General features: G+C 44.1%; 3 protein-coding genes, 1 long non-coding RNA gene and 1 pseudogene across 7 annotated transcripts; 4 read left to right on the forward strand and 1 right to left on the reverse strand.

Annotated features, from left to right (window-relative positions):
- Positions 1–335: 335 nt before the first annotated feature.
- Positions 336–9,434, reverse strand: LOC106574631 (testis-specific gene 10 protein). 2 transcript variants are annotated; one of them, XM_014150623.2, is made up of 20 exons: positions 9,335–9,434; positions 8,651–8,854; positions 8,476–8,541; positions 8,198–8,354; positions 7,899–8,107; positions 6,821–6,976; positions 6,513–6,698; positions 6,299–6,376; positions 6,018–6,169; positions 5,743–5,858; positions 5,435–5,589; positions 5,213–5,268; positions 4,887–5,055; positions 4,378–4,488; positions 3,780–3,965; positions 3,391–3,558; positions 1,452–1,633; positions 1,151–1,255; positions 923–1,075; positions 336–740 (listed from the first exon to the last, which is right to left on the reverse strand). In XM_014150623.2, exons 5-20 carry the CDS (start codon positions 7,977–7,979, stop codon positions 710–712), a joined length of 2,085 nt encoding a protein of 694 aa, XP_014006098.1. In that variant the 5' UTR covers positions 7,980–8,107; positions 8,198–8,354; positions 8,476–8,541; positions 8,651–8,854; positions 9,335–9,434; the 3' UTR covers positions 336–709. The 2 variants fall into 2 exon arrangements, with proteins under 2 accessions (XP_014006098.1, XP_045554961.1); XM_045699005.1 differs by having other exon boundaries at positions 8,476–8,565.
- Positions 9,435–10,168: 734 nt separating this feature from the next.
- On the forward strand, positions 10,169–11,473 carry LOC106574630 (lipoyltransferase 1, mitochondrial-like; annotated as a pseudogene).
- Positions 11,474–12,738: 1,265 nt separating this feature from the next.
- Positions 12,739–35,046, forward strand: LOC106574628 (eukaryotic translation initiation factor 5B). Its single transcript, XM_045699006.1, has 22 exons — positions 12,739–12,891; positions 15,968–16,090; positions 16,246–16,312; positions 18,196–19,039; positions 19,553–19,773; positions 19,871–20,120; positions 20,222–20,308; positions 20,446–20,517; positions 20,625–20,926; positions 21,013–21,231; positions 23,240–23,307; positions 23,394–23,535; positions 23,788–23,919; positions 24,393–24,575; positions 24,941–25,102; positions 27,391–27,522; positions 28,205–28,336; positions 28,462–28,538; positions 28,663–28,827; positions 33,265–33,403; positions 33,516–33,677; positions 33,906–35,046. Exons 1-22 carry the CDS (start codon positions 12,857–12,859, stop codon positions 34,011–34,013), a joined length of 3,822 nt encoding a protein of 1,273 aa, XP_045554962.1. The 5' UTR covers positions 12,739–12,856; the 3' UTR covers positions 34,014–35,046.
- On the forward strand, positions 31,659–32,441 carry LOC123728171 (uncharacterized). The gene is made up of 3 exons (XR_006760016.1): positions 31,659–31,670; positions 32,049–32,300; positions 32,361–32,441. It is a non-coding gene; the product is annotated as an uncharacterized lncRNA (long non-coding RNA).
- A 4,875-nt stretch (positions 35,047–39,921) lies between the features above and the next one.
- LOC106574627 (rho guanine nucleotide exchange factor 7) lies at positions 39,922–71,242 on the forward strand. 3 transcript variants are annotated; one of them, XR_006760017.1, is made up of 22 exons: positions 39,922–41,139; positions 43,307–43,390; positions 46,672–46,756; positions 48,933–49,066; positions 49,292–49,493; positions 51,132–51,220; positions 52,664–52,758; positions 52,905–53,000; positions 53,325–53,447; positions 53,751–53,889; positions 59,452–59,511; positions 61,271–61,417; positions 61,480–61,566; positions 62,704–62,782; positions 63,034–63,188; positions 65,268–65,489; positions 65,633–65,816; positions 66,483–66,668; positions 69,307–69,406; positions 69,560–69,614; positions 69,828–70,271; positions 70,493–71,242. XR_006760017.1 is itself a non-coding variant. In XM_014150618.2 (21 exons), exons 1-21 carry the CDS (start codon positions 40,975–40,977, stop codon positions 69,948–69,950), a joined length of 2,610 nt encoding a protein of 869 aa, XP_014006093.2. In that variant the 5' UTR covers positions 39,922–40,974; the 3' UTR covers positions 69,951–71,242. The 3 variants fall into 3 exon arrangements, 2 of the variants coding, with proteins under 2 accessions (XP_014006093.2, XP_014006092.2); XM_014150618.2 differs by having other exon boundaries at positions 69,828–71,242; XM_014150617.2 differs by lacking the exon at positions 66,483–66,668 and having other exon boundaries at positions 39,924–41,139; positions 69,828–71,242.
- Positions 71,243–144,179: the final 72,937 nt, after the last annotated feature.

Consider the following 144,179-nt stretch of genomic DNA (forward strand, 5'->3'; position numbering starts at 1 on the left):
TTACCAATCATAACTCAAAATTGCTGATGGGCTAATTGAGTGACCATCAGTGACTGACATTACAAGAGACAAACTGCTGATGCATAATTGCACCTTCTACTATTCTAACGCTCAACAGTAAGTTGAGACCCCGGCAACAATACATCAAAATAACACATTTTGTAAATTGATCCGCGGACCTACAAAAGGGGGGCCGTGCAGACCACCAGTCTCCCATCTCTGATTTAGAGAACAAAGCATCCCAGGGGAAGAGACTGAGTGGCCAGTTGAACATGTAGCCTACAGTACCATTCTGCAAGGTTCAGCTGACTAATGACTGAAAAGTAAACCAGAACGAGAATCATTATTTTTATTAAAGCACTTCTCTCAGACAATTTACAAAAAATAGAATACATTAATGAAAGAACACCATTTCCTTATTTTAGCTGTATTTCATTTGAATCAAATCTTCAGAAAAAAATATACTGAATGGTCACTCATTTTACTGATCAATACACACAACCAAACACAGTGATGTCAGTTCATTTGTAAAATGTATTAAAAATACATTTGAGATAACACTTGTTGAAACTATTTCCGGTCTATGAGGGTTGTTCTGAACCTGAGGTCCTGATCATGACATCACAGGGTTTGAGTTGAAGAATGACATCATAGCACAGTGAGGACTAGAGACAAGGTTGGGTTGTCTTTCCTCCAGAGGGAGATCTGTTCAGTCGTAGAGGTCCTTGAACCCCAGGCTCCTGTCACCACACACACACACACACACACACACACACACACACACACACACACACACACACACACACACACACACACACACACACACACACACACACACACACACACACACACACACACAGAGTGAGATGTAGAAATATATGTGTGTTGTATTCAATGTGAGGTGTTCAGGGAGGGGGCCCACCTCTCTGGGGATCTCTCTCTGGCCAGGTGGTCTGCGGTGGACCACAGGGGCCTGCTGGGGCTGAGGGAGCGACGCAGGTGAGGGGAAGAGGGATGCAGGCCAGAGGACGATGACGACAGACCCTGACGACGCAGCTCCTGCACTGCCCTCTCCCTACGAGAGAGAGAGAAAGAGTAAAGCACAAGCCAAGCCTTTACGACAAGCAAGGAGACAGACAGACAGACAGACCTCTCAAATCGCTCAGTAGATAGCTGTCTTTTGGTCATGTCCAGGTCAGCCTCTAGCTGTGCCGAACGAGTACTCAATGTAGCCACCTCTCTACGCTGAGAGCTCCTGAGAGAGAGAGAGAGAGAGAGAGGGAGAGATAGACAGACCGAAATGTAGAGAGAGAGAGAGAGAGAGAGAATTGAGTTGGAGGTGGATAGATGAAAAGAGAGAGAAAGAGGGAGAGAAACAAAGAGGGAAGCTGTCAAAACAGGCAACCGAACAAATCAGAAACCCTTCCAACAGTGACCAAGTGTCTGCTCACGCCTTGCTGTCGGCCGCGGTGAGTTTGTCCCTGAGCAGCTGGATCTCTGTGTGTCTCTCCTGGGAGCTGAGCTGTCGGTGTAGCTCCTTCTCCCTGGTGGACACCAGCACGGATTCCAGGCTCTTCATGCTCAGACGCTCACTGGACAGCTGCTTCCTGAGCAGCTCCAGCTCACACTGCAACTACAAGCACACACACAGTGTACTGTTAATACACACACACACACACGAACATGTTGACATACACTACCGATCAAAAGTTTTAGAACACATCAAGGGTTTTTCTTTATTTTTACTATGTTTTACATTGTAGAATAATAGTGATGACATCAAAGCTATGAAATAACACATGTGGAATCATGTAGTAACCAAAACAGTGTTAAACAAATCCAAATATATTTTAGATTCTTCAAATAGCCACCCATTGCCTTGATGACAGCTTTGCACACGCTTGGCATTCTCTCAACCAGCTTCACCTGGAATGCTTTTCCAACAGTCTTGAAGGAGTTCCCACATATGCTGAGCACTTGTTGGGTGCTTTTCCTTCACTCTGCGGTCCGACTCATTCCAAACCATCTCAATTTGGTTGAGGTCGGGGGATTGTGGAGGTCAGGTTATCTGATGCAGCACTCCATGACTAACCTTCTTGGTAAAATAGCCCTTACACAGCCTGGAGGTGTGTTGGGTCATTGTCCTGTTGGAAAACAAATGATAGTCTCACTAAGCTCAAACCAGATGGGATGGCGTATTGCTGTAGAATGCTGTGGAAGCCATGCTGGTTAAGTGCGACTTGAATTCTAAATAAATCACAGTATCACCAGAAAAGCACCCCCACACTATAACACCTTCTCCTCCATGCTTTATGGTGGGAAATACGCATTCGGGGATCATCTGTTTACCCACAGTGCGTCTCACAAAGACACGGTGGTTGGAACCAAAAATCTCCAATTTGGACTCATCAGACCAAAGGACAAATTTCCACCGGTCTAATGTCCATTACTCGTATTTCTGGGCCCAACCAAGTCTATTCTTCTTATTAGTGTCCTTTAGTCATGGTTTTTTTGCAGCAATTCAACCGTGAAGGCCTGATTCACACAGTCTCCTCTGAACAGTTGATGTTGATATGTGTCTGTTACTTGAACTCTGTGAAGCATATATTTGGGCTGCAATTTCTGAGGCTGGTAACTCTAATGAGCTTATCATCTGCAGCAGAGGTAACTCAGGGTCTTCCTTTCCTGTGGCAGTCCTCATGAGAGCCAGTTTCATCATAGCGCTTGATGGTTTTTGCGACTGCACTTGAAGAAACTTTCAAAGTTCTTGACATTTTCCGTATTGAGTGACCTTCATGTCTTAAAGTAATGATGGACTGTCGTTTCTCTTTGCTTATTTGAGCTGTTCTTGCCATAATATGGACTTGGTCTTTTACCAAATAGGGCTATTTTCTGTATACCACCCCTACCTTGTCACAACACAACTGATTGGCTCAAACGCATTAAGGAGGAAATAAATTCCACAAATTAACTTTTAAGAAGACCTCATGAAGCTGGTTGAGAGAATGCCAAGAGTGTGCAAAGCTGTCATCAAGGCAAAGGGAGGCTATTTGAAGAATCTCAAATATAAAATATATTTAGATTTGTTTAACACTTTTTTGGTTACTACCTGATTCCATATGTGTTATTTCATCGTTTTGATGTCTGCACTATTATTCTATAGTGAAAAATAGTGAAAATAAAGAAAAACCTTTGAATGAGTAGGTGTTCAAAAAATTGGACCGGTACTGTATGCGTTCGCGCGCACACACACACACACACACACACACACACACACACACACACACACACACACACACACACACACACACACACACACACACACACACACACACACACACACACACACACACACACACACACACACACACCATCCCCTCCATGACTCACAGCCTCCTTGCTGGCGTCCAGTTTGACACAGAGCTCCCTGGTCTTCTCCAGGTCAGTCTGAGTGGCGGTGTGTTCCCCCTGGGCCTGTCTCCACTGCTCCTCAGTGTGCAGCAGACTCCTGTTGAGCTGAGACACCTGGCTGCTGCAGCTCCGCTCTGCAGACAACGCCTAGGATACACACAACTATAGGAGTCCAGGGTCGTCTTTATTACGCACAACATGGTAAAACGTCGCAAAACCTTTTACAACAGAAAACTAAAATGAGCTTTTGTTATTGGACAACTTCAGGTAGTCCAACCCTGTTTCAGTCCGTTTGGTGTCTAATGAATATGACCCAGTGTGTAACCAGTGATAATCCCTAATGATAGAGACAGTGAGGTTAGACAGACCTCCTGCAGACTGGCCTCCAGAGCCTCCACCTTCTCCTTGAGTCTGCGTCTCTCCATGTCTGAGGTCATCAGCTCCAGCCTCAACTCGCTGATGGTCCCCTCCGCCTGCCGCGCCTGCCCCTCCCAGCTCTCGGCCTGGACCGACGCACGCCGCCGAGCCTCCTGGTGCTCCCTGCACTCCCGCTCCTGGTGAACACACACACACACATTTGGATTATTTGTTTAGCTCCACAATGAATCAGTGCAAGTGAAAAGGTCTTGGCTATCAATCCCTACCCAACTCCAGTCTGAAAACGTTGATTGCCGCTTACAGTAAGCACAAGGAGGAAAGGAAAAAAACACATTTTCAAAAAGGAATTGATCTGGAACTCAAAGGCTGCGTTTACACAGAACCCCAATTCTGATTATTTCTCCACTAATACGTATTTTGACCAATCAGATCAGCTCTTCGGACAATGTTTGGGCTAAATATCAGAATTGGGCTGCCTGTGTAAACGAAGCCATAGCTACTCTGGATGAGTGATAATTAGTTTGACAAGACATAACTAACAGCTCACAGATCGAAATATCATTCATTCACAGTGCCAGCAGAGGGTACCTTGGTGGACAGCAGGTTCTCGATGCGGGAGATGTCAGCCACATAGTCCTGTACCTTCCTCTGCAGCTCATGCACCTCCTGGGCAGAGTCCTCCGAATTCAGCTCCAGGGCCTGGACAGCAAAACAAACTAGACCTTACAAAGTGTTTGTGAGATTCTAAAGAGATAATGGCCAAGAGGTTTGGTATATCATGAATAATATGGCGTCCTAGTGTTTTCTACTACTGTTTGCCCTAACCAATCACCTGGGATAAAAAACTATTCTGGACCATGAGCCCATGGCATCTAGTCTGGGTTCCAGTCTTTTTAGCTAACATTCCAATCCTTGCCACTCCTGTCACTTGGCAAATGACACAGAGTACAAGGAGTGGAATGTAATAGCTGAACAGAGACAGATACCAGGCTACATACCATCCTCCCTAAATAATATGAGCCCTAAAAGGTTGATCATTTGAAAGTTAAAACAGAATAATTGTGCTCGTGGTTTGGTCAGAAAGTGCTGTATCTGACCTGGTTGTTGAGACGGCTCGTGTCCAGTTCGTCTCGGAGTTGAGCATTCTCCCTCAGGGTGGAATCCTTCACCTTGGTCAAAGCCTCCAGCTCCTCCCCCGCATCCCCCAGCCTCCTCCTCAAAGCATCCAGCTCCCTCTCCCGCCCTGCCAGCGCCTCACGAACGCTCCTGGGGAACAGAAAGGTCACAGCCAGGGGTCAAAGTTTCGAGGTTAACTTACACAGGTGGCGCAATCCGTATGCGTCTCTGAGTGAACCTTAGTATGGTGACTTGGCATCTGATGCTGCTGTGTGAAGCTTTGTGGTACTGGACAACTCAGACTCACTCTGCTGATGTCTCCAGATCCTCTATGGACAACCTGAGGTTCCTGATGGTTTTCTCCTGAAGAAAAACACATAGAAACCAAAGAGACCATCACTCAATCACTGATATTAGACCAATGTGTCACATGTCATGAGGTGATATCCAAGTGGGCATTTCAACTTCCTAAACATAGTGGCTGCCAGGTACAATTGGCTGTGTGTGTAGTTAGTGTTCAGTTGATTACTTTGTCGTCCAGCTGGTTGTGGGCTGAGTTAAGGAGGTCAGTCTGGTTCTCCAGCTGCTCCTGCAGGGAGTCTCTCCTCTGGTCCAGGTCAGTGATGGTGGACTGTAGACTGCTCACCTCCTCTCTTAGACCAGACATCTGCCTCAGTAGAGAGTCTGACACAACAGATAAGGCTCAGTTTGGTAAGGTTATTACACACACACACACACACACACACACACACACACACACACACACACACACACACACACACACACACACACACACACACACACACACACAGAGAGAGGCAGACCTTGTCTCCTCACCGTTCTTCTCGTCCAGCAGTTTGTTCCTCTCCTGGGAGTTCTGTAGTTCTCCGATGCGGGAGGTCAGTCTGCGCTGGCTGTCACTCAGGGCGCTCTGTGTCTCACTGTTGGACAGTCTGAACACACACGTGCGCACACACTTAAAGGATGCTATAAAAGGGATTAAATAGACACTATAGAAGCAACAGTTCCCACACGTGTCCAGTATGTGGCTGATGCAGGAAGTGAATCCCCAACCACATGACTTCATACGTCAGTGCTGGTTCCTTGCTTACCTCAGCATGACACACTCGTTCCTGGTCCTGCTGTGTTCGTCCTCAGCAGCGGTCAGCTTCCTGCCCAGGGTGTGGACCTCCTCCTCTAGCCCCATCATGGACTCCCTCATCAGGGCAAGACGGCTCTTCTGGTCCCCCCGCTCATGCTCCAGCTACAGCAAGGAGAATCACCATGAAATGCAATTAGCAGAACGAACATTCCATTCCAAACTGAGGACATTTAAAGAGTGTGTCTGTTCTAGTCATTGTGTTTCTATGGAGGTTTTCTCCTCCTCACTCACAGTGAGAATAGCTGTCTGCAGGTCCTCCACCCTCTGCTCCAGATGAGCCCTCTCACTGATGGCTGTCTCCTGACAGATCTGACAACACGCAACACACACATAGACATTTTCCCTCAGCTGGATACACACACACACACTTTCATTGGTAGTCAATAGATGGCCATGCTGGAACACTCAGAAGTAGATTATTGTCCAATCTGGTTAATATATTGACCTTGAGTCTCTCCCTCAGACTGTCCCTCTCTGTGCTCATACGGTGGAGGTCGACCTTGGCCTCGTCTCTCTCCGCCTCCACGCGCTTCAGGATGCTCTGAGCTGACACGGTGACACTGCTCTTAGCTGCACGCGACGACTTGGATTTCAGTACCTCGCGACGCAGCGACGCTATCTCCTGCTGGGCCTGATGAAGAATGGGATTGTTATCAGCAAAATTATTTCCCATTCATTTGGAACTGAGCGAAGAAAAAGTCGGACAAAACGTGTTTTGTTGGAGTTAACTATTCCTTTAAGAATGGTACTGGCCTGCTGGTAGTGCATGCTGGTCTTGTCTCTGTCAGCAGTCAGAACTTTCACGTTAGCCTGGATCTCTGACAAGTGGCGCTCATACTTATCCAGCATGTTCTGCATCTCGTCCCGCTCTCTCAAGACCCTCATCAGCTCAGAATCATAGCTTCCCCCCTGCCCAAAACAGGGGAACAAGACATGATGTCAGATTTCTAAAGAGTACATCAGCTGTTACATTAGTATTATGACAAAGTGCTCGCAGTCCAGGAGACATTGGTCAGAAATTAGATTTTTTTTCTGATTAATATGGAAAAAGTAATATTTGAAGAGTTTATTTACAAAATGCTATGTTCACCAATTTTTCACATTTGTATTTTTTCATCAGAAATTATTGCTTATGGGTACCTTCATGCGTGTGTAAAATATTACTGTTCTCAGATGTTTAATTAATAGATTTTAGTGTGTATGAAAATGTTTTTTTTTTGCTAAACGCTATATTGTTTCGCTGGAATGGAATGTTCGCATCCTGTATATTTGACTGTGATATGTAATTGTCTCCCCTAGCTACCTTAAGATGAATGCACTTACTTTAAGTCGCTCTGGATGAGAGCATCTGCTAAACAACTAAAATGTAAAATGTAAATGTTTCACAGGTCTTCTATTACTGAATACATTTTTATTTAATTGTTTTATTATATTGATGTCAAAAATGTATCATTTCTACACTTCTTTATTAAAAATGTTACCATGTATTACATTTGACTGTGTGAAACCTAGCAGTACTACTTATTTCTCTGAGAGGGAGCCGGATATATAGCATTTTGCTAAGAAATATGATTATTTGTCTCTCTGAAATGAAACCATCAAGTAATATATTTTAAACAAATACATGTCTGTCAGTGAAGAACCCCATGCCATGATTAGAGAGTGAAAAAACACACCAATCTTTTTCATAATTTCTTTAAGCAATAAAAGCTAATTTACCAACATTTCTGAAAATTGATATATAGCGTCATTTATACATTTATAATACTGAAGATGGTGTAACAAATCCCTATTTACATTTGTAGTTAATATTAGACAGCCATTCCTTTACCTTGACAGGGGACTGGCGGGTGGGGCTGCGGCTCTGGAGGGGCCCCCGACAGGGGCTACAGGAGCACCTGCCCCTCAGCATCCTCCTCAGGCTGTCTGCTTCCTGTCTGTAGTAGTCCCTCTCCTCCTCCACGTTCCGCAAGAAGCTGTCCAGACGAGAGCCACGTTTCCCCCTGCCGTCTGGCTCTGTGTACAGGACCTGCTCTCTCTCTGTAGGATAGCCAACCATGTTACATCACATTCTGGCATCTCGTTCTCCACTACCCTCTCTCCTCTCAGTCCAGCCCCAGAGTAACTCACCTGTGAGGCTGAGTTTCTGCACCAGTCTGTTCAGACTGTCTCTCTCCTGGTGCAACTGGTCCAGTAAGGCCTGCAGGTCCTGCTCCTGACTCTGCTCTACTGTGGGGTTCAGCTGGGTCTCAAGTTCTATTGGTTCAGTGTCTGCCGACTCGCTATCCTGAGACATAGCCCAGAACCCAGAAGCCAGGGTGGATGGTAAATGTAGGCTATTGATTATACTATTTTCTTTATGCCTGTTGAATTAGAATGCAATATAGTGGTATCAGTCGTGGTCTTACAGGTGTCACTTTGGTGATAGCGCCCTCTAGTGATGTGATCTTCCTCTGCAGGTTTTCGATGATGCTCTACAAAACCAGACCCCAAGAAATCTTGCATTGATTCAATCAGACATTCACTCATCCATTGTGTTCAGTATTCACATCGCATCCCCTCTTAGGCACACAGTAAGTCTACCTCTGCATGCTGTGTGTGGTCCTCTGTTGTCTCCAGTGTGGGGCCCTGCTGGTCCTGCTCTTCCTGCAGCTGAGCTGGTGTACTGATATGGCCTGGCTCCTGCTGGTTCCCCAACGACAGCTCCTCCACCTCCTCCTCCCCCCTCTCCCCCTGCTGAAGCTGCACCTCCTCAGCCTGCACACCAGCCACACTAACTGATGCAGCCTGACACAGGAAGGGCAATGGGGATTAGGTGAAAATGAATAAAATAAGAAAATGTGTCTGTATCAAGCTGATAGATAAAAAAAACTAACAAGAGTGCTTGATTTATGACACACTGTTCTAAACAATTGATGTTGTCATGGTAACCAAGCCTATTTAAACTTGACCTTGCTAACCAAAACATTGCATTAAAGTTCCTTATTTGGCGAACAGGTGCTTTTAATCGAGCTACTGGTTATGAATGTATTATAGCACTATATTGGATGTCAAAAGATTGCTAGTTTGCAAAGTAGTGTCTTCCAAATCACAGCAATCTTGCTAACGACGCTAGCCTTGAATTGTCGAAAGCGATACTGATTTTATTATGGCAAAATTGCTCGCTAAACACTTAAATAGAATTAGGCTAAAGCTACTGCTTGTCTAAGTAAAACATTAGATGTAAACAAAAACAAATCATGGTTGAGAGAGAGATCTTCAACTTACTTTATGGATGAAATAGTTATAGCTGTAGCTAGTAAATAGTTACGTGAGGTTATCTCGATAAATCACTGGGGTTTGCTGTTGTAAACCCCGAATGGCTCCTAAACCGCTTTTCATACGGGATAAACGATCTGACCAATCAGATGTCAGGACTCGATCGGAATTCGAGATGTCGCAAGCCAATCAGCAAAGGCCCTTTCTTGACAGTGTGCGTCCATTACCTTGACAACGTAGCATACCCGGTACTCCACCACACTGACAACACGTGCTGATAATGTTAGCAGAAGATAATGTTAGCCTAGTGTAATTCCAAGTCTAAATGCAAAAGTATTATGCATCAAAATGACTGATTTGAATGCATTTCTAAATGCATTGCAGTGTTCTATGCAATTTATGCTACCATTTTAAAATAAAATAAATGCACCCCAGGCTTCAAATAAGTCAAAGTTATTTTGCCTTTGTCAGGATTAAAAAGTAGGCTACTATAATAAATTGCACTGTCAATCTGTTTTGTGGGAGCCTAGCTGTTGTCTCTCTGCAGTACATGATACTTCCATATAGTGAGCCTTTTGTGCCTGCTTTTGTAGAGGGGCAAGTGTTAACCTGTTAGGTTGTTGATTTTGAAAAATAAGCCCAAAATAATATTTAAAATCCAACCCAGCCCCTCAGGAACTAGTAAATCCTTTTTGATTTAAGATACAAATTAAACCGCTGGGTGGCGCTGTAAGACCAGCATCGAAAATGACTTGAGCAACAAGGGAGTCGATATCGCTCCAGCACAGCAGGTGGCAGTGTTACAAATAGGGTAAATAAACCCTGCCTTTAAAAAAACAAGAGGAAGAAAAGCGGAAGTATGTGTGTAAAAATGAATTAGATCTGAAAACGTATTCACTCTGAACGTTTCCATTCATGTATTTGGAAAAGTTTCATTCCACAAAAGTGATAAACTATTTTCAGATGCACAGAAGAAACGACAGATAGAGGCACGATGATTTTAAGAAAATTCTCGAATTTGTGCGCACAATCCCAAGTCTGTTTTCGATCGGCTCGAGGCAAGAGCGCATTGTCAGCTGTCATTGACGAGACTGGTAAATCAGGACTTATCCTCAAATCTTTGACAACAGACATATTTGAAAACTTAGCATTGGAGGACTGGATACACGATCATGTTGATCTCCAAAACCGGAGTATGCTCTTCTTATGGAGGAATGCCCCAGCGGTGGTGATAGGGAGACATCAGAACCCGTGGCAAGAGTGCAACCTTCAGATCATGAGACAGAAAGGGATACCGCTCGCAGTGGGGACGGGACTGTATTCCACGATTTAGGAAATGTCAATTTGACTTTCTTCACGTCCAAGAAAAACTATGACCCTCACAGGAATCTCCAAGTCCTGACAAGTGCTCTGAAAGGACTCAGGCCAGACATGGATGTACGTGCAACAGGGAGGTTTGACATCTTGCTGAATGGCCACCATAAGATTTCAGGAACCGCTGCTAAATTGGGAAGGACAGCAGCTTACCATCACTGCACTCTGCTGTGTTCGGCCGACAGGGCACTGCTGTCTGCGGTGCTGAAACCGACCTGCCAGGGTATCAAGAGCAATCCAACACAAAGCGTGCCATCCCCTGTGAAAAACCTGCTGGATGAGGACCCGACGTTGGACTGTGACTCTATCATGGATTCAGTGGCATCCCAGTACAACACAGAGTTTGGTTTCAGCAGCCCTGTAACACTTGTGGACCCAAGTAATGAGCTGTCCTTGCCTGGTATCCAAATAATGGCCCGTGAACTGTTGGCCTTTTGAGTGGACATTTGTAAGGACTCCTAAGTTCAGTATCTGTATGACTTTTGAGTTGAAAAATGACACATCTATCTGCAATGCAACTCTAAACATGGACATCAAGATTGGCATTATAGAATCTTGTGACATTGAGGTTCCATCAGACTGGCTACCTGTGGATTTGTCTCGAGAGTTCTCCTTACACCTGATAGGTGGGAAATTATGTCCCTACGAGACATCAGTAATCGCAGCAGAATTGCTGAGGACAATCCCACAGAATAAAGAACTTGAAAGAAAGATGTATAATCTGTGCCGAAGAGTTGTCTTCGTGATGTGAATAAAGCACTGCTGCATGACATACTGAGTTGTTCAGTGTTTTGTTATTGGGATAGTTTAATCACCAATATACCAAGGGAAGGGGTGCTCTCTGTATAGCCGTTCTAGAAAGTTATCTGTAGACTCTGACTTTATATGCACACAAAGTATTTCCATGGCACAAATTCTGCATAAACATCTACGCTGGTAACCAGTTTATAATAGCAATAAGGACTGTATCTAGGCACTCAGCATTGTGTTGTGCATAAGAACAGCCCTTAGCCGTGGTATATTGGCCATATACCATACCCCCCTGGCCTTATTTCTTATATATATATTTACATTGCACTCCACGAGGAGCCTGCCTGTACGCGAATGCAGTAAGAAGCCAAGGTAAATTGCTAGCTAGCATTAAACTTATTTTATAAAAAACAATCAATCAATCAATCATAATCACTAGTTAACTACACATGGTTGATGATATTACTAGCTTATCTAGCCTGTCCTGCGTTGCATATAATCGCTTAGGTACACGTTGCTCCAACGTGTACCTAACCATAAACATCAATGCCTTTCTTAAAATCAATACACAGAAGTATATATTTTTAAACCTGCATATTTAGCTAAAAGAAATCCAGGTTAGCAGGCAATATTAACCAGGTGAAATTGTGTCACTTCTCTTGCGTTCATTGCACGCAGTCAGGGTATATGCAACAGTTTGGGCCACCTGGCTCGTTGCGAACTAATTTGCCAGAATTGTACGTAATTATGACATAACATTGAAGGTTGTGCAATGTAACAGGAATATTTAGACTTATGGATGCGTTAGATAAAATACAGTTCTGTATTTCACTGAAAGAATAAACGTGATAGTTTCCGGATTCGACCATATTAATGACCTAAGGCTCGTATTTCTGTGTGTTTATTATATTATAATTAAGTCTATGATTTGATAGAGCAGTCTGACTGAGCGGTGGTAGGCACCAGCAGGCTCATAAGCATTCATTCAAACAGCACTTTCGTGCAATGCTTCAAGCATTGTGCTGTTTATGACTTCAAGTGTTGGACCAGTAACTGAAAGGTTATTAGTTTGAATAGCTGAACCGACAAGGTGAAAAATCTGTCGATGTACCCTTGAGCAAGGTACTTAACCCTAATTTGCCCCTGGGATGCCGTACTACTGGCTAACCCTGTAAAACAACGCATTTATTTGCACCTGTCACAACAATAATAATAATAATAATAATGTGTTACTCCATTATACCTGCGCATTTTGCGCAGTGAAGATGCCCTTCACTTCAGTACAGGCAATAGAAAACGCTCTGCAACTGCGCAGGATGTGTGACAAACCCCCATTGGACTAACCATATGTGCTGTATCGGCGAACAACGAGGCTGAACATTGTGGATAAAAATAAAAACAAGGAGAATGGGGAAGAAACAGAAAAAGTCAGGCGATGACAGGTACATGATAGTGTGGCCCGTATGTCATACGAGTTGAGAAAGTTGTGATGTATGCAACAGACTTCTATGAATATAGCTAGCTAACGCTAGTCGTACAGTCTGGGCTGGCTAGCATTAGCATGATAGTGAAGCCATGAGTTTCATGTGGCGGCAGATTGCTTTGGCTAGGCCTCCTGTCTCGGGCTTATTACTAAGCTAACGTTATCCTCGCGCTCTTGTTTTCTACCTTTCATATTGACAATGAATTAACCAATTTATATCTCGTATAAACATACTTGATGCTGAACAACAGAGGCACGAAACCTATTATTCTCGCTATTAGTTAGCATATGTTATGCAGCTACATTGGCATCCTACTACCAACTAGCTAGCTAGCTAGCCAGGCTCCATGCAGTCACGTTCTAAAGTTCATTTCCATTAGCTCGTCAGCTATCTAACTTAGCTAGCTTGCTCGCCCACTAATAGGGAAACGCAGATAACTAGCTATATATGATGCAATTATAGGAGGACATTGTCAGCGAACTATTGCTGAATCTTTGAGTCACTGACAACACAAGTGAGGACCTCCAGCCTGGCTATGCCCCATGCCTGCAACATCATCCCTTTTCATTGTGCTGTCAGAAAGGGCCCTCATTCATTGTCCCAACTGTCGCCTCTATGGCTTGAGTATCCATCCAATGGCTGTGTCCCCGTGTGAGTAAACACGGTCATTTGCGATTGATACCCCAGTTAGAGATTTGTTGTTGTCCTCAGTTTGGGGTGGGGGGGGCTTCAGAATAAAGCAGTATATTGATCTCAATGACTAGAATATATATATATATTTATTATTATTATTTCCATTGCCAAGTATTAGGCATTAAGACCAATGTTGTTCATAAATTATGATACATTCCTGAATAGAGATGTCAATTGACACTGACTCACGTCTCATTACGACATAGCCCAACAATGGATGCTTGTCTGCCAAGTGCACAAATCTACACTCACTCCTTGTAGTAGGCACTCTTATCCACCCTTTGTAAGTCATGACCAGGTGTCTACTTTTGACTGTGGGAATGAGCCTTGACAGATAATAGACAGAGAGACAGTAGGCTAAGTGTTGTGCTGGCTTGGTGGCGGCAGCTGCCATTTAAGTTGATTATTGAGGCATATATATTGACTGACCTGCCGTGATGGTGAGCTCTCACCCCTTGTACTGTATACTGCTGATCTGCAGCCTGCTCCTGCTCCAGTCAACTCTGCTGTGAGGTCAAGATGATACCAGGCCAGGGCAAAAGATGGCGCAAAACAGCAATGGCGGAAGGATATTAAAGCTTCATTAACTATGGTCCTCTTTGTTCCCCATAACCAACAACTATTACAGGTCTGGTCCAGAAACAACCACTAGCCCCTAACCCTAAAGGCACTTGTATATAAGCAATATTCATAGTACAGGTAAATAAGTGAAAGGAATAACATTGATTGAACAGGATAACTCCATCAACATCCTGTCTATCAGCTGCTTCTTCATGATTTCATTACCCAGAGGCAAGGGTGTGTGCACTGTGTGTTTTACCCGGGGTTGGTCCCTGTTCATTCTAACATAGAGGTGCTTTCCACTGCTGATGCAACAGGCATGCAAGGAGGCTCGCCTCACCCTCTGTATAAAGTCTGAGGCTGAGCAGACATAGGGCTTTTAGTCTCAAAGATCCATGTGCTGCTTCAGGTAAGGTTGTTGTGGTTGGATTGTGGATGGTTACTAGTTGAGATGATCATAATGGTCATTACAGGTTAGGGACTGAAGTTGTTTGTCTTTCATGTTTGGTTTTCATCTTCACCCGTCTGACATAAGACTGAAGGTCTAGAATTAGTTATTGCATTTTTTGGACTGAAGGCGTAACAGTGTCAAGTGTGCAGCTGCCATTCAGGTGGAGGTGCTGTTCTTGTTAGATGCACACTTCCCACTGTCAGGGTTGATTTGTGGCCACCAGCGAGTCATTTTAGGACCGCAGTAAATCCTTCAAATCTGTCAACATTTTCTGTTGACAGAATTTTTAGTGTCCTGTGACTGACTGGGTCTGTCTTTGTCGGACTGACTAACTGGGTCTGTCTTTGTCGGACGGACTGACTGACTGGCTCTGTCTTTGTCGGACTGACTGACTGGGTCTGTCTTTTTGTCGGACTGGATATGAAAATCACATTTGCGTGAAATGTGCTAATTTAATCAAGGCTGCAAATATTTGAAATCCCACACATTCATTGCTAGTTTGTATCATTTTGCTGCTAACACGGAACCCAAACCGGCTGCACGCGTGCGCCATCGTGCATAAATGTATTTTGTCCCCCCACACCAAACGCGATCACGACACGAAGGTTAAAATATCAAAACAAACTCTGAACCAATTATATTAATTTGTGGACAGGTCGAAAAGCATTAAACATTTATGGCAATTTAGCTAGCTAGCTTGCACTTGCTAGCTAATTTGTCCTTTTTAGCTAGCTTGCTGTTGCTAGCTAATTTGTTCTGGGATGTAAATATTGAGTTGTTATTTTACCTGAAATGCACAAGGTTCTCTACTCCGCCAATTAATCCACACATATAACGACCAACCGAATCGTTTCTAGTCATCTCTCCTCCTTCCAGGCTTTTTCTTCTCTTGACTTTATATTGAGATTGGCAACTTTCATAAATTAGGTACATTACCGCCATTGACCTTGTTCGTCTTTCAGTCATCCATGTGGGTATAACCAATGAGGAGATGGCACGTGGGTACCTGCTTCTATAAACCAATGAGGAGATAGGAGAGGCAGGAGTTGCAGCGTGATCTGCGTCAGAAATAGAATTGACTTCTATTTTAGCCCTTGGCAACGCAGACGCTCGTTGGCGCAATAATTTAATATCATAGATTTCTACATTTATTTTCGCAGCGCACGCAACGCGAGCGGTGTAGTCAGCCTGTAAGCCTGCATTTTTTTGTAACATAACATATGGCAGAAATCTGCATGGAGAAGCATGTGGTTCCCAGCTATGCTTGATAATGCTGTCTTTTACCATGTGTAATGTGCATCATATGTGATTTGCATGACTTTGTTTCAGTGCCAAAGACGATGGCATCGACCTTGACGCCCTAGCAGCAGAAATCGAAGGAGCGGGAGCCTCCAAGGAGCAAGGTAAAGGAAAGGCCAAGAAGAAGAAAGACAAAAAGAAAGACGATTTTGAGTAAGTCTTTATTTCTCTCTCTTCGACAGTAATGAACGCTCCATTTTAAAATAACTATGGAAATAAGAACCAACTGTTGGACGGAAATATTTCTACACTTGCCTTGGACTTTGCAGCCTACTGTGTATTGATCATAATGTTTTGATCTTTAACAGTGAAGACGACATCCTGAAGGAGCTGGAGGAACTCTCTCTTGAAACCACAGGAGCTAAAGGCAGCAAGGTGAAGTGTAGCCCAATGCTAATCTGCATATGTAATGACCTTATACCAGGCTATAGCCCAATGCTAATCTGCATATGTAATGACCTTATACCAGGCTATAGCCCAATGCTAATCTACATATGTTCTGACCTTATACCAGGCTATAGCCCAATGCTAATCTGCATATGTAATGACCTTATACCAGGCTATAGCCCAATGCTAATCTTCATATGTAATGATCCTATACCAGGCTGTAGCCCAATGCTAATCTGCATATGTAATGACCTTAAACCAGGCTGTAGCCCAATGCTAATCTGCATATGTAATGACCTTATACCAGGCTGTAGCCAAATGCTAATCTGCATATGTAATGACCCTGTACCAGGCTGTAGCCCAATGCTAATCTGCATATGTAATGACCCTATATGAGGCTATAGCCCAATGCTAATCTGCATATATAATTACCTTATACTAGGCTATAACAGGGTTTCTGTTAGCCAGTAAAAGCTGGCTTCAATTATTTTTTTTTGAAAAGCTGATAAATTAAATTGGCACCGGGAGAAGGAAAAAGATCCCATTTCGAAATAATGTCTTTTAGCCTATTAATTGACGGAAATACCAATTGATGTAAATACATTTGACCGTTCATGCTTATTCTGTCTATGGGTTAATTTGCATAATTTAGTGTAATTAAATTGCTGCTTGTGTATATTCGTTATGTATCTTAATCACATGTGCACAGCATACAGATACAGAGCCTTTGAGCAGGAAAATCTGCCAGACAGAGCTTTTATAAGCCCAATCATTGCACAACAATTGTAAATGCAATCGTGTGTTAAAGACATTTTTGTGGCCACGATTAAAAATACCTGCTATTTTTTTTATTTCTGTACTGGTAATTGAAGTGTGCTTCCCATTCGTCATTCAAATGCACAGGCAACGGAAGGCAGGCTCAGCGCTTCACACACCACTTTGCAATGAGCTGGAGGCAGTATGCATTTTGAAAACGTATAGCTACTTCATTGTTTGAAACCTCAATGTTTTACTACATATTATGAGGCGTGTTTTACCTTGCTTCAAAACGTTTCTACTATGGGGGACAGTAGATTGACAGGCTCATGCACAGCAATAAGGCTAGGGGAAGCTAAGGTTTCCCTAAGTAAATTTTATTGAATTGCCAAAATGATATAGCCTAATTAGCCTACTCCTGTCTATACAGAAATAAATAAAATCATTCAAAATAGGCTACTAAGCAGGATTTGACCACAGAGCATCATTAGCTTCCCCTAGCCTTAAAAAATTAAATAAGTTGTTTTAAATCCCGTTGCCTACCGTTGGAAGGAAAGGCAGCGCACGGAATTTGGGCGGCACACGTGGCAAATACCAAATAGATTATTGTTGAGTTATGATTGTCAATGAAAAGAGGCCCAGCCAGGCATATCGGAATATTTCAAAATTAAATCTTGGGAAAGCATAGTTTGGAACGAAGCATGGCTATTGCTGTAAAGAGAAGACAATGAAAATACTCTTAGCTGTAAATTCTCAACTCAATTGAGCGAACAACAGTAGGCCTCTAGGCTATCTTATTGGCACCAGCAGAGAGCATCGGCCGTATCCCCGTTGAGTGCGCATTGCTCATATTCACTCTTTATCATTGTCGGGTCAGTGTCACTTAAAAGTTAGTTTTTGGACTATAATTTCCTCCTCCATGACCCTGCACCAGGCTATAGCCCAATGCTAATATACATATGTAATGACCCTGCACCAGGCTATAGCCCAATGCTAATATACATATGTAATGACCCTGCACCAGGCTATAGCCAAATGCTAATATGCATATGTAATGACCCTGTCTGGCGAAGCACATGCTTCTATGGAGTACTCATCACTTCCGCAATCCACAGAAACCAGACGCCACAGACGAGCCGGAGAGCGCCGCCGAGCCCCCGCCGCCCACCAAAGCGGAGAAGAAGAAGACGCGGAAGGGCAAGCGAGCCAGCCTGGAGGATGACGACGGGGATGACGAAGAGGTTTCGGGTACGGGTGACGTGGAAAACGGAGACAAGCAGAAGGACAAGAAGACGTCTGCTGCCCCCGCTGCTGCTGCTGCTGCTGGCTCAGACTCGGAGGACGACGCCTCACGGACCCGGAGGAAACCCAAGGCAGGGAAGAAGGGAGGTCGCAAGGAGGCCTCGGACGAGGAAGAGGAGGATGACGATGGAGGTGCGAGGAAAGGTGAGGGGGGAGGGGAGGATGATTCAGATGATGACGACTCGGTGGACGCGTCGCAGGCCGGAAAGAAAGGCAAGAAGAAGAAGGGCAAAGCCAAGGCAGACAGTGAAGAAGAGGAAGAGGAGGAGGGAACCTTCAAGATGAAGACGGCAGCTCAGAAGAAGGCAGAGAAGAAGGAGAGAGACCGCAAGAAGAAAGAGGAGGACAGGGCTAAGCTGAAGAAGCAGAAGGAGAAGGAGGAGGAGAAAGAGGGGAGTATTGAGGTTGCAGCAGTGCCTAAGAAAGAGAAAGAGGTAGTGAAGAAGAGTGAGCAAGCGGCGGCCCCAGCAGTGGCCCCAACCCCAGCAGTGGCCCCAACCCCAGCAGTGGCCCCAACCCCAGCAGCGGCCCCAACCCCAGCAGCGGCCCCAACCCCAGCAGCGGCCCCAACCCCAGCAGCAGAGACGGAGGCAGCAGCAGAGACGGAGGCAGCAGCAGAGATTGAAGATCAGGAAGGGGCTGATCCTCAAGGAGAGGGTGAGATTTACAATTGGTTTATATTGTATCCATTCCACAGCCTAAATGGCAACAGTTTACAATGAGTTGCCCACATGCCATGTAGGAACTACTTTGGTTTTAAGAATTTGTAAATGCGTATCTGTACCCATTAGCTGCTGATGAGGTGCTTGAAGCAATTAATGGTAAGGGAAGGAAACAAACAGATTTCTGTTTCAGGGTAGCTTGTTACATGCCTTAATTTAGCTGGACCCCAGGGTGAGCAGCTAATGGGGATCCATAATACATACTAATACACGTGTTAATGTGTAGTTGCATGCAGTTACAATAGTAGAAGTCTACTCATCTTAACTCTGTACCCATTAGCTGCCGATGCGGTGGTGGAAACAATGCATGAACCCAATGGTAATGTTTTCAAAGTAGTTCAAAGTGGCGTTACTGTGTAGTTAAATGCAATTAGTCCAAAATGTAGAAATAGCTTGTACAGTTACTGTGCTATGACCGATTTCTGTCTGGGGTTTTGTGTTACTTCAGAAGAGGAAGGGGGAGACAAGAAGGGCAAGAAAGACAAGAAGAAGAAGAAGGGGGACAAGGAGAAGGAGAAAGAAGAGAAGAAGAAGGGTCCCAGCAAGGCCACGGTAAAGGCCATGCAGGAGGCTCTGGCTCGCATGAAGGAGGAAGAGGAGCGCGCCAAGAAGGAGGAAGAGGAGAACCTGCGTCGCCTGGAAGAGCAGGAGGCTCAGAGACTGGAGCAGGTTAAGCGCGCACACACACACTGTGTATACACACACACACACACACACACACACACTGACCTCTTACCAACTGACCTCTTCAATGTAACACCTACAGGAGCGTCTGGAACAGGAGCGCAAGGAGAAGAAGAAACAGAAGGAGAAAGAGAGGAAGGAGAGGCTGAAGAAGGAGGGCAAACTGCTGACCAAAGCCCAGAAAGAGGCCCGGGCCAGGGCTGAGGCCACACTTGAACTCCTGAAGGCCCAGGGTATTGAAGTGCCATCCAAAGACGACTCAGTGCCAAAGAAGAAGCCAGTGTACGGAGACAAGAGGAAAAAGAAGCCCCAACAAGCACAGACCCCTGAAGGTAACAGCCTCTTCCAATCCACGTCAAATACATGTCCAACTGCAAAATCACCTGTCTATTTGTTTGTGCCTCATCCCTCATTCCTCCTCTTCCCCGGTCAGAGATCTCAGAGGTCATGTCTCCCACGTCGGAGACAGCAGAGCCAATCATCTCACCGATGGAGGTGGAAACTCCCAAAGTAGCAGCAGGTAAAATGGACCATAGATCTTGGAGACGGAGCCTTCCTTCATGTCCTCCGCTTGTTGTCCAGATCTGGGTGTAACGCCAGACAACTTTCATTGCCTCAGTCGCATTTTGTGTCATGTCTTCCTGTCCCTCCCCCCAGAGGTAGAGCAGAAAGCTGAGTCTGCAGTTGATGACTGGGAGGCTATCGCTGAGACCATCGATCGGGACAAAGGTAGGACAGGACAGACTTCGGGTTTTAGCGATATGGCACTCTCCCAAAGGCTTGGTGGAATTGTCTCGGTGCTTACACCTCACATAACGTCTCTTCTCCCTCTACAGAGCTGAAGACGGTCCACATTGAGGTGAAGCCAGAGACACCAAAGCAGCCCCAACAGAAACCCTCGTCACAGCCGGAGGAAGAGGAGGACGACGACGAGGAAGAGGACGAGGAAGAGGATGACGAAGAGGAGGAGAGTGAGGAGGAGGAGGAGAAGGAGAGTCAGCCTCACACACCGCAGCAGGCCCCAGCCACTAAGAGGAAGGGAGGGAAGGAGAGCTCAGAGTCCAGTAGTGACAGCGACTCAGATGACGACCGCACTAAAGAGGAGCGGATCTACGACAAGGCCAAGAAGCGTATTGAGGTAGTCTCTCACAAACACACATCCTATCAACATTGTTAAACGGTAGAGAAGTGTAATGTTGTTCCCTCTGTGCTCCTCCTGTGTAGAAACGGCGAGCAGAGAACATAAAGAACATAAACCTGGACAAGCTCCGCTCCCCCGTCGTCTGTGTACTGGGCCACGTAGACACAGGCAAGACCAAGATCCTGGACAAGCTGAGGCATACACACGTACAGGACGGAGAGGCAGGAGGGATCACCCAGCAGATCGGAGCCACTAACGTACCGCTGGAGGCCATCGTAGAGCAGACCAAGATGGTGAAGAACGTGAGTACTGCTGCGCCTCTCCCTTCAGCTCAGACCCAGTCATACACTGAACAGTGACTGTACACTGAGTGTACAAAACATTAGGAACACCTTCCTAATATTGAGTTGCACCCCCTTTTGCCCTCAGAACAGTCTCAGTTTGTCGTGGCATGGACTCTACAGTGTCAAAAGCGTTCCACAGGAATGCTGGCCAATGTTGACTCCTATGTTTCACAGCTGTCTTGTTGGCTGTATGGCCATTGGGTGGTGGACCATTCTTGATACACACAGGAAACTGTTGAATGTGAAAAACACTGCAGCGTTGCAGTTCTTGACTCAAACCGGTGCTCCTGACACCTACTACCATACCCCATTCAAAGGCAGTTAAATCTTTTGTCTGGCCCATCCACCCTCTGAATGGCACACGTACACAATCCATGTCTCAAGGCTTAAAAATCCTTCTTACATCTAGATGTGCCGCTAGCGGAACGCCTCGCCAATATCCAATGATAGAGCGTAGCGCGAATTACAAACTCCTCAAAAATCCCAAAACTTCAATTTTTCAAACATGACTATTTTACACAATTTTTAAAGACAAGACTCTCCTTTATCTAACCACATTGTCTGATTTCAAAAAGGCTTTACAACGAAAGCAATACATTAGATTATGTCAGCAGAGTACCCAGCCAGAAATAATCACACACCCATTTTTCAAGCTAGCATATAATGTCACAAAAACCAAAACCACAGCTAAATGCAGCACTAACCTTTGATGATCTTCATCAGATGACAATCCTAGGACATTATGTTATACAATACATGCATGTTTTGTTCAATCAAGTTCATATTTATATCAAAAACCAGCTTTTTACATTAGCATGTGACGTTCAGAACTAGCACACCCACCGAAAACTTCCGGTGAATTTACTAAATTACTGACGATAAACGTTCACAAAAAACATAACAATTATTTTAAGAATTATAGATACAGAACTCCTTTATGCAATCGCGGTGTCCGATTTTAAAATAGCTTTTCGGTGAAAGCACATTTTTCAATATTCTGAGTAGATAGCCCGGCCATCATGGCTAGCTATTTTGACACCCACCAAGTTTGGCACTCACCAAACTCAGATTTACTATAAGAAAAATTGGATTACCTTTGCTGTTCTTCGTCAGAATGCACTCCCAGGACACCCAATGTTGTTTTGGTTCCAAATAATCCATAGTTATATCCAAATAGCTCAGTTTTGTTCTTGCGTTCAAGACACTATCCGAAGGGTGACGCGCCGGCGCGTATCGTGACAAAAAAAATCAAAATATTCCATTACCGTACTTCGAAGCATGTCAAATGCTGTTTAAAATCAGACCGGGAGACCTTGTTTTCGTTCAAACATGGAGTCTTCACATGCACGCGCGGCCCCGTGTCATTGTTCTCAGAACGACCACTTTCCAAAACCCCTACTGTTTTTCGCCCAGGGACTGCAGAGTCATCATTCCCCGTTCTGGCGCCTTCTGAGAGCCTATGGGAGCCTTAGAAAATGTCACGTTACAGCAGAGATCCTCTGTTTTCGATAAAGAGGCTATAGAATGCCAAGAAATGGTCAGAGGGCACTTCCTGTATGGAATCTTCTCAGGTTTTGGCCTGCCATATGAGTTCTGTTATACTCACAGACACCATTCAAACAGTTTTAGAAACTTTAGGGCGTTTTCTATCCAAATCAAACAAGTATATGCATATTCAAGTTTCTGGGCAGGAGTAATAACCAGATTAAGTCGGGTACGTTTTTTATCCGGCCGTGAAAATACTGCCCCCTATCCTAAACAGGTTAAACTGTTTCCTCCCCTTCATCTACATTGATTGAAGTGGATTTAACAAGTGACATCAATAAGGGATCAAAGCTTTCACCTGGTCAGTCTGTCATGGAAAGACAGACTAATATTTTGTACACTCAGTGTATGTATGTCATTGGATTTGAATAGATAGTTGGTGTTTAATGGATCTTTAATCATTTCATTGTTTCCTCTTCAGTTCAACAACGAGGCCATTAAAATCCCAGGAATGCTGATTATCGACACCCCAGGCCACGAGTCTTTCAGGTAAACCCTCATTCAGAAAAATGTGTGTCCACTGCCCTAAATGTGTTGATCTGACTGCATCTCGCTCCATCTCTCTGTGTGTCCAGTAACCTGAGGAACCGGGGAAGCTCTCTGTGTGACATAGCCATCCTGGTGGTGGACATCATGCACGGCCTGGAGCCTCAGACCCTGGAGTCCATCAACCTGCTCAAGGAGAAGAAGTGTCCCTTCATTGTAGCACTTAACAAGGTCAGTCTGTCTGGTCAGACATGCTCATAGCTTACCTCTGGGATAGACGGATGGATGGATGTCTAGTAGAGGACTGGCATGTATTAAAGGCACTCAATGGCCCACAATTCACTGGGAATAAAGCTACCAGATTACATTAGCTTGCGGAAGTCTTTTTTTGTTGTTGCACAAGTAGTTAATTGGTTGCCCATCCATGTGACATGATGTGTATTTTTGTCCCTTCTATTCGTTCCATTTCTATGTCTACTCCAGATTGACCGTCTGTACGACTGGAAGAAGAGTCCGGACACAGACGTGGTGGCCACACTGAAGAAGCAGAAGAAGAACACCAAGGATGAGTTTGACGAGAGGGCCAAAGCTGTCATCGTGGAGTTCGCCCAGCAGGTCACTAACTATATGAACAGAGGAGGGGGGAAAGAGATTTGGAGTTGACAGCACTTTTCACTATTGCGATGCACCTATTGTGTGAACCCTGAGTGACCCTGCACCTTAGAGACTGTTGTCTTATGTACATAGACATGGAACACTAGTCACTTTAATGATGTTTACCTACTGTTTTACCCACTTCATATGTATATACTGTATTGTAGTCAAGACTCATCCAATATAACTACTGCTGTACACACCTTTTCTATTGATATACTGTCTATACACACTATTATACGTATGTATATATATATTGATTTACCGGGCTCTGACATTGCTCGTTCTGATATTTCTTCATTTCATTCATATGTTATTGTGTTAGACATGACTTCAATGGTAGAGCGAGAAACATAAGCGTTTCACTGCATCATAACATCTACAAATCTGCGTATGCGACCAATGAACTTTGATTTGATTGTGTATTCGTACAGGGTCTGAACGCAGCCCTCTTCCATGAGAACAAGGACCCTAGGACCTTTGTGTCTCTGGTGCCCACGTCGGCCCACTCCGGGGACGGCATGGGCAACCTGATCGCTCTGCTGGTGGAGCTCACCCAGACCATGCTGGCACGACGCCTGGCACACTGCGATGAGCTCAGGGCTCAGGTCATGGAGGTGAGGGACAATTACTATATTACTGTCACAGTTTATGGGGACGAGGAAGAATAATCCTCCCTGTTGTTGTCACGGTTAGATTGCTGTTATTTTAGGGTCATTTCCGTTACACCAGTCGCACTACCGTTGCGTCAGTGTCATTACCGTGACATTGGTGTCATTGCCGTTACATTGGTGCATTGCCGTTGCGTCAGTGTCATTACTGTTGCGTCAGTTTCATTACCGTGACATTGGTGTCATTGCCGTTACATTGGTGTCATTACTGTTGCGTCAGTGTCATTACTGTTGCGTCAGTGTCATTACCGTTGCGTAATCTAACACTTAATGTTGTATTAAAGTCAACATGTGTCCCTGTCTGTCCTCAGGTGAAGGCCCTGCCTGGTATGGGCACCACGATAGACGTGATCCTGATCAACGGGGTTCTCCGGGAGGGCATGACTGTCATCGTCCCGGGGGTGGAGGGACCCATCGTCACCCAGATCAGGGGGCTGCTGCTGCCTCCACCCATGAAGGAGCTCAGGGTCAAGGTATGGAGGAAATGTTTGTTGGACCTTTCTTTATTAAAGTGCACTTGTAGGAGCAGCAAACAGTTATGACCTGATTTCAACAGGAATGTCATGCTGTCCATGACTTGGCTAGGGGTTAATCCTAACTTCCACGTCTCATTTTCACTAAATAATTCACTGATGTCAATGGCAGCAGGTAGCCTAGCAGTTAGAGCATTGGGCCAGTAACCGAAAAGTCGCTGGTTGGAATACCCAAACCGACAACGTGTAAAATCTGTCTGTGCCTTTGAGCAAGGGGCGCTGTACTACTATGGCTGACCCTGTAAAACAACACATTTCACTGCACTTATCTGGTGTATGTGACAATAAAACCTTTTTTGGCCCCATAATGATGATGTGTGTAGTGTTAATGAATGATCTGACCCCCTGTCCTCTTTAGAACCAGTAGGTAGTATTAATGAAGGATCTGACCCCCTGTCCTCTTTAGAACCAGTAGGTAGTATTAATGAATGATCTGACCCCCTGTCCTCTTTAGAACCAGTAGGTAGTATTAATGAAGGATCTGACCCCCTGTCCTCTTTAGAACCAGTAGGTAGTATTAATGAAGGATCTGACCCCCTGTCCTCTTTAGAACCAGTAGGTAGTATTAATGAAGGATCTGACCCCCTGTCCTCTTTAGAACCAGTAGGTAGTATTAATGAAGGATCTGACCCCCTGTCCTCTTTAGAACCAGTAGGTAGTATTAATGAAGGATCTGACCCCCTGTCCTCTTTAGAACCAGTAGGTAGTATTAATGAAGGATCTGACCCCTGTCCTCTTTAGAACCAGTAGGTAGTATTAATGAAGGATCTGACCCCCTGTCCTCTTTAGAACCAGTAGGTAGTATTAATGAAGGATCTGACCCCCTGTCCTCTTTAGAACCAGTAGGTAGTATTAATGAATGATCTGACCCCCTGTCCTCTTTAGAACCAGTAGGTAGTATTAATGAAGGATCTGACCCCCTGTCCTCTTTAGAACCAGTAGGTAGTATTAATGAAGGATCTGACCCCCTGTCCTCTTTAGAACCAGTAGGTAGTATTAATGAAGGATCTGACCCCCTGTCCTCTTTAGAACCAGTAGGTAGTATTAATGAAGGATCTGACCCCCTGTCCTCTTTAGAACCAGTAGGTAGTATTAATGAAGGATCTGACCCCCTGTCCTCTTTAGAACCAGTAGGTAGTATTAATGAAGGATCTGACCCCCTGTCCTCTTTAGAACCAGTAGGTAGTATTAATGAAGGATCTGACCCCCTGTCCTCTTTAGAACCAGTAGGTAGTATTAATGAAGGATCTGACCCCCTGTCCTCTTTAGAACCAGTAGGTAGTATTAATGAAGGATCTGACCCCCTGTCCTCTTTAGAACCAGTAGGTAGTATTAATGAAGGATCTGACCCCTGTCCTCTTTAGAACCAGTAGGTAGTATTAATGAAGGATCTGACCCCCTGTCCTCTTTAGAACCAGTAGGTAGTATTAATGAAGGATCTGACCCCCTGTCCTCTTTAGAACCAGTAGGTAGTGTTAATGAATTATCTGAACCCCTGTCCTCTTTAGAACCAGTAGGTAGTGTTAATGAATGATCTGACCCCCTGTCCTCTTTAGAACCAGTAGGTAGTATTAATGAAGGATCTGACCCCCTGTCCTCTTTAGAACCAGTAGGTAGTATTAATGAAGGATCTGACCCCCTGTCCTCTTTAGAACCAGTAGGTAGTATTAATGAAGGATCTGACCCCCTGTCCTCTTTAGAACCAGTAGGTAGTATTAATGAAGGATCTGACCCCCTGTCCTCTTTAGAACCAGTAGGTAGTATTAATGAAGGATCTGACCCCCTGTCCTCTTTAGAACCAGTAGGTAGTATTAATGAAGGATCTGACCCCCTGTCCTCTTTAGAACCAGTAGGTAGTATTAATGAAGGATCTGACCCCCTGTCCTCTTTAGAACCAGTAGGTAGTATTAATGAAGGATCTGACCCCCTGTCCTCTTTAGAACCAGTAGGAAGTATTAATGAAGGATCTGACCCCCTGTCCTCTTTAGAACCAGTAGGAAGTATTAATGAATTATCTGAACCCCTGTCCTCTTTAGAACCAGTAGGTAGTATTAATGAAGGATCTGACCCCCTGTCCTCTTTAGAACCAGTAGGTAGTATTAATGAAGGATCTGACCCCCTGTCCTCTTTAGAACCAGTAGGTAGTATTAATGAAGGATCTGACCCCCTGTCCTCTTTAGAACCAGTAGGTAGTATTAATGAATTATCTGAACCCCTGTCCTCTTTAGAACCAGTATGAGAAGCATAAGGAGGTGTGTACGGCCCAGGGAGTGAAGATCCTGGGGAAAGACCTGGAGAAGACCCTGGCAGGGCTCCCCCTGCTGGTGGCCCACAAGGAGGACGAGGTGGCCGTGCTCAGGGTGAGACTGGCACATTTAAGCAATAAGGCCCGAGGGGGTGTGGTATATGGCCAATTTACCATGGCTAAGGGCTGTTCTTAAGCACGACGCAACGCAGAGTGCCTGGATATAGCCCTTAGCCGTGGTATATTGGCAATATACCAGAAACCCTTGAGGTGTCTTATTGCTATTATAAACTAGTTACCAACATAATAAGAACAGTAAAAATAAATGTTTTGTCATACCCTGGGTATATGGTCTGATATACCACAGCTTTCGGCCAATCAGCATTCAGGGCTCGAACCACCCAGTTTATAATGTACTGTATATCAGAGGTTCTTAAAAATGTTCAGCTCGAGAAGCAAATCGTCCTCCAACGACCCAAATTAAGAAGAAATAGTGTGGGATTATAGATGTATTCTCATAATTCGCGACCCACTTGGAACCCGACCCATAGTTGAAGAAACCCTGCTGTGTATGATAACAGGGCTGTGTCTCAATAGTGTTAGACTGGATCCCTCTGCCACCTACGGCTACATGTCAATAGTTATGAATGGCTCCCAGCTTCCTCTCCTTGTCTTTTTTTCCATCTCTGAGTTAGTTACTAGTGTACACACACACACACACACACACACACACACACACACACACACACACACACACACGGTGTATTGAGATCCTCTGCGTTGTGATCCCCCTACAGGATGAGCTGGTGCGGGAGCTGAAACAGACGCTGAACTCCATCAAGCTGGAGGAGAAGGGTGTGTACGTCCAGGCCTCCACTCTCGGATCCCTGGAAGCCTTGCTCGAGTTCCTACGAGTGTCCAAAGTGCCTGTGAGTATCACCCACATACACACACACACACACACACACACACACACACACACACCGTATCAAACTAAAATAGAGTAATGAGATAATGTGCTGTAATGTTCATGTTTTTCCGTCTCCTCCAACAGTACGCTGGCATCAACATCGGTCCAGTCCACAAGAAAGACGTGATGAAAGCTTCCACTATGCTGGAGCATGACCCACAGTGTGTCACCTCTTCTCTCCTTCCTATACCCTGTCATACATTTGTTTGATTGGTTACTGTCGCAGCGTAATTAACCCTGTCTGTGTAAACTGGACAATAACAAATCGATGCTGTTCTGTTGTAGGTATGCAACGATCCTGGCGTTTGATGTGAAGGTGGAGAGGGACTCTCAGGAGATGGCTGATAGTCTGGGGGTCAGGGTGTTCAGCGCTGAGATCATCTACCACCTGTTTGATGCCTTCACCAAGTACAGAGAGGACTACAAGAAGGCCAAGCAGGACGAGTTCAAGTATGTGAACACACACACACACACACACACACACACACACACACACACACACACTACATGATACCAACCATAACTTTGTTTTGATGTCATAGGCCATAGCACAAGTGATCCACACTCAGCCCATTGTAAGGCTACACCTGTCCTGCTTGGGCTAGGTTTCCAGACAGGACAGTAGGCGTGGGGTATGCCTGGGCTAGGTTTCCAGACAGGACAGTAGGCGTGGGGTATGCCTGGGCTAGGTTTCCAGGCAGGACAGTAGGCGTGGGGTATGCCTGGGCTAGGTTTCCAGACAGGACAGTAGGCGTGGGGTATGCCTGGGCTAGGTTTCCAGACAGGACAGTAGGCGTGGGGTATGCCTGGGCTAGGTTTCCAGACAGGACAGTAGGCGTGGGGTATGCCTGGGCTAGGTTTCCAGACAGGACAGTAGGCGTGGGGTATGCTTGGGCTAGGTTTCCAGACAGGACAGTAGGCGTGGGGTATGCCTGGGCTAGGTTTCCAGGCAGGACAGTAGGCGTGGGGTATGCTTGGGCTAGGTTTCCAGGCAGGACAGTAGGCGTGGGGTATGCCTGGGCTAGGTTTCCAGACAGGACAGTAGGCGTGGGGTATGCCTGGGCTAGGTTTCCAGACAGGACAGTAGGCGTGGGGTATGCCTGGGCTAGGTTTCCAGGCAGGACAGTAGGCGTGGGGTATGCCTGGGCTAGGTTTCCAGGCAGGACAGTAGGCGTGGGGTATGCTTGGGCTAGGTTTCCAGACAGGACAGTAGGCGTGGGGTATGCCTGGGCTAGGTTTCCAGGCAGGACAGTAGGCGTGGGGTATGCCTGGGCTAGGTTTCCAGACAGGACAGTAGGCGTGGGGTATGCCTGGGCTAGGTTTCCAGGCAGGACAGTAGGCGTGGGGTATGCCTGGGCTAGGTTTCCAGACAGGACAGTAGGCGTGGGGTATGCCTGGGCTAGGTTTCCAGGCAGGACAGTAGGCGTGGGGTATGCCTGGGCTAGGTTTCCAGACAGGACAGTAGGCGTGGGGTATGCCTGGGCTAGGTTTCCAGACAGGACAGTAGGCGTGGGGTATGCCTGGGCTAGGTTTCCAGGCAGGACAGTAGGCGTGGGGTATGCCTGGGCTAGGTTTCCAGACAGGACAGTAGGCGTGGGGTATGCCTGGGCTAGGTTTCCAGGCAGGACAGTAGGCGTGGGGTATGCTTGGGCTAGGTTTCCAGACAGGACAGTAGGCGTGGGGTATGCCTGGGCTAGGTTTCCAGACAGGACAGTAGGCGTGGGGTATGCCTGGGCTAGGTTTCCAGACAGGACAGTAGGTGTGGGGTATGCTTGGGCTAGGTTTCCAGGCAGGACAGTAGGCGTGGGGTATGCCTGGGCTAGGTTTCCAGACAGGACAGTAGGCGTGGGGTATGCCTGGGCTAGGTTTCCAGGCAGGACAGTAGGTGTGGGGTATGCTTGGGCTAGGTTTCCAGGCAGGACAGTAGGTGTGGGGTATGCCTGGGCTAGGTTTCCAGACAGGACAGTAGGCGTGGGGTATGCCTGGGCTAGGTTTCCAGACAGGACAGTAGGCGTGGGGTATGCCTGGGCTAGGTTTCCAGACAGGACAGTAGGCGTGGGGTATGCCTGGGCTAGGTTTCCAGGCAGGACAGTAGGTGTGGGGTATGCCTGGGCTAGGTTTCCAGACAGGACAGTAGGCGTGGGGTATGCCTGGGCTAGGTTTCCAGGCAGGACAGTAGGTGTGGGGTATGCCTGGGCTAGGTTTCCAGACAGGACAGTAGGCGTGGGGTATGCCTGGGCTAGGTTTCCAGGCAGGACAGTAGGCGTGGGGTATGCCTGGGCTAGGTTTCCAGACAGGACAGTAGGCGTGGGGTATGCCTGGGCTAGGTTTCCAGGCAGGACAGTAGGCGTGGGGTATGCCCGGTTCAGGTTTCCAGACAGGACAGTAGGCGTGGGGTATGCCTGGGCTAGGTTTCCAGACAGGACAGTAGGCGTGGGGTATGCCTGGGCTAGGTTTCCAGACAGGACAGTAGGCGTGGGGTATGCCTGGGCTAGGTTTCCAGGCAGGACAGTAGGCGTGGGGTATGCCTGGGCTAGGTTTCCAGGCAGGACAGTAGGCGTGGGGTATGCCTGGGCTAGGTTTCCAGGCAGGACAGTAGGCGTGGGGTATGCCTGGGCTAGGTTTCCAGGCAGGACAGTAGGCGTGGGGTATGCCTGGGCTAGGTTTCCAGACAGGACAGTAGGCGTGGGGTATGCCTGGGCTAGGTTTCCAGACAGGACAGTAGGCGTGGGGTATGCCTGGGCTAGGTTTCCAGACAGGACAGTAGGCGTGGGGTATGCCTGGGCTAGGTTTCCAGACAGGACAGTAGGCGTGGGGTATGCCTGGGCTAGGTTTCCAGGCAGGACAGTAGGCGTGGGGTATGCCTGGGCTAGGTTTCCAGGCAGGACAGTAGGCGTGGGGTATGCCTGGGCTAGGTTTCCAGACAGGACAGTAGGCGTGGGGTATGCCTGGGCTAGGTTTCCAGGCAGGACAGTAGGCGTGGGGTATGCCTGGGCTAGGTTTCCAGGCAGGACAGTAGGCGTGGGGTATGCCTGGGCTAGGTTTCCAGGCAGGACAGTAGGCGTGGGGTATGCCTGGGCTAGGATTCCAGGCAGGACAGTAGGCGTGGGGTATGCCTGGGCTAGGTTTCCAGGCAGGACAGTAGGCGTGGGGTATGCCTGGGCTAGGTTTCCAGGCAGGACAGTAGGCGTGGGGTATGCCTGGGCTAGGTTTCCAGGCAGGACAGTAGGCGTGGGGTATGCCTGGGCTAGGTTTCCAGGCAGGACAGTAGGCGTGGGGTATGCCTGGGCTAGGTTTCCAGACAGGACAGTAGGCGTGGGGTATGCCTGGGCTAGGTTTCCAGGCAGGACAGTAGGCGTGGGGTATGCCTGGGCTAGGTTTCCAGGCAGGACAGTAGGCGTGGGGTATGCCTGGGCTAGGTTTCCAGACAGGACAGTAGGCGTGGGGTATGCCTGGGCTAGGTTTCCAGGCAGGACAGTAGGCGTGGGGTATGCTTGGGCTAGGTTTCCAGACAGGACAGTAGGCGTGGGGTATGCCTGGGCTAGGTTTCCAGGCAGGACAGTAGGCGTGGGGTATGCCTGGGCTAGGTTTCCAGGCAGGACAGTAGGCGTGGGGTATGCTTGGGCTAGGTTTCCAGGCAGGACAGTAGGCGTGGGGTATGCCCGGTTCAGGTTTCCAGACAGGACAGTAGGCGTGGGGTATGCCTGGGCTAGGTTTCCAGACAGGACAGTAGGCGTGGGGTATGCCTGGGCTAGGTTTCCAGGCAGGACAGTAGGCGTGGGGTATGCCTGGGCTAGGTTTCCAGGCAGGACAGTAGGCGTGGGGTATGCCCGGTTCAGGTTTCCAGACAGGACAGTAGGCGTGGGGTATGCCTGGGCTAGGTTTCCAGACAGGACAGTAGGCGTGGGGTATGCCTGGGCTAGGTTTCCAGGCAGGACAGGGTTTCCAGACAGGACAGTAGGCGTGGGGTATGCCCGGTTCAGGTTTCCAGACAGGACAGTAGGCGTGGGGTATGCCTGGGCTAGGTTTCCAGGCAGGACAGTAGGTGTGGGGTATGCCTGGGCTAGGTTTCCAGACAGGACAGTAGGCGTGGGTTATGCCTGGGCTAGGTTTCCAGGCAGGACAGTAGGCGTGGGGTATGCCTGGGCTAGGTTTCCAGGCAGGACAGTAGGCGTGGGGTATGCCTGGGCTAGGTTTCCAGGCAGGACAGTAGGCGTGGGGTATGCCTGGGCTAGGTTTCCAGGCAGGACAGTAGGCGTGGGGTATGCCCGGTTCAGGTTTCCAGACAGGACAGTAGGCGTGGGGTATGCCTGGGCTAGGTTTCCAGACAGGACAGTAGGCGTGGGGTATGCCTGGGCTAGGTTTCCAGGCAGGACAGTAGGCGTGGGGTATGCCTGGGCTAGGTTTCCAGGCAGGACAGTAGGCGTGGGGTATGCCTGGGCTAGGTTTCCAGGCAGGACAGTAGGCGTGGGGTATGCCCGGTTCAGGTTTCCAGACAGGACAGTAGGCGTGGGGTATGCCTGGGCTAGGTTTCCAGACAGGACAGTAGGTGTGGGGTATGCCTGGGCTAGGTTTCCAGACAGGACAGTAGGCGTGGGGTATGCCTGGGCTAGGTTTCCAGGCAGGACAGTAGGCGTGGGGTATGCCTGGGCTAGGTTTCCAGGCAGGACAGTAGGCGTGGGGTATGCCTGGGCTAGGTTTCCAGACAGGACAGTAGGCGTGGGGTATGCCTGGGCTAGGTTTCCAGGCAGGACAGTAGGCGTGGGGTATGCCTGGGCTAGGTTTCCAGACAGGACAGTAGGCGTGGGGTATGCCCGGTTCAGGTTTCCAGACAGGACAGTAGGTTTGTGGTGTAGTAACAGTTGTTTTCTCTGTCATTCTCCACAGACACATTGCTGTGTTCCCCACTAAGCTGAAGATCCTGCCTCAGTTCATCTTCAACTCTAGAGACCCCATAGTCATGGGAGTCAACGTGGAGGCTGGGGTCCTCAGACAGGGAACCCCACTCTGTGTGCCCAGCAAGGGGGTGAGTGTGTGTGTATGTGTAGAGTGCAGTGTGTGTTTGTGGGACCTGTTTCTATCTTGGTAGGACATAGAAACGTGTAATATTATTATCTCACTGATTTCCTCCCTGTCAGTTTGTGGACATTGGCATCGTGACCAGCATTGAGATCAACCACAAGATGGTGGACAGTGCCAAGAAGGGCCAGGAGATCTGTATAAAGATCGAACCGATCCCCGGAGAGGCACCCAAGATGTTCGGCCGACACTTTGAGGCCACCGACATCCTCGTCAGCAAGGTACAGTCACAGAGAGGAAAAAGGCAACACTTTTCTTTGCAATGTTCAAATTACCGTGTGGTGGGTTTTCAGGTCAATACAGGGTATCAGGTGTAAGTACTCACTGTTACATTGTACTGACAGGTACCCAAACTCTAACAACATTGGGTTCTGTACTAGAACTAGTGGACCATAATGAGAACAGGGAGACTTAGGAGTTCTGAATGTGGTTTTTTGTTTGTTCTCCAGATCACCAGAGCGTCCATCGATGCCCTGAAGAACTGGTTCAGAGACGAGATGGGCAAATCTGACTGGCAGCTCATCATGGAGCTCAAGAAGACTTTTGAAATCATCTGAACGGAAGAACGGATACACACCTTCATGTCTTCAGGCGGCCGCAGCACACTTACACACACACCACTGATCATGTGACACCTGATCAAACACACACACACACACACACACACACACTTGTTCATCACACCCACGTATACATACATTCATAAATGGTGGGAGCAGTGCGGTGTCCCACTTTCCCCCTCTCCCCCATCCCCTCCCCTCTGGTGGGTGGGGGAGTGTATTTTTAGAGGGGAAAACAGTGTTTTTCTGTGAGAAACCAAACTATTTCCTGCTGTTGTTAACAGTGACAGTTTAGACAGCATCGACACACACACTATTCCAACGTGCCTGTTGTTTGGAATCATCTTGAGTGTTGTTTTTCATTTTGCCGCTCTCTCTCACTCTCCACATCCGTCTGCTGCTGGAGTCCTGCCCCCTGTAATCCCTCTGGTGTTCAGGCTGGGGTGAGACAGGAGAGGGGGCGAGTGGGAGTGAAGAAAGCTGGGTCAGGCATCACCGGAACCACAGATCTACAGAATTCAGCAAACTGGGTTTGACAAGTTTCCGTGGGCGCCATGTTGGCACCGGAAGTCGCAAGGAGAATGACATTCCACTGAGAATGCAAATGAGAAGCTTATTGTTTTGACACGTTGGTTGCCAACACGGAGGCTAGTTTGCTGAACTCTTTATATCTATCACGGATCAAGGGGAGCTGTGCGCCAAAGGCCTGAGCCAATTAGAAGAGGGGAGAGGGGAGGCATTCTTACCAGAAGTTTTAGACGTCTGAATAATACGACCTTGTCAGTGTTTTCTCTTTTCTTGAATGCAGTTATTTTATGGTCCTTTTAAAAAGCCCCTCCCTCTCTGACATCACCACCACCCATCACCAGCCCCCCCTGTCAGCGCAGTTCGACTGGTGCCTACGGATGTTTTTTACCATGAATGAACTAGGTGACAAAATAGGCGGTCCCTCTCCTCTATACTTGAGTTCAAAATGTAAAAGATAATAACAAATCTACATCAATAAAGACCTATTTATAGAAGTCGCAAACTCTGCCCCCTCTGCCTCCTTGTATATTTTGGATAATGGTATGAATGGAATATGCATTGAATTCAATTCTATGAAAAATACATATGAAGTTGGTTTCATATGCTGTTATTAGGGAGGTCGAGTTCCCCTGGTTTCATATGCTGTTATTAGTAAGGTCGAGTTCCCCTGGTTTCATATGCTGTTATTAGGGAGGTCGAGTTCCCCTGGTTTCATATGCTGTTATTAGGGAGGTCCAGTTCCCCTGGTTTCATATGCTGTTATTAGGGAGGTCGAGTTCCCCTGGTTTCATATGCTGTTATTAGTGAGGTCGAGTTCCCCTGGTTTCATATGCTGTTATTAGTGAGGTCGAGTTCCCCTGGTTTCATATGCTGTTATTAGTGAGGTCGAGTTCCCCTGGTTTCATATGCTGTTATTAGTGAGGTCGAGTTCCCCTGGTTTCATATGCTGTTATTAGGGAGGTCGAGTTCCCCTGGTTTCATATGCTGTTATTAGGGAGGTCGAGTTCCCCTGGTTTCATATGCTGTTATTAGGGAGGTCCAGTTCCCCTGGTTTCATATGCTGTTATTAGGGAGGTCCAGTTCCCCTGGTTTCATATGCTGTTATTAGGGAGGTCCAGTTCCCCTGGTTTCATATGCTGTTATTAGGGAGGTCGAGTTCCCCTGGTTTCATATGCTGTTATTAGGGAGGTCGAGTTCCCCTGGTTTCATATGCTGTTATTAGTGAGGTCGAGTTCCCCTGGTTTCATATGCTGTTATTAGTGAGGTCGAGTTCCCCTGGTTTCATATGCTGTTATTAGTGAGGTCCAGTTCCCCTGGTTTCATATGCTGTTATTAGGGAGGTCCAGTTCCCCTGGTTTCATATGCTGTTATTAGGGAGGTCCAGTTCCCCTGGTTTCATATGCTGTTATTAGGGAGGTCCAGTTCCCCTGGTTTCATATGCTGTTATTAGGGAGGTCCAGTTCCCCTGGTTTCATATGCTGTTATTAGGGAGGTCGAGTTCCCCTGGTTTCATATGCTGTTATTAGGGAGGTCGAGTTCCCCTGGTTTCATATGCTGTTATTAGTGAGGTCGAGTTCCCCTGGTTTCATATGCTGTTATTAGGGAGGTCGAGTTCCCCTGGTTTCATATGCTGTTATTAGGGAGGTCGAGTTCCCCTGGTTTCATATGCTGTTATTAGGGAGGTCGAGTTCCCCTGGTTTCATATGCTGTTATTAGGGAGGTCGAGTTCCCCTGGTTTCATATGCTGTTATTAGTGAGGTCGAGTTCCCCTGGTTTCTTATGCTGTTATTAGGGAGGTCGAGTTCCCCTGGTTTCATATGCTGTTATTAGGGAGGTCGAGTTCCCCTGGTTTCATATGCTGTTATTAGGGAGGTCGAGTTCCCCTGGTTTCATATGCTGTTATTAGGGAGGTCGAGTTCCCCTGGTTTCATATGCTGTTATTAGTGAGGTCGAGTTCCCCTGGTTTCATATGCTGTTATTAGTGAGGTCGAGTTCCCCTGGTTTCATATGCTGTTATTAGTGAGGTCGAGTTCCCCTGGTTTCATATGCTGTTATTAGGGAGGTCGAGTTCCCCTGGTTTCATATGCTGTTATTAGGGAGGTCGAGTTCCCCTGGTTTCATATGCTGTTATTAGGGAGGTCGAGTTCCCCTGGTTTCATATGCTGTTATTAGTGAGGTCGAGTTCCCCTGGTTTCATATGCTGTTATTAGTGAGGTCGAGTTCCCCTGGTTTCATATGCTGTTATTAGTGAGGTCGAGTTCCCCTGGTTTCATATGCTGTTATTAGTGAGGTCGAGTTCCCCTGGTTTCATATGCTGTTATTAGGGAGGTCCAGTTCTCCTGGTTTCATATGCTGTTATTAGGGAGGTCCAGTTCCCCTGGTTTCATATGCTGTTATTAGGGAGGTCGAGTTCCCCTGGTTTCATATGCTGTTATTAGGGAGGTCGAGTTCCCCTGGTTTCATATGCTGTTATTAGGGAGGTCGAGTTCCCCTGGTTTCATATGCTGTTATTAGGGAGGTCGAGTTCCCCTGGTTTCATATGCTGTTATTAGTGAGGTCGAGTTCCCCTGGTTTCATATGCTGTTATTAGGGAGGTCGAGTTCCCCTGGTTTCATATGCTGTTATTAGTGAGGTCGAGTTCCCCTGGTTTCTTATGCTGTTATTAGGGAGGTCGAGTTCCCCTGGTTTCATATGCTGTTATTAGGGAGGTCGAGTTCCCCTGGTTTCATATGCTGTTATTAGGGAGGTCGAGTTCCCCTGGTTTCATATGCTGTTATTAGGGAGGTCGAGTTCCCCTGGTTTCATATGCTGTTATTAGTGAGGTCGAGTTCCCCTGGTTTCATATGCTGTTATTAGGGAGGTCGAGTTCCCCTGGTTTCATATGCTGTTATTAGGGAGGTCGAGTTCCCCTGGTTTCATATGCTGTTATTAGGGAGGTCGAGTTCCCCTGGTTTCATATGCTGTTATTAGGGAGGTCGAGTTCCCCTGGTTTCATATGCTGTTATTAGGGAGGTCCAGTTCCCCTGGTTTCATATGCTGTTATTAGGGAGGTCCAGTTCCCCTGGTTTCATATGCTGTTATTAGGGAGGTCCAGTTCCCCTGGTTTCATATGCTGTTATTAGGGAGGTCGAGTTCCCCTGGTTTCATATGCTGTTATTAGTGAGGTCCAGTTTCCCTGGTTTCATATGCTGTTATTAGGGAGGTCGAGTTCCCCTGGTTTCATATGCTGTTATGAGGGAGGTCCAGTTCCCCTGGTTTCATATGCTGTTATTAGGGAGGTCCAGTTCCCCTGGTTTCATATGCTGTTAATAGGGAGGTCGAGTTCCCCTGGTTTCATATGCTGTTATTAGTGAGGTCGAGTTCCCCTGGTTTCATATGCTGTTATTAGGGAGGTCGAGTTCCCCTGGTTTCATATGCTGTTATTAGTGAGGTCGAGTTCCCCTGGTTTCATATGCTGTTATTAGTGAGGTCGAGTTCCCCTGGTTTCATATGCTGTTATTAGGGAGGTCGAGTTCCCCTGGTTTCATATGCTGTTATTAGTGAGGTCGAGTTCCCCTGGTTTCATATGCTGTTATTAGTGAGGTCGAGTACCCCTGGTTTCATATGCTGTTATTAGGGAGGTCGAGTTCCCCTGGTTTCATATGCTGTTATTAGGGAGGTCGAGTTCCCCTGGTTTCATATGCTGTTATTAGTGAGGTCGAGTTCCCCTGGTTTCATATGCTGTTATTAGTGAGGTCCAGTTCCCCTGGTTTCATATGCTGTTATTAGTGAGGTCGAGTTCCCCTGGTTTCATATGCTGTTATTAGGGAGGTCGAGTTCCCCTGGTTTCATATGCTGTTATTAGGGAGGTCCAGTTCCCCTGGTTTCATATGCTGTTATTAGGGAGGTCCAGTTCCCCTGGTTTCATATGCTGTTATTAGTGAGGTCCAGTTCCCCTGGTTTCATATGCTGTTATTAGGGAGGTCGAGTTCCCCTGGTTTCATATGCTGTTATTAGTGAGGTCGAGTTCCCCTGGTTTCATATGCTGTTATTAGTGAGGTCGAGTTCCCCTGGTTTCATATGCTGTTATTAGTGAGGTCCAGTTCCCCTGGTTTCATATGCTGTTATTAGGGAGGTCCAGTTCCCCTGGTTTCATATGCTGTTATTAGGGAGGTCCAGTTCCCCTGGTTTCATATGCTGTTATTAGTGAGGTCCAGTTCCCCTGGTTTCATATGCTGTTATTAGGGAGGTCGAGTTCCCCTGGTTTCATATGCTGTTATTAGTGAGGTCGAGTTCCCCTGGTTTCATATGCTGTTATTAGTGAGGTCCAGTTCCCCTGGTTTCATATGCTGTTATTAGTGAGGTCCAGTTCCCCTGGTTTCATATGCTGTTATTAGGGAGGTCGCGTTCCCCTGGTTTCATATGCTGTTATTAGGGAGGTCGAGTTCCCCTGGTTTCATATGCTGTTATTAGGGAGGTCCAGTTCCCCTGGTTTCATATGCTGTTATTAGGGAGGTCCAGTTCCCCTGGTTTCATATGCTGTTATTAGGGAGGTCGAGTTCCCCTGGTTTCATATGCTGTTATTAGGGAGGTCGAGTTCCCCTGGTTTCATATGCTGTTATTAGGGAGGTCGAGTTCCCCTGGTTTCATATGCTGTTATTAGGGAGGTCGAGTTCCCCTGGTTTCATATGCTGTTATTAGGGAGGTCGAGTTCCCCTGGTTTCATATGCTGTTATTAGGGAGGTCGAGTTCCCCTGGTTTCATATGCTGTTATTAGGGAGGTCGAGTTCCCCTGGTTTCATATGCTGTTATTAGGGAGGTCGAGTTCCCCTGGTTTCATATGCTGTTATTAGTGAGGTCCAGTTCCCCTGGTTTCATATGCTGTTATTAGGGAGGTCCAGTTCCCCTGGTTTCATATGCTGTTATTAGGGAGGTCGAGTTCCCCTGGTTTCATATGCTGTTATTAGGGAGGTCGAGTTCCCCTGGTTTCATATGCTGTTATTAGTGAGGTCCAGTTCCCCTGGTTTCATATGCTGTTATTAGGGAGGTCGAGTTCCCCTGGTTTCATATGCTGTTATTAGGGAGGTCGAGTTCCCCTGGTTTCATATGCTGTTATTAGTGAGGTCCAGTTCCCCTGGTTTCATATCCTGTTATTAGGGAGGTCGAGTTCCCCTGGTTTCATATGCTGTTATTAGGGAGGTCGAGTTCCCCTGGTTTCATATGCTGTTATTAGGGAGGTCCAGTTCCCCTGGTTTCATATGCTGTTATTAGTGAGGTCGAGTTCCCCTGGTTTCATATGCTGTTATTAGGGAGGTCTAGTTCCCCTGGTTTCATATGCTGTTATTAGGGAGGTCGAGTTCCCCTGGTTTCATATGCTGTTATTAGTGAGGTCGAGTTCCCCTGGTTTCATATGCTGTTATTAGGGAGGTCCAGTTCCCCTGGTTTCATATGCTGTTATTAGTGAGGTCCAGTTCCCCTGGTTTCATATGCTGTTATTAGTGAGGTCGAGTTCCCCTGGTTTCATATGCTGTTATTAGGGAGGTCCAGTTCCCCTGTTCCCTGATTTCTTTTTTCAATAACTGTTAAATCATGAAATTTCATGAATTTCTACAGAATGGGTGGATGGCTGTATTTTGTTACCCTGTTAAGTTGTTTTTCTTTAATGTGAATCTATACAGTTATAGTGCACAGAAAATGTAGGTTGTGTTGTACAAATGGCAATAATTGCTATTTGAATAGAAAGAATAATTGAATCACCCTCCAGGTAGTGGGAGATTTTATATTTCTGTAGGCAGGGGGCGCTACACTTCATTCTGACGTGGGATTCGGGACTCCTATAAATTAAATATTCTAGTCCTTGTAATAAACGGTGTATTATGCACAGCTTTATATTTCTACACATTAACACACGGTTTAATACCGATTGAATAAGTAAATAAAATCATTTGAGCGTTAAAATGCAGTAGCCCACTCTGAAATCTAATATCCTGGATTGTATTATAAGGATCTATTATTACAGTAACCTGTAATAGTTGATGTAGGCCCAGCTACCTCATGCAAACGTATGCAAATAATGAAGAGTAAAATATTAAACCGCCAACAGGGGGACAGTCTCTAAAAGCAGTTATAGTTTTACATCTTTGTGATGTCATTCTCTGTTGGAGCATTTCGCGGCAGCAGCAGGCGACACAGGTTGGGGGAATAACGAGAGAGATGGGGGCAGTTGACAGTTTACCAGGCGTACAAGACTAGGAAACGAAGCCAATTGACTAGCTACAACTTAAAGGACGAAAGCAGCTGTCCGTCAACCTCTCCAAAACGCAGTCATGTTATCTTTATCCATTAGGATATGTTTTTATTCTGAATAGGCTATTTATTCTCCAATCACATCGTTCTCTTCTCCCAAAACATCCCAGGACAGGATAGAGTGGATGTTATTGTAATAATAGCCATGAATTCGGCGGAACAGACGGTAACGTGGCTGATAACGTTGGGGGTCTTGGAGTCACCGAAAAAGACAATTTCTGACCCTGAAGGATTCCTGCAGTCTTCTCTCAAAGATGGGGTTGTCCTGTGCAAGCTGGTGGAGCGATTGCGCCCTGGTTCTGTTGAGAAAGTAAGGTCATCTCTTATTGCCTGGATGTCCCACCTCTGCCTTAGACAACTAGTATGTGGAACTTGAAGAATTAAACGTTGTATTAGTATGTCTTTGTTGTAGATGTCAAACCGATCCTAGTATAGATAATTACCAGAGGGGTTATTGTACCGAGTAGAGTGGAATTTCCGGACAGATGTCCGTGTGTCTCACTTCAGCACTAGTTTGCATTGACAATGAGATACCTATTCCCTTTATTCCCAATATAACCTATTCTTAAGTGAGTAATAACGCAATTGTATTCACATAGGCTACACATGGCATTAAAGTCCCATGATTTTTTTTCTTGATTGAAAACAGACGCTTTTTAAAAAAAAAAGAACATGTTTGGTTTTCGGAGTAAGTATGCACATTTGGCCACTTTATTTTTATTCCACCCAAAAATGTTGCTATAATAAACGGGTGTTTTTGGTTCGGATCAACTGCTATAATGGAGTACACTACAAATAGGTTCACATGAGTGGTCCGCCATTGACTTCAATTTCACTCAGAAGAAGCCCCCCTCTCTCTCTTTTAAAGGAACAGTGTTGTTTTAACATTATTTAGCCATCAGAGTAGACCATTTATATAGGCTTACATTGTAACATTGGGAAAAGCATTAGCCTACTGATGGGACTCTCCCAATTATTCAGTGAAACACTCATTTAAGGGTTATGGAAACACCATTGTATTAGGGATAGAACAAATTCTTATTTACAATGACGGCCTACCCCGGCCAAACCCTAACCCGGACGACGCTGGGCCAATTGTGCGCCGCCCGGTGGGACTCCCAATCACGGCCGGATGTGATACAGCCTGGGTCTGTTGTGATGCCTCTAGCACTGAGATGCAGTGCATTAGTCTCGGGAGACCCTATGAGCTTTACTTTTATGCATTTTTGTTCTTGTAAAGCATTTCAAAATATACAATATAGAACAACAGAGTATATAACGGAGTATACAAACATTACAAACAACAGTCGGGGATACAGACAATACATTATATAAAGACAGTGGTGGGAAATGTACCAAATGTTCATACTTGAGTAAAAGTAAAGTTACATTAATAGAAAATTACTCAATTAAAAGTGAAAGTCACCCAGTAAAATACAACTTGAGTAAAAGTAAATTATCCAAAGTAAATGTAATTGCTAAAATATACATAAGTATCAAAATTAAAAGTATAAATGATTTCAAATTCCTTATATTAAGCAAACAAGACGGCACGATATTTTATTTGTTAAAGATATCCAGAGCCACACTCCAACACATAGATAATTTACAAATGAAGCATTTGTGTTTAGTGAGTCCGCCAGATCAGATGCATTAGGGATGACCAGGGATGTTCTCTTGATAAATTTGTGAATTTGACAAGTTTCCTGTCCTGCTAAGCATTCAAAATGTAACGAGTACTTTTGGGTGTCAGGGAAAATGAATGGAGTAAAAAGTACATTATTTTTTTTAGGAATATAGAGGGGTAAAAGTAATAGTTGTCCAAAATATAAATAGTAAAGTGCAGATACCCCCCAAAATTACTTGAGTACTATACACCACTGTACAAAGACTAATTAATTACAAACATTAAACGTTTTGATAGCTCTTTTGTTATGAGAAGAAGAAATCGTGTTTATTTGTTGCCTTGACATTTTTAGCTGGGGGGGAAACGTCATTTCTGTCACACACCCACAGAGCAAGAATGAACCTGCTCCTGTGCACTTGCAATTTATGCACAGTTGGGAAAAGTTAACAGCATAACAACAACAGGGTCAGGGACTTCTAAATAATAGCCAATTGACGATAGGCCTAATAAGGAGAGAAATGGTTAGGTTATTAAAGGCCACTACTGATATAGTCGAGGAGGGTTCTGTTTGCACAGGTAGGCACCAAAAGGTGTAGCCGCTGGGTTCTGCTTTTCACCGTGGAATATACATACCACGTCATTTCCTCTCCTACTAATCCAATTTCCCGATGGGAGATTGAGAGGTCTTTCAGAAACCCCGATTGGAGATTTTAGTTTCACACTGAAATCGTGGATCTGTACCGTCTTTTGCAAAACCGAGAACAAAACAGGGTACTTACGGACGGCCGTATGCGTGCACCTACGGCTCGGGGATTTACTTCATAAAACGTTTAACTCCCTTTTCACACAGATCTTCCAAGAACCAAGGAATGATAGTGAGTTCCAGAGCAATATAAAGGAGTTTCTGAAAGGCTGCGGGTCCTTCCGAGTGGAGGTGAGTCATTTAACCTGTCTGCTGCTCTGTAACTTTGTTGGAAATATCGACAATACAACGCGCTCTAAACATGACTGAAAACACTGGATCAACATTTCATTTGATCAACACGGGAGCCTGCCCCGTGGGGCGTTAGCACAGCCCAGTTTTACTAGCCTACCAGCAGAAATACTACAGTAGCAGCCCGTCGCCATTTGGATACTAGTCTGGGCTTTCATTTGTATTTCTAAGATAGTGTAACAGTATTCCAAACGAATACTACTCCACTCAATGTGTAGGGTTAGGGTAGAATGATTTGGTCACCATGATTTGGCCGTTTAACTGAGAAGTTCACCATTTTACAACTTGTTAGATGGTTCCTCATCCTGAAAATAATCTATGGTCCGGGAGAAACTGCAATCCATGGTTCAGTTCTTTACACAGCCATTACAAACTTCAGCTGACATTAGCCACTGTTAGCTAAAAAGCCATGGAAGCGATGGGGGCAAACCAACTCCATATTTGGTTTGATGTTACTTAAAGGCGATTTGGCCATAACAATCTAATAAAAACATGCTCACAAATTAGCTGAAGTTTGTAATGGCTGTGTAAAGAACTGAACCATGGATTCTAGTTTCTCCTGGCCCATAGACTATTTTCAGGGTGAGGAACCATCTAACATCAAGTTGTAAATTAGTGATCTTGTCCTTTAATTCAACAACAAATTGTTATTCTGCATATTGAGCTGTCCTGATCAATATGCAGACCAAGGGAATTTAACTGTGGGCACATCTACTGTCATGAGTAGCCAAGGCCGAGAGCCATATTTCACTCAGTCAATACCATGAACCCTATTTCAACATTACAAAACACTTTCAAATGAATAATTATTATATTTCTACTGTGTGAAACCTGAGTTGTTGGAAATCTGTTTTAAAACACAAATGTCATCTCTTGGAATACTGTGCATCAGTCACACAATTTATTTGTCATGGAAACAAGATTTGCCTCAAACTTCTGAGAAATTGTGCGATATGGCAGGTGCCAGGTAAACATGTAAACAAAGGTGTGAAATGAACAGCTTCCTGATTTCAAATCCATCTGGGAAATTAGACAGTCCACTACTCCCGAAAATATAAATGTGTACACCTTGTAGTGAACTACTTGCCTTACCATGGCCTAGTTCTTGTGAATGTCTCGTCTTGACAGTGTGACTGACTGCTTGAAGACCAGGCCTTATGGAAAGACTGTGACGGCTCTGTTCCAGTGTTCACACCATACCACTGAGAATGAAGCAGTGTATTGGCATGCATCCAAGTGTTATGCTAGTGTGGATATTGGCCTGTGACTCATACCTACCAGGAGTGAGAGCTGCTGGACTGTTCTATCTCATGGCTGCTCACTGCAGTATAGAGGCTGGGCTGCAGCAATAGTAACTAGCATGGCCTTTAGCACCTAACTCAGGTGTCTGTCCCGTCCTGTCCTGTCGTCAGTCATGCCTAACTGAATCAATACAGTTTTTGCAAGAGGTGGTGCTGGGGGGGGGGAGGTTCATGAGAATGTCAACCCAACCAATGGATTTTCCAACGAGGTCGATTAGATCGCAAGGTTAAATTCCAAAATGACCAGACATGGACATACACTGTAGTGTGAAGGAGCAGTAAGCTGTCATGATGTCCATGGTAGATTATTGTCCCAAAACAACCCCTACCTTATAGACATTCATTCGTAATAGATGTCTTCACTCTAGAGACCACATTGAGTCCATCCACCATATTGCTTAATATGTCCATGTAGTTCTGTGTCAGATCAAGAAGAGGTCATGCAGAAGTGTGTGTGTAGGATTAGGGAGTAAGGGGTGGTTAGGGGGGGTGTGTGTGTGTAGGATTAGGGAGTAAGGGGTGGTTGGGGGTGTGTGTGTGTGTGTGTGTGTGTGTGAGAGAGAACATGATGAGGCAGAGATTAGAGAGATGGCTCAGACTGCTGCTAATCCCCCAGACTGGGTGGTTAAAGGGTAGGAGTGAGGGTGTGTGTGTCCAGACTAAGGGGCTAGGGGTGGGTAGAGGAGAGGGTGGGACTGTGTGGGTGCTTAGCCATAAGTGTGCCACAGTGAGTGCTGAACCAGACTGGGTGAAAACTGCCCTCGGAGCAGAAGCAGCATGTAGGGCTGAGGAAACCAATGACACGACTGAATTCCCACTCAGCTATGAAAATGACCTAATACTCTGACAGGGAAGTAGACCTCGTAGAGCTACTACACTTACTGCCGTGCCAAATGGTGCTGAATACAATAGAATAGCAGTAAGTAAACTTGGGTGTTGGCCTGGTTGTGCAACAGCGTTAATGCATCTCCCGCTGTGGCCCAGTCACCTTAGGAAGCCTGATGAAATCCTGTGTTTGTACTACAGAATTAGGTAGTTATCTGATAAATACAGTCACACCATATCCTGCCAGGCCATGGCTCTCATAGCGTTTCATGTTGGCTGTGTGTTAGTTGTTTAATGAACTCTGACAACATACCGTTTTAAAGAGACACCCAGGCCAAATGAGACGTAAGACTTGAAGGAGGAATACAGTGAAGGAGGAATACAGTGCAGGAGGAATACAGTGCAGGAGGAATACGGTGCAGGAGGAATACGGTGCAGGAGGAATACGGTGCAGGAGGAATACGGTGCAGGAGGAATACAGTGAATCGGGTCAGATGTGTGCTGCCAGACTTAGGTGTTGGCACTCCTGTCCTAAAGTTCCATTATTAAACAGCCAACATCTCAGGTAGCAATTATTTAGAGAATAATACAGCAGGAAGTGGTTGATCCCCAGTTAGACAGAGGGTGGATCTCAACATGACAGTCACATTCCTGACCTGTCTGGACTGAGAACAGAGAGAGTAGGATGTCCCTAACCCTGGGGCTTCCTTCCTGTGGGTGTCTGTGGTACGAAGCACTTCGCTGTCTAAATCCCAGCGTCTGTACAACGTCTCAGTAATGCTTGGGTAGATTATGGCTGAGTTCTGCTGCCTGTCAATCAGTAGTTGTTGTAACTCTTGATATTCTCCAGGCCTCAAACCTAGGCCTCCTTACTGTGAGAAATATCTTTACAGACATTACACATCACTGTACTATGGGAATGTCTGGAAGTTCCTGTCGGGTTTTCATCACCAGAACCAGAGGAAATATAAGACCTTTACGCCGTTGCAATGTTATGAAACAGTTTTGTTTGTCTTCAGTCACTTATCTACATGTTTTATTTTCAACAAGTATTGAAAAGCTAAAGGATATCTCTCCTCTCCCTCCTCTTCTCAGCCATTTGAGGTCAATGACCTTCTCCAGGGACTGAATTTCACCAAGGTGCTCAACTCGCTGGTGGCACTGGCCAAAGCCACCGAGGGTAAGTGGACTGACAGAAGTGTTTCTGGGGTGATTCATGGAAGGTTTCCTGTTTTCTATTCAAATCCATACCTGTGAAGTCCCACATGTAACCTGTAGTGTAGATATCAGAGTGGGCGTTGTGTGTTAGGCCTGTGTGTGTCAGTGTAGAATGATGGGTGCATGTTGCAGCATGTTGACTTGTTCTTCACTCACATTAATGTGTGTTGAACCTAAAGTAGCAGGAGTAAAATAATCTCCTGAAACTGGATCCCCACATTCTGTCACGGGGAGGGTCTCTTCTGCTCTCTTCAACCAATCCAGTAAATGTGGGGGAGGAGTTAAGATGGAGTGACGCCTTGTTAACGTCCGAAAGCAGAAGTCACGTCACAGGCTCTCTTCCATTTCCCCTGAAAACCGGATCGGTTGTTGACGGCCCCGCCGAGGCTGTCCCCCCTCATCCCTCTCTCTCATCCACAGACATAGGAGTGGGCAGTGACTCTGTGTCCTCATCCCTCTCTCTCTCATCCACAGACATAGGAGTGGGCAGTGACTCTGTGTCCTCATCCCTCTCTCTCATCCACAGACATAGGAGTGGGCAGTGACCCTGTGTGTCCTCATCCCTCTCTCTCTCCTCCACAGACATAGGAGTGGGCAGTGACTCTGTGTCCTCATCCCTCTCTCTCATCCACAGACATAGGAGTGGGCAGTGACCCTGTGTGTCCTCATCCCTCTCTCTCTCATCCACAGACATAGGAGTGGGCAGTGACTCTGTGTCCTCATCCCTCTCTCTCATCCACAGACATAGGAGTGGGCAGTGACCCTGTGTGTCCTCATCCCTCTCTCTCTCCTCCACAGACATAGGAGTGGGCAGTGACTCTGTGTCCTCATCCCTCTCTCTCATCCACAGACATAGGAGTGGGCAGTGACCCTGTGTGTCCTCATCCCTCTCTCTCTCATCCACAGACATAGGAGTGGGCAGTGACTCTGTGTGTCCTCATCCCTCTCTCTCATCCACAGACATAGGAGTGGGCAGTGACTCTGTGTCCTCATCCCTCTCTCTCTCATCCACAGACATAGGAGTGGGCAGTGACTCTGTGTGTGTCCTCATCCCTCTCTCTCTCATCCACAGACATAGGAGTGGGCAGTGACTCTGTGTGTGTCCTCATCCCTCTCTCTCATCCACAGACATAGGAGTGGGCAGTGACTCTGTGTGTCCTCATCCCTCTCTCTCATCCACAGACATAGGAGTGGACAGTGACTCTGTGTCCTCATCCCTCTCTCTCTCATCCACAGACATAGGAGTGGGCAGTGACTCTGTGTGTGTCCTCATCCCTCTCTCTCTCATCCACAGACATAGGAGTGGGCAGTGACTCTGTGTGTGTCCTCATCCCTCTCTCTCATCCACAGACATAGGACTGGGCAGTGACTCTGTGTGTCCTCATCCCTCTCTCTCATCCACAGACATAGGAGTGGGCAGTGACCCTGTGTGTCCTCATCCCTCTCTCTCTCATCCACAGACATAGGAGTGGGCAGTGACCCTGTGTGTCCTCATCCCTCTCTCTCTCATCCACAGACATAGGAGTGGGCAGTGACTCTGTGTCCTCATCCCTCTCTCTCTCATCCACAGACATAGGAGTGGGCAGTGACTCTGTGTGTGTCCTCATCCCTCTCTCTCTCATCCACAGACATAGGAGTGGGCAGTGACTCTGTGTCCTCATCCCTCTCTCTCTCCTCCACAGACATAGGAGTGGGCAGTGACTCTGTGTGTGTCCTCATCCCTCTCTCTCTCATCCACAGACATAGGAGTGGGCAGTGACTCTGTGTCCTCATCCCTCTCTCTCTCATCCACAGACATAGGAGTGGGCAGTGACTCTGTGTGTGTCCTCATCCCTCTCTCTCTCATCCACAGACATAGGAGTGGGCAGTGACTCTGTGTCCTCATCCCTCTCTCTCTCCTCCACAGACATAGGAGTGGGCAGTGACTCTGTGTGTGTCCTCATCCCTCTCTCTCTCATCCACAGACATAGGAGTGGGCAGTGACTCTGTGTGTGTCCTCATCCCTCTCTCTCTCATCCACAGACAGGAGTGGGCAGTGACTCTGTGTGTGTCCTCATCCCTCTCTCTCTCATCCACAGACATAGGAGTGGGCAGTGACTCTGTGTGTGTCCTCATTCCTCTCTCTCTCTCATCCACAGACATAGGAGTGGGCAGTGACTCTGTGTGTGCGCATCACTCGTCCTCGTTACGGATCAAGTCGTTTGACTCTCTGAACACTCAGTCTCCCCGCGGACGCTCCTCCAAACTCCTCCACAACCAGTACCGCAGCCTGGTGAGTCACAGAACCCAACAGAACCACAGAAACCAACTGAACTAGAAGGAACCATTTGAGGTGGTTCTCACCTGCAACATGGGGTTGTTTTCGATCTCTATTTGTTTTATCTTCCTCCATACTTTCTCAATGTCTTCTTTTTTCTTTCCCTCTTAATTTCTTTCCTTCTCTCCTGTTCCTCTGTTCTTTCCCTTCCTCCATCGCTCCCTCTTTCCTCCCCACTAGGACATGTCGGAGAGCGGTGGGCAGCGGGTACTGGTGAAGGCCAAGTTCACCTTCCAGCAGACCAATGAAGACGAGCTGTCCTTCAACAAGGGGGACATGATCAGTGTGTCGCGCCAGGAAGACGGCGGCTGGTGGGAGGGCTCGTTCAACGGCAACAAGGGCTGGTTCCCTAGCAACTATGTCAAGGAGGTCAAAGGCAGCGGTGGGTGTCAGTGATTGGGCGGCTTGGATTGAATATTAAGTAGGGATCATAGTTTGTATTGGCGAGTATCAACATTAGGCTTATGCATCTCTATAACAACGTTATAATCATCTATAGCAGCTCTATTACAACTGTATAACACTCAGAGAAGTATCTCCTGTGTTGATGATATCTGATAGTGGTCCCCCCTATAGCTGACTGTACCTCTGAATCATGCAGCTAAAGCAGGCTGTTGATAGCTGGTGTGATTTACACACTGTATTTAATGTGGGTCTGTAGGGAATATCCTCTGCTGTTTTTAATGGCTATACATCAAATACTCATTTCATGCAGTCAGCATTTCCCCCGGATGCTAGAGCTGTAATAACATGATTTATTTATTTTACCAGGTAAGTTGACTGAACACATTCGTATTCATAGCAATACAGGGTTGTATGCTGCTGGCCAAAGAGAATGATCATGAAGAGAATGATTTATAGCTGCAATATGTAACCTTTTGGGTGTCCAAACCAAATTCACATAGAAATGTTATTTATAGATCAGTCATTCTCACTGAAATCAAGTCTAAGTGGTAGATATGTTCTATGTGCGCTATTTCTATGCTTCTTGTTCTTAAGTTTAGTTTTTGCGTCTTCTACTTTCGTTTTTGTACACCAGCTTCAAAGAGCCGAAAATACAATATTGATTCTCTACACTATATGTGCTTGTTTTGTCGCATAAACTGAAATTAGGAAAACTACTAGAATTTGAGAAACCAGGAAATAGCGGAGCAATTAATTCGTAGTGCATCTTTTAAAAGAGGAATTACAGAGTGAAGGAGCGTGTTGCCAATACTAAGCTCACCAAGACATGGCTCTACTCCAGCTTATTCAATGGACTGCAATGTGCAAAGCATTACAGATAGAAATGTAGAGCTCTGAGTTGGTTCTATACACGACATTTCTATCTGCAACACTAAGTGTTCTATCAGATCATATACAGAAATGTATAGTAGATGTATAATCTGTCTTTGCACAGCTGTTGTGCACAGTGATTGTGCACTATTAATGTAGCTATTGTGCATTATAACGGAGTGGAAGGAAACTGCACGGTTAAACAAAGACAGGACATTCCTTAGCTTAGCCTGTGGGTGGGACTTCCCCCAAACACACCAAACAGATCCCAGTGCTTCGCTCTGTTGGCCTACTACCTACCTACACATGATGAACTATGTATCAAACTAAGTGGCATTTCTCTATAAGCTCACAGTGGTAACCCACCCCCTTTCTGTATCCAATCAGTCACACATGAACATGCCCTCTGTCTCTGGCTGCAGAGAGCGAGAGAGCGAGCTACAGTTTTTCTTTCTTTGCTATGTGTCATGTTGTTCTCTCTCCATTCTGTATGCTATCTCTGCCCCAAGGGTTAGCTACTAAAACACAGCAACATGAATATGTCCCCATTTCTCTGTAGTGCATAGAAAGCCTCTGGTCTGGTCGTTAGCTAAATGAAGCCAGCATCTTTCCCCGCCGGATAACGTTGCTTTAAACTCTATTATAAAATGAATGACTTCATGTTTCTGTCCTACTCTGTCTGTCCTACTTCTACTCTACACTTTCTTCTCCTCTCTCTCTTCTCCTCTCTCTCTCTACCACACAGACAAACCAGTGTCTCCTAAGTCTGGCACCCTCAAAAACCCTGTGAAAGGCTTTGACACACCAGCTGTCAGCAAGACCTACTATAACCTGGTGAGAACCTACACCACCTACTGCACTGAGATCTGAAATACCACGAGGGTTTTAGAATTTAGGCTTTTTCCTGCCGTGTGTTCGTGTGCAGTAATGTAGGTTGTTTCTTCCGTCTGACTGGCTGCTGGGCCAGCTGTGCCTCAAGGCCCTGTGACTGGCTGCTCTGTTTCTATCTAGTGGTAGCACACTGTCACTATGGTGTGTGTGTGTGTGTGTGTGTGTGTGGGGGGGGGTCTGGGTCAGTGATAGTTCACAGGGACTGTGTCCTGCTGCCGTGACGGTGATATGAGCACATTGCAAAGCATCCTGGAGGCCCTCTGTTTATTTTGGTGCTGAGAGAAGAGAAACAGAGGGAGGGAGATGAACTATTCAAGACACAGAAACTGTCAGGAGAGGAGAGTATAGCGGAGAGGAGAGTATAGCGGAGAGGAGAGTATAGCGGAGAGGAGAGTATAGCGGAGAGGAGAGGAGAGTATAGCGGAGAGGAGAGGAGAGTATAGCGGAGAGGAGAGGAGAGTATAGCGGAGAGGAGAGGAGAGTATAGCGGAGAGGAGAGTATAGCGGAGAGGAGAGTATAGCGGAGAGGAGAGTATAGCGGAGAGGAGAGTATAGCGGAGAGGAGAGTATAGCGGAGAGGAGAGTATAGCGGAGAGGAGAGTATAGCGGAGAGGAGAGTATAGAGGAGAGTATAGCGGAGAGGAGAGTATAGAGGAGAGGAGAGGAGAGTATAGCGGAGAGGAGAGGAGAGTATAGCGGAGGAGAGTATCTGTATTGTCCCAATGGACAAGAATACATTAAGATCCACATGGAGCAATCTGACACAAATCAATACATTATGATATGGGGAAAGAAGTGAATAGTCCACTACTAGTCTTTATGAAGACTTGAAGGTAACCTCATCAGTGTTAAGTTATCCTGTGTAACAAGATCCAAATGAGTTTGAGAGTTGAAATATGAGCCCTACAACATCGGTAGTTAAATGCTACCTGGCCGTTCGCCATTAGTGGACGTTAGATGGGTTAAAGCCAACTTAAACCCTCCACCTTCTCCATCCATCCATCTCTGCATCCTTCCTAAAGCCTGCTCTGAACCTAGCCAGTAATGACATGTACTGAAGAGGTCAGTATTTGATGAGAAAAGGATAGCAGTTTATTTCTGTCCTCTGGTTTCTCTGTTTAATGGGCTCCTCATATGAAACTTAAAGACAAAAGAAAGTAAAGTACTTCAAAAAATGACGTGAAGAGGACAGGCTTCAGGAAGCAGAATGGACGGTCTCCCTGGCCCCATTCTGTCAACGAGGGGAAGGTTAGGAGGAGAGAGGGTGGGTCTCCTCAGTGGGGGTGTCTGAGTTCAGTGTCTGTCTGCCCGCCTGCCTGCCTGTCTGTCCATCCGTCAACATCCTCTCCTAACCCCCCTGTTCCGTCTCTCTCTCTCTCCATCCAGGTTCTCCAGAACATTCTAGAGACCGAGATCGAGTATTCCAAGAAGCTCCAAAACCTACTGACCTCATACCTGCACTCACTGCAACCCACAGACAAGTGAGTGTGTTTGTGTTCACATGGCTGTGTGTGTATTTGTCAGGGGTGTTGTGTGTCTGTCTGATTTCTTACTGTACCCCCCCCCCCTGTCTTTTAGTCAACCATATCGCTCCAGCTTTCCCCACACTGTCTCCCTCTGTCTCCAGGTTGAGCAGTGCAGACGTCAGTCACATCCTGGGGAATCTGGAGGACATCTCTACCTTCCAGCTGATGTTGGTTCAGTCCTACGAGGAATGTACCAAGTGAGTCCCCGAACCCACACACACACCATATGATCAGTCCAGCATTGACCAAATGTATCTTATCAATACATGGATGTACCAAATGAGTGCCGGTAATCTTCACGCAAGCTTAAAGTATGAATCAACTCTGAAATAGACCACGTCCTGTCTGCCAATAGGATCTAAAGCCACACCTTAAAACCCGCTGTGTGGGAGGGAGCACTATTCCTCTCATATATATATATATCTCAACATGCTGTTTATACAGGTCACACTGACACTTACTGGTAGACTCTGGTAGTGCTGTGGTGGTGAGCGTGTGTGTGTGTGTGTGTGTGTGTGTAGGCTTCCAGAGAGCCAGCAGAGAGTAGGGGGCTTCTTCCTCAACCTTCTGCCCCAGATGAAGGCTCTCTACATGGCCTACTGCTCCAACCACCCCTCGGCTGTCAACGTCCTCACAGAACACAGGTAAGTGTGTGTGTGCACGTCAGGTAAATGTGTATGTAACCAAATCTATCGTGATTTTTATTTATTTTTTTATTTTTTTTGTAATCTTTTATTTTTATTTTTTTATGACATCAGGTTGACTGTCAAAATGATAGTGGACTATTTTCAGTTACAAAATCTGAAGTATTTTGTGTGTTTCAGTGAGGAGCTGGGGGAGATTAGTATGTTGCTGTGTGTTTCAGTGAGGAACTGGGGGAGATTAGTATGTTACTGTGTGTTTCAGTGAGGAGCTGCGGGAGATTAGTATGTTACTGTGTGTTTCAGTGAGGAACTGGGGGAGTTTATGGAGGGGAAGGGAGCCAGTAGTCCAGGTATCCTGACCCTCACCACTGGCCTCAGTAAACCCTTCATGAGGATGGACAAATACCCTACACTGCTGAAGGAACTGGAGAGACACATGGAGGTGAGAGGGAGACAGTCTGTTTATTTAAAAAAAAAAAAAAAAAATTAGGGGGTAGAGCAGCTTTAGTATTACAGACAGATTGTAGCTTCCGTCAATGGAATTGTCTGCAGCATTTCCAATCTCCCATATTTATTTTTTGTAAATACACAGTACCAGTCAAATTTGGACACACTTACTCATTCAAGGGTTTTAAAAAAAAAACTATTAAATAACCCATATGGAATCATGTAGTAACCAAAAAAATGTTAACCTCTCTAGGGCAGGCGGGACGAATTCGTCCCACCTACGTAACAGCCAGTTGAATCCTGTGGCGCGATTTTCAAATACCTTAAAAATCCTATTACTTCTGTTTAATCCTGTTTAAAATCAATTTTTATGCCATTTTTCTCGTAGAAAAGCGATAATATTCCGACCGGGAATCTCCTTTTCGGCAAACAGAGGAAAAAATCACAAAGACGGGGGTGGTCAGGTCACGCGCCTAAGCCCACAGTCCCTTGATCGGCCACTTGAGAAAGGCGATAATGTGTTTCAGCCTGGGGCTGGGATGACGACATTCAGGTTTTTCCCGGGCTCTGAGCGCCTATGGACGACGTAGGAAGTGTCACGTTAGAGCAGAGATCCTTAGTAAAAGATAGAGATGGCAAAGAAGTTCCAGAAATGGTCAGACAGGCCACTTCCTGTAAAGGAATCTCTCAGGTTTTGACCTGCCATTTGAGTTCTGTTATACTCACAGACACCATTCAAACAGTTTTAGAAACTTTAGGGTGTTTTCTATGCATATATAATACGTATATGCATATTCTAGTTACTGGGTAGGATTAGTAACCAGATTAAATCGGGTACGTTTTTTATCCAGCCGTGAAAATGCTGCCCCCTAGCCATAAGAGGTTAAAGACAAGACTCGTTAATCTAACCACACTGTCCGATTTCAAAAAGGCTTTACAACGAAAGCAAAACATTAGATTATGTCAGCAGAGTACCAAGCCAGAAATAATCAGACACCCATTTTTCAAGCTAGCATATAATGTCACAAAAACCCAGAAGACAGCTAAATGCAGCACTAACCTTTGATCTTCATCAGATGACAACCCTAGGACATTATGTTATACAATACATGCATGTTTTGTTCAATCAAGTTCATATTTATATAAAAAAACAGCTTTTTACATTAGCATGTGACGTTCAGAACTAGCATACCCCCCGCAAACTTTCGGGGAATTTACTAACAATTTACTAAATTACTCACGATAAACGTTCACAAAAAGCATAACAATTATTTTAAGAATTATAGATACAGAACTCCTCTATGCACTCGATATGTCCGATTTTAAAATAGCTTTTTGGTGAAAGCACATTTTGCAATTTTCTAAGTACATAGCCCAGCCATCACTGGCTAGCTATTTAGACACCCGGCAAGTTTAGCCTTCACCAAAATCAGATTTACTATTATAAAAGTTTGATTACCTTTTGTTGTCTTCGTCAGAATGCACTCCCAGGACTGCTACTTCAATAACAAATGTTGGTTTGGTCCAAAATAATCCATCGTTATATCCGAATAGCAGCGTTTTGTTCGTGCGTCCCAGACACTATCCGAAATGGTAAATCAGGGTCGTGCGCATGGCGCAATTCGTGACAAAAAAATTCTAAATATTCCAATACCGTACCTCGAAGCATGTCAACCGCTGTTTAAAATCAATTTTTATGCAATTTATCTCGTAAAAAAGCGATAATATTCCGACAGGGAATCTCCTTTTCGGCAAACAGAGGAAAAAACACAAAGACGGGGGCGGCCAGTGCACGCGCCTAAGCCCACAGTCCCTTGATTGGCCACTTGAGAAAGGCGATAATGTGTTTCAGCCTGGGGCTGGAATGACGACATTCAGGTTTTTCCCGGGCTCTGAGAGCCTATTGGAGCCGTGGGAAGTGTCACGTTACCGCAGAGATCCTTTGTAATTGAATGAGATGTCAAAGAAAGACAATAAATGGTCAGACAGGCCACTTCCTGTAAAGTAATCTCTCAGGTTTTGACCTGCCATTTGAGTTCTGTTATACTCACAGACACCATTCAAACAGTTTTAGAAACTTTGGAGTGTTTTCTATCCAAAGCCAATAATTATATGCATATTCTAGTTACTGGGCAGGAGTAGTAACCAGATTAAATCGGGTACGTTTTTTTATCCAGCCGTGTCAATACTGCCCCCTAGCCCTAACAGGTTAAACAAATGTAAATATATTTTATATTTGAGATTCTTCAAAGTAGCCACCCTTTGCCTTAATGACAGCTTTGCACACTGTTGGTGTTCTTTCAACCAGCTTCATGAGAGTCACCTGGAATGCTTTTCCCACAGACTTGAAAAAGTTCCCACATATGCTGAGCATTTGTTGGCTGCTTTTCCTTCACTCAGCGGTCCAACTCATCCCAAACAATCTCAATTGTGTTGAGGTCAGGCGTTATGAAGGCCAGGTAATCTGATGCAGCACTCCATCACTCTCCTTCTTGGTCAAATAGCCCTTACACAGCCTGGAGGTGTGTTTTGGGTCATTGTTGAAACACACATGAGAGTCCCACTAAGCACAAACCAGATGGGATGGTGTATCGCTGCAGAATCCTGTGGTAGCCATGCTGGTTAAGTTTGCCTTGAATTCTAAATAAATCACAGACAGTGTCACCAGCAAAGCACCATCACACCACCTCCTCCATGCTTCACGGTGGGAAACACACGTGCGGAGATCATCAGTTCACCTACTCTGCATCTCACAAAGACACGGCGGTTGCAACCAGAATTTGGACTCATCAGACCAAAGGACAGATTTCCACCAGGCTAATGTCCATTGCTCGTGTTTCTTGTCTCAAGCAAGTCTCCTTTTTATTGGTGTCCTTTAGTAGTGGTTTCTTTGCAGCAATTCGACCATGAAGGCCTGATTTAATGCAGTGTCCTCGGAACAGTTGATGTTGAGATGTGTCTGTTACTTGAAATCTGAAGCATTTATTTGGTCTGCAATTTCTGAGGCTGGTAACTCTAATGAACTTATCCTCTGCAGCAGATGTAACTTTGGGTCTTCCTTTCCTGTGGCGGTCCTCATGAGAGCCAGTTTCATCATAGCGCTTGATGGTTTTTGCGACTGCACTTGAAGAAACTTTCAAAGTTCTTGAAATGTTCCGGATTGACTGACCTTCATGTCTGCAAGTAATGATGGACTGTCATTTCTCTTTGCTTATTTAAGCGGTTCTTGCCATAATATGGACTTGGTCTTTTACCAACTAGGGCTATCTTCTGTATACCACCCCTACCTTGTCACAACACAACTGATTGGCTCAAATGCATTAAGAAGGAAATAAATTCCACGAATTAACTTTTAAGAAGGCAAACCTGTTAATTGAAATGCATTCCAGGTGACTCCCTCATGAAGCTGGTTGGAAGAATGCCAAGAGTGTGCAAAGCTGTCATACAGGGAAAGGGTGGTTACTTTGAAGAATCTCAAATATAAAATATATTTACATTTGTTAAACACTTTTTTTTTTTTGCTAACTACAGGATTCCATATGTGTTATTTCATACTTTTGAGGTCTTCACTATTATTCTACATTGTAGAAAATAGTAAAAATAAAGAAACCCTGGAATAAGTTGGTGTGTCCAAACTTTTGACTGGTACTGTGTGTGTGTGTGTGTGTGTGTGTGTGTGTGTGTGTGTGTGTGTGTGTGTGTGTGTGTGAACACTAAAATAACACATCCTAGATCTGAATGAATGAAATAATCTTATTAAATACTTTTTTCTTTACATAGTTGAATGTGCTGACAACAAAATCACACAAATAATCAATGGAAATCCAATTTATCAACCCATGGAGGTCTGGATTTGGAGTCACACTCAAAATTAAAGTGGAAAACCACACTACAGGCTGATCCAACTTTGATGTAATGTCCTTAAAACAAGTCAAAATGAGGCTCAGTAGTGTGTGTGGCCTCCACGTGCCTGTATGACCTCCCTACAACGCCTGGGCATGCTCCTGATGAGTTGGCGGATGGTCTCCTGAGGGATCTCCTCCCAGACCTGGACTAAAGCATCCGCCAACTCCTGGACAGTCTGTGGTGCAACGTGGCGTTTGTGGATGGAGCGAGACATGATGTCCCAGATGTGCTCAATTGGATTCAGGTCTGGGGAACGGGCGGGCCAGTCCATAGCATCAATGCCTTCCTCTTGCAGGAACTGCTGACACACTCCAGCCACATGAGGTCTAGCATTGTCTTGCATTAGGAGGAACCCAGGGCCAACCGCACCAGCATATGGTCTCACAAGGGGTCTGAGTATCTCATCTCGGTACCTAATGGCAGTCAGGCTACCTCTGGCGAGCACATAGAGGGTTGTGCGGCCCCCCCAAAGAAATGCCACCCCACACCATAACTGACCCACCGCCAAACCGGTCATGCTGGAGGATGTTGCAGGCAGCAGAACGTTCTCCACGGCGTCTCCAGACTCTGTCACGTCTGTCACGTGCTCAGTGTGAACCTGCTTTCATCCGTGAAGAGCACAGGGCGCCAGTGGCGAATTTGCCAATCTTTGTGTTCTCTGGCAAATGCCAAACGTCCTGCACGGTGTTGGGCTGTAAGCACAACCCCCACCTGTGGACATCGGGCCCTCATACCACCCTCATGGAGTCTGTTTCTGACCGTTTGAGCAGACACATGCACATTTGTGGCCTGCTGGAGGTCATTTTGCAGGGCTCTGGCAGTGCTCCTCCTGCTCCTCCTTGCACAAAGGCGGCGTTAGCGGTCCTGCTGCTGGGTTGTTGCCCTCCTACGGCCTCCTCCACGTCTCCTGATGTACTGGCCTCTCCTGGTAGCGCCTCCATGCTCTGGACACTACGCTGACAGACACAGCAAACCTTCTTGCCACAGCTCGCATTGATGTGCCATCCTGGATGAGCTGCACTACCTGAGCCACTTGTGTGGGTTGTAGACTCCGTCTCATGCTACCACTAGAGTGAAAGCACCGCCAGCATTCAAAAGTGACCAAAACATCAGCCAGGAAACATAGGAACTGAGAAGTGGTCTGTGGTCACCACCTGCAGAACCACTCCTTTTATTGGGGGTGTCTTGCTAATTGCCTATAATTTCCACCTGTTGTCTATTCCATTTGCAGAACAGCATGTGAAATGTATTGTCAATCAGTGTTGCTTCCTAAGTGGACAGTTTGATTTCACAGAAGTGTGAATGACTTGGAATTACATTGTGTTGTTTAAGTGTTCCCTTTATTTTTTTGAGCAGTGTATATATTTTTTATATATTCCTTTATTATTTTCCACAAACCCTGCCACCCCTCCCCTAATTGGGGTAAACTAATGAACAACACCACTTAGGCTTCTACTTCCAACTTATACATACTACATACATTTCAGGAACAGTATGTTTTACATTAGTTTTCTGTGTGTGTCTCTATGTAAAATGGATAAAGGTAATTTGCCTGTGAATGGTTGCTTTTTGTTGTGTAGGTGTAGACTATATTGACTGTGTTAGACCTGTGATCTTCTGATGAATCAAACGTCCCCCTCTTCTTCATCAGGAGCATCATCCTGATCGACCAGACATCCAGAAGTGTTTGACCTCCTTCAAAAGCCTCTCTGTGAGTCGGACATATACCGTCCCTGTCTCTGTTTAATGACTTGTGCAGTGTTGAAGGGTTACATTTACATGCCTCTTGTTGATGATGTACACTTCCGTTCAAAAGTTTGGGGTCACTTAGAAATGGCCTTGTTTTGAAGGAAACGCAATTTTTTTTGGGTCCATTTTAAAATAACATCAAATTGATCAGAAATACAGTGTAGACATTGTTAATGTTGTAAATGACTATTGTAGCTGGAAACATTAGTTTTAAAAACATTTTTAATCAATACATACATTTTAATGGAATATCTACATAGGCGTACAGAGGCCCATTATCAGCAACCATCACTCCTGTGTTCCAATGGCATGTTGTGTTAGCTAATCCAAGTTTATTATTTTAAAATGCTAATTGATCATTAGAAAACCCTTTTGCAATTATGTTAGCACAGCTTAGAACTGTTGTTCTGATTTTCTTTTTTTTTTAAACAATAAAACTGGCCTTTAGACTATTTGAGTATCTGGAGCATCAGCATTTGTGGGTTCAATTACAGGCTCAAAATGGCTTGAAACAAAGAACTTTCTTCTGAAACTCGTCAGTCTATTCTTGTTCTGAGAAATGAAGGCTATTCCATGTGAGAAATTGCCAAGATACTGAAGATCTCGTACAACGCTGTGTACTACTCCCTTCACAGAACATCGCAAACTGGCTCTAACCAGAATAGAAAGAGTGAGAGGCCCCGGTGCACAACTGAGCAAGAGGACAAGTACATTAGTGTCTAGTTTGAGAAACAGACGCCTCACAAGTCCTCAACTGGCAGCTTCATTAAGTAGTACCCGCAAAACACCAGTCTCAACATCAACAGTGAAGAGGCGACTCCGGGATGCTGGCCTTCTAGGCAGAGTTCCTCTGTCCAGTGTATGTGTTCTTTTTCCCATCTTAATTTTTTGTTTTTATTAGCCAGTCTGAAATATGGCTTTTTCTTTGCATCTCTGCCTAGAAGGCCAGCATCCCGGAGTCGCCTCAACACTGACATTGAGAATGGTGTTTTGCGGGTACTATTTAATGAAGCTGCCAGAATAGACTCACAAGTTTCAGAAGAAATGTATTTGTTTTTGGCCATTTTGAGCCTGTAATCGAACCCACAAATGCTGATGCTCCAGATACTCAACTAGTCTAAAGAAGACCAGTTTTATTGCTTCTTTAATCAGGACAACAGTTTTCAGCTGTGCTAACATAATTGCAAAAGGGTTTTCTAATGATCAATTAGCCTTTTTAAAATGATAAACTTGGATTAGCTAACACAACGTGTCATTGGAACACTGGAGTGATGGTTGCTGATAATGGGCCTCTGTACGCCTATGTATCAATTGTGTTATTTTAATGGACAAAAAATTTGCTTTTCTTTCAAAAACAAGACATTTCTAAGTGACCCCAAACTTTTGAGCACTAGTGTATATGGAATCCAGTGTTATTCAGGGTGAAATTGACATGTTAAATAGTCTCTGTCTTGTTGATGTGTGCAGGCAGTGCAGTGTTGCTAATCCTGGGCTGAGGGAAAAGCTTTAGCCTGGCTCTGAGCTCCACGGTTTGGCTCTGCTGTTCTGTGGCTTGGTGCCCTGGCTTGGGCTTCTATGCAGCCTGGATCTTCCGTGTGTGTGTGTGCGCGCATGGATACATTTGTCTGTTTCTCTCTCGCTGTCTCTCACATTGACTGGGATTCAATTCTTCAAAACAGCTTCCTTTTTATTTGTGTGTGTTTGTGTCTCCATGGCTTCAGGCTCAATGTCAAGAGGTGAGGAAACGTAAGGAGCTGGAGCTGCAGATTCTAACTGAGACGATCAGGCGCTGGGAGGGAGATGACATCAGAACCCTGGGCCCTGTCCTGTACATGTCACACACACTCTGCCACACACATGGATCAGAGGTAAGACGCGCATCTAAAATCGACACCCAGAAACGTCTTAACAGTGTGTTTGTCTTCTTTAGGAGAAGAGCGAACGCTACCTCCTGCTGTTCCCAAATGTTCTCCTTCTGCTGTCTGCCAGCTCCAGAATGAGTGGATTCATCTACCAGGTCAGGATCTCGCTCTGTCCTTTGTTAGTATTTAGGTCCCTATAGAATCCGCTTTGTGGAGAACATGACGGAATCCTGGAATCGAGACATTAAAACGTAATTCAGCAATATTCAAAAATGTATTGAACTTAGTAGGAAATCAACTAAATGTTTTGAACTTATTAGAAAAGTCATTAATTCGCCCAAGATTATCATGACTTGAATAAAATGCATCAGTGATTCATGTTTTCCTTCAACTTTCTGAAGAGGCAACGGCACAGGAATGACTGTCTGTGTGCGCGTTTGTCTACCACTAATTGTAGTCGTTAGCGATTATGCTAATGTGTTGCCAACTGTCTTGTGGTAGATGGTAGGCTTTCCCGAAAACCTTCTCCATTAAATGTTAAACCTGCAATATGTGACTTTTTGCGTGACCCAACCAAATTCACATAGAAATTGAGTTATAGATCTGTCCATCTCATTGAAAGCATGTCTAAGAAGCGGTATATCTGTTCTATGTGCGCTATTTCAATGCTTACCGTTCTTATGTTTAGTTTTTTCTTTTACTTTCGGTTTTGTACACCAGCTTCAAACAGCTGAAAATACAATATTTTTGGTTATGTAAAATATAGTTCACAGTGGTTTAGATGGTACAATGATTCTCTACACATTGCTTGTTTTGTGGCACAAACTGAAATTAGGCGAACTATTGGAATTTTTGCAACCAGAAAAAATTGTGGAGGGATTTTTGCCTATTGTACCATTTTAACTACAATGTAGCATATTCCTACCTGGCAGAATGATATCGTGACTATTTGCATCAATCCAGTGGCCATTTGTTTTGCAACCACATGAGTGCTACAGAAACATCCTAACCAAACAACTGTCTCTAATTGGTGAGCAGTTAAAGGGTAATTACACCCAAAAATCTACATTTCTTAGATTTTTTTTCCCAGACCTCAAGTGTGGTTTAAGCATTGTTATGGACTTTAGAACATCAAATGTTTGTTTTTTTTCCCAACAAAAAAAAAGTTTAATTTTGAGTGGGAAAAACAGGGAAGAAACGGAATCAGGCAACAATCTAACGGATTTTATAGTGCCCTTAAGTATGTAACACTAAAGGTTTCTGTAACTCTTTGTCGTTGATTTGCTTTAAAGGGTAAGCTGCCATTGACAGGAATGCTTATCTCAAGGATAGAAGATTGTGAGATGGTCAAAAACGCTTTTGAAATATCAGGTAAGATTACAGTTTGTTTACTAGCGGAGTTTAAACAGCTCAAATGAAGTGTAATGTCTGTGTAATTACGTGTGTGTGAACAGTGTGTGTGAACATGTTTAACTATACTTGTGGGGACCCGAAGGAAAAATGCTATTTCTCGGGGGTTAAGGTTAGGTTTAAGGTTGATGTTAGGCAAAATACAATTTTGAATGGGAATAAATTGTGTCCCCACAAGGTTAGTTAAACAAGACTTTGTGTGTGTATTACAGGCAGTACGTGTGAGCGCATGCAGGTAGTGTGTAACAACCAGCAGGATCTGCAGGAGTGGGTGGAGCATCTGTCAAGACACACTCAGATCAGAAACGCCCCCTCCGGGATCATGACCACACCCACCGCCAAGCCCCAGTCTGTCCCCTGCCACACGGTAACACCCCCAACCTCTCCAGTCTGTCAGTTAAAGGGATAGGTACCGACCTTTGTCTGACATTTGTCTTGTGTAGATCCAGGTACATGGATTAGGATATTTGTACGTTTTAAGTCCCAAATGAATGGGACAGATAATGCTGCGTAAATATGACCATACCACTGGGAAAGATCCATTTGAATGCCCCTGCAAATGGTAATTACTAGTGGGAAACTCGTCTATCATCACGGACTTCTCCCACATGTTGAACTTTGATGTCACATACTGAGGAAATTTACCTCTAACAGAATTTTCGGCAGTTAAATGCAACAATAAAACATTATTTATAAAAAGCAATCTAATTAATATAGTTTTTGAACACTATCATTTGTTTACAAGCTAGCTAGCTGTTCTTTTAATTTATGGTTGAAGAAGATTGTTTGCCCGTTAGCCAAGCAGCGATTCTCAACGAGTTCAAAGCACTCGAATGCATCCAACTCGTTATTACTAGAGGTCGACTGATTATGATTTTTCAACGCCGAAACCGATTGTTGGAGGACCAAAAACAGCCGATAGCGATTAATCGGCAGATTTTTTTACATATTTTTTTGTTCTTCAAATACATATTTGTAAAATGACAATTACAACAATACTGAATGAACAATGAACCATTTTTTTATTTTAACTTAATATAGTACATAAATAAAATCTATTTAGTCTCAAATAATAATGAAATGTGCAATTTGGTTTAAATAATGCAAAAACAGTGTTGGAGAAGAAAGTAAAAGTGCAATATTTGCCTAAAAAAGCTACCGTTTAAGTTCCTTGCTCAGAACATGAGAACATATGAAAGCTGGTCCTTCAATATTCCCAATTAAGAAGTTTTAGGTTGTAGTTATAGGAATTATGACGCGTCGACTATTTCTCTCTATACGATTTGTATTTCATATACCTTTGACTATTGGATGTTCTTATAGGCACTTTAGTATTGCCAGCCTAATCTCGGGAGTTGATAGACTTGAAGTCATAAACGGCGCTGTGCATCAACAATTGCTAAGAGCTGCTCGCAAACGCAGTTTGAATGAATGCTTACGAGCCTGCTGCTGCCTACCACCGCTCAATCAGACTGCTCTATCAAATCATAGACTTAATTATAATAAACACACAGAAATATGAGCCTTAGACATTAATAATGGTCAAATCCGGAAACTATCATTTCAAAAACAAAATGTTTATTCTTTCAGTGAAATACAGAACCATTCCATATTTTATCTAACGGGTGGCAACCCTAAGTCTAAATATTGCTGTTACATTGCGCAACCTTCAATGTTCTGTCATAATTATGTAAAATTCTGGCAAATTAATTAGTCTTTGTTAGGAAGAAACACAGTTCGCTACGAGCCAGGCGGCCCAAACTGTTGCATATACCCTGACTCTGCTTGCACTGAACGCAAGAGAAGTGACACAATTTCCCTAGTTAATATTACCTGCTAACATGCATTTATTTTAACTAAATATGCAGGTTTTAAAAAATATACTTCTGTGTATTGATTTTAAGAAAGGCATTGATGTTTATGGTTAGGTACATTTGTGCAACGATTGTGCTTTTTTTCTCAAATGCGCTTTTGTTAAATCATCACCCGTTTGGCGAAGTTGAAGTAGGCTGTGATTCGATGATAAATTAACAGTCACCACATTGATTATATGCAACGCAGGGCAAGCTAGTTAACCTAGTAATATCATCCACCATGTGTAGTTAACTAGTGATTATTTTTATAAGATAAATTTAATGCTAGCCAGCAACTTACCTTGGCTCCTTTTGACGCTACACTCGTGTAACAGGTGGTCAGCCTGCCACGCAGTTTCCTCGTGGATTGCAATTTAATCGGCCATAATCGGCGTCCAAAAAGGCCGATTACCGATTTATGAAACTTGCCATGCCAATCAGCCATGCCGATTAATCGGTTACCACCTTCCCACTGGGTTATGAACGCAGCAAGCATCATTTCATTCCAAGAAATGCTGCTGTGTATATATATATAATTTTTTGTAACGGTCTTAAACTTCTTCCCTCTGTTCTCTCTCCCCCTTCTCCTCCAGCTCCCGTCCCATCCCCTGACCCCCTCCAGACACTCAGAGAGTAGGGGTGTATCTGGGGGCCCTGCCTACCACACCCTACCCCATCCCTCCTCCCACGGGGTCCCTCAAACCCCCCCCATGTGGGGTCCCCTGGAGCCCCCCTGCACCCCCAAACCCTGGAGCCTCAGCTGCCTCCGCCCCGCGCCCCCACTCAAGCCCTCAGCAGCACTTTGCTATAAAGAGGTATGGTCCTGGGCCTTTGGTTTAGGAGGGAATAGGCTCCAAACAGTAATAGCCAGCACAGTTTCTAGAGATGATGCCTTTATCAATAAAATAGCCCACCTCTAGGGTTCTACGTGAGCCTCTTTTTATCTCCCTCTCTCTAGGATCTGAGTAAAAGTCCTAAGAGTATGAAGAAGCTGCTGCCTAAGCGTAAGCCTGAGAGGAAACCTTCAGATGAGGACTTTGCTACCAGGAAGAGCACTGCAGCTCTGGAGGAGGATGCCCAGATCCTGAAAGTGATCGAGGCCTACTGCACCAGCGCCAAAACACGACAGACACTCAACTCAAGTAAGACTACTCCGCAAACACACAACCTGTCAGAGACTCAATACTTCAACCAATACCAACTAGTCTTTGGTGTCATTTGACTTCTCCTCTGAAGCCTGTCTTTTATTTCTGTACTAACATGAACCATGTCCAGACTAGTTCTAAGACTTCACAGGTTCTGGATAAATGCTCTTTAGAGTATAGCTGTTTAGATTAAACTGTCACAGTGTCTAGTCTATTGCTACTCATAGTTCAGTGTTGTCTCCTCTCTCTTTAACTGTGTTCTCTCCTGTTTCTTTTCTCTCCCCTCATCCCCTTTGCATTCTGTTATTCTCCGCTCTGTTCCTCCTCCTTTTGTTTTGTCTATTTTGTGTCCTCTCCCTTTAAACAAAAAAAAAAAAATATATATATATATATATGTATTTTTTTTTTGTCCTCATCCATAACCCCACCATCCCTCCATGTTTTAAATATACCTGTATATTATTTATCCTATTATTATGGATCCCTCTCTCCACAACCCACCTCAACAATTATTTGCCCCCCCCCCCCCATGCCGCTTTATTATGGTTTGATCCACTCCCCCCTCCTCGTTCCGTATGGTTTGATCCACTCCCCCCTCCTCGTTCCGTATGGTTTGATCCATTCCCCCCTCCTCGTTCCGTATGGTTTGATCCACTCCCCCAGCATGGCAGGGTACTGATTTGATGCATAACCACGTGCTGGCTGAGCCTGTTGACCGGTCCAGTGTGGACACTATAGGTTGCCGTAGCAGCCTGTCCAGAGGGACCGAGCCCTGGTCTGACCTATCAGAGGACTCGGATTATGACAGTATTTGGACCGCCAGTAGTTACAGGACCTCCTCCGTTTCTCGTAAGAGCTACAGTCGCTCCTCCCATATACCCCGCTCCCCCACACCTTTTTTTAATCAACTATTTTATTTTGAAAGAGATGATTTTCTTTCATCGTAGTTTTGGAATCCCATTGCTGGCTAGGCCACATTCAGTACGCAAACGTTGCAGATAGAAATGCAGTGAATAGAGCTGACATGATTCCTTATTCTACATGTTTGTTCAACATAATACATTTCTATGTGAATGTTGGCCAACGTTGTGTCCTGCTGAATGCGGCCCTGGCTTTCCTTCAGCCACTATTTCTAGTTTCTCCCCCTCCCTTAGTCATGGTTAGTTGTGTGTGGTTTACAGTAGCTGTGTCTGCTGTTTCTGTGAAATGTCTGTCAAGCCAACCTCTCAGAAACTGAAGATAGGAGGAACCTAACATGAACTCTGTGCGTGCCTTGCAAAAGTATTCACCCCCCTTAGCGTTTTTCCTATTTTGTTTCATTACAACCTGTAATTTAAATGGATTTTTATTTGGATTTCATGTAATGGACATACACAAAATAGTCCAAATTAGTGAAGTGAAATGAAAAAATAGCTTGTTAAAAAAAATTCTAAAAAAGACTAAACGGAAAACTGGTGCGTGCATATCTATTCACCCCTTTTTGCTATGAAGCCCCTAAATAAGATCTGGTGCCACCAATTACCTTCAGAAGTCACAGAATTAGTTCAATAAAGTCTACCTGTGTGCAATCTAAGGGTCACATGATCTGTCACATGATCTCAGTGTATATATACACCTGTTCTGAAAGGCCCCAGAGTCTGCAACACCACTAAGCAAGTGGAACGATGAAGACCAAGGAGCTCTCCAAACAGGTCAGGGACAAAGTTGTGGAGAAGTACAGATCAGGGATGGGTTTTGAACATCCCATGGAGCACCATTTAAATCCATTATTAAATAATGGAAAGAATATGGCACCACAACAAACCTGCCAAGAGAGGCCCACCCACCAAAACTCACCAACCAGGCAAGGAGGGCATTAATCAGAGAGGCAACTTTTATCTTTGGTCTCCAAAGATAACCCTGAAGGAGCTGCAAAACTCCAATCTCCGCTGTGGAGCATCTGTCCATTGGACCACTTTAAGCCATACACTCCACAGAGTTGGGCTTTACGGAAGAGTGGCCAGAAAAAAGTCATTGCTTAAAGAAAAATATAATATGTTTGCCAAAAGGCATGTGGGAGACTCCCCAAACATATGGAAGAAGGTACTCTGGTCAGATGACACTAAAATTGAGTTTTTTGGCTATCAAGGAAAACTCAATCTCTGGTGTAAACCCAACACCTCTCATCACCTTGAGAACACCATCCCCACAGTGAAGCATGGTGGCGGCAGCATCATGCTGTGGGGATGTTTTTCATCGGCAGGGACTGGGAAACAAAAATCAATTTTAATTCCATGTTGTAAGGCAACAAAATACTTTTGCAAGCCACTATGTATTCATGCGTGCATGCACTACTGGTTAGAGCCAGTTTGCACTGTTCTGTGAAGGGAGTAATACACAGCGTTGTACGATATCTTCACTTTCTTGGCAATTTCTCACATGGAATAGCCTTCATTTCTCAGAACAAGAATAGACTGACGAGTTTCAGAAGAAAGTCATTTGTTTCTGGCCATTTGAGCTTGTAATCAAACCCACATGCTGATGCTCCAGATACTCAACTAGCCTAAAGAAGGCCAGTTTTATTGCTTCTTTAATCAGAACAGTTGTCAGCTGTGCTAACATAATTGCAAAAGGGCTTTCTAATGATCAATTTGCCTTTTTAAAATGATAAACTTGGATTAGCTAACACAACGTGCCGTTGGAACACAGGAGTGATGGTTGCTGATCACGGGCCTCTGTACAACTATGTAGATATTCCATACAATCCGCTGTTTCCTGCTACAGTAGTCATTTACAACATTAACAATCTCTACACTGTATTTCTGATCAATTTTATGCTATTTTAATGGACAAAAAGTTGCTTTTCTTTCAAAAACAAGGACATTTCAAAGTGTCCCCAAACTTTTGAACAGTAGTACACACACACACCCTTCTCCCCTGAAAAGACCCCGGTGGACAAAGGGAATAACTGCTCCTCAGCCTCCATTCTGTTCTCAGCTATTAACGGCTTCAAAGGACCTGGTGTCACGTTACCATCATTAAAATGATGAGTTAATATGCTGCTGTCATAGCTTAGATCTCCCTTGGAGAACAGAGATATTGAATCTCAATGGGATCTCCTGTATGAATAAAGGATAAATGGTAGATGAGAGGGAGACTTGATTTGCCAGGTCAAGTTCTCCTCTACCACACCTGTCCTGATCCTTCCACAGGCCCCCCTTTGACAGGCCGCTTATCTGAATCTGGTTTGGGCTGTGTCCTAATGCTCTAAAATGGCCTCCTTGTCGTCTTTCCTTCATTGCCGCTGATAAATGAAAGGGCTACTATAAAGGACTGTGATCAAGGGGGACAGGACACAAGGAGAAGAGGCTAGTTTGAACTATTGAGCTACAGCCTTAGTGTGTCAAACCTCTACGGAAAGGTCACCCACCCTGTCAGCCAATCAGTCAATGAGTCATCCCGTCCATCGACCAATGTGCTCTGCTGACGGTCTTGTTTTACCAATCAGGATCCAGGGAGAAATCAGGTCTGCACATGCTCTTCCCTGAGGAGGAGAAGATCATCGTGGAGGAGACCAAGAGCAACGGCCAGACTGTCATCGAGGAGAAGTAAGCACTTCATTCTTCCCTGAACTCTCAGTGCGTTAGATTGGGAGAACTCTTCACTTCACACGTTCAGAAGTTTACATGTTCCCTAATGGGGTTTATTCATAATGGTGTGCTGTGGTTGGGTTGGTTAACTAACATGTCTGTCTGCCTTAGGACTCTAGTAGACACGGTGTATGGGCTGAAGGATGAAGTACAGGAGCTGAAACAGGTGAGCGTTCAGGAGAGTTGGCCCGTTTTAGCATTCTCTAAACCATCACATCAAATAGCATGTCAGTCATACAGCGTCGGAATCAGAGGATCTTTAAGACAAGAATACACTAAGCATACACATCCCAGAACCAGAGTTCTGTTCATTCCATGCATGTCCGATTTAGAGCCTTTTCTAAGATCCAGCGGCCATCTTTGTTCCCCCCCCAAACAGGACAACAAGAAGATGAGGAGGACCCTGGATGAAGAGCAGAAAGCCAGGAAGGAGCTGGAGAAGATCCTGAGGAGAGTCCTGAAGAACATGAACGACCCCACCTGGGACGAGACCAACCTGTGAGTACTCAGGTGACATCGCATCACAACATGGTTGGGTTCAGGCTCCACCGTCACTGGACCAAAATTGTTAACCACAAAGCCATCTGACGTAACACTGTGGAACACTGATCTGTCACTGTTGTAAGAGACAGGGTGTGGTCCAAAGTCAAAACAGCCAATGAAAATGCAACATAGCGTCCCTGAATCACTCTGGAGACTATTGGCTGCGGCATGGACCTCAAACCTCTGTTGATCTGGGATCGGAAAGAGGCTGGACCAATCACACTAGTGAAGATACGTCTGATGTCACTGACTCTGTCTCCTTCTGGTTGCTTCTCAAAGGGTGAGTCCTCTCTACCTCTCCCCTTCTGCACTGATCTGATAGCAGGTGATAACAACATGGGAATTTTCTGTCACTTGTACAGTACTTTAACATCCGTGATGAGGAAAGGAAGTAAGTTCACTTCAGACTATTGAGATCCATCCTCTGCATAAATACTAGAGACAGTGGCTGCATCTCAATAATGTTTGTTCTTCTCATCTTTGCTGATCTGCACTGTGCAGTAGGTCCCTAGTGCCTACAAAGGATTTCCTTTCACCTGTCCAGTTTTATGCAGATGAAAGACAATGAAAAGTAGCCACGGTAGACTATTGAGATGCAACCCAGACGATTTTGACAGATGATGATGATGATTTTGTCACCGCCTGCGTTACCCTGCTGCCAAGCTCCTCAACACCCCTCTGGAGCATCTCCCTGCCCATTCCTCTGAGCCTTGAGGAACCTATGGCCAACACACAGAACAGCATAACCTCTAGCTCATTCTGCATGTTTCCATGGAAACCTTAGCAATCCAATACTGGAACGTTTTCAGGTTATTTTTTCCGGATAATGGACTTTCTATTTTAATGCTTTCTGGAAACACTGTATTTCTACTTTTGCTTTTCTACTTCTTTGTCACCTATGATTTGTACAGAAACGAACCGTAGCATCTCAAATTAATATCATGAAATGTGCCTTGGGGAAATTATTCCATGATATTAGCTTACATTTCTGGCAGGCTTAAAGTTGAAAATACTTCAAATATTCCAATGCAATATTGATTCCAATGATGAACACTAATGTAAACTACTTATCTAACTATTTCAGAGTCTGTAATTTATGTATTTAAATGAAATTGACTGATGAGAAATGTATTATGCACTCCTTAAGTCTATTGTTCAGTGAAAACCTCCCTCCCATATCACTCTATTTATTACCTCTTCCTCTATCACTCTTCTCAGCTTGTTGTCTCTGAATTAAACCAGTAAACTGAATCTCTTGTTGTCTCTGAATACTTGCGATGACTTACATTTTATTTTACCCATCTTAGTTGAAACACTGGCTGTAAGTTGCCTCAATAACAGCGTCTGCTAAATTGCCTAAATGTGATGTAGCCTTTGTCCTGCAAAGTGCTTTCACTTCAAATGAATCAGACAGTTATCATTGGACACCTGTCAGTGGTAGATTCAGGTGGAAATATACTATAAACAGTCGAGGAATGGTGACAGTGACCATGTTTCCATGCACACAGTAGCTCATATCCTGCTTAAGGTCTTATTCAGGATAAGCTGTTTACATGCACCTTTTGATATCTTGCTCACGAGTATCCCTGTATCCATGAATAAACAGAATAGTTATCATTTAAGTTATATGGGTAAAATGGAATAGTAACTGAACTCTGGACACTGACTGTAGGCCTATACCCTCTCACATGTAGAGTAATATAATAACTCCGGAATTATACATTTCTTGCAGTGAAATAATACAACTTAGTTTTGTCTCGGGAACAGAAGTGGAGAAATATGAATTCTTTCTTTCAGCATCTCTTAAGAAAATGTGAGTGTAACACGTTATCGTTGACACTGTTATTCCAGCAGACAGTATTTCAACCATAAAATATGCACCCAAGATCAACTGAAGTCTTGTCAGAAATGTGTTTCATTGTTTTCTCAGCTTTTCATGTTCTTAAAACCGGTCAAACTGATGACATTTCGTACGGGAACAAACTTTCTGTTATTTTGGAGTTATTGTGCATTTTTCTCCCGATCCCTAAAGGAATCAGACAACTTTACTGATGTTAACTACATTACTAATGCATTGATTCTAAGACATTCTGGTGAGCACTATATTTAGTCTTCTGGGGCAACAAGTTAGGACAGAAGAGAAGCTGTGCCTTTGGAAAGTGTTCAGACCCCTTTTGTTACGTTACAGCCTTATTATAAAAAGTATTCAATTGTTTTTATTCCCCTCATCAATCTACACACACACACAATACCCCATAATGACAAACCAAAAAGAGTTTTTTTTAAATAATTGTTGCTAATATATTGAAGATAAAAAAAACACAGGAGTGGCTTTGGGACAAGTCTCTGAATGTCTTTGAGTGGCCCAGCCAGAGCCTGGACCCAATCGAACATCTCTGGAAAGACCTGAAAATAGCTGTGCAGTGACGCTCTACATCGAAACTGACACAGCTTGAATCTGCAGAGAAGAATGGGAGAAACTCCCCAAATACAGGTGTGCCAAGCTTGTAGAGTCATAGCCAAGAAGACTCGAGGCTGTAATTGCTGCCAAAGGTGCTTCGACAAAGTACTGAGTAAAGAGTCTGAATACTTAAATATCACATTTACTTAAGGTTGTGTCTGTGTAGATTGAAAAAAAAAAAATAATATATATTTTTAGAATAAGGCTGTAATGTAACGTGGAAAAAGTCAAGAGGTCTGAGTACTATCCGAATGCACTGTATATGAAAATGGCCATTATTTGGATCTGTGCCATTCACTTTGAACTGGACTGTTTATACATCATGAGCAGTCACGAGTAGATGCATTTAAAAAAATTTAAATAAATTGTTGATCAAAGCAAGAGCTGCATGTAAGCACCTGTGCACATTTTGTTAATTATTTGCTAGTTAGTAAGTTATTGGCCCAGTTATAGCTAATTTCTTGTCAACAATGGGGGAGTGGTTGCTTCCAACAAGAACACAACGTTTACATTTCTTGCCATCTTTTCACAGCAAGTCAGGTAGAGCTTATTTTCTGTGGTAAATCAAATTTAAATCAAATGTATTTATATAGCCCTTCTTACATCAGCTGATATCTCAAAGTGCTGTGCAGAAACCCAGCCTAAAACCCCAAACAGCAAGCAATGCAGGTGAAGAAGCACGGTGGCAAGGAAAAACTCCCTAGAAAGGCCAAAACCTAGAGAGGAACCAGGCTATGAGGGGTGGCCAGTCCTCTAAAGGGGCAGTGTTGTTTTGAGACTGTCTTGAATAAGCTAAGTAGCCAAAAGGCTACCATAATTCTCTGTAATAATGGAATGGGAATAATAATGACAAGTGAATAAACAATGTCAAGCCCTGCATGTTTTTTTTTCAAAAGTCTCATGGAATGTAGGTCTACATTGAACATCATATCAAATGTATTTATATAGCCCTTCTTACATCAGCTGATATCTCAAAGTGCTGTACAGAAACCCAGCCTAAAACCCCAAACAGCAAGCAATGCAGGTGTAGAAACACGGTGGCTAGGAAAAACTCCCTAGAAAGGCCAAAACCTAGGAAGAAACCTAGAGAGGAACCAGGCTATGAGGGGTGGCCAGTCCTCTTCTGGCTGTGCCGGGTGGAGATTATAACAGAACATGGCCAAGATGTTCAAATGTTAATAAATGACCAGCATGGTCAAATAATAATTAGCACAGTTGTCGAGGGTGTAACAAGTCAGCACCTCGAGAGTAAATGTCAGTTGGCTTTTCATAGCCGATCATTGAGAGTATCTCTACCACTCCTGCTGTCTCTAGAGAGTTGAAAACAGCAGGTTGCACGTCCGGTGAACAGGTCAGGGTTCCATAGCCGCAGGCAGAACAGTTCAAACTGGAGTCATCATGTCAGGTAGTCCTGAGGCATGGTCCTAGGGCTCAGGTCCTCCGAGAGAGAGAAAGAAAAAGAGAGAGAATTAGAGAGAGCATACTTAAATTCACACAGGACACCGGATAAGACAGGAGAAATACTCCAGATATAACAGACTGACCCTAGCCCCCCGACACAAACTACTGCAGCATAAATACTGGAGGCTGAGACAGGAGGGGTCAGGAGACACTGTGGCCCCATCCGACGAAACCCCTGGACAGGGCCAAACAGGCAGGATATAACCCCACCCACTTTGCCAAAGCACAGCCCCCACACCACTAGGGGGATATCTTCAACCACTAACACTGGAGTAATATGATCACATTTTTTTGGTTCTAGTCAGGATTCTAGCAGCCGTATTTAGCACTAACTGAAGTTTATTTAGTGCTTTATCCGGGTAGCCGGAAAGTAGAGCATTGCAGTAGTCCAACCTAGAAGTAACAAAAGCATGGCTGCTTACTGTAGGTTGAATAATAGAACAGCCAATTCCATGTTAAAATGTTATGGGATGCATTTCTCTTTTTGTTTTTGATGGTAGGCCACTCTGGTAGACCTACAGTCATGGCCAAAAGTTTTGAGAATGACACATACATTTTCACAAAGTCTGCTGCCTCAGTTTGTATGATGGCAATTTGCATATACTCCAGAATGTTATGAAGAGTGATCAGATTAATTGCAAAATCCCTCTTTGCCATGCAAATGAACTGAATCCTAAAAGGCCATTTCAACTGCATTTCAGCCCTGCCACAAAAGGACCAGCTGACATCATGTCAGTGATTCTCTCGTTAACACAGGTGTGAGTGTTAACGAGGATAAGGCTGGAGATCACTCTGTCATGCTGATTGAGTTCGAATAACAGACTGGAAGCTTCAAAAGGAGGGTGGTGCTTGGAATCATTGTTCTTCCTCTGTCAACCATGGTTACCTGGAAGGAAATACGTGCCGTCATCATTGCGTTGCACAAAAAGGGCTTCACAGGCAAGGATATTGCTGCCAGTAAGATTGCACCTAAATCAACCATTTAGCAGATCATCAAGAACTTCAAGGAGAGCGGTACAATTGTTGTGAAGAAGGCTTCAGGGCGCACAAGAAAGTCCAGCAAGCACCAGGACCGTCTCCTAAAGTTGATTCAGCTGTGGGATCAGGGCACCACCAGTTTACTCAGCTTGCTCAGGAATGGCAGCAGGCAGGTGTGAGTGCATCTGCACGCACAGTGAGGCGAAGACTTTTGGAGGATGGCCTGGTGTCAAGAAGGGCAGCAAAGAAGCCACTTCTCTTAAGGAAAAACATCAGGGACAGACTGATATTCTGCAAAAGGTACAGGGATTGGACTGCTGAGGACTGGGGTAAAGTCATTTTCTCTGATGAATCCCCTTTCCGATTGTTTGGGGCATACGGAAAAAAGCTTGTCCGGAAAAAACAAGGTGAGCGCTACCATCAGTCCTGTGTCATGCCAACAGTAAAGCATCCTGAGACCATTAATGTGTGGGGTTGCTTCTCAGCCAAGGGTGTGGGCTCACTCACAATGTTGCCTAAGAACACAGCCATGAATAAAGAGTGGTACCAACACATCCAACACAACTTCTCTCAACCATCCAGGAACAGTTTGGTGACGAACAATGCCTTTTCCAGCATGATGGAGCACCTTGCCATAAGACAAAAATGATAACTAAGTCGCTCGGCGAATAAAACATCGATATTTTGGTTCCATGGCCAGGAAACTCCCCAGACCTTAATCCCAATGAGAACTTGTGGTCAATCCTCAAGAGGCGGGTGGACAAACAAAACCCCACAAATTCTGACAAACTCCAAGCATTAATTATGCAATAATGGGCTGACATCAGTCAGGATGTGGCCCAGAAGTTAATTGACAGCATGCCAGGGCGGATTGCAGAGGTCTTGAAAAAGAAGGGTCAACACTACAAATATTGACTCTTTGCATCAACTTCATGTAATTGTCAATAAAAGCCTTTGACACTTATGAAATGCTTGTAATTATACTTCAGTATTCCATAGTAACATCTGACAAAAATATCGAAAGACACTGAAGCACGCCACGACTGTACATTATGATCATTCAAACGGCTGGAAACCTTTGACGGCTGTGCCCACCTTTTGTCTTGGCATAAGCCGGCGGTAAGTCCCCCCACGTTAATTCCACCATTGTGACTGTCCTCCTGCCCACAGCCTCATTGTTTCACAGTAATCCAGGTTTGGGCTGAAGGGAGAGAGTGAAGGGAGAATAAAGGTTTTGGCTGTGATTGAAGCCATCGTGGAGGAGTACTGTATGTGTCGATGTAGAATGGGAGCATCATTTAACCCTTTGATGGTTTGATACTCAGTTGGGATAGTTTTGTTCCAACCCTGCACTGACTGGCACACTTGATTCAAATATATCATCATCTAATGATTGCCAGTTTAGACCAGGTTTGGTCAGGTGCATTAGAGCTGGGCTGGAATAAAAACCTGCACACACTACGTCCATCCAAGACTGGAGTTGCCTATCCCTGTAAGTGAAATCTATTCAATCATCTCTGTATCATAAAGTAAAGAAAAGAGAAGATGCCATTTTAAGAGCAGTTGAAAACAGTAAAACGGATACAACTCGGGTGTAACAATGAATCTATTCTGCTCACAGAGAGGCTAGTCCCACTGTTCCCCCAACAACACAACACCACAGCAGCCTCCACTCCAACACCATTATAACAAACAAAGCGGTCTGAATCATAAAGCCTCATAAAGCCTCACAGGTCCACAGAGACAACGGAATTGTGGGAGATTTAATCGCCGGGCGGACACCCAGTCAGAGTAGAGCGCGGGGATGCGTAGTCGGACGGATGGGGCTGAACGCTTCTTCCTTCCTTCCTTTTGTTTGTGCAGAAGCGAGGGATGACATTTGGAGAGAGAATGACACCTAGTAGACATTTACATGAGGACAAAGCTCGGGAGCAGCCAGTGGTGGTGGCCTGCCCACTAGACAGAGACAGCAGAGGCTAAATGTTACCTGTCTGCCCCTGATTAGAATAGCACTGGATCTCCAGACTGAGGGCTTGGAACACATTTTGTTGATGTCTGTGGTGCTGTTCTGTTCTGTTCTGCATAAAGAACTGATGAGGATCTTAACTAGTAGTCTGTCTCTACGGTTTCACTAAAGCAGAGACTGTGGCCGGTGTTCAATGGTGGTTGTTTCTGCATGACAGGTTCTCACAGTGGTGTTGTGCTATTCTCCTGGCTGGTGATCAATCCAGACAGGCTCTGTTTTCAATTCATGGGAGGTGAATAATACCCCATGTCTTGAACTGACAGATTATACTGATTTCCAGACATGTTTTCACCTCCGCAAGAAGTGATAGCAGAGTTGTCTGGGAATTAGACAAAGTTTCAGTTCTTCAGAAAGTAGCCAAATGAAACTCCCAATGTTGTCTCCCATATCTAGACTGCTTCCCGGTTTCTCTGTCTAGTCCTTATTTCTATCATTCTAAAAGACATGCATATGCAAGCCATAGAAAGACAAAAGCAGTGAATTGAAAAGCCATAATGCTGCATATTCAGTCCCTTCATAACAGCAGCAGCAGGCAGTGGAGAGAGTGAAGGTTGTATAAAGATGGCCTTATTAAAGTGACAAGGCAATTTACTGCCTTTATGGGGGCGATGACTCTACTTCATTGACTTACAATGGAAAGGATATAATTTTGCAGATGTTGGTGGAAAGTCTGAAATGTCAGCTCCTTTCAGAATGCCAGCCTGGGCCTTGATGGTGAATGAATAATTGATAAGTCACCTTTGTCTACCGTTAAATATTCTTACACAAACACAAAAGCGCTGCAGAAAAATGGAAAAGAGCATCTAATGTATCTTTTTAGAGTGCTGATCAAACGCGGCGATAGCTTGGATGTGCCAGGAGGGGTTTATAATGAGTATGGGAACAAGGGGATTGAGTGTAGACTAGCCTACTGTACCTGGTACCTTTAGAGTTAGGAAACAACTGGATGATCTTAAGTAGGCTGAAGCCTGTTTTTGTTTAAGCCTTGGGCGAAGATTATGACAAAGATCACAGAGAGCCAAGATCTCTGACCTAAGGTGTCCAATAGTCTAAAGTGGCTGCCTCTCCTTGTCTCCTTTCATATTTTATGTGAAAACAAAGAATGGGTGAACGCACTATCCTGGAAGATTACCAGGAAGTAGCTTTCACCTGTCATCCAGTTTGTTTCATCTCAGTGCAGATGGAGAGGATGAGACATTAGGGAGCTATTATAGACTGTTGGATTTGGGACACACTCCTACACTCGACTGAATGGCAGGGGGTGAAGCAGGTGAGGTAGCTGGCAAAAAGGGAAAGTGTATTTCTCGCATGCATTCAACACTCATATGGCAAAGATCAGTAATTGTTCCTGCTGCGATCCGTCCCTTTCAGCCCTGTCTGAGTTCTGCCCATCACAGAGCTGATGTAACGTCCAATACATGTGAAAAATAAAGATAGTCAATGAACTGTTATTATACAGGCATTATGGAAACTGCTAGGTGAGGTAGTTACATGTTCTAAACAGCTGTTAAATCATCCTCATGATAGCTTAGGCCTTTGGGTCAAGTCAAGTGTTCAAGTCTTACAGTATGTCCATAGAGTAATGATAGTCTTGCCAGCTCCATCCACCTATACAGCCCTATAGTCCTAAGGCAATAGGGGGTATTGTCAAGGTTGAGAGCAGCAGATTGTCTGCCATCAATAGTTCTGTACAGAATGAAAGTGACAGCAAGTCACTGCAGCCATCTTACAATGGGTCTCAGCCAATTGTACAGCTCTGAAACCATCAAGGTGTCTTTATTTTTAGAGGCCTGAATCAATCAGCTGGGTACACCCTCCATGTGTACACACACACACACACACACACACACACACACACACACACACACACACACACACACACACACACACACACACACACACACACCTCGCCTTGTTCCTGGCTTCTTTACACTGGCTCTGTTCAATGGCTAGTGATCATTTAGATTTGACATGTATTGTAGAAGCCAGAGCTAGTCTCTCTCTCTCTCTCTCTCTCTCTCTCTCCACAGCCCTGTCATTAATTTCCAGCCTTTGCAATTTTCAACAAAAAAAAGAGAGAAAAGGAGGAAAAACGACAAAGGATGGACGAAGACTGGATGCTCTTCTCTTAGGCTCTGTTATTGTACAAAATAGCAGAGCAATAATTTTTAGTCAATGGTTTACTCTAAAAGCTTTCCACGTCAGCTCTGTAAAGAAAAGCAATAAAGCCCAATTCAATGGGCATGAATAAAAAAGAAAAATCCTTTGGGGTTTCGACCAAAGGGCCCATTTTCTTTCACTGGTAATCAAATTGGAGCTGAAATGAAATGGAGGTTTCTTATGAAAATAGCCTTTGTTGCCAGGAAGGCTGGTAATTCATAAACAATAAGCAGGCCTTTGTGTTGATAATAATATATTCATGCTGGTGCTCCCGGGGAAGGGAAGGGTAAAAGCCAGAGCGTCAGGACTAGACTGTATGAGGAACAGGATATAAAAGGCAACACAGGCTTGAGGAGACACACCAGTCCTGCTGCCACAACTCTCAGAGATGGTTGCTGCTGCTGCTACTGGGCTCGCTCTCGCTCTCTCTCTCTCTCTCGCTTTCTTTCTATCTCTGTGCTCTGATCTGCTTTCTTTCTGCTCTACCTCTCTCTGTGATCTCTGATCTGCTCTCTCTTTCTCTCTACCTCCCCTCACTCACCATCTCTCTTTTCTGCTCTCTCTCCACTCTCCTGTCTGTCGCTCTTATTCACTCTCCTGTCTGTCGCTCTTATTCACTCTTCTGTCTGTCGCTCTCTCCACTCTCCCGTCTGTCGCTCTCTCCACTCTCCTGTCTGTCGCTCTCTCCACTCTCCTGTCTCTCTCTCCACTCTCCTGTCTCTCTCTCCACTCTCCTGTCTGTCTCTCTCTCCACTCTCCTGTCTGTCTCTCTCTCCACTCTCCTATCTGTCTCTCTCCACTCTCCTGTCTGTCTCTCTCTCTCCACTCTCCTGTCTGTCTCTCTCTCTCTCCACTCTCCTGTCTGTCTCTCTCTCTCCACTCTCTTGTCTGTCTCTCTCTCTCCACTCTCTTGTCTGTCTCTCTCTCCACTCTCTTGTCTCTCTCTCTCTCCACTCTCCTGTCTGTCTCTCTCTCTCTCTCCACTCTCCTGTCTGTCTCTCTCTCTCCACTCTCTTGTCTGTCTCTCTCTCCACTCTCTTGTCTGTCTCTCTCTCCACTCTCCTGTCTGTATCTCTTATTCACTCTCTTGTCTGTCTCTCTCTCTCCACTCTCCTGTCTGTATCTCTTATTCACTCTCCTGTCTGTCTCTCTCTCTCCACTCTCCTGTCTGTATCTCTTATTCACTCTCCTGTCTGTATCTCTTATTCACTCTCCTGTCTGTCTCTCTCTCTCCACTCTCCTGTCTGTCTCTCTTATTCACTCTCCTGTCTGTATCTCTTATTCACTCTCCTGTCTGTCTCTCTCTCTCCACTCTCCTGTCTGTATCTCTTATTCACTCTCCTGTCTGTCTCTCTCTTATTCACTCTCCTGTCTGTCTCTCTTATTCACTCTCCTGTCTGTCTCTCTCTCTCCACTCTCCTGTCTGTATCTCTTATTCACTATCCTGTCTGTCTCTCTCTCCACTCTCCTGTCTGTATCGCTTATTCACTCTCCTGTCTGTCTCTCTCTCTCCACTCTCCTGTCTGTCTCTCTCTCCACTCTCTTGTCTGTCTCTCTCTCTCCACTCTCTTGTCTGTCTCTCTCTCTCCACTCTTGTCTGTCTCTCTCTCTCTCTACTCTTGTCTGTCTCTCTTTCTTCACTCTCTTGTCTGTCTCTCTCTCTACACTCTCTTGTCTGTCTCTCTCTCTCCACTCTCCTGTCTGTATCTCTTATTCACTCTCCTGTCTGTCTCTCTCTCCACTCTCTTGTCTGTCTCTCTCTCCACTCTCCTGTCTGTCTCTCTTATTCACTATCCTGTCTGTCTCTCTTATTCACTATCCTGTCTGTCTCTCTCTCCACTCTCTTGTCTCTCTCTCCACTCTCTTGTCTCTCTCTCCACTCTCCTGTCTGTCTCTCTCTCCACTCTCCTGTCTCTCTTGCCACTCTCCTGTCTGTCTCTCTTACCACTCTCCTGTCTGTCTCTCTTGCCACTCTCCTGTCTGTATCTCTTATTCACTCAACTGTCTGTCTCTCTCTCCACTCTCCTGTCTGTCTCTCTTATTCACTCTCCTGTCTTTTTCTCTTTCCACTCTCCTGTCTGTCTCTCTTATTCTCTCTCCTGTCTTTCTCTCTCTCCACTCTCCTGTCTGTCTCTCTCTCCACTCTCCTGTTTGGCTCTCTCTCCACTCTCCTGTCTTTCTCTTTCTTTGTCCTCTCTTCTCTCCCCTGGCACTTGTCTATCTTGTTCATTCTTCACCAGCTGCAGCAGAAGAAGATATTTACTCCAACAGAACTTCCCTTCTGCTCAGAAGCTTGGACCTGTTCAGAGAGAGAGGTGTGTGTGTGTGTGTGGGGGGGGGGGGGGTTATAGACAACAGGTGTGTCTGGATTACCTGTGGAGCAACTGAACAGACGTGGAACACTTGTGTGGATGGTGGGAGGGGCCCCACCAGAGTGTGTGTGTGTGTGTGTTCCTGGAAGCTGCAGGTATATGTTACTGGAAGACTGAGAAGCACCTGATGACAATTCTTGGAATTGTGGACACTTGCTGCGTACACACATGTGTGGACACACATTCACTGCTGACAGGTCTGTGGCTGCCAGAGTAAAGAAAAGATGGTCTGGGTTGGAAGGGACATGCTGTTACAGCATCAGGACCAGGAGGAGTCTAGAAGACGTGGTGGAGGAACTAGTGGATTTAAACACACCTTCCTGGGAGAAAGGAGATGGGGCTGACAAGACGTGAGTGTTCATTTTAACCTTTTCTTGTGGTGCTTTTACGAGGGAGATTTGTAACCTAATTTTCCAGATTCCATGAGGAATGTGTGTGTGGTGTGTGTGTTGAGGGATGCTGTTGAGTTCAGGTGCGTTCAAAGTTCCACACCTTTTTGGATTCATCATTTATGATGCATTGAATATAATCACTTCAGAATGGACAAAGCTAAAGCTGATTTGAAAGCTTGTGTTTCTAAATTGCATATGTTTTCTATGTGGACTTGAGTCTTATTATGATCTAAAGCAGTGATTCTCAACTGGGGGGTCAAATTTGGGTCGCGGTATGATTCCATTTAAAACATACTCCAGTCTGAACCTAAACTACTAGCTACAGACAGGTAGAAAGTGTGTAGAAATAATAATGAACCTACATTTTTTAAATAATTTAGTGTCTGAAAAAAAGAAATATTAAATGAATATTTTGAATATAGAGCTATTTGCAGCACTATTTAACAGATTGGGTTGATTCTGTGGTCTCAAACCAGTGAGCTTACTAACATTCTTCATCAACATAGCATTAAAAATAGCTTTCCGGATGGTATTTTGGAGATTGTTTTTCGCAGTTTCAATATTGGCTCGCGAATGAGACAACCTGGTCCAATTTGGGTCCAGAGGCAAAACCGGTTGAGAAGCACCAATCTAGAGGACATGTCATATAGACGGTAGTGGTGATGAATGGTGATGACAGTATAGGATCAAATAGCAGAGGAGTACAGGGACAATCTGTTCATTTGAAGATTGTTTCTGATCAAATCAGACACTTTTAAAGATTGTTGTCTTGACAACCAAACAGCCTTTCAGGAAGTTGATGTGAAGTTCTATGATACAGTACTTTAGTTTGGTATGTTATACTATTGATATGAAGTTTAATCATACAGTCCTTTCGTCCTGTGTATTATACTATTGATGTGAACAGGTGAAGCTTCCATCATACAGTACTTTCGTCCTGTATATTATACTATTGTTTACAATATCATAAAAGTCTGTCAACCAGGAAGTGTTTATCATCAAAGACAGTTTCCTAAACCTCAGTGTGTTGTCAATGGCAAATGATACACCTGGTCATGGCTGTGTAACTCTATGAGGTGTCTTTAACTCACTCTGGGGTGTCCGTGTGTGACTAAACTAAGTTGAGCAGTTCGGAAATCTCTTGCTGCTGCTGCTAATAAGTCAAACAGCACAATAAATAAAAACAGACTGATCAGCACTGCCATAGCTACAGTTAGTAGCTAATTAGAAACACAAATATATTTTCACAGATATACGCTAACAGACTTGCACATGAATTGTCAGTTTGTGTGTTCCCTTCCATAAAAGTCTACTGACCTGTGCTCAGTTGTTTTTCCTTTACCAAAGTGTTTCTGATATCCTGCAGGACTGTCTCAAAGTGAATCATGGAGTGCTTGCGACCATAAGCTCTTGGTTGCCATCAGCTGGCGAGACAGGGAGAGTACTGCCTGCCTGTCAGTACGGGGAAGCCTACTGTCAACTCATGCAATGGCTTCAGAAATTCCCAGTGGATGTCCACCATATTGTTTTCACACCCTGATCCATTAGCCTACATCTTCCTATTCAACTAGGCTCTTTGATTTGTCTGACTTGGTATTTTTCGAGTTGATATCTGAGTTGAGGATGATGTCACACAGCTTCTTGTCAGTAGATGGCAGTGTTGCCTAAGAAATTTCAGCTTCCTTTGCATCCTGCTGAACGCTACACATCCAGCCGTTTTTAAATCCAAAGATTCCAGGATTGTCGAACGTAAAGGTGCACCTGTGACTAGTGGCCTCTAGATGTCACCTGAGCTCTATTTGAAAACAGCACACATTATCCTTCCATTGGTGGGCAAGCATAGGCTTCACTGTTGTACACAGATGAAGGCCCAATGTTGACGAAAATACACTGTTAGAAACCTAGACCGTAGTTCAGTGGTTTTTAAAAGAGGTATATTTGAAGGAAAACCGTAACATTCTGTCTACCCCATAATTAACTATTAAATATATGTTATAACAAAGGATTTGTAAACAAATTATCTATTTGAAATGTAGCAAACAGGCCAGAGTTGGGTTCAATACCAATTCAATACCAGCCAATTCAGAAAGTAAACTCAATTCCAATTCCAAATGTTCATCATTGAATAGCATTGAAGAGAATTGGAATTGGACTTTCTGAATTGAAATGGAATTGACCCCAACTCTGAAACAAGCCTTAAATCAAATCAAATTGTATTTGTCACATGCACCGAATTCAACTGGTGTAGACCTTACAGTGAAATGCTTACTTAGAAGCCCTTAACCAACAATGCAGTTCAACAAAGAGTTAAGAATATATTACTAAATAAACTAAAGTAAAAAAAAAAGAAAAAGTAACACAATAAAAAACAATAACGAGGCTATATACAAGGGGTACCGGTATATTGGCAAATACCTTTGTAAAAAGGTAGTATGTGTTTAAAATTCTTAGGGCTACTTCCTTTTAGCCTTGCCAATAACTTCAGAAATACTTTTACTTCTCTCTCTGGAATGAATAAGATGGCTATTAAATGATTACCCCTCCCTCTCTGTCTCTAATGATTTAACTGATTGGACCATTAAAGAGCTTCAGCGCTAGTTCTAAATACAGAGAAACAATGTTTCCTTGTCAGATATGGCAGGGTCAACACTTCAGCCATACAGCATCCTACAATGTTTTACATGTTATCATTAAATTCACTTCAATGACCTGAGTATTAAGTTCAGAGTAGGTTTGGGTTTTTCTTCAGAATTAAATACATTGATATTCCGATGTGACAACTGGGGGGGAAATCCTTCAATATCAGCAGCAACTTAAAAAACACAAGCAACATGGTGCCTTTAGTAGGGAAGTGCTTCTCATGCGAACAGTGTGAACAAAAATCTCTTCTCAGAATTCACCCGGAATTGCGTGCTGTCAATGCAGGTTAGCAATGTTTGTGGCCATCGAGTGCGACATTCATTCATTGTGCATAATTGTATGACCGGGCTTGGTGATTACAGAAAACAAGGTTCACAGCAGGTTTTGGGTGCTTTTTGCAGCCACAAGCTGTTCACAAAGATCCAGCCTTTTTCTCCGCTTCCATTTAACCCGGACCACAAGACACGAGGGGTGCTCGGAGTCCGCCGCTGTATTTTTGAACAGCCATTCTGTGACGCATTCACCAAACCACTGGCTCTCTAATGGTGGACCCCAGCGGGAATAAATAGTGCATTTCTTTTAGTGCAATTTTCCCTGTGGATTTACCTCCTACTCCACTCCTCTCCTCCACTCCTCTTCACACAATCAGCCGGTCCTGTGGCCTGCAGGCAGCCTGGGATTTTTATGTACAGTCCCTACTTTTGAGCCCTACTTCCTCTAGGTCTGTCAAAAAGTCACCAAAACAATGATGTACTGTCTTGAAGCTTGAGTGCAGTTCCTCTGCCACTTGGGAGTTTTCTGACCTGATGCCCCCCCCAGGCTTTCTGTCTTGGCCTGGTTGTTGAGTGCCCTGGCTAAACCTGGCAGCTACAAAGAGAAGGGGAGAAACACAGAAAGTTGTAGAAGTCAAAAAGTTGTGTCCAACCGCTGGGCAGCTCTGACTTCCTGTCACTCAGGGAGACGGACGGCGACTCAGCAGGGTTAGTGCTCAACGCCTGTTGTCATGGCAGCCATGGTCATTAATGAACTGAGGGGCAGGCAGGTGCCCAATGTCAATGACTTACGTACTCTAGAAGACTGGCAAAGCAGGGAGTATTAGATTGTTTGCATTTTGGGAAGACATTGCGTAATCTTGTACACAGTCTTGTGTACACTTAAGTCATTTTAAACTACAGAATTTAATTTCTGTAATTCTATGCTCTTTAAAAATAAATCTGATAATCCTTATACTTTTATACAGGTGAAGTATAACGAGAATGTCCATCACAAATATTGACTGTAATTCCAAACCATCAACATTAATTTGGATATTTAGTCTTACTTAAGCTCCTCTGTATGAGGAAACTAAGTAGCTAGGTCTTGGGATGTAAGTGCATTACAGTAGATATTTAATCAGGGTAATGGTCAGCCCTATTATATTGATTTGGAGGAAACGTATATTGTTTGCATTAGCGAAGGAAAATTGAGTGCCATTTCCTAGTCGCCACAATCTATTTGACATTGAGAATTGAGCCGTGCAGGTAACGGACAGAATGTAAATGACGTATGGGAATAGTAGCAGCGATTACCACTGACATGAATCCATATGCTTGTCTGTCTTGCACTTAATATGAATGAAGTCAGATTGGGGCTGGTTTGGGGCAAAGTTTAGCTGTTGGGGTTGTTTATGGGAAACCTCTGCACTTGACTTAATATGTTGCTATTTGTAACTTCTAAATGATTACTTCTGGACCTAGCAATATTAACATTTCAATGTTTTTAAAAAATATTTTATTATTAAATTAACTATTAACTGTTGCCTAAATGTCATATATACACAAGTAACAATTTTGCTATTCAGCAAGTACAATTTTGACAATCTACCCCACGCTGTGGTCTCTCTCTCGCACACGCATGCACACACACACACACACACACACACACACACACACACACACACACACACACACACACACACACACACACACACACACACACACACACACACACACACACAGCAAATGCTGGGAAAAAAACCAAAAATGAAAAAGGAATTGACTGTTTACTGGCCCTACTGTAGTTATTATTATCAACATGTCAACAGAGGGCTTTCTTACCATTTCTCTCCTCACTATGATTAGACATTGTGACAGGGAATTTGTTAATCCATTAATTGGGATGTAAAAGCATTTTCAACATCTAAGTTGTGCACCATATATGTTCTAAAAGATGCATGTAAATCGTATAAAGTAAACCCTTTTGTTTGCCATTGATGGTAGGGCTTTCACTATACACCCGCTAAAGCCTGTCTGGAGCAGCCGATGGCGTACAGCTGTATCATTATCCTTGAAGAGTGTTATTTCCCTGTCATGCCCTGATGGCAACTTGCCAACAAATGTGACAGAATAAGATCGTCCTCCAGCACTGGGTTGTCTGAGAGGGAGCTGGGAGAAGCCTGGGTTCTACAATCAACAATCAAGTGATTTTCTATCGACATCCACTCACGGAGACACAACCAAAAACCATCTGAAATCTTACTGTATAATACCACAGTATTTTATCCATATTTAGTTTTATATATGATATATTATGTATGTGTGACTTGTGTGACTTGTGTCCAGATTTAAAGTGTTTATACCAATGCAACGTTTGTCCAGAGCCAATGAAACATGGTACGAGAGTCATATATAGGATGAGACAACTAAATGAGAAATTATTATTATGAGTAGGCCTGTGTTTAATCTTTTGTCTTTGGATCAAATGAACACTTGTATGAATGGCATGGTTAGTAAATCTGTCCCTTCTGGTGTTAAATTGAGTCCTTTTCCCACTTAATGGAATATCTTAAATGACTCGTAGCACAAAGAAACCAAAGTAAAACCAGCCACTGTGTGCTTGGTTTTGAAGCAGTACAATCCTCCAACTACTTCTTCCTTCAAATTTCAGATGTTGGAAATGATGAAAGTGCAGCATTGAGATGCAAGTTTAATTAACATAATCATCTAACAAATTAAACACAAAGTCCTAAATGACCTGTCCTTTAACTTGGTGCCACACAACAAGAAAGAAAGCCAGCACTTCTTTGTGGAATTCAGGGCGCTATAAATTCTTTGTGTCCACAGAAAGGCCTGATAACCAGTTCACAACAGCCACTAAGGCATTTGATAGGCTAATGGGGAATAGTGTTCGCTGTACACCTTTGTAATTGGACGTCATAAATCCTGAGAAGGTGATGGGACAAAACAAAAGCCTGTCTTTGTCTGTGTGTCTCAGCCACTGCACTCCTCGTATATCCTGTTGCCTTTGAATAGGAGCTATCTGAATGGGCCATATATATGTTACAATGTAAGATGCATGGTCATTGGCCCCTGGGCATTGATCGTCGCCTTCCTCGCTGCCCTGGCTCTTGACCAGGAAATAGGCAAAGCAATCGCCGTGGCGATAACATAAGGCTCTGGTCTTATCAAGATCCTTCATGTAGGTTATGCTGTCAGCAACCATTAACCTTGCCTTTGTTATCTGCACACTGGTGATTAGCTCAAAGCCCTTAAAGATCAATTGATGGGGTGGGGCCCATAGAAATATAATGGCTAGAGAGGACAATAGCTAGAATATCCATGTGATTTTTCACAATGTAACTCAATGTGGAGGCCCGATAGAATTTGTCACTGGAGTCTCATTCTGCAAAATGCCAATTGGGTAAAAAAATAATTGAGAATCGCACTCTTTTGTTTTGCTTGTCTTCCGCCAGTCTTATTGCTATGAACAATGTTAGCAGATGGCCAGACTCTTTAATAATAGCATATTGCGTTGAATTGGACTGCCTTTTCTAGGGTTACACAATTCTGATAACGTTCCCAAAGTTCCCAGGTTTTCCAGAAATTCTGGTTGGAGGATTCCGGATATCCTGATTATTCCCTTCTGATTCCGGGAATGTTCCAAACGGGATCTCTGGGGAAACCTGGGAATTTGGGGAAAGTTACCAGAATTTTGCAACCCTAGACTGTGAAGTCTATTTCTATGGTGTGACGCTCCCCCTTTCAAAGCCAGATGGGGTCTGCTGTACGTTATTGGACAGGAGCAGGGAGATCTGCTGAGGTGAAGATGTAGGGAGATAGTGTTATAAAACTGCCCATTTGTCCTTTCTTTCAAAGGGACGTCAATGAGCTGACAGTAATTCATGTAGAACCCCAGCTTTACTCTACAGTAACACTACGTTGACTGGGCCTTTAAACAGCTTGGAAAATTCCAGAATATTATGTCATGGCTTTAGAAGCTTCTGATAGGCGAATTGACATAATATGAGTCAATTGTAGGTGTACCTGTGCATGTATTTCAAGGCGTACCTTCAAACTCAGTGCCTCTTTGCTTGACATCATGAGAAAATCAAAAGAAATCAGCCAAGACCTCAGAAAACAAATTGTGGACCTCCACAAGTCTGGTTCATCCTTGGGAGCAATTTCCAAATTCCTGAAGGTACCACGTTCATCTGTACAAACAATAGTACGCAAGTATAAACACCATGGGACCATGCAGCCATATCTATATAAAGTATCTATATCCACAGTAAAACGAGTCCTATATTGACATAACCTGAAAGGCCTCTCAGCAAGGAAGAAGCCACTGCTCCAAAACCGCCATAAAAAAGCCAGACTACGGTAGGCAACTGCACATGGGGACAAAGATCGTACTTTTTGGAGAACCGTCCTCTGGTCTGATGAAACAAAAATATAACTGTTTGGCCATAATGACCATCGTTATGTTTGGAGGAAAAAGGGGGAGGCTTGCAAGCCGAAGAACACCATCCCAACCGTGAAGCACGGGGGTGGCAGCATCATGTTGTGAGGGTGCTTTGCTGCAGGAAGGACTGGTGCACTTCACAAAATAGATGGCATCATGAGGCAGGAAAATTATGTGGATATATTGAAGCAACATCTCAAGACATCAGTCAGGAAGTAAAAGCTTGGTCATAAATGGCTCTTCCAAATGGACAATGACCTCAAGCATACTTCCAAAGTAGTGGCAAAATGGCTTAAGGACAACAAAGTCAAGGTATTGGAGATGGCATCACAAAGCCCTAACCTCAATCCTGTAGATAATTTGTGGGCAGAACTGAAAAAGCGTGTGCGAGCAAGGAGGCCTAAAAACCTGACTCAGTTACACCAGCACTGTCAGGAGGAATGGGCAAAAATTCACCCAACTTATTGTGGGAAGCTTGTGGAAGGCTACCCAAAACGTTTAACCCAAGATAAACAATTTAAAGGAAATGCTACCAAATACTAATTGAGTGTATGTAAACTTCTGACCCACTGGGAATGTGATGAAAGAAAAAAAAGCTGAAATAAATCATTCTCTCTTCTGTTATTCTGACATTTCACATTCTTAAGATAAAGTGGTGATCCTAACTGACCTAAGACAGGGCATTTTTACAATGATTAAATGTCAGGAATTGTGAAAAACTGAGTTTAAATGTATTTGGCTAAGGTGTATGTAAACTTCCGACTTCAACTGTACACTCTTAGAAAAAAGGGTTCCAAAAGGGTTCTTTGGCGGTCCCCATAGCAGAACCATTTTTGGTTGCAGGTAGAAGCCTTTTTGGTTCAACCTGGAACCAAAAAGGGTTTATTCAAAGGGTTATTCTATGGGGACCGCCAAAGAACCCTTTTTGGTTCTAGATAGCACTTTTTTTTTCTAAGAGTGTAGACCTACACACACACACACACACACACACACACACACACACACACACACACACACACACACACACACACACACACACACACACACACACACACACACACACACACACACACACTCCCACTCGATCGCCAGGCCAGGCAGAAAAAGTCATCCACAGCAACCTCATACACTCTCACTCTAACTCTAACTCTGTACCAATATTTGCGTAGCGCTCATCAGGTATTTGAGCAAGTCCTTCTGGTCCCCTCCACAGATGGATAAGCACTCACGGTGAATAGCTCTCGTAGTAAGTGGGAAATGCCCTGTTATCACCTGACCTGAGAGGGGATCAATAGTAGTTAGTGTGGGTTTGATAATTGCAGCTGTTAGACACAAGTGCTAGTCCACCTCTCCATCGAGTGACTCCTATCACCTTGTGGCTAGTCATTAGTGAATGGACCACGCCTGGGGCTTTGGGAGAGGGTTGTGGTAAAATACTACTTTAGTAAAAGTCTAAAAGTATTTGGTTTTCAAAATACTTAAGTATCAAAAGTAAATGTAATTGCAAAAATATACATAAGTATCAAAAGTATAAGTATAAATGATTTGAAATTGCTTATATTAAGCAAGCCAGACAGCACCATTTTACTGTTTTTAATTTATTTACGGCTAGCCAGGGTCACAATCCAACAGTCAAAAATAATTTACAAACGAAGCACTTGTGTTTAATGAGTCTTCCAGATCAGAGGCAGTTGGGATGACTAGGGATGTTCTCTTGATAAGTTTGTGAATTGGACCATTTTCCTGTATTGCTAAGCATTCCAAATGTAATGAGTACTTTTGGATGTCAGGGAAGATGTATGGAGTAAAAAGTACATTATTTTCTTTAGGAATGTAGTTAAGTAAAAGTTGTCCGAAATATAAATAGAAAGTAACTACTTAAGAAGTACTTTAAAGTATTTTTACTAAAGTACTTTACAACAATGGGTTTGGGATTTGAAAACTCACTCTGTATTAAACTGATGAACTCGATATACCTGTCCTCAATGGACAAATGTATATCTGGGGTTCCAGAAGTGATACAGTCTAACCAAGGTAGGGAGTTTGTCTCCCCCAGAATATCATGCTTCAAGATACTTTGAAACATCCAGCTCAGGGAGTCAAGAAAATTAGAAACAGCTAGCTGAAAAGTGTGTGTGTGTGTGTGTGTGTGTGTGTGTGTGTGTGTGTGTGTGTGTGTGTGTGTGTGTGTGTGTGTGTGTGTGTGTGTGTGTGTGTGTGTGTGTGTGTGTGTGTGTGTGTGTGTGTGTGTATAGTTGGGGTGATTTGGTGATGATTGTGAGAGGAGTTGTCAGACAGAAGAAGATCACAGTGTTTGACGGAGGGATTACACATCTGAAAACACCTGTTTTAATAGTATTTCACCCATGGCAGGTTTTCTTTTAACGTGGATGGATTTGTATTAATGTTGGATGAGGAAGAGATTGTGCGTGTGTGTGTGGCCTGAGGCCTGGGAGAAGCTTTATAATGAAACAGTTCATCTGAATGCTTATAGGTAGTGCTTCAGTTATGCCCTCAATAATTTGTCAAATGTTTCCTACTGGTCTATAATTCGTATTTATTCATTGTTGTACTATCCTACACAGTATATGGAAGTAGCCATGTGTTTTACTTCATAGGAATCACTGTTTGTCACTACTCAGTCTCCTTGCTGGTGTACTGATGCGAGTGTGTGTGCACACATGGACGTGTTCAGTATGTGGGTATTTGTTTTTGTTCGTGTGCAAGTTGTCGCACGTGCAGACGTAGAGGAAGACACATTTGTGTTAAAATTGGGTATTGGCAAATTAGGCTTCCTTGTGTGTTTTCTTCAAATCAGGAAACAGGATGAATATGGCTTTGATTGGCAGGATCTGGTAAGGCAACATATCCCACACCATAGAGTCAGCTGTCTTTCCCAGATCACGGCAGGGGGCAGAGTGTGTGTGTGTTAGATTAATCACAACCCTGTGATGGTTCTTCCGTCCTCTGAAAGGCTTTTGGGTTCACTCTGTAAATGATTCTGAAAAGTGACATTACCAGCGTATCATGTCCCATGATAATCAGACAGGATATCACAAACGCTGAAATGTTCCCACGTCTTCCCCAGTAGCTCTCTCAGGTGAAATGCCAAATCTCTCTCTCACACACACACACACCAGATTTTGTCTTGTTTTCTCACTGAAAAACTCCCCGTCTCTCTCTCCTCTCTCTTCCCCTCTCCTCCTCTCCTCCGCTACCTCCATTCACACTCGGCAATTAAAAAGGGAAAGAAAAACAACTCTGCCTGCCTTGCAAGTGTTACTTATCATATTCATTAAAATCTGGTGACACAATAACGCGAGCAGCTGTGGAGGAAAGCGAGGGAAATTAACAAACGTTTGATATGTTGTGTTGCTAATGTGACACGCATTATACAGGTCAGAGAAAAACAAAGAGCAAGCCCCAATATGCTAATGCAGCTGAGGGGACCCAGGCAGTTGGAGAGAGGGGACGAGGAGGAGAGAAGTGGAGAGAGAGAGGGGGGAGAGGAGGAGGAGGAGGAAGAGAGAGAGAGAGAGAGAGAGAGAGAGAGAGAGAGAGAGAGAGAGAGAGAGAGAGAGAGAGAGAGAGAGAGAGAGAGAGAGAGAGAGAGAGAGAGAGAGAGAGAGAGAGAGAGAGAGAGAGAGAGAGAGAGAGAGAGAGAGAGAGAGAGAGAGAGGGAGAGAGAGAGGGGAGAGAGAGAGAGAGAGAGAGAGAGAGAGAGACAGACAGACAGACAGACAGACAGACAGACAGACAGACAGACAGACAGACAGACAGACAGACAGACAGACAGACAGGCTTCCTGCTCGATAGCAAGGAGAGAATCCCTCAAATCGCCCTGCGTCATGTGACCTCTAATGGCAGACTGGGTTGGATGAAGTCAAGCGTTGGTTTGACAGACTGACAGGCAGGCCATTAATGTAGATATCCTGACCTAGCGAGACTTCAGGATTTAGGATTGAGAGGAACGGGGTCAGGGTAAACGGTGAATGCACGGCTCCCACTCTCACCCTGACACTAGAGGTAAAGGTCAGAAGACAAAGAGAGGAGGAGAGAGGAGAGAGGAGAGAGGAGAGGGACTTGGATATGAGGCTTGGCTCAGAGGTCAGAACAGAGGTGATTCAATTCCATTATTTCCCTTCAGGAAGATTGTGTTCCAGGCCTTGTTTTGCCACATCAACCCTGAAGTCAGGGAGACGCAGGAGGAAATAGCACAATGTACACACTAGTGGATATGAACAGTGTGTGAGTGAGTGCACACCTTTGTTTGTTGTGAAAGGTTTGTTTTTGTGTATACGTATAAACTGCACATAGCAATACATAGTTATCTATGTGGATATTAAACTTATTTTTTATGTAAGGCTTTCTTATTTGTGATTTCTCTCCTCACACGTGTATTTCATATTCTTTTTTAGATGTGTTTATATCAATAAACCATCCCAGCTGGGACATGCCTGAGTAGCTTAACAGACACAAATGGGCTTGTTATGTGTTCACCATACCAGGAAGTCTCAACTGATCACATGTGATGTCAGATCCTGTACCCCAGCCTGAAGAAGTTGAGTTGAAATGTTTTAGGTGCTGCTTTCCAAATGCAAGTGTAGGATTATTTTATGAACGATACCATTATTTCTTAAGTCTCCGCTGTGTGGCTCTAAAATACGATGAATCATTTGAATTGTAATGCTAATTGATTATCTACCTAGCAACTACCTTGCTTCATTCGGATTGGCCAGATGTTTGTTAATTGTTGGAAGAGAACAGGAGTTAGTTGAGTTGATGTATGGCTGTAAGTGTAGTCAGTTAAATCTGCTATAAAATAATCTGTCTCCATCCAGTGTTGGTCTACACAGAGAGTATTCCACCCATCAGCTAAACAACCCTCAAACTACACAAGTAAAGCCAATCTGTTTTTCTGATGTTTGAGGTGAGTACACTACATCATTCCGGTAAATGTATACTTTTAACTGCAAGGTTCCTCCACAGTTGATGTTGCGTTGATGTCAGACCTGAACCATGATAGGCTAACAGCTTCTCTGAGTGAGTTGGCTGACCAACCTCAGACCCCCTCCAAGGGTTTGATAAGTCTCTGTGATGTAATCATGACTAATGATGATGGAAGGAGGTGGAGGAGTGAGAGAAGAGGGGGGTGAGAGGGAGGAGGAGAGGGAGAAGGGGGGGAGAGGAGGAGGAGAGGGGGAGGAGAGGACAGAGAGCGGGGTGAGTGGCAGTGAGTGACACAGACTATGATTATAGGTCTATTAGGAGCAGGGTGTGTGTGAGTGCGTGTGCATGCGGGTGTGTGTGTATGTGAGAGAGGTGTGTGTTTTGTGTTGGACTGTGTATGGATAAATGCATGAATAAAAGGAGGATACAAAATGACTGTAATAATGAATCTGAATCCTGTTAGATAAATGTTAAACGTCATCCTGGTATTTCAACTATTTAAACTGGAGAGAAGCTCTTCTACACAGTACGCATCATGTTGCTGTCAAAACCCAGCACTTGTTGTTGTTTGTCTTCTGTTGTGGAGGTGTTATTATGTATGGTAAATAAAAACAGAGAGAGAGACTACTGTAGACCTGCTCGCTGGTTCAAGGCCTCCAAGAGCTCCAGGTTTGCATTCATCTGGTTTCTCCTTCTTCATGCCTGAGACACAGTAGTCACTGGAAGGCTTGTATAATACAGACAGTGATATTTCATCTGGACTGTTTGTTGTTGTCAGTATGTATGAAGCTGAGTCTGTTCTAGGAAGACCTATGCATGTGTAAACGATGTCACGCTGCTTGCTTAGTGAGTACCGCTTCCTCCTGATTCGGCTCACCTGGACCCAGGACCTCTGCTTTGCTTGCACACATTACCGTCCTCCTGAAACGTCTTACCAGTCGCGCCATCTGAAAAGCTGGCTATTTGGTGGTGAAAGTTCAGGCTGAGGAGTAAGTTTCACACATCCCCATGCTATACATGCAGGGAAATCCACAAAGTGGCCATTTTGTGGGTGGGGATGGGTTTTTGGCAATACCTACTACTATCAGTCATGTCCAAACCCAAAGCTTTTTAAAATATGGTGGCCACCCGAAACATTTTGTCGTTTCACCTAATAAAGTGAAAAAAGGTTTGAAGCCACACAGCCCCAACCTAACTCAGTGGCCGGGCCTGGGGCTGCTTAGCAACGACAGCCTGAGACTGAGGAGATGATAAATGACTTTAGGATGGATAATATTCATTAAGCTCTAAGTGAGTCACATTTAACCTGCCTTCCAGGAATCAATTATCCTGCTATCAGCAGGCCAGGAGCCTGGGGGGGGAGACAGAGGAAGGCTGGGGAGGAGACGGTTTGAGGGGGACGAGACAGGGGTAGGGGGGAGAAGACAGGGGGAGACAGAGGAAGGCTGGGGGGAGACAGAGGAAGGCTGGGGAGGAGACGGTTTGAGGGGGACGAGACAGGGGTAGGGGGAGAAGACAGGGGGAGACAGAGGAAGGCTGGGGGGAGACAGAGGAAGGCTGGGGAGGAGACGGTTTGAGGGGGACGAGACAGGGGTAGGGGGAGAAGACAGGGGGAGACAGAGGAAGGCTGGGGGGAGACAGAGGAAGGCTGGGGAGGAGACGGTTTGAGGGGGATGAGACAGGGGTAGGGGGAGAAGACAGGGGGAGACAGAGGAAGGCTGGGGGGAGACAGAGGAAGGCTGGGGAGGAGACGGTTTGAGGGGGACGAGACAGGGGTAGGGGGAGAAGACAGGGGGAGACAGAGGAAGGCTGGGGAGGAGACGGTTTGAGGGGGACGAGACAGGGGTAGGGGGAGAAGACAGGGGGAGACAGAGGAAGGCTGGGGGGGAGACAGAGGAAGGCTGGGGAGGAGACAGGGGGAGGCTGGGAGAGACAGGTGGGGAGAACACCCCACCCTCCTCCATCAGGGAACCAGGGAACAAGGGAAGGAGGGCTTTTCAATTAGGAGGTAAATAACTAGAGAGGAGGAGAGGAGCAATCCATCCCCCAGGGCCTCCTCTTTCTCTCTCTCTCCCTCTCACTCTCAATCTCTCGTTCTGTCTCTGCTATTCGTTTGGCTGAAGGCAGTGTCAGTGGAGCAGTCCCAGGCCATCTGGTGCCAGCACCTTGTTTACTCGATCCCAGCTCAATATTTACCCAGGCTCCCAGCATCCCCCTGGGGCCAGTCACAGTGGTGGCACTGTGCCAGGGGGTTGGGGGTGGGGGTGATTGGAGGAGGAGTCTGGCAGGAGGGGGAAGGGAGGACGTTGGGGGAGTCGTTCATTTTAAAGGTGCATTTCATCAGGCTAATTAATTTACAAGCACCTGTTTAATCACTGGAGGCAGTGTGTGTGTGTGTGTGTGTGTGTGTGTGTGTGTGTGTGTGTGTGTGTGTGTGTGTGTGTGTGTGTGTGTGTGTGTGTGTGTGTGTGTGTGTGTGTGTGTGTGTGTGTGTGTGTGTGTGTTTGTTTACCCCCTTTCCTGCCACTCACACACAAGCACACTCTAGGAGGGGATTTGAACACTGGCCCTGGTAGTAGGGAATGACAGTGTTTCATCCTCTTCCTTCTCCTCCACTCTCTCTCTGTTCCTCAACCCTCTCTCCCCCTCGTTCCCCACCTCTCTTCCCCTCTCTCCCCACCTCCCTTCCTCACCTCTCTTCCCCTCCTATCTCTCTCTTCACCTCTAACATTCTTCAATCCCTCATGTAGTTTCCACAGTGGGGGGGATTTGCTGGACTGCCAATTGTCTCTGGAGGTAGGGAGGGGAGGGGAGGGTGGGGGGGGGGGGGTGCCATAGCAGCTTTCTAGCCAGCGCACTCTGTAATTTTCCATTTGGCTGATGCCCTGTTGGCCAGCCCTGCTCCTCTGATTAATGCATAAACACACACACACACACACACACACACACACACACGCACACACACACACACACACACACACACACACAGTGCCAGTCAGAGTGGAGGCCAACGCTATCAGACTGAGCGGTGTGTGTGTGTGCTTGTTTATGTGTCTGTGAGGAAGGGTCTTACCAGAGATGCTGAGAGTGGATCCCGGTGTAAAGTGTGTGTGTGTGCGCGCATGTGTATTCACTGTGACATTTAGAGCCATGAAACTGAGCACATCACAGCTATCAAAACAAACATTGTCAAAGCCAGCAGGACATCCTTACATCAAGCTGGAGAGGATTAGGTAGGCAGTAACTGGCTGGCAGGCACTTAAGACAGTTATTCCACTAGAATGACTGGTCAACTAAAGCAAAATAACTGTTTTCTATAGTATCTTATGACAGGGCTTAAACAGGTTAGTTACAGCTTTGTAGTTACATAGCCACTGTACTACAAGGTCCATGAAGCACGACAATAAATGGTTGCATTGCATAAACCTTGAAGGCTATTACTCCAAAGCTACTATAAATGTACTTGCCAGCCACGCTAAATGTAACCGTGGTAGTCTACAATGCTACTCTTCAGATCTCCAGTAATAACACTAGGTGTGTCTCAAATGGCACCCTATTCCCTATATAGTGCACTACTTTTGACCAGAGCCCTATGGGCACTATAAAGGGAATAGGGTGCCATTTGGGAGGTACATTAGAAGACCGGCACGGTGATGTACCTTTGGCTCCCTCTCCGTTGCTCTCTGATCTCCTGCTAGCATTGAGAATGAAAGGTGATGAAGAGGCCTTTAAGAAGCCATCTATCTGTGGCCCTGCAAGCCCTTCATCTTCAAACATTGATACCTACACAGACTAATGCAGCCTGGGCTGACATGCTTTTCTAAGCCTCTTGTTGTTCTCCCTTCTTTCTCCTCGCCGCTCTCTCTGTCGTGGCTTTCCTATTGGCTAAATGCCTGCGGGGAGCAATCTCTCTCAGGGCAACACCTCTTTGAGAAATAGCCTTTATTTTACTGAGGATGACACAGACAGACTGCTTTGCGATCCTGCAGAGAAAGCAGGTGTTGCTGTGTGTGTGTGTGTGTGTGTGTGTGTGTGTGTGTGTGTGTGTGTGTGTGTGTGTGTGTGTGTGTGTGTGTGTGTGCGTGCGTGTGCCTGTGCCTGCTTGCTTACGTTGCTGAACTCTGTGTAGAATATCAATGGGTGTGAAGGCGACTGGCCTGCAGCCGTGCCTTGTGTGCCACGCTCTGCCCAGCTTCCTTGGCAGCTGCAGATCACTGTTTGTTCAGAGCCGACTGGAGCTCTCTCCATCTCGCTGTTTGTTCAGAGCCGACTGGAGCTCTCCCCATCTCTCTATGTTTGTTTACTTATTCTACTGTATGAACACCTGGAGAGAGACATTTTACATTTACATTTACGTCATTTAGCAGACGCTCTTATCCAGAGCGACTTACAAATTGGTGCATTCACCTTATGATATCCAGTGGAACAACCACTTTACAATAGTACATCTATATCTTTTTTGGGGGCGAGGATAGGGGGGGAGGGGTTAGAAGGATTACTTAATCCTATCCCAGGTATTCCTTAAAGAGGTGGGGTTTCAGGTGTCTCCGGAAGGTGGTGATTGACTCCGCTGTCCTGGCGTCGTGAGGGAGCTTGTTCCACCATTGGGGTGCCAGAGTAGAGAGAGAGAGCATGTTTTCCTCTTCTACTGTATCAGCCGTGAAAAGAAGAGAGGGAGTGGTATACAGTGCATGCGGAAAGTATTCAGACCCCTTGACTTTTTCTAAATTTTGTTACGTTACAGCCTTATTCTAAAATGGATTAAATTGCTTTTTTCCCTCATCAATCTACACACAATACCCCATAAGGACAAAGCAAAAACAGATTTTTAGATATCCCATTTACATAAGTATTCAGACACTTGACTCAGTACTTTGTTGAAGCACCTTTGGCAGTGATTATAGCCTCGAGTCTTCTTGGGTATGACGCTACAAGCTCGGCACACCTGTATTTGGGGAGTTTCTCTCATTCTTCTCTGCAGATCCTCTCAAGCTCTGTCAGGTTGGATGGGGAGTGTCGCTGCACAGCTATTTTCAGGTCTCTCCAGAGATGTTTGATCGGGTTCAAGTCCGGGTTTTGGCTGGGCAACTCAAGGACATTCAGAGACTTGTCTTAAAGCCACTCCTGCGTTGTTTTGGGTGTGTGCTTAGGACTGTTGTCCTATTGGAAGGTGAACCTTCGCCCCAGTCTGAGATCCTGAGCGTTCTGGAGCAGGTTTTCATCAAGGATCTCTCTGTACTTTGCTCCGTTCATCTTTCCCTTGATCCTGACTAGTCTTCCAGTCCCTGCCACTGAAAAACATCCCCACAGCATGATGCTGCCACCACCATGCTTCACCGTAGGGATGGTGCCAGGTTTCCTCCAGACGTGACGCTTGACATTCAGGCCAAAGAGTTCAATCTTGATTTCATCAGATCAGAGAATCTTGTTTCTCATGGTCTGAGAGTCCTTTAGGTGCCAAGCGGGCTATCATGTGCCTTTTACTGAGGAGTGGCTTTGTCTGGCCACTCTACCATAATGGCCCGATTGGTGGAGTGCTGCAGTGATGGTTATCCTTCTGGAAGGTTCTCCCATCCCCACAGAAGAACTCTAGAGCTCTGTCAGAGTGAGCATCGGGTTCTTGGTCACGTCCCTGACCAAGGCCCTTCTCCCCTGATTGCTTAGTTTGGCCGGGCGGCCAGCTCTAGGAAGAGTCTTGGTGCTTCCAAACTTCTTCCATTTAAGAATGATGGAAGCCACTGTGTTCTTGGGGACCTTCAATGCTGCAGAAATGTTTTGGTACCCTTCCCCTGATCTGTGCCTCGACTCAATCCTTCATCGGAGCTGTACGGACAATTCCTTCGACCTCATGGCTTGGTTTTTGCTCTGACATGCACTGTCAACTGTGGGACCTTACATAGACAGGTGTGTGCCTTTCCAAATCATGTCCAATCAATTGAATTTACCACAGGTAGACTCCAATCAAGTTGTAGAAACATCTCAAGATTGATCAATGGAAACAGAATGCAGCTTATTTTGAAGTCTCAAAGCATACTTATGAATGCTTTGAATAATTATGTAAATAAGGCATTTTTTTATTATTTTGTTTATACATTTGCACACATTTCTAAAAAACTGTTTTTGCTTTGTCATTATTATTATGTATTATATAACCTTTATTTAACGAGGCAAGTCAGTTAATTAAGAACAATTTCTTATTTACAATGACGGCCTACCCCGGCCAAACCCTCCCCTAACCCTGACGACGCTGGGCCAATTGTGTGCCGCCCTATGGGACTCCTGGTCACGGGCAGTTGTGATACAGCCTGGGATCAAACCAGGGTCTGTAGTGATGCCTCTAGCACTGAGATACAGTGCCTTAGACCGCTGCGCCACTCGAGAGCCAGTCTATGTGTGATGGATGGTCTGTTTACTGATGGTCTATGTGTGATGGTCTGTTTACTGATGGTCGATGTGTGATGGTCTGTTTACTGATGGTCGATGTGTGATGGTCTGTTTACTGATGGTCGATGTGTGATGGATGGTCTGTTTACTGATGGTCTATGTGTGATGGTCTGTTTACTGATGGTCGATGTGTGATGGATGGTCTGTTTACTGATGGTCTATGTGTGATGGTCTGTTTACTGATGGTCTGTTTACTGATGGGCCAATTGTGTGCCGCCCTATGGGACTCCTGATCACGGGCAGTTGTGATACAGCCTGGGATCAAACCAGGGTCTGTAGTGATGCCTCTAGCATTGAGATACAGTGCCTTAGACCGCTGCGCCACTCGAGAGCCAGTCATTATGGAGTATTGTGTGTAAATTGATTAGGGGGGAAAAAAACAATTTAAACATTTTATAAAAAGGCTGTAACGGAACAAAATGTGGAAAAAATCAAAGGGTCTAAATACATTTCCCGAATGCACTGTATGTGTTTAAAGAGAGAGATGAAGAGAGAGAGGAGAGATGGGGTGGGAGAGAGAGAGAGACGGAGAGAGAGAGGAAAGATGGGGTGAGAGAGAGAGTATGTGAAATTGTTTCTCTATCTCTCTCTGTCAATATCAACTCACAGTTTAGCAGCATGATCATAGACAGTCTACATCCCCATGAACTCTGCCTCTCGTCATATCTCCCCCAGATCCCTCTCTCATATCTGTGCCAGGGGATAATGCCAGACAGGGAGTGGTGGTGTGGGACATCTGTTGGTGACGGACAGGAGGTCCGCTGTGAAGTCCCCCCTGACAGCAACAGCTGTCTTAGACTAGATTTAATCCCAGACGTGTCAGAACCTGTCTGGGACGGAATTCAGACATCAGTGACACATAGGAATTATCACAGATGGATTTTTCAGACTACCGCTGATCCTCTGCTCATGTGATTGAGGTTGAAAAGCTGCTGTTTACTGATGGCCTATGCAGTGGCGGATTTAGGTGTAGGCGACATGGGCAGCCGCCCAGGGCGGCATCTTGCCGGGGACGGCCCGGGGCTTCCGCACCAAAACATTTGGAATGGTGACATTTGCCAGATCGGTTTTCTATCGCTCATTTGCACGTCATGTCAATGATATCATGTCACCGTGTGGGACTGTGTGTCAATTAACCTTGTCGGAGTGGGGGCCTTGATTCTAGTTTGTGAGCTAGGCAGGCTACTGCCTGGGATGGTCTCCCACTCAGAAGTGTGAGATGGGGAGAGGGGCAGGGGTAGGTTGACCTCAGGTCTCCCCAATGGAAGCCCGAGGTAGGGAGTGCGGGCGAATCGATCAAATAGCACACCTCTAACTTTGATTTTACTAAATGCATTAGTACTGTACAATCACACTACAAAATGCTACCAAATAAACCACAATTCATTCATAATACTGTGAATATATAGTTTCGCAGACATATTGCTGCATTTTCTTCTGTTTTGTGCAAAATGGTTAAGAATAATATAAAACCAGTCTGCACACCACCAAGGTGAATTGGTTTAGTCTTGAGTCTTGGTTAACAGTGTTGGGGGATGGGTAATGCATTGATGCTTGAGTGCCAAATCAACACAAATGTGTTTCTATTTGTCTTGTTACTTCTTTTTGATATTTATGAGTGTTATTTTTGTATATATACTGCTCAAAAAAATAAAGGGAACACTAAAATAACACATCCTAGATCTGAATGAATGAAATAATCTTATTAAATACTTTTTTCTTTACATAGTTGAATGTGCTGACAACAAAATCACACAAAAATAATCAATGGAAATCCAATTTATCAACCCATGGAGGTCTGGATTTGGAGTCACACTCAAAATTAAAGTGGAAAACCACACTACAGGCTGATCCAACTTTGATGTAATGTCCTTAAAACAAGTCAAAATGAGGTTCAGTAGTGTGTGTGTGGCCTCCACGTGCCTGTATGACCTCCCTACAACGCCTGGGCATGCTCCTGATGAGGTGGCGGATGGTCTCCTGAGGGATCTCCTCCCAGACCTGGACTAAAGCATCCGCCAACTCCTGGACAGTCTGTGGTGCAACGTGGCGTTGGTGGATGGAGCGAGACATGATGTCCCAGATGTGCTCAATTGGATTCAGGTCTGGGGAAAGGGCGGGCCAGTCCATAGCATCAATGCCTTCCTCTTGCAGGAACTGCTGATACACTCCAGCCACATGAGGTCTAGCATTGTCTTGCATTAGGAGGAACCCAGGGCCAACCGCACCAGCAAATGGTCTCACAAGGGGTCTGAGGATCTCATCTCGGTACCTAATGGCAGTCAGGCTACCTCTGGCGAGCACATGGAGGGCTGTGCGGCCCCCCAAAGAAATGCCACCCCACACCATGACTGACCCACTGCCAAACCGGTCATGCTGGAGGATGTTGCAGGCAGCAGAACGTTCTCCACAGCGTCTCCAGACTCTGTCACGTCTGTCACATGTGCTCAGTGTGAACCTGCTTCATCTGTGAAGAGCACAGGGCGCGGCGCCTGTGGCGAATTTGCCAATCTTGGTGTTCTCTGGCAAATGCCAAACGTCCTGCACGGTGTTGGGCTGTAAGCACAACCCCCACCTGTGGACATCGGGCCCTCATACCACCCTCATGGAGTCTGTTTCTGACCGTTTGAGCAGACACATGCACATTTGTGGCTGCTGGAGGTCATTTTGCAGGGCTCTGGCAGTGCTCCTCCTTGCACAAAGGCGGAGGTAGCGGTCCTGCTGCTGGGTTGTTGCCCTCCTACGGCCTCCTCCACGTCTCCTGATGTATTGGCCTGTCTCCTGGTAGCGCCTCCATGCTCTGGACACTACGCTGACAGACACAGCAAACCTTCTTGCCACAGCTCGCATTGATGTGCCATCCTGGATGAGCTGCACTACCTGAGCCAATTGTATGGGTTGTAGACTCCGTCTCATGCTACCACTAGAGTGAAAGCATCGCCAGCATTCAAAAGCGACCAAAACATCAGCCAGGAAGCATAAGAACTGAGAAGTGGTCTGTGGTCACCACCTGCTGAACCACTCCTTTATTAGGGGTGTCTTGCTAATTGCCTATAATTTCCACCTGTTGTCTATTACATTTGCACAACAGCATGTGAAATTTATTGTCAATCAGTGTTGCTTCCTAAGTGGACAGTTTGATTTCACAGAAGTGTGATTGACTTGGAGTTACATTGTGTTGTTTAAGTGTTCCCTTTATTTTTTGAGCAGTGTATATATTTGTATATAATTTGTTGGCTGGGGGAGGGGGTTGAAGGGGGGGTTCGCCCAGGGAGCCATACAAGCTAGAACCGCGTCTGGGCCTATGTGTGATGGTCTGTTTACTGATAGTCTGTTTACTGATGGTCTGTTTACTGATGGTCTGTTTACTGATGGTCTATGTGTGATGGTCTGTTTACTGATGGTCGATGTGTGATGGATGGTCTGTTTACTGATGGTCTATGTGTGATGGTCTGTTTACTGATGGTCTATGTGTGATGGTCTGTTTACTGATGGTCTATGTGTGATGGTCTGTTTACTGATGGTCTATGTGTGATGGTCTGTTTACTGATGGTCTATGTGTGATGGTCTGTTTACTGATGGTCTATGTGTGATGGTCTGTTTATTAATAGTCTATGTGTGATGGTCTGTTTACTGATGGTCTATGTGTGATGGATGGTCTGTTTACTGATGGTCTATGTGTGATGGATGGTCTGTTTACTGATGGTCTATGTGTGATGGTCTGTTTACTGATGGTCTATGTGTGATGGTCTGTTTACTGATGGTCTATGTGTGATGGTCTGTTTACTGATGGTCTGTTTACTGATGGTCTATGTGTGATGGTCTGTTTACTGATGGTCTATGTGTGATGGTCTGTTTACTGATGGTCTGTTTACTGATGGTCTATGTGTGATGGTCTGTTTACTGATGGTCTATGTGTGATGGTCTGTTTACTGATGGTCTATGTGTGATGGTCTGTTTACTGATGGTCTATGTATGATGTGGTGTTTTTGTTTCATGTCTATTTATTTTTGTATTGTGCAGGTGAATTTGGTAACTTGAATCCTCCAGCACTCTGGGCTTTTTTTCATAGTCCAGGAAGGATTTCATATTTTTCATCCATATTTTGAGTACAATAGCTGATTTTCACACACCAAAAATAACCCCCAAAAGTACAGAATAAAACGTAAAGACCACTTTCCCAAAGCTGGCTTGGCACGCTCCCTTGCTAGAGGCCAACTTGGGAGTGGAGGGGCTGTTTGTCGCTAGCTAGCCTGGAACACATGGCCAGATGACAATTACATCTAGTCCTGAACAATCCACAGAGCCTAACAGCACAGAGCCTCACAGAGCCTCACAGAGCCTAACAGCACAGAGCCTCACAGAGCCAAACAGCACAGAGCCTCACAGAGCCTAACAGCTCAGAGTCTAACAGCTCAGAGTCTAACGGCTCAGAGTCTAACGGCTCAGAGTCTAACGGCTCAGAGTCTAACGGCTCAGAGTCTAACGGCTCAGAGTCTAACGGCTCAGAGTCTAAGAGCTCAGAGTCTAAGAGCTCAGAGTCTAAGAGCTCAGAGTCTAAGAGCTCAGAGTCTAAGAGCTCAGAGTCTAAGAGCTCAGAGTCTAAGAGCTCAGAGTCTAACAGCTCAGAACCTAACAGTGCCTAACAGAGTATAACAGCTCAGAGCCTAACAGCTCAGAGCCTAACAGCTCAGAGCCTAACAGCTCAGAGCCTAACAGCTCAAAGTCTAACAGCTCAGAGTCTAACAGCTCAGAGTCTAACAGCTCAGAGTCTAACAGCTCAGAGCCTAACAGCTCAAAGTCTAACAGCTCAAAGTCTAACAGCTCAGAGTCTAACAGCTCGGAGTCTAACAGCTCAGTTTCTAACAGCTCAGTTTCTAACAGCTCAGAGTCTAACAGCTCAGAGTCTAACAGCTCAGAGTCTAACAGCTCAGAGTCTAACAGCTCAGAACCTAACAGCGCCTAACAGAGTATAACAGCTCAGAGCCTAACAGCTCAGAGCCTAACAGCTCAGAGCCTAACAGCTCAGAGCCTAACAGCTCAGAGCCTAACAGCTCAGAGCCTAACAGCTCAGAGCCTAACAGCTCAGAGCCTAACAGCTCAGAGTCTAACAGCTCAGAGTCTAACAGCTCAGAGTCTAACAGCTCAGAGTCTAACAGCTCAGAGTCTAACAGCTCAGAGTCTAACAGCTCAGAACCTAACAGCGCCTAACAGAGTATAACAGCTCAGAGTATAACAGCTCAGAGTCTAACAGCTCAGAGCCTAACAGCTCAGAGCCTAACAGCTCAGAGCCTAACAGCTCAGAGTTTAACAGCTCAGAGTTTAACAGCTCAGAGCCTAACAGCTCAGAGCGCCTAACAGCTCAGAGCCTAACAGCTCAGAGTTTAACAGCACAGAGTCTAACAGCACAGAGTCTAACAGCACAGAGTCTAACAGCACAGAGTCTAACAGCACAGAGTCTAACAGCACAGAGTCTAACAGCTCAGAGTCTAACAGCTCAGAGTCTAACAGCTCAGAGTCTAACAGCTCAGAGTCTAACAGCTCAGAGTCTAACAGCTCAGCTCAGCTCCTTCCATACTGCCTGGGTATATTTATCCCTCCAGTTGCTCTTGCCAAGGGATTTTGGATCACTCCGGAGCGAGCATATAACTAAAACCCTGAAAATCCCCCAGAATGTTCTAGTCACCCCAATTACAAATCTCCTCACCATCGTAGTCATCAAAGGCCTAAGATGTTGAAGTATTTCGGTTTTAAGTTGGGAAGAAGAGATGATCTCCCTGCAAACAGTGGTATGTCACATACAGATGTATCGGGAAATACGTGTGTGTGTGTGTGTGTGTGTGTGTGTGTGTGTGTGTGTGTGTGTGTGTTTATATTATTCTGCATCCATTTGCAACATTTTCATAGCAACAGTTCTGAAACTGAATACAGAAAAAATATTAACAAAATATTTTTTCATAACTTAAGGGGACTTGAACAAGTGTGTAATGTTTTTCTGGCAGATTGACAGAAGTGCAGTATTAGCTGAGCTGTATTCTGTGGGCCTCTCTGGTCCACAGGACTCCTCACCAAACCTTTCAGCTTAAATGTTGTTTTAGAGAAATGTCACTCACCGGAGGGTCTCTGTACATTCTATAGAACCACAACACTGTCACGCAGTATTATCATGTTCATTCCAGGTGTTTTTAAAACACCATTGAAAAGCACTTCATACTTGTAGTGCTTACATTCATTTTACATATACAGATGTAGGGTTTCAATTTGACCAGTTTCTCACAGCAGGAATATACATTATAATTAATAGATGTTTTTGTAGGGGTTAATAAAACATTTTGTGGGCAAATCAAGTCTGACATGTTAAATTGGTAATGACAAACTTTTTAAACAAAGTTGTGCATTTCCTGCTGTGCTTTTGACTAGTAAAGAGTTAGCTAAGTAGACTATGTTCTCTCTCTGGTCAAAAACATTTTTCCATGTAATATAGGGTTAGGATACTTTTCTTAGTGACATGGGAGAGTAAATGTGACAATTTTACCAGTGCCCTTTTTTTATAATAAATGGCATACATAAATACATTAATTGGGCATGTCAACTTTGATGGCAGAAAAAAATCCCCCCCACCCTCATTTTTCTAAAAGCTGTTTGTCACCCGTCCTCTGTCTGAATGGCCCTGCTAACTGTTCTTTAATCGACTGGTGTCAGCTTGAACTGCTGTGGTGGGGTGAGGTCTCGTGGGAGAAAGAGAGAGGGAAGCGGGGGTATGAGGGGCGGACACTGCTCCTAGGGGGTTCCCCATAAAGCTAACTTGGGTGGCCATTTTGGGGGGGGGATGGGGGGGTTTGTGGGGGACGGAGGGCAGTTGGAATTCTGTGAATCTCCGGTCGGCAGGCAAGTCCATGAATACCAGTGCCACTACATTGTTGCGACTTGTATTGACTTAAAGAGAGCCAAACAATTCCCTTTTCAGAGTACACCTCATTGTCCTCCCACAGCGCTGGCTATGAATATTATCAATCCCTTAAATATTACCCTCTTTGTATCCGACGGCAATGGAGAGGTAGATGGCCATAAGAAAGTATAAATTAAATCTCTGTGGGCCTTTGTGAAGCAATAGAGAGAAGGGTGAGAGTGGGACTGGGCGACTATTGAATGGGAGTGAAAGATAGGGGCGTTTTGGGAAAATTACCCATCAGGCAACACAGTATCATCAACACAATTCCACTGGGGCCGGGTTGCCAGGTTTGGAAGATTGACACCGTGTGGCAGCGGCGGCGAACAGGGGCCGAGCGACTACGTCTCCTCTCACACGCAGGCAGCAGGCAGCTTGGGAAAATGAAGATGTTCATTAAAACAGGAAGGATTAGTCTTGGCTTAAATCATTATTATGGTAATACACGGGCTGGGAGGACAGATAAATGGAGACTCACCTTATCAAAACAAACAGCTTTAAGTGCAGGTCCTTCTGTGGGAAGGAAGGAACCTCCAGACTGCAGCCTTGTTGTTTTCTAGTCTTCTCCTCCCCAACACAACACGGCTGGCTCAGGGAGGAAGGGAGAACGATGGATGTTGTTTTCTTTCTATCTAGAATGGCTTTTTCTCTCCTCTCTGTCTGTTTTAAAACAGGGTGTTGTATTCTAGGAAAGCTCCTCTTCATCTCAATGGGATTTTCTTGTTACGTAAAGGTTAAATGAAATAAAACAATAATTGCGAAACAATTATTTAGTAATTACGTTTTGGTTTCTTGGTGATCACTATGTGGTACAAGGTAGTTACCAAACATATTGAATTTCTTGCAAGATATACCAGGTTAACTCCAGGTGAAATAAGATTTACAAAATATATCCTTCCAGGTAAATTGTATTTAATCTGTGTTTAGTTATCCCTCGCTAAATCCAGGCATCTAAAGTTTGTAATTTCCACTTTAAAATGTCAGACTTGATTTGCCCTTATGAAAAATGTATCAACCCCTACAAAAAATGGCAATTAATTATAATCCACATAATAATTCACATTTCCTGTTGCTGCAGGATTATTTTCCCGCTGTAGCAAAGTGGCTCAAATTAAGATCCTACATCCGTAGTTATACTGGAATGGTCACTCAATGCAGTTGTCACTCCGATTCACTTAGGGAAGATTATCAAGAGGATGGAAGAAGTGTACTGGAGCAGAGTAAAAACCATGTGTCTGAACATTGTGTAGGTGTTGTATCCATCCAAGGCCTCCGGCATAAAGACGAACCACTCTCACATCAGCCTCCATAAAGCCTGCTGTTAGCGGAGGAGAGTGTGTGCACTCAGCTTTTGTGTTCCCTGATGTTTTCTGTTCTTTCTCCGGCGAGGTAGATGCATGGACTGTTGGGCTACTGCTGCAATGTTGTCTCCTACCTTAGAGTCTTAGACCGTGTCTTAGACACACACACACACACACACACACAAACACACACATTTCGTGTGCCCGGGCAGTGACAGAGATAACTTCCAACTTTGTTTTGACAATTTTGATTAAGCAGCGGAAAGGAACACCTGTACAGCAGTGGGAACAATACGCCGGGCCTTTAGAGAGATTGATTTTCTACATTAAAAAGGGCCCTTTGTCTAAAACCCAGGGCTGCTTTGTTATGCTAAAGAGAGATGGAAGATTTCCAATTCAATTTCACCTGAGCGCTGGTCAGCTATACGCTCCTCTTTTGTCCCGTCCCTCGAGCACGGTTCCTGTCTTTTAAACCGCAATTTAGCTGCCGTGGTGGACAGAGGGGAAATTGACAGGCGAAAGAGGGGTACTATCCCTCTCTCTTTCTCTCTCTGTCTGTCTGTCTCTCTCCCATCATGATGGAAACATTATGGCTGCCATTCAGCCTAAGTAGAGAGAGAGAGAGAGACGTGACATAGTCAGATTCAACACCCCCACCCCCAACAGCCAGATTACTGAACTAATAACATTTACTACAGGGAGAAAACAAATTCTGTTAACTCTGTGATGAGTGAACCCCTTTTCAGGTGTGACAGTGTCACCCAGCCGTAGAGTCCTGATGTTCCTCATAGCCTCAGCCTCACAATGGCAATTAAATAGCAATTTCACAGAGTGGACATATCTGACTGGACTTTCCAATCAAAAAGCGCAGCGCTACGTCTACCTGACAATCTACGTTAATGAGGTTTGAGAGTGAAGATAAAAAAAGACATCTTCTGCGTATGAACTTTTTCAAGCTGCTTTGCCGTGAATGGTGGGTTACGGTGGGTATTGTTTGTTGGCTGTAGTGGCAGTGCTTGCTGGGGATGCTATTGAGCATGGCAGATCATGTATGGCTTGACCTTAGACTGGACACGCATAACCTACAAGATGCACGCTAACACTCACACACACACACACACACAAATATGATTCAACATATCCCATCCTCTTGCTAGACCGTCATTGTAAGTAAGAATTTGTTCTTATTTGACTTGCCTGGTTAAATAAAGATATGCACTACATGACCAAAAGTATGTGGACACTCGTCAAACATCTCATTCCAAAATCATGGGCATTAATAACAGCCTCCACTCTCCTGGGAAGGCTTTACACTAGATGATGGAACATTGCAGCAGGGACTTGATTCCATTCAGCCACAAGAACAATGAGGTCGGGCACTGATGTTGGGCTATTAGGCCTGGCTCGCAGTCGGCGAGTCTGTATGTTGGCAGCAGCCTCTCTATGTTAGTGATGGCTGTTTAACAGTCTGATGGTCTTGAGATAGAAGCTGTTTTTCAGTCTCTCGGTTCCAGCTTTGATGAACCTGTACTGACCTCGCCTTCTGGATGATAGCGGGGTGAACAGGCAGTGGCTCGTTGTAGCTCGTTAAGCAGACCGCACTACCCTCTGGAGAGCCTTGCGGTTGAGGGCGGTGCAATTGCCGTACCAGGCGGTGATACAGCCTGACAGGATGCTCTCGATTGTGCATCTGTAAAAGTTTGTGAGTGTTTAATATGACAAGCCAAATTTCTTCAGCCTCCTGAGGTTGAAGAGGCGCTGTTGCGCCTTCTTCACCATGCTGTCTGTGTGGGTGGACCATTTCAGTTTGTCCGTGAAGAATCGTTGTTGGTAATCAGGCCTACCACTGTAGTGTTGTCTGCAAACTTGACGACTGAGTCGGAGGCGTGCATGGCCACGCAGTCATGGGTGAACAGGGATTAGAGAGAGCTGAGAACACACCCTTGTGGGGCTCCAGTGTTGAGGATCAGCGGGGTAGAGATCTTGTTTCCTACCTTCACCCCCTGGGGGCGGCCCGTCAGGAAGTCCAGGACCCAGTTGCACAGGGCAGGGTCGAGACCCATGGTCTCGAGCTTAATGACGAGTTTGGAGGGTTCTATGGTGATAAATGCTGAGCTGTAGTCAATGAACAGCATTCTTACATAGGTATTCCTGTTAACACAACGTGCCATTGGAGTAATAGTAATAGTAATTACATAGATAGTAATGGATAATTCCCTGTGAGAGATGACCATGGTCACACTTCTGATAGCACCACAGCCCACCTGTGTGGACTATTTATTGGCAGTGTAAGTTTTTTTTCTTTCATTAAAAAAGCAAAATAAATAATATGGTTGCTGATAATGGGCCTCTGTATGCCTATGTAGGTATTCCGTTCAAAATCAGCCGTTTCCAGCTACAATAGTCATTTACAACATTAACAATGTCCACACTGTATTTCTGATCTATTTGATGTTATTTTAATGGACAAAAAAATTAGCTTTTCTTTCAAAAACAAGGACAAGGTCTAAGTGACCCCAAACTTTTGAACGGTAGTGTAGGGACCATACAGGTACCCTACTGCCTTTTCCTTATACAAAATGAAGACTATGTAGAGTGAGAGAGAATCTCAAGGACCTTAGCCAGTCTTTCTAGCTATCACTTCAAAACAGAGCCGTGTGGTTGTAATGCACGTAGTTTCTCCCCATCATTTCACTGTTTCTCTCTCGCTCTCTCTCTCTCTCATCAGCATGATCCCTCACTCTCTCTGTCTGCCAAGTATTAGTATTCTGCTTGTCTCTGCGCCCAGAGAGAATTAAGGAACAGCAAGAGGAGAATTTGAACGGCTTCCATAAAGTCTTCAAACTCTTTCGGAATCAGGAGAAAAAAGAGAGGAGGAATTAAAAGGCGGGAGGCGGAGGATGAAAAAGAAATAGTCATATCATCAGAAATGTTTATAAAAGTGTTGGATGAGAGGAAGGAGGAGAGGTTTCTGTGATTATGGTTTTAAGGGGGGGGGTTGATCATCCTAATCGTTGCCTAGGGTGACAGCGTTGTTGGATTCACACTAAGGGAAGACTGGGAACCGGACCAGGGAAAGCTAGCTCCGGAGTGGAGAGGAGACAGACAGACAGACAGACAGACAGACAGACAGACAGACAGACAGACAGACAGACAGACAGACAGACAGACAGACAGTCAGATAGGGAATCTGACAGACAGACAGACAGGAAATCAGAGTCAATGTTGGAAAATAGACAGTGACTCCTTGGCCTCCCAGCGATTAATTATGGAGGAGCAGAGAGGATGAGTATAGAGGAGGAATGGGAAGGAGAAGAACAGAGGAGAATTGGGGAGTGGAAGAAGAGTTGAGAGTAGGGTTTGGGTTAATTCCACAAATGTAATTCTCATTCATTTCCATTTCCCTGTAAATAACATTTAATTCATTTCAAATGTCAGGTCATTCTTTGAATTCAGGGATAATTAAATTCCTCTAAATTCCAATGTTAGGTAAATTCCAAGAAATGAATTCCCAATTCAATTGTATCCCCAATATTTCCACAAATTAAAATTAAATTCCCTCAGGCTTTCAGGCTGATCATGCCAATGTTCAAACACCCTACAGATGTAGGATCATAATTTGATCAGTCTTTTGTTGCTGAGGATTTTCCTGCATAGCAGGAAATGCAAACTTGTGATGTATTCTAGCTTTAAAAAGGCTTCTAAAGTTTGTCATTTCCACTTTAAAATGTTAGACTTGATTTTCCCTAATGGAAAATGCATCAATCCAAAAAATGTCCATTAATTATAATCCACATAATCATTCACATTTCCTGTTGCTGCAGGATTATTTTCCTGCTGTAGCAAACTGTCAAATGAAGATCCTACATCTGTAGTTATACTGGAAATGTAAAAAGTTCAAATGATTTAAAACAAATCCTGCAGTACATTTTATACTAACTGCATTCATTCCAAATGTACAAATATTGAATTCCAATTCCATTTTTTTTTTACAATTCCAATTCATTTCCAATTCAAACAGTCCAAACAGTCTAATTGCAATTCCATAACTTGAAAACTTTTCAAATTCAATTTTAATTCAGTGTAAATTCTCCACTTCATGAGTGAATCATTTTATTACATTTCAAATGAAATTGGAATTGACCTGAACCCTGGTTGAGATACAAATCAGTGCACACCTATAAGTGCTGCAAACGTACATTTGCATAATGTCCATAAAAACGTTAAGAATATCCATATTGATATCCCCATACCTGTTAAAAAAATGTAATAAATGAGACCATTATTTAGAGAGCAACGCTACAAGTTAGTGAGTCATTGGGATCCTGTGTGTCCATGGCTACAGCCCAGAGGGAGTGGTGACCAGAGCAGCCTGGCTGCAGAACTGTTCTTTTCAGACGTTGGTGACAATGGTGACAAAAGCCTGGCCCTGGGTGACACCAGGGAAACCCCATTCACTCTTTGGGAGCTCTGTGTTTGTGTGTGGCTTCGATATCACACATGTTATGGACCTGTTATGGACAAAATAGCAGATCACTTTATACAGTAGTAGGCCTAAATACTGCCCCAGCCTCATGAACATATTGAGTACTATTTTCCTGCAATTAATAGAACGGAACAAATCCAATAACTGGTCCAGGTAATTTAAAGGTTGTGGAACTGCCATTCTGCTGGGGGAAGAAACAACCACAACGACTCATTATTCTCCATGCAAGGGTTAGCGTTCACGGTATTTCTCCAACGGAGCTTTTCTCAGTTTCCATTTAGCAACAAATTGACTGACAAATCCAGCAACAATGTGGATGGCGAACCCTGGAATCCCTCCCTGGATTTGTCGGTCCCCAACATGATCTGGGTGCTGTTTACCTCAGAGATGGGCTGCTTTATCCCTCTACAGTTACAGTATCTAATCTGGATAGAAACAAAACTAGCGCTAACGATAACTAGCACAGCGCTAATACTAGCCCGGTTCTTCTGCATGTGACAGGCCCACTAATAGGATTTAATGGGGTCCATTTGCATGTCAGGGTTTTTGATTTTCTGAAGGAAAGAATGAAAGAAAAAGAACGGAGGGAGGAAGGAGGGAGGGGACAAGGGGAGGAGGGGGAATTAAACGCTAAATGCACACTGCGGCACCAATTGGTTTCAAGAAGACAGTTTTCTGACAATCGTTGAAGCCCAATTATATTGGACTGGCTGTGTCTTTACTGAGTGGTATGCTACACCGAGCCTCCATTTTGAACAACAAACGTCTCTCATGCCAACCTTGTCAACTCTCGTATCCCACACATCTGCCTCCTTCAGAGAAGTGGAGCTTCTTCCTTTTGTGCTCCAGCTCTCGTTCGGTACAAAAGTTCTGAAATCCATACTCACGTACTGTCTCACTTTGACAGTAACAGGTAGGCTATTAATCAGATGAAAGCACGGCTCAGCAGCGCAGTAAAGATACTGCCACTTTAATGTGCCTTATTCTAATAACTACTCTGGGACACATACCTGAATCAATCATCTCTACTTTGAGAGTCTACTGAGTCTACTGAGCTTTTGAATGGTTTTCTACTGTCTGTATTAACTGTTCAAACAGAGTAGGGCGTCTCTGTGTGTTTGTAGAGCGAGGATGACGTGACAGTCAGTCAGTGTAGCTGGATCTCATATTACTGTGTACAGTGAGATTCCCTATATAGCACACTACTTTTGACCAGGACCCATAGTGACGCAATGTTCAATTCATATGCCTTGGTAGTTAATTGTCTGGTTGACAAGGCCAGTCTGGAGAGCCTGGCAAAGTGTTTTTTTTACGGCACATTGACATTACTAGATACAGAGTACTCATTGTTAGGCAGCATCTAAGATCTTGGTCAACATATGCACTTGATTTATCCTCAGCTCAGCAATTTTGGGCCTGTTCCATTTATTTAATTGCGGAAAAATAAACCAATTACAGCCCAAGTATTTGAAAGTATTTGACATGTATGTGTTTGACTCAGATCTGCAAAGTCCCAGTTGACTTAGTGTCCAGTCAACCAACAGTCGCCTAGTGAGTTATGTATCAGATTCCTTTTGGTCCTTTTTAAGAAGTTAAGAAGCTAGAAAGAGTGGTTTCCTAGAAGCTATATATTTACACACTGTGTTTTTATCGTGACAGTAATATCTAGCACTCTTCTTCACTATTCACTGTAGCAGTGTCTTTGTAATGCGCCTCCCAAGCTTATCTGAACTCACAACTAGGAGGAGAAAAAGTACTATTGTCTCCACATTCGTTTGAAGACCATTTCTCAGACAACCATGAATTATTTCAAATACAACACTATAAGAAATGCTTAATGAATTAATACATGTGCAGAGAAATGCTATTCACTCTGATATCAAAATGTAGCATAAAGCTATCCATTACCATCGTATGTTTTGTTTTATAGTTTGCGTTATTAATTTCATATTCTGATTTTAATTGGTTTTAATTTTCAATTAATAATCATATTCAAAGAATAATCAGTTCACTGTGTGTGGGGGCTCACTGAACCGGAGTAGCTCAAATCAAGAAGTTGATGAAAGTTGAACAAACAAATCTATACGCTATTGTCATCTTTGTGTGTGGGTGCGTGCGCATTCGTTCGTGCGTACGTGTGTGTGTGTGTAGGCCCTCTCAGGTCAGGGCAGTGGGTAGGCAGTCATGCTTTGAGGTGGTGGTGGGCAGCCCCTCTCCTCGGGGGTTCTATCTCTGTGTGGATGATTAGATGGCTTGGGTCGGATTCCTGATTCCTGAGCCAGAGCCAAGCTCTCCTACAGCCCAGAGGGATGGAGAGAGACTGGAAGAGAGAGAGAGAGAGGGAGCGATAGTGAGAGGGACAGAGAGAGAAGCTATAGCTCTATAGCTGTACCAGTAATCCCCCTGCTCTCTCAGGCTCAGTCCCCGGCCTGGGAGCCGCTGTTTATTGGCGTGTAATGGGATCAGGATGTGGCGTAGTCAATATCAGAGCAAACATCGGCGAGTAAAGTGGCTGATCCGGGGGGAGATGAGAGGACTAATCCCTCTACAGCCCTGAGGAGATGCTCTCCTCCTCTCTCCTCTCTCCTCTTCTCCATGGCTTTATTATCCCCCCGATTGACTTACTCTGCAGGCAAACACGGGAAGCCGTGGCCGAGTGGGATGAGGAGAGGGGGGCACAGGCTGCTAAATATACTGTGTGTGTGTGTGTGTGTGTGTGTGTGCGTGCCGTGGAAGATGCTTTAGATTTATCTGTTTAGTTGCCGAGAGATTAAACCTGATAATCCCCTTCCTAAACCAAGACCCCCCCCCTCTACTGGCGTCTCCTTTGGAAGGACTTGAAGTGGCTGGATGTTTGAAATATAAGATGCTCCACTCATTTTTGCCTTCTGCCGTTGTGCTTCGGTGATCAGAAAAAGAATTGACGCCCTTCTTATTGTCATCAACATCAATCTCAAATCTCAAATCTTTTCTTATCGTTCTGCTGTCATGCCCCCAAGGAGTGAGGTAATTGATTGGTGGGATTACTGTGGTAACATTTAATTTATTGTGTTTTTAATGCATGTATCTTTTCCTATCATCTTGTTGGCGGTAGGCGATGATAAGATGAATATACTGTAGGAGTTGACTTGGATAGGAGAGCTCTTAGAGTTTGTCCTTCAGTTGATTGACTGTCAGTGCCTTTCAGTACTCAGAAAACAATTTCAATGTTGTCTGTAAGAAAAAGTGTGAACTATAATTGAAGGTCATTGAAAGCTAGATACCTAGAAACTCAGACAGCCATCTGAAAATTGCTGTTGATACTTTGAGAAGGAAGTTTATCACTCTGACTTTAAGTCAGAAATGCGTGGGTTGTGCATATTGTGTATTTTCTTTTGAAAAGTTCAGTTTAGCTGATTCGAAGAAAGCCTAGGATACTGTTTAAAAAACTGTCCATTCTACTTAATAACTTTTTGTTTGAGGTCAATAGTGCTCTCTGTATGAAGGCCTACAGCAGGGATCATCAACTAGGCTCAGCCTCAGGCTGATTTCTTTCTTGAGCGGATGGTCAGGGGGCCTGAACAGCGTTACAAATCATTTGTAGACTGCAGATTGACAGCGAGAAACCCAAACCGATCAGTGGCGGTCAAATGTAAACATTGCTTACATTCACGTTTCTCCCTACTATGTGAGGGAATACTTCGGAACAGATTCCCCCCCCAATTTTCTTTTTTAACTAGGCCTACCGGGGAACAGTGGATTCGATTTTTACCTTGTCAGCTCAGGGATTCAGTCCAGCAACCTTTACGGTTACTGGCCCAGCGCTCTAACCACTAAGCTACCACTAGGCTACCTGCTGGTTACTGGCCCAACGCTCTAACCACTAAGCTACCACTAGGCTACCTGGAACTGATTTGCCTTTTTATGTCCAACAATAAAAAAATATGTATAAAAAAATGGGGGTCAAATAAAATCACCCACGGCCGCAAGTTGAGGGACCCTGACCTACGGTATGAGACTGAAGGTTACATTAAGATGTTTCAGGAAGAGTCCTTGTTACAGGAATGTCTGATGGACAACAGTCCTTAAGCATCACAATTCAACACAGGATGACTTTACTATCCCCCTTAGTGGGCAATTTACCATCGAAGACATTATTCGGAACACAAGAACAATTACTGTACATCTAAATACATCCTTAGTACATGTAGAAAAAAATAAAGGAAGGGAAGCAGTGTTAGGGTACACACTAGTAGGTCTCTGTAGATAGAAGGTGCTCTTTGGTTAAAGGGGTTAATTAGTCTTTAAAAAGCAAGGAGGACCAAGGCACTCGTCACAGAATTAAAATACATTTTATTTGTGAGGCATGTTCAATGGAACAAAGACTTTAAAACTCTGACGCGTTTCGGCAGCATGGCCTTCGTCGGGGAGTACAATACATTTTAATTATGTGAAAAGTGACTTGTTCATCCTTACTACATCGTGCACTTATGTGCTTTACCTGGTAACTTACCTTACCTGCAGTTACTATCAACATAGTCATTCCATTTTAGTTACCAGATGACATATAGAGTTGTACTGTTTGGGCTGGAAGTAATGGCAGGTGTTGTAGATGTCGCCAGCAACCTTTCCAACCATAATGTACACAGTATGTTATACACAGTATGTTATACACAGTATGTTATGCACTGTATTCACACCCACTGCATGTGGTACTCCCGGGCTCTGAAAGTCTTTGTATTGGTGTAATTTGTTTACCTACTCCTGTGGGTTTGTTTACCGAGCGTTTGCATGTGAAGACCTTGAATTACGAGCCACCCTACACATCGCCCGGGCGCCAAACATGCCATCTTCTCCCCACCCTGCTGCTCACAATTTCATGTCTTTTTTAAACTCGCCTCAGCATGGTAATTTCTTTCATCCCTTTTTCTCTCTCCCTCCTCCTCCCTTCTTTCTTCCTCTTTTTCTCCAGTTTGATGAATACTAAGTGTTTACCTTTGGTGGTGACATACTAAACAAATCATGAAGGTGATTGTCCTTCTCTTATTAGAGAATGGTCCTGTATTTTATCACATGATAATCATACAGACATTTTACCATTTCAAATGACCCAGTAGGTATACAATACCTTTTTGGTTTCTTTGGAATTCATTGAAACAAGCACCGCTGTGTACCATTTGGTGCTAGGTAGCAATTTGATGCTTTGTATAATTGTGGAATTGTGGAAATCTTTGAATAGGAACAAAAATCAGACACTCTTTACCACAGTTTCTCTGTGTGTACCAGGGGAAATAGGTCTGTAAAGCAAAGCGTTCAGTGGGTTTTCACCAACAACCAATTCGGCAGGAAAAGTTCCGCCTCCATTCATTTTCAACGAGGGCACACAGAGAAATGTGCGGGGGATTGTGGGAAGGCGAGCGGCGAGAACCCTGCTAGCGGATTGGTAGAACAAGTTGAAGCTCTGCTCTACTTTATGAAAGTTTAAAGTGGAGAGATGCATTGGAGAGGAACGTTGTCAAAGAGGAGGCACCGCCTCTGGTCAAAACCCACTGTAACTGCTCCCTACAGTTGCCTACTCTCTCCCTTCAGTAGCCTACTGAAAATCAAAGCATTCCCTACCGTAGTTGTTCCCTACAGTAGTGTAAACCAAAGTGTTCCCTACAGTACTGTAATCCAAAGTGTTCCCTACAGTAGTGTAAACCAAAGTGTTCCCTACAGTAGTGTAAACCAAAGTGTTCCCTACAGTAGTGTAAACCAAAGTGTTCCCTACAGTAGTGTAAACCAAAGTGTTCCCTACAGTAGTGTAATCCAAAGTGTTCCCTACAGTAGTGTAAACCAAAGTGTTCCCTACAGTAGTGTAAACCAAAGTGTTCCCTACAGTAGTGTAATCCAAAGTGTTCCCTACAGTAGTGTAATCCAAAGTGTTCCCTACAGTAGTGTAGACCAAAGTGTTCCCTACAGTACTGTAATCCCAAGCATTCCCTACAGTAGTGTAAACCAAAGTGTTCCCTACAGTAGTGTAATCCAAAGTGTTCCCTACAGTAGTGTAATCCAAAGTGTTCCCTACAGTAGTGTAAACCAAAGTGTTCCCTACAGTAGTGTAATCCAAAGTGTTCCCTACAGTAGTGTAATCCAAAGTGTTCCCTACAGTAGTGTAATCCAAAGTGTTCCCTACAGTAGTGTAAACCAAAGTGTTCCCTACAGTAGTGTAAACCAAAGTGTTCCCTACAGTAGTGTAATCCAAAGTGTTCCCTACAGTAGTGTAAACCAAAGTGTTCCCTACAGTAGTGTAAACGAAAGTGTTCCCTACAGTAGTGTAAACCAAAGTGTTCCCTACAGTAGTGTAATCCAAAGTGTTCCCTACAGTAGTGTAAACCAAAGTGTTCCCTACAGTAGTGTACACCAAAGTGTTCCCTACAGTAGTGTAAACCAAAGTGTTCCCTACAGTAGTGTAATCCAAAGTGTTCCCTACAGTAGTGTAAACCAAAGTGTTCCCTACAGTAGTGTAAACCAAAGTGTTCCCTACAGTAGTGTAATCCAAAGTGTTCCGTACAGTAGTGTAAACCAAAGTGTTCCCTACAGTAGTGTAAACCAAAGTGTTCACTACAGTAGTGTAAACCCAAGACAGTACTCCTGTCTCTAGCTCAGTGTCTCAGCAGGGTCTTCAACGGAGACGTCAGTGTTTAATGCACCCCCTGATTAGTTTACCTTCCTATGATTGGAAATTAATTAAACTGATTAAAACGGATCCCGACAGAGGGGCCACACTCTGAGGCACAGCTCAGTCCCCCGAGAGAATCAGAGAGAGAACAAGGGAAACAGTTTAGAGAGTGAGAGTAAAACGAGAGGGACAGAGAGAAAAATTGAGAGTGGAAAAGAAAGAGAGATCAAGAGAGAGAGCTTGAAGAGGAGAGAGGCTCATTTGAGTCCCGACAGAATGCAATCAGCTCTCCTGCGGCATCCTAATGAAATCAATAAGAGATGGGAGATGTTTGCGTTAACAAGGCAGCTCTCTGGTCTCACCCTCCTATCTGTTTAGACAATAGACTGAGTCTTGTTAGATCCATCAGCATCATTCAGGACTGCTCATCTAGGTGACCAGTAATACAGGACAACAGATGAGTTGGGCAAAACATTGTTAGCGAGTTCAGTATGGACACTATTTCCCCCCAATTTGCAGCAGAGGCCCTCTGTCCTTCCGTCAAGCCCGTTCCCACTGCCGACATCTCATTTAGACACAGGGGAACTATGTGCTGGCTACAATTTTTTTGCTTTGGGTAACCCGGTAACACATTTACATTTCAGTCATTAAGCATGTCAGCGTCAGGTTTCTAAAACTTCCCCCCACTTCCCTCTCTTCTCGTCCAGGTGAATATATATATATATGTGTAAGAGAGAGAGAGAGAGAGAGAGAGAGAGAGAGAGAGAGAGAGAGAGAGAGAGAGAGAGAGAGAGAGAGAGAGAGAGAGAGAGAGAGAGAGAGAGAGAGAGAGAGAGAGAGAGAGAGAGAGAGAGAGAGAGAGAGAGAGAGAGAATGGAGGTTTAGGGGCAGAGAGATTATTAGGGAGGGGTTTCCATAGTGATGAGGCCCTAGCTCTCTGAGTGCTTCTTCCCAGAAGGCTAATTGGTATGCGTCTCTCGGCCGGCCTTCTCCCTCTTCCTAACCACAACCCCCTGCCTCTAACAACGTAAACTTTGTTTCTACCCCACAGTGGTACTGTGGCAAGGTGGAGATTGTAGTAAAGGAGTTATGCCTGTCTATGGATGGAGGCTGGCTGCTTGACTGGAAGATGCCTGGGTAAATGGTACCACAGCAGTTAGACACGTGGGGTCTCTGCCACCTGCTGCACAGAGCTATAGGACAGAAAGTGGACACCTCATGGGACAAACAACAGAAAACTACCAACGTCCAGATATGTTACAACATGTGACATTTCTTCAGTTAGACAACCTGGAAACTGAAATGGAACCTGTGAAGGTTTAGCCACACCATCTTCCACCCATGCATGTTACTGTATAATAATCTCCCCATGCAGAGTCGTTTCACACTCTCCCAGGCAGGCACAAAATTCTTAACAGGTCGCCTCACACCCGCGTTTTCTCTGCTTGTAACCAGTTGATTTAATGTGCCTCCCACATCCATCCAGGCGAGCATGTAAAAGACTAATTGACAAATGCTTTAAATCATTTCTAATTAGCACAAGTGCAATAATAATTGGCCGGGTAATGGGAGTGCTAATTAGCGGTAGCAGTGTGTGTGGGAGTTGTGTGTGGTTGAGTGAGCCCTGCAGGGGTGCAGATGGAACAGGGACACTCGAGAAGAGGGGGCTCTTGTAGGGCCAAGGGGCCAGACAGAGAGGCCCTTTGTTCCCATGGATGTCTTGCGGGTGGCCCCCCAGCTCCGCCTGGGAGGAGAAGGACCAGCGGTTTTTGTCTCGCTGCTGCTAATTGAATCTGTAGCTAGCCTCTGGACGCGGCTGGGCTGTGTTTTTGGAGGAGCGTTGTCGACTGACTGGTCTCGCCATTTCTTTTTCAAATATCACCTGCTGGAGAACATACGAGAAAAAGCTCTCACTGTGGCCACAGGAAACTGTAGTCTGTCTGTTGCCACTGCTTTCTCTGCTGAAATAGGAAATCTCAGTGGACAGTGGATTTGGAGGCATACTTAGATACTGTACATTACGGAAACCCAATCTACTCATTCCTTCATTGCTCTGTGTTGACATTTGATACCATGAAGGCGAATCCTGACTAGCTTGTGTAACTTGAAATTGTTCTTATCTGCCATTGATTCAGCTCAGGGTTTGATCATTTGGGACTATTCCATTGGTTCCATTGTACTGGGCAAACATAATGCATCTCATAATGTGATACCATTGAGTCTTGTAGAAATGCATATTTCATTTTTAGAATATCCATGTCGAAGGGCCACTTTTGGAATATGTGTTTGACCCAGGTGTGAAGCTGACTGTGATTGACATGTCTGTACTCTGTTACGTACTCCCATCATTGATCACATGCAGTCTAACGGTTGGCTCTAATAGCTGTCTGATCATAATCTACATAGTGGATTGGAGACTAATTCCCTGCTAATAAGCACTTCATTAAGGTATTTTACCACCTTGTCCCAGTCTTCAAATTATCCTGGAAATTAGCTGCTAACTGCTATGAGTATTTCAGTACTGATTTACTTTACAGTTTTGTTTGTTTAACATAGACTTTAACGGTGGCTACCTGGTACAAAATTATATTTAGCTATATTTTTCCAAGAATCCCAAACTAAAAGTATTACTAAGTAGTAATGATGTCATTATTCTAATTAGATCTACTCTATGTGCTCATACTATTGATAACATGTTAATGTACCTTTCAGCAGTCCACAGAGATACAGTATACAGTATAATACAGTATAATAATGATACAGTATAATAATGGAATACAGTATAATATAGCACTCCAGTTTTTCCTACCTAAAACATTGACATTTCCTCGCTGTCTATGCTCTTCATTTGGTTGCTAATGTTGCATATCGCATCTTGTGCTAATTGGCTAATTGCAAATCCTTAAAGGGAAGCTTCACCGCTAGACACTATGTGGGGTGTTTTCCCAGTCCCCCTACATACTTATGAGTGATGAGGTGTTTCAGACATAATTATGAACCATAACAATATTTTATCATTTTTGCACCGGGAGAGTTCAGCCAATGACGCCATTGATTGAGCCTGCTGTCTGATCTTAAATGAAGTGAGTCATGTTTTGTAGCAATTATTGTTGCCTTTGTGTTTCGCCGATTGCACGATCACGCTAGTAGCGAGTAGATATTGTTGTCCTTGTTCAGTAGAGCCATTGGACTATCTGCCACGACATTGCAGGATATCTTGGGTTTGTGGGCTACTTCTAAATTTCACTGTGGCCGACATGGCATTTCTCTTAAAAATATATATATACAGTACCAGTCAAATGTTTGGACGCACCTACTCATTCAAGGGTTTTTCTTTATTTTTAGTATTTTCTACAATGTAGAATAATAGTGAAGACATCAAAACTATGAAATAACACATATGGAATCATGTAGTAACCATTTTTTTTCATAATCAAGATATATTTTATATTTGAGATTCTTCAAAGTAGCCACCCTTTGCTTGATGACAGCTTTGCAAACTCTTGGCATTCTCTCAACCAGCTTCACCTGGAATGCTTTTCCAACAGTCTTGAAGGAGTTCCCACATATGCTGAGCACTTACTTGTTGGCTGCTTTTCCTTCACACTGCGGACCAACTCATCCCAAACCATCTCAATTGGGTTGAGGTCGGGGGATTGTGGAGGCCAGGTCATCTGATGCAGCACTCCATCACTCTCCTTCTTGGTCAAATAGCCCTTACACAGCCTGGGGGTGTGTTTTGGGTCATTGTCTTGTTGAAAAACAAAGGACAGTCCCACTAAGTGCAAACCAGATGGGATGGCGTATCGCTGGAACCTCCCAGATCAACTGGCGGCGGCACCCTAGACCAGCGAGACCAGGAGGGCAAATGACAAACAAGTCATTTGTTTTGCTGTCGGTAACTAGCTAGCAATATAAGCTCTCTTTTCACACGTGGCAGTGTTGTTCAGTACAGTATAGTTTTGTGATTGATTCGGCCATAGTGGCGCTTACTAGCCAAGTTGAGCTAGCTAGCTTTGTTTGCTATACCCAAAATGTACTGTAGCCTAATGCTATAGTTAGCTAGCTTAAGTGCATCTTATTAGGAGCAAAACTGGAGAAATGTTTTGATGATGATGAGGAAGAGTAAAGGAATGACTTTGGCTTTATAAGTCATATTAGTTTTTGAGTAACTATAACTTGTAGTTAGCTGGCTAACATGTGACTGTGAGATATTCTGCATTGTGCTGCTACAGTAGGAATACAGAAAGTACACAACGATTGCTCATGAAAGTCATAGCGTTTTTGTCAATCTCTTACAGACAACACTGTTTGGTGGCCTACAGATTATTTTTGGAGTTTGTTCTACGTGGGGAGAAGCTAGGCACCGAATCTCCTTGCCTGCGTGTGTTGTTGGGGCCATTTGAGCAATTTATCCCTCACACGATGGACATTACGTTGGCTACAAATAAGTTGATTACTCGAGAAGATGTGAAAGGTCCATAACAACAATCTCCCCTTTATCAAAGTGATTGCAAACACCTCATTTCACCCACCAACCACATCATGTGCAAGTATTCCCTTTGTAGAATTGCAGTATTTATTATAGGCGTAATAGTACATTTTTCTTCTACTGTATATAAACACACATCGGTCTCCAGAGCAAATAAACTTTGTCTTAATACAGTCTATGACTACTTATTTGCTACATTGACAGACTAACCTACTGTTTTATTGAAACATGTTTACTTGCCAAGTTGAAATGATACACCAACTCCCTGCATCATTTGTTTTAGCAGTAAGATTGTAGCTAGTTATTTACAAATACATTTCATCAATATCACAATGAATTGATACAGAAGTTGAAGTCACTTTATTGGTTTCTGATGCAGCTGGGACCATTAGTCACTTGTCAGTACACTTGTGAAAAATATCATATAAAACATTTGATAAAAAACTCCATTATATACATACACTGAGTACACCAAACATTAGGAACACCATCCGAATATTGAGTTATGCCCCCACATTTTGCCCTCAGAACAGCCTCAATTCATTGGGTCATGGACTCTACAAGGTGTCGAAAGGGTTTTTCAGGGACGCTGGCCCATGTTGACTCATTGTAGTTCTTGAGACAAACTGGTGTGCCTGGCACCTACTACCATACCCCGTTCAAAGGCACTTAAATCTTTTGTCTTGCCCATTCAGCGTCTGAATGGCACACATACACAATCCATCTCTCAATTGTCTCAAGGCTTAACAATCCTTCTTTAACCTTTAACCTGTGAACCTCCCCTTCATTTACACTGATTGAAGTGGATTTACCTGGATTCACCTGATCAATCTATGTTATGGAAAAAGCAGGTGTTCTTAATGTTTTGTATTCTCGGTGTATGTACAACAGCTAGCAATATCTAGACCACAATGCAGTTGTGAGCATACTAGGCATTCTATATTATACTACAACATCATAACTAAATATGGATCTTGTGTTTGCTGAATGTTCCAGGCAGGGTCCTGAATGTTCTTCAGCTGGTGAACGTCGTCTTGTGTTGGGCAATGGCAGCTGGTCTCGCAGAACTTCATGACCTTGGACTCATAGACTATACACTTTGGCTCTTGCCAGCCCTGTGCAGTCGTTTCCTCTTCCGAGTCAGATGATGTTAAGCTGGTGTCAAGGTAATCGTCAGAAGCAGGATTAGTCTGTACAACATACACTAGTCAGTGATTAGCCAACATTTTACTACTTTGTCCCCATCAATACACACTCAAACAAGGTACTACATCCACCCATCCCCCTTGTGTCAATAGATCATGCATACTAACCTTCACACACAATACCCACCCCAACAGACACCAGTCAGTCACCCACACCATCCCCTCCTTACTAATAACTCTGCTTTTCTTCAATTTAGATTTCAAGCTTTGCATAAACAATCAACTAAGCCTCCATACAGAGAAAACTACAGTAGAAGTTATAGCCTACTTATTAACACACCAACTATGACAACAAGACACGGACCATGTTAATGCCTAGCTCCAGTATATTTATTTGCTCATCATGGAGTCATGAAAATGATTTAGAAAAGGTGACTCACACTAGTTCCTGGTGCTGAGCTTGATGTCGATGCTGCTGCAGATGTTGATGGGATCGGACTCTGTAAATAGAACACGTAAGCCAGTCAAGTTAGCCTCTGCAGTAATTAGTTAGCTAGCTAACGGTTGGATAAGGTCCTGTAGGCTTAAGCTAATGTAACCTAACGTAGCTGATGTTAGCTTGCAAAGTTGCAAATCACATCGGCAGATAGCTTTTAACTAATTACATTTATTTTCTTTGGAATGTCTAGCTAGCGTATTATAAAAAACAGCTATAGTTCACTAGCTAGTTAGCTAGCTAAGTTAGCTACGTTACCACTGCTCGACTTCTTAGTAAGGTAAGCAATGAAATGTTACCAAAGCAGCCTATACTTGCTTGTAATTTGCACATCCAGGTACTGAGCACCCTACCATGATTAAACTTTATAGTTGTTATTGACACATAAAAAAAATAAGAATTGTTATTCGCAAGCTGATGTACTATGAAAGAGTGGCTGGTCCAGTGAGTAACGTTAGCTAGCTACCTGTTGACACCCATTCAGTGCCATCCGTTTTGTCACCAAAGCCCCATATACTACCCAGCACTGCGACCTGTAAGCTCTCGTTGGCTGGCCCTCGCTTCATACCCGTCGCCAATCCCACTGACTCCAGGTCATCTACAAGTCTCTGCTAGGTAAAGCCCCGCCTTATCTCAGCTCACTGGTCACCATAGCAGCACCCACTCGTAGCACGCGCTCAAGCAGGTATATCTCACTGGTCATCCCCAAAGCCAATTCCTCATTTGGCCGCCTTTCCTTCATGTTCTCTGCTGCCAATGACTGGAACGAACTGCAAAAATCACTGAAGCTGGAGACTCATATCTCCCTCACTAGCTTTAAGCACCAGCTGTCAGAGCAGCTCAGAGATCACTGCACCTGTACATAGCCCATCTGTAAACAGCCCATCCAACTACCTCATCCCCATACTGTATTTATTTATTTATCTTGCTCCTTTGCACCCCAGTATCTCTACTTGCACATTCATCTTCTGCACATCTACCATTCCAGTGTTTAATTTCTATATTGTAATTACTTCGCCACCATGGCCTATTTATTGCCTTAACTCCCTTATCTTACCTCATTTGCACTCACTGTATATAGACATTTTCTTTTCTTTTTTTCTACTGTATTATTGACTGTCTGTTTTGTTTATTCCATGTGTAACTCTGTGTTGTTGTATGTGTCGAACTGCTATGATTTATCTTGGCCAGGTCGCAGTTGCAAATGAGAACTTGTTCTCAACTAGCCTACCTGGTTATATAAAGGTGAAATAAAAAAATAAACATTCTTAACTGGATCCACCTCGACAGTTGTTGTACTACGTCCTGAAATCGCTATGAATTCTGGATAATGTGGTTTGCTTACAACCAGGAAATGTAGATGGCCCATTTCTACCGGGGAGATGCAGAAACGCTCGTATTGTCGTGTAGTGAGGAAATTCTCTATGTTAATTACATATTAATGGACATATACAGTGAAAGAGCAGCGGTGGAATTTCCCTTTAAAGAACGCTAGTAATCTAAGAGCTTTTACCCTGTCTCTGTCTCTCTGTCTCTTTGTCTCTTTGTCTCTGTCTCTGTCTCTGTCTCTGTTTCTGTCTCACTCACTCTCATTCACTCTCTCTCTCTCTGTCTCACTCCCTCTTTCTCTTGCTCTCTCTCACACACTATCTCTCTCGGTTTCTCTCTGTTTATCTCTCTCTTTGTCTCTCTCTGTCTCCCTCCTTCACCCCTCCCTCATCAATCCCCACAGATATTTGGCATGTCATTCAATTAGTTCCCCCCCCCCCCCAAAAAAAAAAATCTATTATGTCATTATTTTGCTTCAGCTCCCAATTTGATCTATACCTGAGAGATCTTGAGATATTTTAGTTCCACCACTGTAAGCTGTAGTCACAGCTAATCGCCCATCTCTCTCTGAGCTGACTCACCCATAATGGTCGGCATTGATTTTCAGACAAACTCTTGATAACAGACGTATGTAACTTAAATCACAATCTGAAATACACTGTCTATTGCTTAAAATTCAAGTTACATGCTAGTGTCACGATGAGAACTTGTACATTCTCTTAACAAACAGCATGTTTAAGAGATTGTGTCATCCTTGAAACCATGGTGGACAAGTTACAAGTTACATTTATCTCTTCTGCTGAATGTAATGTATTGGTGCTTGGACTATCTGTGATCATTGGTTTTTAATCGGAGGTGATGTCATGATGTCTGTCTCTGCCGATCGATGAGCTTGACAAGGCATCTATCTACCTGCGTGGTGGCCAGGCAAATCACAGAGAGAGATGAGAGAATTGTCCTGTCGCGGCCTGTCTGTAAAATATGCCAACATATATAAAGATACGGTTTGGTCCCGTGGCCTTTCACTGACATTTAGAGCGTCTGGGCAAGGACATGCCCTTTTCTCTTTCTCCCTCGTTTCTCTGGGATAATCAGGTGGTTTGAAAGGAAGACCGATAAGGGCTTTGTTTGCGTTGACAATGTCCTGATGATATGGCCTGGGAAGATCACAGGCAAGGCTCCCCTCTTTCTAAAGGAGGGAGCCACCGGAGAGAACTCATTACTTTAGTGCATCTGGGTTAATTAGCTCAGTCCCTCCTCAAGATTGAATGGAAGAATCACACCAGGATTTCTCCTAGAGGGATATTTAGACTTACGGCCAACTAGAAAATGTCGCAGAATTTCCTTAAGCCCCCAGAAATGTTTTGAAAGCAACAGTACCAGTGGAAATAATTTGAATCAAACCTGTGACAAAATATTGATAGTTACATTTTCATCTGTAAAATGTCAATATGGTTTGATAAAAAATGTACTGTAACTTGACCACATTTGGAATTAAGATATTGATTGTGACGTAAACGTACCTGGCCTAACATCATCCTGTCTCCTGTTCTCAGCACAATCTCTCTCATTTCGCTCACATTGATTTTCCCCCTTCTCTCCGTTTGGATTTTCAGGACAGTCTTTTGATCCTATTCTGTTTCAGAATCTGGAGCTTCAACCAGGTGCTCTCCCTCACCTCCATTTTACACTATAGATTACATTTATGTCAAGTTGTCTCTCTAAGTGCAGTAAGAAAAGATAAAAGCATTTTTTTAAATGCTCTCTCTGTTATTTCTAAGTGTGGAACTACAGTCCTACCACACTTAATAGCCTTTCAACCTGGTGGTTCTGCCACTCTTTGAATGAGGCATGTTGTTGTGTTGGGAAGTCTGTGAGCAGAGGAAGTACATGGTGATGTGGTACTGAGGGCTTCAGCTCTGGTTCTGCCTGTGATATCTGGAAGCACTAGGTGGTCTGAAGGATATATCCTGAACAAAAACTCAAAAAAGTTTGGGGAAACTTAGTTTGGGGACACATAGTTTGGGGACACTTAGTTTGGGGACACTTAGAAATATCCTTGTTTTTTTTCTTCTTCTCTCATTTCTCTCTCTCTGTCTTTCTCTCTCTTGCTGTATCTATCACTTTATCTCTATCCCCCTATCCCCAGCTCTTCCATTATTCTCATTATTTTCTCTCATCATTTGAAGTATAGTATTTGAATGATATCGGCATTGACTGAAACAGCATTACACGTAATTGTCAGTTGTGTTGAACTCTTCCCAACAGTAAGTCCCTAAAGGTGCCGATTGTTGCCACATCCTTCCTCAGTAAATAGCAAGTTAAAAAGTGGGAGTCAGAAATAGGACTGTAAAAGATAAAGCATTGTGATCAGATTTCCATCACACTGTACTGTAGGCCATATGTAATGTGTGGGATGGGATAGAGCCTAGACAACAGAGGCAGCAGCAGAAGCAGGTTCATCTGTGTGGTGTGTTCTCTTTGTTCAGAGGCTACGTCATAAAAACTTCATCCCAGGGTAATGTAGGTGGCTACACAGCCATCTAGCCTGGAGGGGAAAACAAGACTAATCTTTTCTTCAGTCTGGCCTTTCTGTTCAGACTGTCAGTCAGTGTCTCAGCGAGTGGGGGAATTCGTCAAAGGCCGAACAACAGAGTGTGATCTGAGTAGCAGCAGTGTGTCAGTGTTTGAACTGAAGCTCAGCTCGCTGTAATCTGTCTTTTTACTCCGGGTGAATATGCTCCTACCATGGGATCAGTCATCTGGTAATCTGTAATCTCCTCTGTTGAGGGAATGTAGGACTCACTTTAGGAGGGTTTACTTTAGAGGAAACCCCAACATATTCCCTCCCTCCTAGATACGAAAAGAATAAAATAAGATTATCAACGTGAGAAATACTCCAGGAGAAATATGAAGTTTTCAATCTCTTACATTCTTCCTAATTCTGCACATAAGTGATATTTGAATGCTTCTGAGTACATGGCAAAGCCATATTTAAATGACGGTATATTCAGTTGTTAAGACGCCGTTAGAGACCAAAATTTGCCACATTTTAGGGATAATGCCATTGCTTTCCAAAAGGAACAGCGGCAAAATGCTATGGTATTTCATTTCCTGTCTTGAGAAATTAGAAGCAGAACACCATTTGGGAATGTGTTTCTCTACCTTTGATGCATTACATTCCAAAAAGCAAAGAAAAGCGATATGTTAACTCCGATCTATAACGTATTAAAATGAGTGAGGATGTCACTTAAAGTAGTGGGCCCAGTAATTGTGGCTCCAAATTTGTATCATATTTCCGTTCTCGGTTGCTTTTAAAGGCTCCATCACACCGATGTATAATGCATTTTGAAATGTATCCATTTCGTCTAGGAATCCCCCAATGTATTGGCAACACACATAATGATTCACTTTAAAGGGCTTGGTCGGACTTCTAACCTATGTAAATAGTAGACTCTGAGATTACTCTAATACCTGATAAGAGGGTGAAATTGCCATCACATTACAACCCTCCATCAGAGAGAGAGAGAGAGAGAGGGACTGGAGCTGGACCCGCATATTAGAACCACTTTGGATGATTACCAGGACTCTGATTGGTCAGAGGAGTCAGGAGGCGGGGTCAGGAAGAGGGGTGTGGGAGGGCGTGGTTCTGTTAGAACTGCTGATGATGGCTGTGTAGCTGTAACATTCTCTGTCCCAGCTCACTAATATCTGTTGAACTGACGCGTTTTTAGACATGTGGTGCAGGTTTGAAAGTGTGTTGCTAGATCCGGATAGATGGGTTACAGACGTTCACATGAGCTGGACATAATATATCAAGCTACACATTTTATTCTTATTTTACCTCTTATGTTTTTTTTACACCTAGCAAATGTCTTGTTCATTTCAGTTCGAATATTTTTTTTGTTGTCTTTGTCTTTTCCACGTATTATCAAGTGGTTAGAACATTTCACATCAATAGATTGCCCCTTGATTCTTGTCTTATTCACATCAGATCTTTGTGTCAGTGTTCCTGAGTATTTTTTAAATATGTCATGATTGTAATAAGCCATATCAATGATATGGAACCATATCTCTAGGACTTCTACTACATCACAACTCGATCCTTCAGAATATTATCTTGAATATTACTATCCTTAAACCTCTACCATTTTATGTTGTTTTTTATATATATGTAGATAATATATTATATATATTTGGCACTTCTGCCTACCGCTTTCTGTATTTATTGTGTAAGGATTTTGCCTCAGAGCATATTTGAAGTGTTTTATTCTCACATAGAATCTATTTGTCATGCTTGCTCAAGAAATTACTAAAAAAGCAAGGGATTGCCAGTTGTGATATTGTGCTGTATTCTTCATACGACTGTGAAAATTGGCTAACATTCATATCCCTGTGAATACACTGTTTAGATTATATTTACAAACAATATTTGTTTAGTCCTTATTATTTTAATTTAGGGAAATATTATACTTTTTTTGCTGGCTCATTTATTTGAAATAGCAGACTGTTATGATAGCAGAAACCCATTAATGTCACAAAGCTTTTTATCTTCAAATGAACCATTTAAATGTCATTAAATAGACACACACTAACTGTTCAAATCCGTTTCTCCATTGTTACTTCTTTACAAAAAGAATTACTAGCATTTTTGCTGTCAGAATAATAGCAAATATCCCATTTAAAATATTGTTAGGACACACAAATGCTGGATGGTCTTTTCATGCAATTCAGTTTTATTCATCCAGTGTAAACAGGCCAGATGATAATTAGGCTCCAGTCTGTTTAGCTGAATATCAAAATATCATACCCTCCATTGACTAGCATTTCTTTTTTATATTGAAAGTCATTTCATGATTTGAAAACTATAAATGATAGCTCAACATTGTTTGCTGGTTTGTGCTATTTACTATTAAATGAATTGATTAACCATTCCAAGTTAAAATTATTTATTGGAGGTGATTGATTGGGAATTGGAAAATTGATGCTATACATTTACAGTATCCATGTCTCTTTGGTTATGGCTCCCGAGGCAGGGAGAAAAGCTAAAGGGAGAAATAGCATTGAAAGGAAAGCCATTATGTCAGAGTAGAGCAGAAACAGAGAGAGAGGAGAGAGTGTCCGGGAGCAGAGCTAGGCATTAAAGTGGAAGCCTCTCTCTCTCCTCTTCAGTGTCAGTGACTTGGCTAGATGAGCAAGGAGCAGCACTTACAGTATAACGTCGGTAATTTAGGAATGCTTTATTGCTGGGTTTGTCTCTCCTGAAATGACAACGCTACTGTCATTGTGTAGTCGTGTGTAATTGTGTTGTTTCCTACTCTGTGATTGAGCTGAAATAGAGGCAGCCTTTCTCTCTCCTCTCCCCCCCTCTCTCTCTTTCTCCTATTTCTGTCTCTCTCTCTCCTCTGTCTCAGTCTCTCTCGATCCTCTCTCTGTATCTCTCTGTCTCTGTCGCTCTCTCTCTCGCCTCTGTCTCTCTCTCCTCTCTCTCCTCTGAATTCAATTTCAATTTCAATTTAATAAGGGCTTTATTGGCATGGGAAACATATGTTTACATTGCCAAAGCAAGTTAAATAGATAATAAACAAAAGTGAAATAAACAATACAAAAATTCAACTCTCTCTCTATCTCTCTCCTCTCTCTCTCCTCTCTCCTCTCTCCTCTCTCTCTCCTCTCCTCACTCTCTCCTCTCTCTCCTCTCTGTCTCTCTCCTCTCTGTCTCTCTCCTCGCTCTCCTCTCTCTCTCTCTCCTCTCTCTCTACAGTATCTTAGAGGTAATTGCAGCTGCTTCTGCACTGCTTTTTATTTCATCTTTCCTTTCATAAGGAAGGAGTGGATGAAAGAACAGCTGACAGACACATGCTTGTTAATATACTAGAGAGCTGTTTCATTCCCTCGGCCAGGGTGATAATAGTTCACCAAAACGTTGTTTTTGTTATAATATTATAGAATAATTAAATATGAAGATAAAACACAGTAAAACACGTGGTAATATTCATTGAATGATAATTGATGATTCATTGATACAATTAAAAAATGCTTCTATGCATAATTTATCTAGAATACATTTTTCCTGGAAACAAACAGATGCTGACATCAGACTGTTACGGCCCTGGCTCAAGGTTTTTCACAGGCTAAAACAAATAGTTTTCTGTTGTACCATGGAGACCACGGGGCCTGTGTTCTTGGTTTCTCTGGTAACCAAAGTCTTTCTCTATTGGTTTAGGTACTCAACTCCCTGCTAGAGCCAAAATAAGGTCTCTATTTGTTTAGGTATGGAACTCCCTGCTAGAGACAAAATGAGGTCTCTATTGGTTTAGATACTCAACTCCCTGCTACAGACAAAATGAGGTCTCTATTGGTTTAGGTACTCAACTCCCTGCTAGAGACAAAATGAGGTCTCTATTGGTTTAGGTACTCAACTCCCTGCTAGAGACAAAATGAGGTCTCTATTGGTTTAGGTACTCAAATCACTGCTAGAGACAAAATGAGGTCTCTATTGGTTTAGGTACTCAACTCCCTGCTAGAGACAAAAATAGGTCTCTATTGCTTTAGGTATGGAACTCCCTGCTAGAGACAAAATTAGGTCTCTATTGGTTTAGGTACTCAACTCCCTGCTAGAGACAAAATTAGGTCTCTATTGGTTTAGGTATGGAACTCCCTGCTAGAGACAAAATTAGGTCTCTATTGGTTTAGGTACTCAACTCCTTGCTACAGACAAAATGAGGTCTCTATTGGTTTAGGTACTCAACTCCCTGCTAGAGACAAAATGAGGTCTCTATTGGTTTAGGTACTCAAATCACTGCTAGAGACAAAATGAGGTCTCTATTGGTTTAGGTACTCAACTCCCTGCTAGAGACAAAAATAGGTCTCTATTGGTTTAGGTATGGAACTCCCTGCTAGAGACAAAATTAGGTCTCTATTGGTTTAGGTACTCAACTACCTGCTAGAGACAAAATTAGGTCTCTATTGGTTTAGGTATGGAACTCCCTGCTAGAGACAAAATTAGGTCTCTATTGGTTTAGGTACTCAAATCCCTGCTAGAGACAAAATGAGGTCTTTATTGGTTTAGGTACTCAACTCCCTGCTAGAGACAAAATTAGTTCTCTATTGGTTTAGGTATGGAACTCCCTGCTAGAGACAAAATGAGGTCTCTATTGGTTTAGGTATGGAACTCCCTGCTAGAGACAAAATTAGGTCTCTATTGGTTTAGGTACTCAACTCCCTGCTAGAGACAAAATGAGGTCTCTATTGGTTTAGGTATGGAACTCCCTGCTAGAGACAAAATTAGGTCTCTATTGGTTTAGGTACTCAACTCCCTGCTAGAGACAAAATTAGGTCTCTATTGGTTTAGGTATGGAACTCCCTGCTAGAGACAAAATTAGATCTCTATTGGTTTAGGTACTCAAATCCCTGCTAGAGACAAAATGAGGTCTTTATTGGTTTAGGTACTCAACTCCCTGCTAGAGACAAAATTAGTTCTCTATTGGTTTAGGTATGGAACTCCCTGCTAGAGACAAAATGAGGTCTCTATTGGTTTAGGTATGGAACTCCCTGCTAGAGACAAAATTAGGTCTCTATTGGTTTAGGTACTCAACTCCCTGCTAGAGACAAAATGAGGTCTCTATTGGTTTAGGTATGGAACTCCCTGCTAGAGACAAAATGAGGTCTCTATTGGTTTAGGTACTCAACTCCCTGCTAGAGACAAAATGAGGTCTCTATTGGTTTAGGTATGGAACTCCCTGCAAGAGACAAAATGAGGTCTCTATGGTTTAGGTACTCAACTCCATGCTAGAGACAAAATGAGGTCTCTCTTGGTTTAGATACTCAACTCCCTGCTTGAGACAAAATTAGTTCTCTATTGGTTTAGGTATTGAACTCCCTGCTAGAGACAAAATGAGGTCTCTATTGGTTTAGGTACTCAACTCCCTGCTAGAGACAAAATGAGGTCTCTATTGGTTTAGGTACTCAACTCCCTGCTAGAGACAAAATTAGGTCTCTATTGGTTTAGGTACTCATTTGCCTGCTACAGACAAAATTAGGTCTCTATTGGTTTAGGTATGGAACACCCTGCTAGAAATAAAATGAGGTCTCTATGGTTTAGGTACTCAACTCCATGCTAGAGACAAAATGAGGTCTCTATTGGTTTAGGTACTCAACTCCTTGCGTGAGACAAAATTAGGTCTCTATTGGTTTAGGTACTCAACTCCCTGCTAGAGACAAAATGAGGTCTCTATTGGTTTAGGTACTCAACTCCCTGCTAGAGACAAAACGAGGTCTCTATTGGTTTAGGTACTCAAATCCCTGCTAGAGACAAAATGAGGTCTCTATTGGTTTAGGTACTCAACTCCCTGCTAGAGACAAAATTAGGTCTCTATTGGTTTAGGTATGGAACTCCCTGCTAGAGACAAAATGAGGTCTCTATTGGTTTAGATACTCAACTCCCTGCTAGAGACAAAATTAGGTCTCTATTGGTTTAGGTACTCAACTCCCTGCTAGAGACAAAATGAGGTCTCTATTGGTTTAGGTACTCAACTCCCTGCTAGAGACAAAATGAGGTCTCTATTGGTTTAGGTATTGAACTCCCTGCTAGAGACAGAATTAGGTCTCTATTGGTTTAGGTAATCAAATCGCTGCAACAGACAAAATTAGGTCTCTGTTGGTTTAGATACTCAACTCCCTGCTAGAGACAAAATTAGGTCTCTATTGGTTTAAGTACTCAACTCCCTGCTAGAGACAAAATTAGGTCTCTATTGGTTTAGGTACTCAACTCCCTGCTAGAGACAAAATTAGTTCTCTATTGGTTTAGGTATGGAACTCCCTGCTAGAGACAAGATGAGGTCTCTATTGGTTTAGATACTCAACTCCCTGCTAGAGACAAAATTAGGTCTCTATTGGTTTAGGTACTCAACTCCCTGCTAGAGACAAAATGGGGTCTCTATTGGTTTATGTATGGAACTCCCTGCTAGAAACAAAATGAGGTCTCTATTGGTTTAGGTATGGAACTCCCTGCTAGAGACAAAATGAGGTCTCTATTGGTTTAGATACTCAACTCCCTGCTAGAGACAAAATGAGGTCTCTATTGGTTTATGTATGGAACTCCCTGCTAGAAACAAAATGAGGTCTCTATTGGTTTAGGTATGGAACTCCCTGCTAGAGACAAAATGAGGTCTCTATTGGTTTAGATACTCAACTCCCTGCTTGAGACAAAATTAGTTGTCTATTGGTTTAATGGTTTAGGTACTCAACTCCCTGCTAGAGACAAAATTAGGTCTCTATTGGTTTAGGTACTCAACTCCCTGCGTGAGACAAAATTAGGTCTCTATTGGTTTAGGTACTCAACTCCCTGCTAGAGACAAAATGAGGTCTCTATTGGTTTAGGTACTCAACTCCCTGCTAGAGACAAAATGAGGTCTCTATTGGTTTAGGTACTCAAATCCCTGCTAGAGACAAAATTAGGTCTCTATTGGTTTAGGTATGGAACTCCCTGCTAGAGACAAAATGAGGTCTCTATTGGTTTAGATACTCAACTCCCTGCTAGAGACAAAATTAGGTCTCTATTGGTTTAGGTATGGAACTCCCTGCTAGAGACAAGATGAGGTCTCTATTGGTTTAGATACTCAACTCCCTGCTAGAGACAAAATTAGGTCTCTATTGGTTTAGGTACTCAACTCCCTGCTAGAGACAAAATGGGGTCTCTATTGGTTTATGTATGGAACTCCCTGCTAGAAACAAAATGAGGTCTCTATTGGTTTAGGTATGGAACTCCCTGCTAGAGACAAAATGAGGTCTCTATTGGTTTAGATACTCAACTCCCTGCTAGAGACAAAATGAGGTCTCTATTGGTTTATGTATGGAACTCCCTGCTAGAAACAAAATGAGGTCTCTATTGGTTTAGGTATGGAACTCCCTGCTAGAGACAAAATGAGGTCTCTATTGGTTTAGATACTCAACTCCCTGCTAGAGACAAAATTAGGTCTCTATTGGTTTAAGTACTCAACTCCCTGCTAGAGACAAAATTAGGTCTCTATTGGTTTAGGTACTCAACTCCCTGCTAGAGACAAAATTAGGTCTCTATTGGTTTAGGTACTCAACTCCCTGCTAGAGACAAAATTAGTTCTCTATTGGTTTAGGTATGGAACTCCCTGCTAGAGACAAGATGAGGTCTCTATTGGTTTAGATACTCAACTCCCTGCTAGAGACAAAATTAGGTCTCTATTGGTTTAGGTACTCAACTCCCTGCTAGAGACAAAATGGGGTCTCTATTGGTTTATGTATGGAACTCCCTGCTAGAAACAAAATGAGGTCTCTATTGGTTTAGGTATGGAACTCCCTGCTAGAGACAAAATGAGGTCTCTATTGGTTTAGATACCCAACTCCCTGCTAGAGACAAAATGAGGTCTCTATTGGTTTATGTATGGAACTCCCTGCTAGAAACAAAATGAGGTCTCTATTGGTTTAGGTATGGAACTCCCTGCTAGAGACAAAATGAGGTCTCTATTGGTTTAGATACTCAACTCCCTGCTTGAGACAAAATTAGTTGTCTATTGGTTTAATGGTTTAGGTACTCAACTCCCTGCTAGAGACAAAATTAGGTCTCTATTGGTTTAGGTACTCAACTCCCTGCGTGAGACAAAATTAGGTCTCTATTGGTTTAGGTACTCAACTCCCTGCTAGAGACAAAATGAGGTCTCTATTGGTTTAGGTACTCAACTCCCTGCTAGAGACAAAATGAGGTCTCTATTGGTTTAGGTACTCAAATCCCTGCTAGAGACAAAATTAGGTCTCTATTGGTTTAGGTATGGAACTCCCTGCTAGAGACAGAATTAGGTCTCTATTGGTTTAGGTACTCAAATCGCTGCAACAGACAAAATCAGGTCTCTATTGGTTTAGATACTCAACTCTGGGCTAGAGACAAAATTAGGTCTCTATTGGTTTAAGTACTCAACTCCTTGCTAGAGACAAAATGAGGTCTCTATTGGTTTAGGTACTCAACTCCCTGCTAGAGACAAAATGAGGTCTCTATTGGTTTAGGTATGGGACTCCCTGCTAGAGACAAAATGAGGTCTCTATTGGTTTAGGTATGGAACTCCCTGCTAGAGACAAAATGAGGTCTCTATGGTTTAGGTACTCAACTCCATGCTAGAGACAAAATGAGGTCTCTCTTGGTTTAGATACTCAACTCCCTGCTTGAGACAAAATTAGTTCTCTATTGGTTTAGGTATTGAACTCCCTGCTAGAGACAGAATTAGGTCTCTATTGGTTTAGGTACTCAAATCGCTGCAACAGACAAAATTAGGTCTCTATTGGTTTAGATACTCAACTCCCTGCTAGAGACAAAATTAGGTCTCTATTGGTTTAAGTACTCAACTCCCTGCTAGAGACAAAATGATGTCTCTATTGGTTTAGGTACTCAACTCCCTGCTAGAGACAAAATTAGTTCTCTATTGGTTTAGGTATGGAACTCCCTGCTAGAGACAAGATGAGGTCTCTATTGGTTTAGATACTCAACTCCCTGCTAGAGACAAAATTAGGTCTCTATTGGTTTAGGTACTCAACTCCCTGCTAGAGACAAAATGGGGTCTCTATTGGTTTATGTATGGAACTCCCTGCTAGAAACAAAATGAGGTCTCTATTGGTTTAGGTATGGAACTCCCTGCTAGAGACAAAATGAGGTCTCTATTGGTTTAGATATTCAACTCCTTGCTAGAGACAAAATGAGGTCTCTATTGGTTTATGTATGGAACTCCCTGCTAGAAACAAAATGAGGTCTCTATTGGTTTAGGTATGGAACTCCCTGCTAGAGACAAAATGAGGTCTCTATTGGTTTAGATACTCAACTCCCTGCTTGAGACAAAATTAGTTGTCTATTGGTTTAATGGTTTAGGTACTCAACTCCCTGCTAGAGACAAAATTAGGTCTCTATTGGTTTAGGTACTCAACTCCCTGCGTGAGACAAAATTAGGTCTCTATTGGTTTAGGTACTCAACTCCCTGCTAGAGACAAAATGAGGTCTCTATTGGTTTAGGTACTCAACTCCCTGCTAGAGACAAAATGAGGTCTCTATTGGTTTAGGTACTCAAATCCCTGCTAGAGACAAAATGAGGTCTCTTTTGGTTTAGGTACTCAACTCCCTGCAAGAGACAAAATTAGGTCTCTATTGGTTTAGGTATGGAACTCCCTGCTAGAGACAAAATGAGGTCTCTATTGGTTTATAAACTCAATTCCCTGCTACAGACAAAATTAGGTCTCTATTGGTTTAGGTACTCAACTCCCTGCTAGAGACAAAATTAGTTCTCTATTGGTTTAGGTACTCAACTCCCTGCTAGAGACAAAATGAGGTCTCTATTGGTTTAGGTACTCAACTCCCTGCTAGAGACAAAATGAGGTCTCTATTGGTTTAGGTATTGACCTCCCTGCTAGAGACAGAATTAGGTCTCTATTGGTTTAGGTACTCAAATCGCTGCAACAGACAAAATCAGGTCTCTATTGGTTTAGGTACTCAACTCCCTGCTAGAGACAAAATTAGGTCTCTATGGGTTTAAGTACTCAACTCCTTGCTAGAGACAAAATGAGGTCTCTATTTTTTTAGGTACTCAACTCCCTGCTAGAGACAAAATGAGGTCTCTATTGGTTTAGGTATGGAACTCCCTGCTAGAGACAAAATGAGGTCTCTATGGTTTAGGTACTCAACTCCATGCTAGAGACAAAATGAGGTCTCTCTTGGTTTAGATACTCAACTCCCTGCTTGAGACAAAATTAGTTCTCTATTGGTTTAGGTATTGAACTCCCTGCTAGAGACAGAATTAGGTCTCTATTGGTTTAGGTACTCAAATCGCTGCAACAGACAAAATTAGGTCTCTATTGGTTTAGATACTCAACTCCCTGCTAGAGACAAAATTAGGTCTCTATTGGTTTAAGTACTCAACTCCCTGCTAGAGACAAAATTAGGTCTCTATTGGTTTAAGTACTCAACTCCCTGCTAGAGACAAAATTAGGTCTCTATTGGTTTAGGTACTCAACTCCCTGCTAGAGACAAAATTAGTTCTCTATTGGTTTAGGTATGGAACTCCCTGCTAGAGACAAGATGAGGTCTCTATTGGTTTAGATACTCAACTCCCTGCTAGAGACAAAATTAGGTCTCTATTGGTTTAGGTACTCAACTCCCTGCTAGAGACAAAATGGGGTCTCTATTGGTTTATGTATGGAACTCCCTGCTAGAAACAAAATGAGGTCTCTATTGGTTTAGGTATGGAACTCCCTGCTAGAGACAAAATGAGGTCTCTATTGGTTTAGATACTCAACTCCCTGCTAGAGACAAAATGAGGTCTCTATTGGTTTATGTATGGAACTCCCTGCTAGAAACAAAATGAGGTCTCTATTGGTTTAGGTATGGAACTCCCTGCTAGAGACAAAATGAGGTCTCTATTGGTTTAGATACTCAACTCCCTGCTTGAGACAAAATTAGTTGTATATTGGTTTAATGGTTTAGGTACTCAACTCCCTGCTAGAGACAAAATTAGGTCTCTATTGGTTTAGGTACTCAACTCCCTGCGTGAGACAAAATTAGGTCTCTATTGGTTTAGGTACTCAACTCCCTGCTAGAGACAAAATGAGGTCTTTATTGGTTTAGGTACTCAACTCCCTGCTAGAGACAAAATGAGGTCTCTATTGGTTTAGGTACTCAAATCCCTGCTAGAGACAAAATTAGGTCTCTATTGGTTTAGGTATGGAACTCCCTGCTAGAGACAAAATGAGGTCTCTATTGGTTTAGATACTCAACTCCCTGCTAGAGACAAAATTAGGTCTCTATTGGTTTAGGTACTCAACTCCCTGCTAGAGACAAAATTAGTTCTCTATTGGTTTAGGTACTCAACTCCCTGCTAGAGACAAAATGAGGTCTCTATTGGTTTAGGTACTCAACTCCCTGCTAGAGACAAAATGAGGTCTCTATTGGTTTAGGTATTGACCTCCCTGCTAGAGACAGAATTAGGTCTCTATTGGTTTAGGTACTCAAATCGCTGCAACAGACAAAATCAGGTCTCTATTGGTTTAGATACTCAACTCTGGGCTAGAGACAAAATTAGGTCTCTATTGGTTTAAGTACTCAACTCCTTGCTAGAGACAAAATGAGGTTTCTATTGGTTTAGGTACTCAACTCCCTGCTAGAGACAAAATGAGGTCTCTATTGGTTTAGGTATGGGACTCCCTGCTAGAGACAAAATGAGGTCTCTATTGGTTTAGGTATGGAACTCCCTGCTAGAGACAAAATGAGGTCTCTATGGTTTAGGTACTCAACTCCATGCTAGAGACAAAATGAGGTCTCACTTGGTTTAGATACTCAACTCCCTGCTTGAGGCAAAATTAGTTCTCTATTGGTTTAGGTATTGATCTCCCTGCTAGAGACAGAATTAGGTCTCTATTGGTTTAGGTACTCAAATCGCTGCAACAGACAAAATTAGGTCTCTATTGGTTTAGATACTCAACTCCCTGCTAGAGACAAAATTAGGTCTCTATTGGTTTAAGTACTCAACTCCCTGCTAGAGACAAAATGATGTCTCTATTGGTTTAGGTACTCAACTCCCTGCTAGAGACAAAATTAGTTCTCTATTGGTTTAGGTATGGAACTCCCTGCTAGAGACAAGATGAGGTCTCTATTGGTTTAGATACTCAACTCCCTGCTAGAGACAAAATTAGGTCTCTATTGGTTTAGGTACTCAACTCCCTGCTAGAGACAAAATGGGGTCTCTATTGGTTTATGTATGGAACTCCCTGCTAGAAACAAAATGAGGTCTCTATTGGTTTAGGTATGGAACTCCCTGCTAGAGACAAAATGAGGTCTCTATTGGTTTAGATATTCAACTCCTTGCTAGAGACAAAATGAGGTCTCTATTGGTTTATGTATGGAACTCCCTGCTAGAAACAAAATGAGGTCTCTATTGGTTTAGGTATGGAACTCCCTGCTAGAGACAAAATGAGGTCTCTATTGGTTTAGATACTCAACTCCCTGCTTGAGACAAAATTAGTTGTCTATTGGTTTAATGGTTTAGGTACTCAACTCCCTGCTAGAGACAAAATTAGGTCTCTATTGGTTTAGGTACTCAACTCCCTGCGTGAGACAAAATTAGGTCTCTATTGGTTTAGGTACTCAACTCCCTGCTAGAGACAAAATGAGGTCTCTATTGGTTTAGGTACTCAACTCCCTGCTAGAGACAAAATGAGGTCTCTATTGGTTTAGGTACTCAAATCCCTGCTAGAGACAAAATGAGGTCTCTTTTGGTTTAGGTTCTCAACTCCCTGCAAGAGACAAAATTAGGTCTCTATTGGTTTAGGTATGGAACTCCCTGCTAGAGACAAAATGAGGTCTCTATTGGTTTATAAACTCAATTCCCTGCTACAGACAAAATTAGGTCTCTATTGGTTTAGGTACTCAACTCCCTGCTAGAGACAAAATTAGTTCTCTATTGGTTTAGGTACTCAACTCCCTGCTAGAGACAAAATGAGGTCTCTATTGGTTTAGGTACTCAACTCCCTGCTAGAGACAAAATGAGGTCTCTATTGGTTTAGGTATTGACCTCCCTGCTAGAGACAGAATTAGGTCTCTATTGTTTTAGGTACTCAAATCGCTGCAACAGACAAAATCAGGTCTCTATTGGTTTAGGTACTCAACTCCCTGCTAGAGACAAAATTTGGTCTCTATGGGTTTAAGTACTCAACTCCTTGCTAGAGACAAAATGAGGTCTCTATTGGTTTAGGTACTCAACTCCCTGCTAGAGACAAAATTAGGTCTCTATTGGTTTAGGTATGGGACTCCCTGCTAGAGACAAAATGAGGTCTCTATTGGTTTAGGTATGGAACTCCCTGCTAGAGACAAAATGAGGTCTCTATGGTTTAGGTACTCAACTCCATGCTAGAGACAAAATGAGGTCTCTCTTGGTTTAGATACTCAACTCCCTGCTTGAGACAAAATTAGTTCTCTATTGGTTTAGGTATTGAACTCCCTGCTAGAGACAGAATTAGGTCTCTATTGGTTTAGGTACTCAAATCGCTGCAACAGACAAAATTAGGTCTCTATTGGTTTAGATACTCAACTCCCTGCTAGATACAAAATTAGGTCTCTATTGGTTTAAGTACTCAACTCCCTGCTAGAGACAAAATGAGGTCTCTATTGGTTTAGGTACTCAACTCCCTGCTAGAGACAAAATTAGTTCTCTATTGGTTTAGGTATTGAACTCCCTGCTAGAGACAAGATGAGGTCTCAATTGGTTTAGATACTCAACTCCCTGCTAGAGACAAAATTAGGTCTCTATTGGTTTAGGTACTCAACTCCCTGCTAGAGACAAAATGGGGTCTCTATTGGTTTATGTATGGAACTCCCTGCTAGAAACAAAATGAGGTCTCTATTGGTTTAGGTATGGAACTCCCTGCTAGAGACAAAATGAGGTCTCTATTGGTTTATATACTCAACTCCCTGCTAGAGACAAAATGAGGTCTCTATTGGTTTATGTATGGAACTCCCTGCTAGAAACAAAATGAAGTCTCTATTGGTTTAGGTATGGAACTCCCTGCTAGAGACAAAATGAGGTCTCTATTGGTTTAGATACTCAACTCCCTGCTTGAGACAAAATTAGTTGTCTATTGGTTTAATGGTTTAGGTACTCAACTCCCTGCTAGAGACAAAATTAGGTCTCTATTGGTTTAGGTACTCAACTCCCTGCGTGAGACAAAATTAGGTCTCTATTGGTTT

This window comes from Salmo salar, chromosome ssa17 (assembly GCF_905237065.1).
Source record: "Salmo salar chromosome ssa17, Ssal_v3.1, whole genome shotgun sequence".
NCBI lineage: Eukaryota > Metazoa > Chordata > Actinopteri > Salmoniformes > Salmonidae > Salmo > Salmo salar.

Excerpts from the sequence above, each read along its gene's own strand:
- LOC106574631 (XM_014150623.2), bottom strand. The coding sequence starts at position 7,979 with ATGCTGAGGGGCAGGTGCTCCTGTAGCCCCTGTCGGGGGCCCCTCCAG. Across the intron at positions 1,634-3,390 it reads TGGACGCCAGCAAGGAGGCT|TTGCAGTGTGAGCTGGAGCT; the intron begins GTGAGTCATGGA and ends GTGTGCTTGTAG. Across the intron at positions 1,256-1,451 it reads ACCGCGGCCGACAGCAAGGC|GAGCTCTCAGCGTAGAGAGG; the intron begins GTGAGCAGACAC and ends TCTCTCTCTCAG.
- LOC106574628 (XM_045699006.1), top strand. The coding sequence starts at position 12,857 with ATGGGGAAGAAACAGAAAAAGTCAGGCGATGACAG. Across the intron at positions 16,313-18,195 it reads CAGGAGCTAAAGGCAGCAAG|AAACCAGACGCCACAGACGA; the intron begins GTGAAGTGTAGC and ends CGCAATCCACAG. Across the intron at positions 20,927-21,012 it reads AGGCCAAGAAGCGTATTGAG|AAACGGCGAGCAGAGAACAT; the intron begins GTAGTCTCTCAC and ends CCTCCTGTGTAG.
- LOC106574627 (XM_014150618.2), top strand. The coding sequence starts at position 40,975 with ATGAATTCGGCGGAACAGACGGTAACGTGGCTGATAACGTTGGGGGTC. Across the intron at positions 52,759-52,904 it reads TCACTGCAACCCACAGACAA|GTTGAGCAGTGCAGACGTCA; the intron begins GTGAGTGTGTTT and ends CTCTGTCTCCAG. Across the intron at positions 69,407-69,559 it reads CAGACTGTCATCGAGGAGAA|GACTCTAGTAGACACGGTGT; the intron begins GTAAGCACTTCA and ends TGTCTGCCTTAG.